The 104,963-nt window shown below is 33.4% G+C and overlaps 2 protein-coding genes and 1 pseudogene across 5 annotated transcripts; 2 read left to right on the forward strand and 1 right to left on the reverse strand.

The window, feature by feature from the left end:
• Positions 1 to 15,967: 15,967 nt before the first annotated feature.
• Positions 15,968 to 33,420, forward strand: LOC143253372 (beta-1,4-galactosyltransferase galt-1-like). The gene is made up of 2 exons (XM_076507141.1): positions 15,968 to 16,165; positions 30,950 to 33,420. Exon 2 carries the CDS (start codon positions 31,021 to 31,023, stop codon positions 32,323 to 32,325), a length of 1,305 nt encoding a protein of 434 aa, XP_076363256.1. The 5' UTR covers positions 15,968 to 16,165; positions 30,950 to 31,020; the 3' UTR covers positions 32,326 to 33,420.
• Positions 33,421 to 51,685: 18,265 nt separating this feature from the next.
• LOC143253374 (phospholipid scramblase 1-like) lies at positions 51,686 to 81,639 on the forward strand. Of its 3 annotated transcripts, none has more exons than XM_076507142.1 (8): positions 51,686 to 52,022; positions 62,422 to 62,612; positions 69,572 to 69,691; positions 72,069 to 72,146; positions 72,357 to 72,496; positions 75,941 to 76,102; positions 76,406 to 76,567; positions 77,377 to 81,639. In XM_076507142.1, exons 2-8 carry the CDS (start codon positions 62,447 to 62,449, stop codon positions 77,434 to 77,436), a joined length of 888 nt encoding a protein of 295 aa, XP_076363257.1. In that variant the 5' UTR covers positions 51,686 to 52,022; positions 62,422 to 62,446; the 3' UTR covers positions 77,437 to 81,639. The 3 variants fall into 3 exon arrangements, with proteins under 3 accessions (XP_076363257.1, XP_076363259.1, XP_076363258.1); XM_076507144.1 differs by having other exon boundaries at positions 51,690 to 51,826; XM_076507143.1 differs by having other exon boundaries at positions 51,723 to 51,927.
• Positions 81,640 to 82,591: 952 nt separating this feature from the next.
• On the reverse strand, positions 82,592 to 100,090 carry LOC143253373 (uncharacterized; annotated as a pseudogene). Its single transcript, XR_013029554.1, has 9 exons — positions 99,692 to 100,090; positions 98,839 to 98,953; positions 96,702 to 96,872; positions 90,459 to 90,632; positions 89,618 to 89,691; positions 88,856 to 89,053; positions 87,370 to 87,596; positions 85,725 to 85,868; positions 82,592 to 84,435 (listed from the first exon to the last, which is right to left on the reverse strand). The product of XR_013029554.1 is annotated as an uncharacterized LOC143253373 (transcript).
• Positions 100,091 to 104,963: the final 4,873 nt, after the last annotated feature.

Raw genomic sequence — 104,963 nt, forward strand, 5'->3', positions numbered from 1 at the left:
GGCGTGCGACTCGTAATCCGAGGGTCGCGGGTTCGAGCCCGCGTCGCGCCAAACATGCTCGCCCTCCCAGCCGTGGGGGCGTTATAATGTACGGTCAATCCCACTATTCGTTGGTAAAAGAGTTGGCGGTGGGTGGTGACGACTAGCTGCCTTCCCTCTAGTCTTACACTGCTAAATTAAAGACGGCTAGCACAGATAGCCCTCGAGTAGCTTTGTGCGCAATTCCAAAACAAACAAACAAACTTATTCATGTGGAAAGTTTAGGTTTAGAAACAGTCACGGGCCTGTTGATTGATATCTAGTGTCATCCATTTGGTTGAATTGAGTTAAAAACAAATAAATGCATGGTATGTTTGCTATATACATTGTACCTCTATATATACAGATTTTTATCGGAAGGGCAAAATCAGAAGACGACCATCGAACCAAATACTGTAAAAGAATACTGGACTAAATACTTTAGTTGTTTTTTATCTCGGCTCTCTGATGTGATGATTCGCTGTTTAGAAAGATAAACTTGTAGAATTTGTACTAAGGTTGTTCGTAACAATTCATTTTTCTTCCTTCTTACTATCTAAGATTCACACTTCTTTTTTAGATAAATTATGACAAGGTTGTGGAAAGAAACGTGTTAGTTAAAACAGTGTGACTTGGTACGATATTTGTAACTCAACAGCTGTGGGTGTTTTGTTGATCTGTGTTATTGATTTTTGTGGTTTGTTTTAAACAGAATATACAGTGTGACTTACAATATATAGAATATATATACAATATAATATATAGTGTGATTGTTCCTTTTTCCACTTTACTGTGGAATTCGTAGGCAAACTTGATAAGCAATTTGTAAGGTAGGGTGGTCGATAATTTTATGGGAGTAAATTTTGAGAACCTTAGGGCTAATCTAATTGCCTTGTTTTGTTGCAGTTTTATATGATATTTTCTAACATGTTGAATGTTGTTTGACAGCCATTATTCTATAACAAGGCGTAAGAATGTTATGCATATTTTTATCAATGTTCTGATGTTCAGCTTGGATGTTTACCGACAGTTAGTTTGATATAATTGATACGTTTAGTTATTGAGATGTGTATATCTTGTTTGTTTCCTGTTAGACATGTGTCAAAAGTGATGAAGAGATATTTAGTATTATTCTTCATTTTTGTTAACTCCTTACTTCAATGTTCGGTTCCCCTCGGTGGGCCCAGCAGATAGCCCGACGTGGCTTTGCTATAAGAAAAACACAAACACACACTTTACTTTAATTTTCTTCACAGTTTATATGAATAGTAAAAGTCTATTGGATATTATTGTTTTCATTAGTTTTCCAAGACAGCTTAACAAACTAATGGAGTGTAAGTTATGAGGATTAGATCTGCTGTTTTATGAGCATTACGGTAGTTATTGCTTTTTTCCATGTTTCCAGTTAAAAGTGATGAATTCATGAGGTGGGTGAACAATTTTGAGAACACTTTCTGATTCCACTATGACATTCAATTTTTTGCAGTAAGACCTTGAAGAGGCTAGAAAGACGACAGGGGCGCTCAGTATATGTTAGTTTGAATTAACACGGTTTCAGCTACAGAAGGTGGAATATCGCAAAACTTTCGCTTCTCTTAGGAAGACACAGTGCTGCAGGGTTTTTTCTCTATTTTTACACAATAAACACTACCGTCTGTATTGATAAAACGTACTTCATATTTCGAGAGTTTACTTCGAGTCTTTCTTACAATGCGATTTGAAATATAAAAAACACTATATATATATATAACGTTTTTTTTAATACCTGACCTTCTTGATCACAAGTGATCATAAAAAAATCACGCTGATAGGGCCCGGCATGGCCAGGTGATTAAAGCACTCGACTCCTAATGCGAGAGCCATGGGTTCGAATCCACCTTACACCAAACATGCTCGCTCTTTTGCCGTGATGACGTTATAATGTTACCATCAATCCCACTGTTCATTGGTAAAAGAGTAGCCCAAGAGTTAGCGGTAGGTGGTGATAACAAAATGAGATATTATTTTAAGTCGTAATTTAGTTGGTACATCGGTGACTTTAAGAAACACTTTGTTTTTGTACAACGAGTATAGTGAACTTAGCTACAATGATAGAATAGCAAATAATAATCAAAACAAACCATTTACCGTATTTTCCGGTTAATAAGCCGAATCGCCGAATATGCCGAGGCCAATTTTCAGCTCTGAAAATGAGGGTTTTGCTTATTACCGCCCAATAAGCCGAAGCCATTTTAAGAAGTGACAAGTTTCTTCAAAATGATTTCTTAGTCTCGTTTCAGCGTCAGCATGCATGTTGTGTGTGATCATTGGCGTTCTGTAGTAAAGCAGAACGTGTCGTATTGAGACAGAGATGGAATCAATATGTCATTCGTTATTGGCTCCACTCACTGTAATTAGGTAACCAATGAAATTCCAGAAACAACGTTTCACTGTAGTCTTAACGTGCTTTGCTGATGGCACAAAATTACCGCCTATGGTAATTTTCAAAAGAAAAACATTTCCTAAGAAGAAGAAATTTCCGAAAGGAGTGATCGGCCAATAAGCCGACCCCCAAAAATCAGGTCCAAAATTTAGGGCCAGAAATTCGGCTTATTAGGCGGAAAATACGGTAGTTACATTCGTATGCAGTTGAACATTTCCTAAACTTAATAACCTCATATTTTAATCGCAACTGAAGAGGTAAAACTTTTTGCAAATTTGTGTCATTTTGGGATTGGAATATATGGAAAGTGCTTCCAACAAATACTGCCAAAAATTTGTAAAAGTAATAACCTTTAATATTTAATGAAAGACGTCCACTAGACACGTGTATTTTAGTGATATCAAGCATATAGGTTAACTCCCGTGCAATTTCAGGATGTTTGATCATATGACGTGGTTTCATTCAAGTGAAAGAACAGTTAAAACATAAAGGCTTCGAAAGCAATGTCATGCTATATTTTAACATGGTACAGTAGAATCATATACCAGGCTACGAACTCCTTTGTAGATTACACTTCATTGGTGTAAGTTCATCGATTCCGCCATGCAAAGGAAAAATACCTAAAGGTGTTTACCAACTAGACTTACACAAACTGTTAGCAGAAATAAGAACAAAATCATGCATATTGGTGTTGAACACAGAGTTACGAAAAACAAACAATGTTTCATGAGTACCCCTCCCTCCACTTCATTCATTGGTTCAGGCTATAGTTATTACGGTGGTTCACAGACACATCGAGTTATGTTTTTATAAAGTTTTTCTTTTCCTTTAAAAGGATAAATAAACCACTTGATCAATCAAAAATTAGTCATACTTTATCATGTTGCTACTGTATACTCGAGCTCATTGTGAACTTTAAAGAGTTATTGTTGAATATAACTATACTTAGGTACCCTTGTAAAACTCCAGCATTTGTTTGTTTACGATGCTGTCATTCGCAGTATGACAGAAGGACTGCAGTGATAGAGTTTGATAAAGTATCATTAACGTATAGCTTTTCTAGTTAAATCTGCTCGTTATTAAACCTAAAAGTAGTGGACTTCTCTGACGCTTCAGAAAGAATGCTTTTTCAAATAACTGAGTTTCAAGCAACCGATAAATAAGAAAGTTAACCTCACTTTCTATACAATTGATAATAATTAAATAATTATCGAAACACTGAGATACTAAAGGTAGTTTCACAACATTTATTGAATAATCATTAAAACTTTTCCCTTTCAAAGATCGTGACCACTGCTAACCTAACAATTATGGACGTAAATCCCACGAATCAAGTTTTATTCTAAACAATATCTTTGGTTACAGTTTTCTCATAACCTATTATTTCATGATGGGTGAGGGGGGTACAAAGAGCAACTCCTCTTATGCCTTTTTTAAGAGAAAAGAGAAAAAATAAGCTGTTGGAATGTTAAGTGGGAGGTAAAAAGTATTAATATCTGATTGGTAGCTTTATCTTCTTTTCTTTAGTTATATCACAACTATGCACAGGTTTGTATTTACTGGAAAGAAAGGGATATGACCTTTCCATATTTTATTAATACTCTTAAATTTACAGGTTAACACATTAGTTTACGTGGAAATAAGATGTTTTTTCAAATAGTGTTTGGTAATCTCCTTGTTTATAAAATTTTAGGGGGTAATTTAAGACCCCTTTTATTGGAGACGTTCACCCTTGGTTTCACATAAAATAAAATCTAAAAAGGCACTAGCAAATTTAACTTGAAAAATACTGAGCTTGGATCAAAATCATTTGTTCATAATACGTATAATTGGGGTATTATCTGTCAAAGAGGGTAAGTGAATTTGTAAATAAATTTAGGTTATCTACGTATAAAAGGAATTATAAGCAGACAATGTCTAATATGGCAGCATCTGTGCTTCAATATTCTCTCGTTTAGAACTGTACCACAAGTTTAACTACATGTACTTGGAATTCCGAAAATGCAAAATATATTCAAACAGTCAACCTTTACAGGAGAACGCTTGCTGACAAGATCCGTGATGTCGAGAAACCCACTTGTTGAGAAATTTATATGCAAAAACGGCTCGTTTGGGTTGAGAAAATATTTTACATAGAAGGGCGAACAACGTTTCGACCTTCTTCGGTCATCGTCAGGTTCACAAAGAAAGAGGTAACTGACCGGAAGCTGACCACATGTTTGAAAGGGGTTGTGTAAGTGAGTGTCGGAATGTAGAGGGCGGTATTAGATGTTTGAATATATAATTTTATTTATTTTATTATATTAATATAGGTATAAAGGCGTTCCTTTATATTGGTTTATTTTGGGTTTAAGTTGTTGTATAAGTAAGGCTTCTTTAATTTTGCGTTTGTTTATGTTTGTTTCTTTATTTAGTATTTGAGTGTTTTCTATGGTTATGTTGTGTTTATTTGGTTGACAAGATTAAGTTTATTTAGTTTTATCTAGATTTCCAAGAAAATATCGAGATTCATAACAGGTTCTTGTAAAACACTTACATCTGAACTGTGGGTTGTAGTGTGTACACAACTGAAACGCCAGGTCACATCTGTAGCAAAGCATGAAATCTCGCCATTTGGAATTACGACTCATTTAAATTTACTTTAGATCGTAAATTAAACCTTACATTTCATAATGAGCCTTTACGATAATTTGGCCGCTAGATTCTGTTACGACAAACATATTAAAATTAGAAAATGTCCAGCGCTTTCGGTATTTCAAAATTATGTTATGAAAGTTTCGTATATTGGTAGCTAGTGCACAAGTCTGTAGACTAAAAGGTTCATATAGTTAGAATAGAAAATATTTAATACATTTTCTAGTTTAAAAAATTGGCCACAATTCAGCAAAATTAAATACCGTTTTATACTTTTCTTTCCAGGAGCTGTGATAGAACGTGTGTTTTGTAGCTTAGGCCTACATTTTAACGGTGCGTTATTCTCTGCATCCATTCTAAATAAGAGTAACAATAATTTAAAATCAGAACCCAGTTCAATAACCTAAATCAGGGTATCGATTAAAATATACTCTTACACGTTGAAGTATAATTCTAGTACTATAAAATGTTTTGCAAGGTTGAAATTACGTATTGTTTTTTTAGCTTTAGTATAATGTTCTTTATCGTAATAGCATACACATTAATGGTGAATAATAAGTAACATTACCAACCAGAAAGGAACTAACCCTGGAACCAGACAACGGCAGCTTCAGTTATCTCTGATGAATAATCTTCATTGTTATCTCTTTTCTGGTAGATTTTGGTTAAATTCTATTGAACCAAATCGTTTCAAAATATCTACCTTCAGTTTTTCCCGGCCTTAGTTTTATTTTCTATATTAAAGCCTAGAATACGGCGTTTTACCATATGAAACAAATCGAACTGCCTCCTTTGTTTCGTCGTAAATGTTGATGTAAATCAACTGAGCATCTAGATGGTGTGAAAACTACTGAACAAGTACGTGAGACGTAAGCAGATATGGGGCTGAGGAGGGACTCTGCCCTTAAAACTTTAAATTTAAACAGCTCATACATGAGTTCTAAAATAATTTTAGACTTATCTGAGTTTCTAGTTATGTGTTCAAAATATGACCTTAAATACTGTGTTTTAAATACTAACCTCTTTAGAATTTATTTCCCGATTCTACTGTAATTTCTTAGCTATGTCCTTATGGATAAAACCAGAAATTGGGCTTTTATATGTTACTCTAGCTTCCTCATCTATGTTACCTTGTTTCTTATCTGAAGCCAAAGTTGTAGATTGTATCATTCTGACTTCATCTTTGATCCACTGAATGTTTAATGTACGAGAAGCTAGAGTCTTGATCAGAGTTTGGATTAATCATTAATCAATGTTTATCAAGAGTGAAAATCTGTTATTACTTTTACTTTTTTAAAACGTTTTTAAATATATCATTGTAACAAAACCGAAAATTAAATTTACCAATAACTTTATCATTATAAAAGTCGAAACATTTCTTTTTGGTTGACACCAAAACACACACACGACCCACAAGTTTTCATTGATATGCAAACACACTAAAACAATAGAATCTGACTGACATACATACACCAAAACCAGAGTTTTTGGCTGATCAATAAACAAACTAAAATCAGATGTTTTAACTAACTTTGAAACCAACGTTTTTAGTCAACACATACATACTAAATCCAAAGGTTTTGGCTGACCAATACACAAACTAAAATCAGAGGATTTATTCGCACACACACAGTAGAACCAGATATTTTGATTGATACACACGCTAAAACCAGAAGTTTGGTTCATCCAAACACCAAAACAAGAGGTTTAATTGACACACACTAAAACCAGAGATTTTGACTGACAAATACACTAACTAAAACCAAAAGATTTTTTGACACAAAAACAAGTGGTTTGATTGAGAGATACTCTAAAACTAAACGTTTTGGTTGACACACACACACACTAAAACCAAAGGTTTAGGTTGTATATTTTGTTGGTTAAACAATACTGTTATACACGAAAAGCTTACTAACACCTTTACTGAATCCGACTAGAAATTAGTGAGATACAGACAATACTTGGTACGGCTGTGACTGTATAAATGAAAGATGTAGGCATTGCTTGATACAACTGGGACTCTAAAAATGAAATTGAAATAAAACATATATATATATGTGTGTATATTTACATTATAGTGAAAACATATATGAAATATTCAGAAGTATTCAGTTTCTGCTCTTGCTATCAATGAACTTTAAATGGAAAGTCACTCTTAGTCATGTGTTTAAAACTTTACCTGACAATTATTATGATATGACAAAAGTCAATTTCAGGTGTAGTTTATGCAAACTACATAAAGTGAGTTTATATACCTATTTTATTTACATAAAATAAAGTGTCTTTATTTTGCTTGAATGTGAAAGGAAAGAAAAATTCAAAAAATGTTAAAATTTTGAGCTATAGTGAACAGTGGGAGAAATGTTCATATGATTAACCAACTTCAAAGATTTTAATGTGTCTTCTACGAGAAAATCTTGTTACTGTTATTATATTGTAGCCCGACTGTCAATGAATGCGGTTATCAGGTTAACAACAATCAATGGGTAACTTAAGCCGACTCGACGCATTCCAGAATAAGAGTCGAAAACAGTTGAACAACAAATATAAGGTGTGTAAGAACAAAAACTGCAATAATATTGTAAATACGTAAAATTTGATTAAGGCTCCTAATACTTGAGTGCCAATATACGTGAATACAGCTTATATGTATTGTCTCCTTAAATAAACTACTCTAAAATACTTGTGTGAGGTTTACATTCTGTAAAAAATAAACTGTTGGCAGTTCCTTACTACTAAGTCTTAAAACAAACAAACACATTGTTACGTGCTATCCTAGGCTTCCAAACTTTTTACTATTATCGGAGCTAAAACCGATTACACTTTAATAATTTCAGCTTTCATACCGGTTTTACCTTTTAATCTCCTTGTTTTCCATACCAAGTTTCGTCTTACTATTCTCGTTTTTAATACCACTTTTACGCTTAACTATTCTTGTTCTAAATACCAGTTTTACGCTTTTTTATCCTCGGTTTTAATACCAGTTTTACGCTATACCCGGGAATTATATTTTTATAATATATGAAATGAATTACAGTTGATATCTGGAAGATCAAAGCTGGTTGTCATAGTGTTCATAATTCCAAAAGTCCTGTATTTGTAGAGCTGTTATATGCCATGCTAGCACATGACAAGGCTTTCGCAATGTCACTTGTCAGAAAGTAAAGACTACAGCCGCGAGAGGCCTCCAAAAAGTAGGAACCCAGGTCTTTTCCTCACTCTGTTTACCCCCTCTAAGAATCTTATTTTATATACAGGGACGGCTTAGAGACACCTAAGTAACTGAAGTTACTTGGAGAACGTATGGAGGCATAGATAATACGTATAAGTCCCATTTATTTATTATCTGATATGTAGCAATTATCACTTGTTTGTTTGCTAAGGTACACAGCAATAAACAGTTGATAGTATGTGGGATAAGCTGTTACACACCGTAACAATGATGTTTGTTTGTTTTTGAAATTCGCACGAAGCTACTTGAGGGCTATCTGTGCTAGCCGTCCCTAATTTAGCAGTGTAAGACTAGAGGGAAGGCAGCTATAGTCATCACCACCTATCGCCAACTCTTGGGCTACTCTTTTACCAACGAATAGTAGGATTGACCGTAACATTATAACGCCCCCACGGCTGAAAGGGCGAGCATGTTTGGCGGGACGGGGATGCGAACCCGCGACCCTCAGATTACGAGTCGCACGCCTTAATACGCTTGGCCATGCCGAACCCGTAACAATGAAGGCCTAGAAAATTTGCCAGAAATGCTGATGAGGCCTTTTAGAATAGCTGGTCTTGGAGGAAGTATCTAATGTAACAGAAACAACAACCACAACGCTCCTCAAAAGCAACGCAATTGTCAGTGAGAAATGCTCGGAAGATAGCTATGAAGAAGAAAACTTATTTCCTCAGAGGTCGGTTTTACTGACAAAACAAAACAAAAAAAAACAAAAAAACAGGAGTTCATTCCCGAATGTTTGGTTTCTGTTTCGGAAGAAACGGGAGCGCAAAATATGAAATATAAAGAATGGTCCTATCTTGCTCTTAAACAAATGTGGGTGCACTGTTTGAATTGTAAAAGAGTCATTACCTGTTAAATGCATAGAGAAAAATCCGTGTTGTATATTTCATCTTTGTGAGGATTCTGTGGGATAAAACCCCACAATTGTTTTCTTCATAACAATCACACTTATACATTTACAATTATTTTATATTTTAGCTTTTAGTAACACAGACACTGCTCTGGTTATCTTTCCAGGAAACAATTAAAGCAAAATTAAATTAGTTTCCGTTCTTCAAAGCTACTGATTGTTTTTGTTTGTGCACGAATTAAAGCTTTTTTTACTGTTCGAATTCCCTTCGATATCCGTGGTGGGCAGAGCACAGATAGACCATTGTGTACCTTTGTGGTTAACTTCAAACAAACAAACAAAATCTAGTCCGTTTACCTTATCTTTAAGGTGACAAGATATGAACAAGAAAATGTTTGTGCCAATAAACATTATTATGGTATAGGATGTTTTTTAAAATTAAGAATGACAACATAATAAAATATTGTTTTTTTTTCAATTATTAAACATTAAAATGTACTTTAAAAGCATAACACTTCTTTTCAGGAAATTCTGCATAATTTATCAGATAAATAAATGTTATTTTCCCGAAAATGGTCGAAAGTCATCTTAAGAGTTCACTTGTTTTAACAATTCGCACCATTTCACAGTAGCGTGTTATCTTTCTGTCAATCAGTATACACTAAAATGACGTCACATGACGAACGTTTAATGTTGTATATTGTATTGTACTATCGTGACGTCAGTAAAACATGCGCATGCCCTGAATCACCAGAAGATTTATTCACTCTGCAGGCTACAACACATCATGACATTATGACCTTCAAAAGCATGAAGTATAAATATTTGTTATTATTAATTTTGGTGTCCCTGCCCTCCGGAAGTCCATCTAATTTTAGTTCTTTTCATGTTTCACTCGGTGACAGCGGAAATAACTGGAAATATTGTCGAAGAAAATATCAAATATACCTATATATTTAAAACTGTCTCACATTAGGGGTGTTTCCACTTGCTTTTCGATACCATGGAAACGGGTTGCTACATAATATTCAAACACAGAGCTGAGCAAACAACACAAACGTTGTCAGGGAGACGTTTATCTTTTTCTTTTATTTGGCATAAATAAGAACATCGAACCGATAAATGTCGCTTTACGAACGCTAGCGAATCCAAAGGGATGCACATGTACTAGGATCAGATTTTGAATAATATATTAACATTAGACTTGGAGAAGGTTTATATAGTTCGTTTGTTATGAAATTTCGAGCAGAGCTATATGAGGGGCTATTTGTACTAGCCGTCCCTAATTTAGCAGCGTAAAATTAAGGAAAGGCAGCTAGTCATCACCACCTACCGCCAACTTTTGAACTACTCTTTTACCATCGAATAGTTGTATTCACCATCACATTATAACACCCCTATGGCTGAACGGACGAACATACTTGGTGTGACAGGGATTCGAACTCTCAACCTTCAGATTGCGAGTCGAGCGCCCTCACCACCTGGCCATGTCGGGCCAAATGATATAGAATTGATTATACACATAATTAAAAATGTAACTGTTTATAATACCGTTAACTTCCAATGAATAACCACATTACCTATTAACATTGTGTAAAATATTATCGGCTCAATTTATTTGTTGATTTTGGTTCAATAGAAACTATTATGATAAAAAGAGGGTAGTTATTGACTTTGATTCAAAAGAAGCCGTAGGGGATTAAAGAGGGGACTTCCATCATAAAACAGTTATTTACACTTCTGGTTACATAAACTGGAAAATATAAAAATATCTGGTAAAGAACAGTATGTACACAAGATAAAAATTAAGAAATCATTTTTACTAAAAATTACACAAACCTAACTCAAGTATTAATAGGAAAAAAATATCTTTCTTTATTGTACGCTGTGTAAATAATAGTAAAGTCAAAATACAGTTTATTACCTTTATCTTTTACCAACTGAAAAAGCGTCCCAAAAAGGGGGAAGTGTCTTGACTTTTGATTTGTTATCAGTTTCGCGTCGAAAGAAGTTGGATTTTTTTTTCAGAAGAATAATGTAAAATTTGAAAAGACCATCATTTCAATGTCAGTGCTAGATTTACAACCCTTGTAAAGTTGTTGTTCTGAGATCCGTGTTCATAACGTGTAATGCCCCTAATAGTTAACAACAGACTTCTGAGGGAAGCTGGATTTTTCTTTCAGAATAATAATGGAATATTTCAAACGTTAGCGCCAAACTTACAACACTTCTAAAGGTGTTCTGAATGCGTGGACCCAGCGTGGCCAGTTAAATAGGGCGCTTGACTCCCAATCTGAGAGTCGCGAGTTCGACTTCCCGTCACACCAAACATGCTCACCCTTTCAGCCATGGAGGCGTTATAATCTTACGGTTAACTCCACAATTCGTGATAACAAGAAACCCACTTGCACAGCTTTAGAACTTTATATTGAAGACACCAACCCATTGATAGACATCCCCAGCAACCAATTAGCAACCCTTATAGAATTCAGTACCAAAACTAACTTTATGTTCAGTAACCAAAACTACCTACGAATAAATGACCTAAGTATGGGTCATCAGTTCTAGCCAACATTTTTATGACACAGATTGAATCACAAGCGATCAATTCAAACTTACACCCTCTACTATACTGGTACAGATATGCTGATGAGACAATTGCTGTATTCACATCAACAGAACACAGACTTAGTTTTTCAACCACATTAACTCGATATACCCCAACATTAAATTCATCTGTGAACAGGAAAAACAAACCAAATAGCATTTCTTAACCTCAAGATCACAAGAACAGATACAAAATTCAAAACAGAAATCCACAGAAAAATCACCCATACTGGATTATACAATCCCTGGGACTCAGAACATAAAACAAAACAAAAACTCAGCATATTAAGAAACCAAATAAACACAGCCACAAAACAACAGTCATGTGAAAAATTAGGACACCCTATGAAAGCTTGTGTATATATGTAACAATTTTGGATAAATGGATATGTAATCTCAATTGTAACAATACTGAGAGATTAGCGTAATATAACTAAATAATTAAGACTGAAGAAAAGACTTTACAAGATCTTCTGTAAAATGTAATTCGACAAAAATGCATATTCTAACTGAGGAAATAGTAAGGACACCCCCACATTTATACCCAAATAAAATGGTTTAACTCACACACAGGTGTATCACACCAGGTGCAGGTGATTAGAAGATCGTTACTCAGAATTGTGAATGAGGCTTGCCCTATATAAAACTCAGACATTTAGTTTGGTGTGCTCCTGACTGTTGAAGTGAAAGTGAGCACCATGGTGAGAGCAAAAGAGCTGTCTGAGGTCTTCAGAAAAAAAATAGTAGCAGTCTGGTAAGGGATTTAAAAGATCTCAAAAGTTTGAAATCAGCCATTCCACTGTCCGAAAAAAAGTCAACAAGTGGAGGGCTTTCAAAACAACCGCCAACATGTCCAGGTCTGGTCGTCCAAGCAAGTTCACCCCGAAAGGAGACCGCAAGACGCTAAAAGAGGTCTCCAAAACCGTAAAATGTCATCACGGGACCTACAGCAGGCTCTGGCTACCGTTGATGTGAAAGTGCATGCCTCTACAACCAGAAAGAGACTGCACAAGTTTAACTTGCATGGGAGGTGTGCAAGGAGGAAACCTTTGCTCTCTAAGAGAAACATCAAGGCCGGCCTGAAATTTGCCAGAGAGAATGTAGACAAAGACCAGGACTTCTGGAATAATGTTCTTTGGACATATGAGTCCAAAATTGAATTATTTGGACACCAGAACAGAGGACATGTTTGGTGTAGACCAAATACAGCATTTCAGGAAAAGAACCTGATACCAACTGTGAAGCATGGAGGTGGAAGTGTCGTGGTTTGGGGCTGCTTTGCTGCAGCAGGACCTGGACAGCTCACAATCATAGAAGCCACCATGAATTCTACTGTGTATCAGAGGGTGCTTGAGGATCATGTGAGACCATCTGTAAGAAAATTAAAGCTGAAGCGGAACTGAACCCTGCAACACGACAATGACCCAAAACATACTAGTAAATTCACTAAGGACTGGCTGAAAACTAAGAAATGAAGAGTCCTGGAATGGCCGAGTCAAAGCCCAGATCTTAATTCCATTGAGATGTTGTAGGGTGACTTAAAACGGGCTGTACATGCAAGAAACCCCTCAAACATCTCACAGCTGACAAAATTCTGCATTGAGGAGTGGGGCAAACTTTCTTCAGACCAATATCAGAGACTGGTAGATGGCTACAAGAAGCGTCTCACTGCAGTTATTTCAGACAAAGGGGTAACACTAGCTATTAACTTTTTCCTCAATTCGAATACGCAATTTAGTAGCATGACATTTACAGAAGATCTTGAAAAGTCTTTTTTTCAGTTTTAATTGTTTTGTTATATTCCTATAATCTCTCAGTATTGTTAAAATTAAGATTGAATATCTATATATCCAAAAATGTTACAAAAATACAGAAGCTCTCATAGAATGTCCTAATTTTTTCACATGACTGTGTATGTTCACCCGATAAAATTAACGATTAAATCAACAAACTAAAACAACACTTCATCAACATCAACAAATTTCCTCCAAAAACTTTTGAAAAAATTATATACACACATCTAGATCAACAGCACAATCAACAACAAACAAACCATAATAAACCCTTAGATACAACAAACTACAAAACCTTATACTGCTGCATACCATATGTTCCCGACGTCAGCGAAATATTAACTAGTATTTGAAAAAAAAAAACTTATAACAAAACATAACATTCCAGTAAACACCAAATTTATTTAAAAACCAGAAACGAAACTAAAGTCCATACTACGTAAAAACTACACTGACAAACACAACACCAACATTATTTATAAAATACAATGCAACAATTGTCACAACTTCTGTATTGGAGAAACAAGCAGAAAACAAGAAACTAGATTCAAGGAAAACAACAACAAAGACAACTTGACATGTTTTTGAATGCTGCAAATCAAATATACACAACACAACAATATAAAACATCCAGATGCTAAGTTGGGAAACAAATACAAACAAACGCAAAATCAAAGAAGCCCTACTTATACAACAACTCAATCCAAAATTAAACCAATATAAAGAAACATCCTTATACCTATACTAATTAATAACCTAACATCTAACTGCCACGCCCCTTATAATCCCATACCTGTTTATCGTCCCTAAGACGTGTGCCGACAACGGTCAGTTGTAAACTCTCTCTCTGTTAACCTGAAGATGGCCAAAGAAAGAGGAAACTTGTTCTCTGTTTCTTTTTGGTAGAAGTGTTAATAACGATACCAGCCATTCTAAGATACAATTCCACTATAGGTTGATAAAAGAGTAGCCCAAAAATTGGTGGTGGGTGGTGATGACTAGCTAATTTCCCTTTAGTGTTACGCTGTTCAAGTAGACACAGCTAGTGCAGATAGCCCTTATGTAGCTTTGCGTGAAATTGAAGAAAACAACAACACACAAACCATACGAAGTTGGAAAGACGAGAAAAAAATATTTGATCAGAGAAGATACAAACAAAATAAACTTATAGCAAGATATTAGAGTTTCTCTTCCAAATCTAGGAAAAGTTGGTTTTGATTTATTAAAACAGTAATATATAATTTATATATGTGAATTTGAATTTAGAGGCTGGAGCTATTATTATTTTATAATAATAGTATATATCTATAAAAAGGTAAATAGGTATAAGAAGGTTGAAGGTTCAAAGGTCAGACTATTAATTCTTTCGATATTATATGAAAAGACATTGAGCCTTTACAGCAATAATAAGTACAAATACACGAGCCTACCGATCAAGACGCACCAGTTATTTCTATCGCATGTTAATATTTACAAAAGTACCATTATCTGTCATAATAGACTTTACAGAGATAATACGAAAGCTACAAAATGCGATTAGTTTAGGATCTAATAGCATAAACTAAAATAAAAAACAGGGCGTAAATTTCGTGTCCACTGCAATATTATATTTTGCGGCATGTATATATAAAGGTGATTCATAGTTAGAGTGTAGCTTCTACAATTGAGATTTCTTGCTTAACGCTAGAGATACCATTTTTGCGCGTTCGAGTCCCCGTCACTCCGAAAATACTCGCTTTTTCAGCTGTGACGGCGTTATAATGTGACTGTGAATCCCACTATTCGTTGGTAAAAGAATAGCCAAAGAATTGGCTGTGGGTGATGATGACTAGCTGTCTTCTCTTTAGTCTTACACTGCAAAATTAGGAACGGCTAGTGCAGATAGCCCTCGTGTAGCTTTGCGCGAAATTCAAGACAAACCAAACCACAGACAGCGTGATATGAATTTTTTCTTATCAGTAGACCATGTGTCTTGAACACACTAGGTGAATTGTGCTAAACTACTATACTGAAATATTAACCTATAAAAAAATTAAATAATCATTGCGACGTTATTACTTATTCAGATAATTATATAAGTACCAGAAATAACCATTATTTGGAAATTCCTTGTCCCTCTTTAGTCAGAGTCCCTTTATAGCTACAATTAAGCACCAATCTATTGGAAACGTTATTCGGAGAGCTGTTTTTCTTTAAGTGTTACATGATAGTTAGGGTGTTTGACTCGGTCCTTCTGCGGACCTCGACTTCAAATCCCGTCATTAAACAAACATTCGTTTTCAACCGAAATTCCACAAAAAAACTTGTACCTCATTATAAAAAATAAAGAGTTCAGTTAGCTATTGTAAGGAAATATTAATCTATCAAAATCCATTAACTGAAAATTATCTGTTTTTCTTTATTTAGATACATACAGGTCTGCATAGATTGATACCGTTATACAGTATGTTCTGCCATATGAAATAAAGGTTCCAGATTGGCCACTTGTCGTCAGTTAGAACCGCCTCAGCAATTGATCCAATGGTCTCTGTTGATGTATTGGAAACAACTGTAAAGCATTTTAGACTTGTCCTACTACTACGTTCACATTTTCAATGAAGAACTTGTTGGTGAGTATATTTCGTTTCTCTCAGTTACTTACGATAGAAGTGTGAGTACACAAACAATGAATGTTTTAATATATTATTTGGTGTGAATTTCCCGCAAAGATACACGAGGGCTATCTGCATTAGCCGCCCCTAATTTAGTACTGTAAGACTAGAGAGACAGCAACTAGTCATCACCACCCACCGCCAACTCTTGAGCTACTATTCTACTAACGAAAAGTGGGATTGACCATAACGTTATAACGTCCTCAAGGCTGAAAAGGCGAGCGTGTTTGGTGCGACCGGGATTCGAACCTGCGAACCTCTGATTACGAGTCCAATGCTTTAACCACTTTGCCCTGCTGGGCCTTATATCATTTGAAATAGGTAAAATATTTTATAAAAGTAATAAGTCACGGAAATTCTGTCCAACTCGACAGTTGCTAATATCTTAAACTATAGACTATTATGTCACACTTTTCTAGAGCATGTTCATATGCCTAGAACTTAATAACGGATCCAAATTCTCATGTAATTTTATACGAGTTTAAGATTCCATTTTAGCGGACCCAAAATAGCCTTGCTGGGAGCAGAGATAGGCAAAATTAGCCCATTTCTGTTTCATTATTCATGTTTTTTCTTTTTTTTTTCTAAATTCGAAGTTTTCAAATTCTTAGTAATTTCTTCGTTGAATTTTAGTATAATTTATAAAATTAATCTTATTTAGAACTTTATTTATATTTTAGTACGTTTTCTCAATTGTTTTCTCCTGCTGTTAATTCTACAACTCTGTAACAATAGACACTTCAAATAATCTTTCAGAATGTGTTGTACATGATTTTCCTGTAATTAGAAACAAGTTGATATAACAACAGAATTAACTGGACCTTCTCATGCTTTAACAGCGCCATAATCAGTCACGTATTTGCAATTGTGAAAAGACGCAAGTTATCTACGGTTCCAGACTTTTTGGACACCCTGTGTTATTTCGTTTAGAATTAACGTTGTTTGCTCTGGCTTCATGAAAATAAACTAACGCACTTTGTTTAACGTTAGTAACTACAGTTACAGTTTTATGTGTGTGTATTACAAATAAAATGGTTTTGTTTATAAAACTGTAACTATAAAATAAAGGAAATTAATCAAAATGGTTATAAAATATTTAAAAGTGGCCGTAAATTATTTGGCCGCTTTGGCTTAGAAATTTAAGCTCTTTAAAAAAAAATAATTTAGGAAAATTTATATACAGTAAATCCGATATCTTTGCAGCAGTTACAAAATATACCTCAATATCTGTACAACAGTCCCTGGCATGGCCAAGTGGTTCAGGCACTCTACTCGTAATCCGAGGGTCGAGGGTTCGAATCCCTGTCACACCAAACATGCTCGCCCTTTCATCCGTGGGATCGTTATAATTTAACGATCAATCCCCCTATTCGTTGGTAAAAGAGTAGCCTAAGAGTTGGCGGTGGGTGGTGATGACTAGCTGCCTTTCCCCTAGTCTTACACTGCTAAATTAGGGATGGCTAGCGCAGATAGCCCTTGAGTAGCTTTGAGCGAAATTCAAAACAAACCAACCCAAACCTATCTGTATTATCTGTGACGTTGTGATTTGATGTTTTAGTGTTTTTACCGGTTATATAACATATCTCAAAGTTTTCAGCTGTAGTTTATATTAAAACAGTAGAAATATTAATTACTGTTCCATTCATGATCACGGTGTGTTTTAGAAAGTATGTGGCGGAAGTAGACTAAACACATGTTGGCGTCAGTAGATTACATTTTTCACGTTAACATAATGCTTGGTTATCACGGGCGCTTTGCTTACAAAACATTAATGGATGGATAAAAAACCCAAGGTTAGATAAAAAACAAACACTTTACATCCATCAAATAAGCGTATTTTTTATTAATTATATCATACAATAACTAATGTTGCCACGAGCATATCAAATTTTCTGAAGCAGTCATACCAAATCTATTCTTGTGGAGGAGATTCATCGGTAAGTCTGAAGGCTTATACGCTAAAATTCGGATAGCTTATTATATAGCTTTGTGTGTTTAAATATAAATTAAGTTTCCAATGATAAACAAACATAAATAAAAATTATAGGGAGTTTGTTGGAAAAAGTAGCTATTGCTAAATCGTATGTTGTATCATACCAGGGCTAGTGAAGTATAATTGGTATTTCATGTGATAATATCAACCTTAGTGTGCTGTTTTACTATAAAGAATATGTTATGTATTGTTATTTCTTTCGAACGAGCTTTCGGTCTATTATAATAATTATAACAATTTAGAATAGACTGAAACCGAGTCAAATTTTGATTTAAATTTGAAATTTAATGTATCAACTTTATGATATTTGCCAACAAGACTAATACACACAGTTTATTTTAAATATATTTAAACATATTTTAAAGTACAAACAATAATACAATACATATGATACTATAAATAATGATTTATATACAAAAGTTTAAAAATTTACAAATAATATCGTGTCTTCCATCTGGTCTGGTACTGAGTAATTTGCCCCCCAGTGGTACAGTGGTATGTCTACGGACTTACACCACTAAAAACTGGGTGTCGATACACGTGGTGGGCAAAGCACAGAGAGCCCATTGTATAGCTTTGTGCTTAATTCTAAACAAACAAACTGAATAATTTATCGGCGATTTACGACGAGAGAATTAATTCTGAGTCGATATTGGTACACTTCATTCAACAGGGAGCTAGCTAGCTCTTCACGCGTGACTTTTTCATACCTGACGTTATAAAATGTCTCCGTAGAAATACTAACATTCGAAGCTAATCCACTGAAATTAAACAGTTTGTAATCTTCGAAATCAATAAATATTCTTGGTCAAATATCTGAGGTTCCCGATTAATAAGCGTTAATCATAGTTATAGTTTCTGTGGTTTATAGTATACCAAGTGTAGCAAGTCAAAAATATATATTGTCCCATTGTCTGTCGCTTTAGTTTGTAAGAGTTAGACGATATTACAAAAATTTCAGTTGAAACAACAATGCTGGCGATATGCTAGTGCTTTAGTACATCAAATATTGTTCATTCTTACTCTTGGGAATCTTCTACAAATTTAACGAATAGGCAAAAACTTTGCAAGATACATTTAAAAGTATAAGTGATATGCATTTCTGAACATATATTTAACTGAAACAAATATTGATAGTAAAATAAATATGTAATAGTAAATCTGTCAAAAATGCCTCCAAGTTTCTATACGTGGTTTTATTCATTTATTATGACAAAACAATATAAATGTAGCTCATCCAAAACTAACGTGACTTTATGCACTATATTGAGCTTGTTCGTGACCCTGTTTTGTTTAAGTTACAAGTGGAGATCTATTTGAAACACTAGAACAATCGTAGTTTCATAATCACTCCTCCATACGCTATCGGGTCCAGCATAGCCAGGTGGTTAAGGCGCTCGACTCGTAATTTGAGGGTCGCGGGTTCGAATTCTCGTTGCACCAAACATGTTCGCCCTTTCAACTGTGGGGACGTTATAATGTGACAGTCAATCCCACTATTCGTTGGAAAAAAGTAGCCTAAGAGTTGGCGGTGGGTGGTGATGACTAGCTGCCTTCCCTCTAGTCTTACACTGCTAAATTAAGGACTGTTAGCGCAGATAGCCCTCGTGTAAATTTGTGCGAAATTTAAAAACACAAATAAACTTATGCCATCATCTCTAGTTCCCTCAACATTCTCGTAGGCCGTACGACACTATGTAAGAATTTTATGAACTTACACAAGCAAGTAATTAACTTTTTTAACCCAAAACTGTACCTTGAAACAACCTGCAAAACTGTCTTTACACTGTAGTATTTTTTGGGAGGGATGTTCGTAGAATCTAGTAAAAACTTTGGAAAGTCGAATTTCAGCCAAAACCCGATAATTAGTATAGTTTATTAAAATGTTTACTGCTCTGGTTCTGTGTAATCTGTGTTAAGTTTTGTCAACAATCCAGGTGTAATTAAGGAGTTAAGATTTATGGGTCGTGTAAGCTTAGGAATTCTGTATGTGCAGTGTCAGCCCTTATGATCAATTAGATAAGACGAATTATGCATGAAGGTAATTTAACTGAGCCATTTAAAATGAGTCATAATTCATCAACAAGGTAAGAAAGTAAAATCTAAAATGTTCCATTACTCAGATCATTCCAGTAAAGCTGCCATAAAAAAACCAGAAACTAGAATTTACTGACGTTTAAAAAACTGGAGAGAACATGTTTTTTTGATGGAAACCTTTTATTGAATTGAAGAGGAAAATTTCATTAACTTCCAAAAGACTCCAGTGTTTGATATTTTACCTACTTTGGGAAAAACGCAGACATACTGCAAAAAGATGCAAAGAAGAGCTGTCTGTTTAAAGATATTTCCATGGTATATAAAAAGATTTCACTTCTCACTAAAATGGAAATTTAACGCCCTTTCAGTTGAAAGATCGCTTATTCAGACAATTAACATTCGCGAAAGACAAAATTATCGATTTAAATGATTTTACATTGTTGTTGTGACGTTTCACGCATGTGGTCTAACGATTTTTTCGATACATACAAAAATACATCATAAAAGTCTCACCAGACGTACGTGAGTCACCATATAATCAGTTAAATATTCTCAAATCCTTCCACGAGTGAAAACTACGTATATTTAAACGCCCTTATACGGTTAACTAGATAAAACAAAATACACTATAAATGAATTTCTATAACAGAAAATGCGCCATTAACACCAACAGAATTATTAAAATATTTATGAAGCAAGAAAAATAAATAAATAATAAAACAGATAAATTACACATCAGTTTAAGTTAACACTGAAATATTAAAGAGTTTACGAGTGAGGCATTAATGACGCAATGTCGAAAAAGAAGTAAAGAAATATTAATTCAAAACACATTTACAGAAACAGAAACAGTTCTTTGTTAGGCTTAGCAACATCTAACAACTAACACGGGTAACTTCCAAGAGCATAATGTACATGCTTGAATAACATAACATGCAACGATGAAAATTATTGTCATGTCATATAACAAGAAAAATGAAAATGTAGGTAACGTCATCAACTGGAAATAATCAAAATCATGATAATGATTGTGCAAATTATTCGATAGTGAATTAAAATTATATATAGTTTTTTTAAATATCAGTATACGTGATAAATTACATATTGTATGCGTAATTTGGGCACATTATTTGTATGTGTTGATTAGTACGGTATGAAGTGTTTGGATTGATCAATACATACATACATAGATAGAAAAATAAAAACATTTTTAGAAATATTTAATTACTTCGTCATATAGCATTATGAAATTATTTCTTTTGTGTGTTCTTTTTCAATAACTTTACTATTCGTTCTACAGCAGAAGTGACGTTAAATCGATGGATAAAGCAGCATGTATATATATATTCCAATGACTTGTTCCGAAACAGCTAGTAGCGAACAAAGTCGGATATGTGTTTCCTCGAACCTATGTAGATACTTGTGCTAACCCCAGAAGTTATTTAGCAACCTAGTCGTTCAAACAATTAACCTACATCTGAAAAAAAAAGATGTTTTAACTCCAGAATTCGTCAACCTTTCAATCATAAATACTCTACTACAGAGCTGATCAATATATATTATGAATCAACTATTACTCCCGAGCGCCCCCTTGAGTATATGGCCCAGCATGGCCAGGTAGTTAAGGCACTCGACTCGTAATCTGAGGGTCGCAGATTCGAATCTCCAAACATGCTCGCCCTTTCAGCCGTGGGAGCGTTATAATGTAATGATCAATCCCAGTATTCGTTGGTAAAAGAGTAGCCCATGAGCTGATGGTGAGTGGTAATGACTAGCTGCCTTACACTACTAAATTAGGGACGGCTAGCGCAGATAGCTCTCGTGTAGCTTTGCGCGAAATTCAAAAACAAACAAAATCAATTATTACTGCGTATTCACTTCTAATATTTCACTGTAATTCTTATTATATCGTAGTTTATTGACTGTAATGTTTTTCAGGAACGCACGCTATTATTATTTCTCATCGTAATATTCAAATAAACTTGATTTCCAAAATGACTGTTTCCATTTGTTTAGCATGTTAACCCTGATTTACCAGATTATATTCATATCTCATCACCCTTTTAAAGACATTTTCGTAAACTAGCTATGCACTAAATGACTTGTGGGACCACAAGTTCTAATTAACTTTTGAACATTTACACACGCAAAATATTATAACTATTACCAATACTGCAGTTACTCCCTCTAATCATTACAGGTTCTAATTAACTTATGAACACTTACACACGCAAAATATTACAAATACTACCAATGCTGCAGTTACGCACTCTAATCATTACAATATAATACCAACACTGCAGTTATTCTCTCTATTCATAACAGTATTTCTTCAACAAATACTACCAATACTGGAGTTACTCCCTCTAATCATTGCAATATTTCTCTGTGCAATTTACATATAAAATGAGCGATTCAGCCCAGTTGTAATGATGACTTTTTTTTTAACTTCGCGCAAAGCTGCTCGAGGGCTATCTGTGCTAGCCGTCCCTAATTTATCAGTGTAAGACTAGAGGGAAGGCAGCTAGTCATCACCACCCACCGCCAACTCTTGGGCTACTCTTTTACCAACGAATAGTGGGATTGATCGTAACATTATAACGCCCCCGCGGCTGAAAGGGCGAGCGTGTTTGGTGCGACCGGGATTCGAACCCGCGATGGTCGGATTACGAGTCGAACGCCTTAATACGCTTGGCCATGCCGGGCCCATAATGACTTCAATACATTAAGTGTTGTAAAAGCAAAAAACGTAAAATTACTTAATGTAATGTAATATGTAGACCCCATCTGATAGTGTAATCTGTCATTTAGAAAATACTTTTGGTTATTTTACTCAACGTTTACATCATTTCTTGAACCTTGTTTTTATTTATTTTAAAATTTAAATATAAATTAAAACATTCTAATGTGTTATAATAAGCTTAAAATCAATTTCTACTATCAATTCCAAATTTATATGAGATAAGATTCAGAAGATCAATTGGAGGTGTGCTTCCCATCCCTTTTCCATCTTGCACTCCAAAGGCCAGGAAGTTCCTGATGTACAGAACACTGCCAATACTCTCAGTGAGAACTTTTATCATCTTTCCAGCATTACTGTTTCTTCTCCTACCTTCTTGGCCATCAAGTCTCGAGCACAGTAATTATCCCTTTCCTATTGCTTCTATGACTATAATTACCTCCTTATCCTGGTGGAACTCAAACTTGCTCTTCATCAGTCGGACCTTATGAGGTTCACTATGAGATGCTGTGCCATCTCTCTCCTGCATTTCTTACTCTTCTTTTGGTCATCTTTAATTGGATCTTGCAAGAAAAGGTGTTTTTTTTCTAATGTTTGGCGCAAGCCTATTATCCTACTTTTTTCTAGTCCTGGGAGGGATTCCTAGACTCTTTCTAATTATCGTCCCATTGCTCTTACTAATTGTCTCTGTAATGTCATTGAGAGATAGTCAATGCTCGTCTTGGTTGGTTCCTGAGATCAAACAACCACTTCTCTCCATTCAGTGTGGGTTTCTTTGTCAACGCTTCCCTTAGGACCACCTGACTTGACTTGAAACCTTGATCATGGAATCTTCCTCAAGAGAAAACATCTTGTTTCCATTTTCCTTCGATCTTCAAAAGGTTTATGAAACTACGGGATGATATGGCACACTGTAGGACCTCCATTCGTATGGGTTGCGTGGTCATCTACTCATTTTTATTTATAACTATTTAATGAACAGGAGATTCCAAGTCCATGTATGTTCGACCCTTTCAATACAGGAGCTTGTAGTCTCTCAAGGCTATGTCTTGAATGTCACACTTTCAATAGTAAGATCAATGATATCACTAACTAACTTCCTCCTACGGTTGCAAATGGCTTCTATATCGACGACTTCAACATTTCTTGTCAGTCATCGAACATGAGGCTTATTGAGTGGCAACTTCAAACTGCCTTCAATTACTTGTTGAAGTGGACCATAGCAAATGGTTTTTACCTTTTCTTTCTCCAAAACCACTTGCATGCACTTTTTCCCACCTACGGTGTTCACACCCTGATCCCATCTCGGTGACGTTGTCCTTCCTGGGACAAAGTTCTTAGGGTTTATCTCTAACTATAAGCTTTCTTTCATTTCTCACGTCATTAAGCTACGAGTTAAGTGTGCAAGAGCACTGAACATCCTCCATTCCTCTCTTTCACTTCTTTATCAATGTTTTATGCTCAAGATCTATCGTACCTTCATTCGATCCAAACTGGAATATGAGTATCTGGTCTACAGTTCTACCAGGACCTCTAACTTGAAGATGTTGGACCCGATTCACCATATGGGGCTTCGGCTCTGCAATGGGACTTTTCTCTCTTCTCCAGTCCATAATGTGTACACACAGTCCCATGAACCTCCTCATAACCTCTGCTGTTTGCAACTTTCTCTGCAGCATGCTACCAAGCATCAATCCTTTCCACAGTATCCCGCCTGCGATTGTCTTTCTTTCTCAGTGGGCTGTGCTCTTTCAGAATAGGTAATTTGCATTTCCATCTTTTGGTCTTCGTATCCAAGCACAACTGACTGAATTGGATTTGGTATTGAATGAGTTGCTGTCCCCAGTGATCAGCCCATTCCAAAATAGATTATTATCATCCCCAATTGTGATCTTTCTTTAGATCACTTGAGAAAGGCATTTTCTCCCAATTGGAAGTACTGTCTTCTCTTTACCGAACATTCTTCAAACCATTCTTCTATTCCCTTTTATATGAATGATTGAAAATGAGGTGACTCTGTGGGATCTGCCAGGGTTTGTTGTGACTTGGTGGTTGTTCACAGGATCCTCTCTGCAGTTTCTACATTCACTATCAAGTTGTGTGCCATTTCTCTTGCTCTGGATCGCGTAGATGTTATGTGGTACACTTACTGCACATTTTATATTGACTGCTTTAGCTCTCTACTAGTCCTGGAATCACTTAACGTAGTTATCACCCTGTTCTCGTTGATATTCAACAATGACTGGCCCATTTTTTTCAATCTTTCATTACTATTCAGCTTTTCTGAATATCTGGCCCTGTGGAATTTTCGAGAACGATTTTTCTGACACTGATCTGGTGCTGTCACAGGCATGTCCATCCCATATATGGACTATGGTCCTATATTTAAGTCTAAACTTTGCGCCAGTTGGCAGTCGACTTGGAATGATCGACGTCATAACAAGCTTTTTTAGATCAAACTTTTTGTTGCTCTTTGACTGTCTTGTTTCTATATTGATTGTAAAGTCGACTTGGCTAGGCTATGCATTGGTCACAGTTTTTGAGTCGTTTTTTTTTATTTGGTACTGCTACACCAATGTGTGACCTTTGTTACTCTCAAGTCATAATACTCCAAGTTTTACTTCATGCTATAATTACGACTTGAGCGGTAGAACATGTTAGACATGTATTTTTTTATGGATTTACCCATGACATTGAATGGTGTCATTGCAAATGGGGACACTGTCCAAGTTAATTGTGTTTTAAGTTTTTACTAGACACTGGTCTTTTTAATCCTATTTTATTTTTATATGAATTTTGAACTTTTCTTAGTTTTAACTGGATTTATTTTTACATTTTTTCATGATTTAACTTTTAAGGTTTTTGCTATTTTTTGGCGTATACAGTCTAGTTGTGTTGTTCCAAAAAATGCCAAACAACTAATCCACTTTCCTGGGACATCATAGTGAACTGAATTAGTAAAACTAGGAGATTTTTCGACAGGTAATAGCAGATAACATGTTAATGGACAACTTGACAGGAAGTATTGGGAATCCAACAGTCTTGAGATGGTCAGAGCTAGGAATGGTGAAACTTTGGTTCAAAAGGCACTGATGAAAGTGGGTCGACATATAAGGGGATTTTCCACTTGTCAAAAAGCATGATCAAAGTAAAGCCACAAACAACAACAAAAATTTTGTTTTAATAATGTGCATTAAAACTAGACCCCTAGTGAAAAAATCCATTAGTAATTGGTGCCCATCAATGAAAAAAAACAAACAAAAAACGGCATACTATTTCATCATTTCGTAGTTTATTCGGTTTCAAAGAATTAAATGTACTTATATATGAAATATATCGTTCACTAGTAGGTCAGTGGTAAGTTTAATTATTTACAACACTAAAATCCGGGGTTTGATTCTTCACAATGAACAGAGTGCATATAACCCATTGTCAAGCTTTATACCAAGAAAACAACTACAACAATGAAACATTTCCAGTTTTTTATCATAAGTGCCATTAAGTACTATTACTTTTGACCCATAAATCAATATAAATTTGAATTGGACAAATGCCCACCAATTTGGTGTCGTTTAAAAATTGTATTACATTATCAGTTGCTTTATTTCGTATGCTGATTTAAGTATGTACGAATTAGTCACTTCTCTCACGAATTTCAAGTGTCCTCGAACTTAAAGGTTTAAAAGTTCCAACGTGGTTCTAGGAAATTTTAGATAAAATCGTAACATACTAGTGAAATGTCCGTTGTTTGGTTGAGAATGGGTCTGACAAGATCTGGTGGTAAGGGCTCTCAACTTACATTTAGTATGTCGTGGATTCGACCCATCATCGATCATGTTCGTCCTTTCATCTCTAACAACGTGACAGTCAATCTCACTGCTCGTTAGAGTAGTTCAGAAGATGAAGTTGGATGGTGTTTACTAGCTGCCTTCCCTCAAGTTAATTATTCTAGATTAGGAACAGCAAGCGAAGTTAACACTTTGGTGATTTTGGTCAAAACTATAGAATCGGAAGTGAATTTTAAAACCTCAGAAACTAAAAATATTTATCTTAAAAACGTTATTCAACTGTCCCTTCTAACCAAACACCAAAGTTCGCTTACTTTAGCTATTCATGTTGACAGGATAAAAGGTATGCAAGTCATTATTTAAAAAAAAAACAAAGTTATTGACATTATAGTATATTACAAAAAATGATAAATTCATAACATATGTGATTTTAAAAATTATTTTAATTATAGTGTTTTTAATTTAGTACGCCATTTTTTCCTTCTTAATTTGGAGAAAGTTCAGTTGCATGTTTTCCACGCTACTATGTGTGTATTCAATTTGGCTTTAGTATAAAAAGACTGAAATAATTTGTGTTTAATACATTTTAATATTTAAAATTGACTTACAAAAACTGAAATTAGCCTTTGATATTTTACTCTTATGGTGATGTAACACATTTGATAATATTTTCAGTGCTTTGACATTATAAAATTTAGTACTACAATAATGGATTCTTTTACAAAATAAGGCTTAATGTCGAAAACTTTGAGTGGATATTTCAGGAATTATAACATTGGCCCCAGCCATAGGAAGTTGCTAGTGATCATGTCTACCGTCCAACTCCTAGGTGTCCTTCCACAATCGACTCATGAGCTAGCATCACTACTTGAATCCGATATTCTGTGATCTGTTTAACTTCACCAGTATAACTGCCTTGATATATCTGGTACAACACTCCCTTACAGTTCTCTATTGTGTAACTCCCTTACATCTTTGTCTTGCGCTAGACATTCTTCCTCGCACTGTCCTCCAGTTTCTGTAGGCTGACATTCGAGATGTCACCTCTCAAGAATTGCAGGAACTTGATGTCTTCTTGTGGTGAGTGCAGATAACACATCAGTCTCCTTTCTGTATGGTTCCTCCAAATTTCTACTGCCTGGTACATTTTCAATCACTGAGTAGTAGATGGGTGCCTTCATACGCATGATCTCAAGGTCTCCCACACAGTATAGGGTGTCCACCTTTATTCTTGCTGTATTAAAGTTTCTCATTGTTTCATCAATCAGCACACAAAGATGTACTTTCCCTGTCATGTTGTCATCAGATACTAATGTGGTTCTCACTGACGCACTACTGCATTAAGTATCTTACAGGACTTTCACTTTCTTCTTCGTGGCATAGCCTTCACATACTGGCAGGTTGTGATTTGTTAGCATCTGTTAATGTTTGTTAATACTCTAATAACTACTGATCCATTTGCTAACTTGAGCTTAACATCAACCACACACTATTTAATCATGGTGATATCAGTTTCTTCTTGTAATGATTATGACATATTGTTTCTATTTTGTTTATTCTGGAAGTAGTCTCCATAGTGAAAGACATTCTTTTATAGTTTCTTGCCAGAACTATCTCTGTAGATAGTTCCAGCTGCTTTATGTTAAAATTTCTCTGGGTACTTACTGGTAACAGAGTTATACTAATTTACAATGTGCACCAGTTATAACAAACATAGCATCTTTTTTTTTCTTTTGCCTGTTAATCTCTTGTCAACTTTGGTAACATCCTGTTTCTGGTTAACTTCCCTGGTTTTGACTTTAAGTGGTTATTCTTGTCGTAGCCAGTCATACTCACTTCATGAACTCCCATATACTGTTCTGTAAGGTTGATCATTTCGTACATGTCTTTTGATGCTCTCTTCTTTACGAACATTGAATTGTTAGCAGAGCACATGATCATGAATAGTTCACGTACCTGTAGATTCACCAGCCTTTCTAAACTATTTTAACATTTGGTTACATTAGTTAAGTTTGATTTATCTGAGTTTCCGCGAAAATAATATTCAGTAAATTCACAGTGTTTTGGCAAAACCATGTTTAACTTCTTATAATCTATGGCATTTTCTGATGTCATGGCTGCATACACTTGTAAGCCTTTTTCTGTTCGAAATGGGCTGAGAAAGAATGTTCAGTCACTTTTGTCCCACTTTTAGGCAAGTTTCTCACATCTTTCCACGAAATCATCTATGCATCTTCTTGTTCATGAAATGTGCGCAGCTTGGGTCAACTAGTCCTGACTGCATTGTCATTATTGTGCCCTTCATCTTTCTATTGGACAAGTTTTACAGGCTCAGTGTGAGTTCTTATTACATTTAATTACACCCTCTCTTTTCTCTCCTTTTCTTCTTTCTTTCTTTTGTTCCATTCTAATTCTCTTTTATTCTCCTTTCTGTTGAGGGTCTCCTCCCTCTCTAATTCCTGTTCTTTGACAAACTCTTATTATCACTATATTTTAGCCCAAGTCGCTCATCTCTCCTATCTATCTATTTATCAAAGTCATTTGACATGGTTATATAGCAAGGTTGATTTTGCCACTACTATCGGTTACGAGTATATAAGCCTAGTTTTGCTAAAGGTCACGTCTTCTACCGTTATTTACCGCTGTATAATCCTGGCTGACTCGCAACTGTCAGCTTTTAGATAGTTGTGATTCTTTACAATAGATGTCAGTCTTACACTTTCTACACTCTACTTGATATTGTATGATGCAACAATATCTGATTAAAGCAAAAAGAAAAATTACTAGATATTATATGATACAACAATACTTGGTCAAACCAAGAAGAAAACTACTAGATATTATATGGTGCAACAATACTTGATTAGAGCAACAAGAAAAACTAGTAGATATTAAATGATGCAACAATTATTATTATTATTATTATTATTGATTAAAGCAATAAGAAAAACTACTATATATTATATGATGCAACAATACCCGATTAAAGCAACAAGAAAAACTACTGGATATTACTGTACAACGATACTTAATTAAAATAACGAGAAAAATAAAGAAGGTTCAAGTAACATAACGTCAATTGTCAAGAAGTGATTTGTAAACAGTAAATACGATGTAAACTTAATAGTACTATTGTATTAAACTTAACATGAAACATTATGTCGCCATATTAAAAACGTTTCATCAACATACCTTAACCAAACTTCTTGTTTCTTAATATGCTTTATCTAACGCTTTAATTTCAAAAATGAATTTTAACACACGTTTCCAAAGGTAAGGAATACAACTTAGGTAATATAAAGTTTCTTGTTTTTTAAGTGTTAAAGTTACACAGTTTTTAACTTTTATTTTCACCGTTGTACGAAGTTTTTATATTGAATTGAATTTTAGGTTTGTTTTTTACCTACCTTCTTTCAGCAATTTTTTTCAATTTTTCAGTCATTTATATGAAACAATTATAGTTTGATCCCCATTATGGGTTTTATAAATAACATCTTTTAAATTCTTTAAAATTTCCACATGTTTTATTATTGTTTGTAGATTTAAAGTTCGTAACAAAATGACATTTTTAATTAGTTTAGATTTCTCTTATAATGTATTTGTAAAGACCTTTTAGAGCATATCAAAAATGTAAATCTTTATTTAAAACATGTAGGTACTTATAATTTAGGGTTAAGTTCCATTATTATAACAGTAGTTGTTGGTTGGTTGTTCTTTTTTATTAAAACCTATTATACGAGAACATTCAGTTAAGGCAACTTGTGCAAAAATTTTAAAAACAAAACTAGGGCATATAATATTAACAGTCATGAATTATAACTATTATCAACTAATTAATAATAATGCAATCATTTTTTTTTTACTGATGAACGTTACAAATCACGCGAGAGGCTTCAAATGCATCCAATAGTGTTAGTTCAAAAAACCTCTCTGACATTTTTAGACCTCAATTGAAACATCCTAACTTAGTTATTTCTAAAGAGCCAATTAACGGGATGGCAATTTAGCATCTATACTCTACTTGAAACTGAACAAAAATTGGCTCGTTTCCTTATATATATTTAAACTTATTTAATATGGAGTTGTTATTTATCTACGAATAAAAAGAAAATATATTTAAAAACATCTTCGTTTGACAAGTTTGTATTATAATCTATTTAAATATGGAATTATTATAATTTTAGATTCACCTAACTGAATTCACAACTACATATGTCCATCAGAAAAAAAAGACAACGGATAATCCAGGTTTGAGATGCTGAATTATTTAAAGAAGTTACCTGTTGGAGTGGCTCTGTTTTATGCAATTATAACCGTTGGATTTTATACATTTTTGTCTTCTAATTATCTGCATGCTCTTTGGAAAATAGATCGTGTAAGACCAACTGGACTGAAAATAACAGAAGATCCCGAGAATAATCAAAAGGATGATTGGATAAAAGTTACTAAAGATATCCACATATACTCAGCGTTCTGGGATGATAGGCTAAAACCCTTGAAAAGCTTTGTTCGAGTTGTAGCTGTCGGACCACGCGTTGGCCTAAAACAAAAGAATATCAGCTGTGTCGCTTACAACCAGAGTCAAAACGTTTCCATGGTGACTCCTACCAGCTATAATGTCATTGAGGAACACCATTTACAAAAGTACTCAGCAGTGTACTTCATCTGTCATTGGCCTAGAAACAAACCACCTCCCATTTTGATAAGTTTGCGTCATAATCCTACATCAGTGGAGTCCACAAAACTTTCTGTCCACATTGGACGTCAAAACAATTTTTCAGAAACTGAAAATAATATGGCAGTGTGTGCTCGTCCTTTCTTTGGGCCATTTAACAACACATTGGCTTTAGCAGAGTTTATAGCTGTATACATCATTTTAGGAGTTCATCATTTTACGTTTTATAACTACCAAATATCAAACGAGACACAGATATTCATTTCTTCTCTGCAAGAACAAGGATTCCAAATTGAACTTCTTCCTTGGAGCCTACCACATTCGGTGATAAAGAAAACTTGGGCATACGGTCAGTTAGCTAGCATTCAGGATTGTATTTATAGAAACATGTTTGATTATAAATACGTGGCCTTGGTAGATATCGATGAATTTATTTTCCCACGAAGTCACCAAACGTTGCAGGAAATGATAATGTCCATGCCCGTGAAAACTTGGAGTAACTTAGTGTTTCGTAATTCTTTCTTCTGCAACCAACATCCAGACGATATTAGATATCCGGATATTGATATACCACTCAAAACTTTAAAACGTGTGATCCGAGAAAAGACAATATGGAGCCCCTATGCCAGATCCAAACTTATAGTCCGACCTTCCAAAATAACCACGTGTGGTATTCATTTCGTTTGGAAACATCTTAAGGCATGGAATTCCCTCGTGGTGTCACCGCAAGTGAGCATTCTGCACCATTACCGTCCTAACTTGTGTACCAAAGACTATTCGAAACTAAAGGTAGACAAATATGTATTAAAATTCAAAAGCCAGCTGCTGAATTCCAGAGTGTTACAGACCTGGCGTGAACTGTACCTGCCAGAAACCCAATACTAATTTTACCTGGAGCATTTTGCTTGTTTTAGTACAAAGCCATAAAATGCGCTATCCGCACTCTATCCAATGCGGAGAATTTCTGAGGAAGACCTTGCCGAAACATTCGACCACATACAATAACAACGGTTCTTTCGTTCAGTTAGAAAAACAACAACAAAAGACAAACGATACTTAATTTTTTTGGAGTCAGCAGATATTGAAATATTACTCAGGAATGATAACATTTAATGTAATTAAATAGAACCTGTACTTTAATTTTATTAAAACAGAAAAAAAAATAATTAAAAATACATATTGATATTTGTTATATGATTACCATATTTATTAGTATTATAGTATAAATATATTTCAAAAATGTTGTTGAGATGCATCTTCAGAATAAGATAACTGATATTCGAACTATTTCTCGTAATTATCAGTCTAGTAAAACGTCTGCCTATATTTAATACAATTGGTTGTTTCTTTGTTTTCGAATTTCTGCGCTAGCCGTCCCAAATTTAGCAGAGGGAAAGCAGTTAATCATCACTAACTCTTGGGCTATTCTTTTGCTAACGAATAGTGGGGTTGACCGTCACATTATAACGCCCTCACGCCTTAAAGAGCCAGCATGTTTGGTGCGACGGAGATTCGAATTCGCGATCTTCAGATTATGAGTTGAGTGCCTTAACCATCTGGCTACGCCGGGCCACTAATACAATTACATTGAAAAGTTTCAAGTGTCATCATGTACGTACAGTAAACGTATTGATACAGGAATATACGGCTATTAGTACTTTTGTTCATACATAAACATTTGCTCTCAAACATTCACTCGACTCGTAATATAAGGATCGCGGGTTCGAGTCCCCGTCACACGAAATATGCTCACCTTTTCAGTCGTGGGGGCGTTATAAAGTTACGGTCAATCCCACTATTTCTTGGTGAAAGAGTAGCTCAAGAGTTAATGGTCGGTGGTGTTGACTAATTGCCTTCTCTCTAGCTTATCACTGCTGAGTTATGGGGAGCTAATGGAGTTCCTTATTATTCTTTTCAGCGAACTGCACAACTTTTAACATATAAAAAACATTATAGTTTTAATCAGAAAATGTTATTAAAATCTTCAGCTTTGTACTTGAGTCATTTTGATGCAATAAGTTGCATATTATTAAAGAGCACAATCCAAGCACTTTTTTCCGTGCAGTACTTCCAATTTTTTTTTTCACAAAATGCTCACTTTTTTATAATTGTTTTATCATGAGGTATAAATATTAGGCGTTTCTATTAGTAGTAAAATCACTTTCTCTTTACTAAATGATCTAATAATACAATAAAACATTTTGTCACTGCTCATTGCTCAAATGTCACACATACGCCAAATATTTCTTGTTGCTGATTGATCCGATCTCGTAAAAAAAACATTTTCTCATTTGAAATCGTTCAAATTTTACAATAAAACACTTTCTCATTCGTTATTGATTAATTGCAATGCTAATATTTTTAACCTCCCTAAAATGTCTCTTGCGTATATTTATAACGTTATTGTAATTATCGCTCTATTGATGTAATGTTTCATTAGTTCTAAGAATTCAAATATTTTCAACATATCGGCTGTTAATTAGTCCATTGACCGAATCCCTTAACGATGGTTATGAAATTCAGACCAAAAACTTTTGTGTTAAATAATGACATCATGGAAGATAAAAAATTCGTTCTTATGTTTCATTACATAAATCTAAACGTTAACTGAAAAAATGCGACACAGTTTTGGAGGAATTAATTCACAATACGATTATTTCAATCCCTAAATAAATTCAACCAATGATTTTAAAACTCGTGATCCAGCCTTGGCTTGCCATAGGTTTTTTCTTTGCAAAATGGTACCTATAGTAGGTTGCAATTACTTGCTATAGGAGCAGTGTCCATACAGGACCGTTCTGCCCAGCCATTGTTCCTTAGATTGGAGTCATCTACCTGGCCAGATTGAGTGTTGCGCCATTAATGACACTATGTCAGTTCCCTCACACTCATCCACCACCTGTCTTTCTTGAAATCATATGTATGGTCTGTTCTCTTATATGGCTGTGAGAGCTAGACACTGAACAGAGATACAGAGAAGAGATTAGAAGCTGCTGAAATGTGGTTCCTTAGAAGGATGCTAAAAATATCATGGACTGAAAGAAAAACAAATGTGGAAGTCATGTAGCTGGCAGGATACAAAAGGTCACTCATGAAAACTATAAAAAAGAGACAAATGGAATTTCTAGGACACATTTGTAGGAAGAATGGGATAGAGAAATAGATGCTATGTGGAAAAATAGAAGGTAGGAAAAGCAGAGGGTGTCAAAGAACTAAATATATCGACAGCCTCAATAACTATGTCACCAAGAACTCAATGAGCAACATCGAGTTGATAAGGAGGATTGAGAACAGAGAAGTCTGGCATGCCATGGTCGTCGATGTTTGCCGCAGATTTGACACATGAAGAAGAAGATCCAGCCTTTCCTGTTCAAATCACGCATCAGTCTTTCCAAGTCAAGTAGGCCCGGCATGGTCAGATGGTTAAGGCGCTTTACTCGTATTCTAAATGTGACGAGTTCGAATCCCTGTCACACCAAACATGCTCGCCCTTTCAGCTATGGGGACATTATAATGATACCACTAGTCCTTGGTAAAAGAGTAGCCCAAGAGCTGGCGCTGGGTAGTGATGACTAGCTGTCTACACTCTAGTCTTACACTGCAAAATTAGGGACGGCTAGCGCAGATAGATCTCCTGTAACTTTGCACGAAATTCAAAACAAACCAAAAATATGGAAGTAACTAGGTGTTAAAATGAGAAAGAAATTTGTTTTATACCGATCGTAAGCGAATCTATAGCAAATACTAACTACGCATAGCTATCCCTAATTTTGTAGTAATAGGCTTACAAAATAAAACTACTCTAGTCTCCCAGTACAGGGAGATTTGGTCGTTATTCCAGGGCACTAACGATCCTAATGAGCGAACACTTAGTAGACTTCGAACCATGAATCTCCGAATTCACAGTCTGGGCACACTACCTGCTGGAAGAGAAAAAAAAATTCTTCCAAAGTTCTCAGTTGCAGTCTTCACAGTTTATCTTCTAATACGTCATAAATTTAACCTCACACACAAAAGAAAATGTATAGAATTAGAACGTCCTAAGTGAAAAAGCAAATAGGCCTAGCCTATAAAACAAACGTATACCACCTAATATAAATTAGAACACGTGAAAAGAGTAAAGTCCAAATTATAATACTTACTGTGTATAATGAGATTAAATTTAAGTCAAGCGTAACTGGTATAGCGCTCACACGAGGTGGAAGATGAATTGAACCTGGATATTTTGTTTTATTTTTAATTAGTATTAGATTAAATAGGCCTATTTAGTCATGGATTATTAATAATACATATATTTAACTTCACATAGAAAATAAATGTATATAGAATTATAACATTGGCTGTGAAAAACAATTACAGCAACTTAAAAAAAGAAAGTAGACTCAAAGTCTCGAAACCGGTGTCTCATTTAACAGAAGAAGAACGGTAACAAAACCTTATCTGAAAATGCGTGGTTATTTTCGACTGGTCCTACCTTCTGCTTATTTATTCAACTTTGAAGTATTTTATTAATTCATTTAGTGTCTAAACTTTCAGGTTTCGATATGACATTTCTGTAAAGTGATATTCTCTGTTAATGAACAAACTTAGACATACTGTAGTTAGCAACAAATAGAAACGTAGTTTTAAAGTAACATGAGCTCTGTGTAGTTGTTGCTTAACCCTCATATTAGGTAAATTAATATGTATAATTATAAACGGACTTTTAGATAACGCAGAGAAAAGTCCGTGTATAATTCTACACATAGCTGTATGTAACCATCAGTTTGGATTCTAGTGTATACAAGGAGATGTTTCAACAGTGTGGTGATGGTTAATGTTTAGCATGCAGAGTCTCACACATGATTAGAAGAGTACTAACCCTTGTATTATATGTTGTGTTTCGAGCTTTTTGACACTCCTGGAACTACATAAGGATAACGAGATTAAGCCATCTTTAGAACAACAAGGCTGATGAACGAGGGTTAAGCATGGGTATGCTTCTTTACGTTCTAAGAAATAATATATAGAAGGGCGAAATAACTCAGTATCAAAAACGTGAAATAGCATTAATAAAATTAGGAAAAACTTCGAGGTCAGTCAAGGTTCCTCACGAAACTGTAAAGTTGAACTGTTTAAATTAAAAATATTCTCTCCCTGATAATTGGTTGTTTTCAGTAAAGATATAACTTCGATTGTTCAGTAGGTACTACGCCTACTTCTTTCAAATATGGCTACTTCTTAAATATTTAGAGATAAAACTCGTCAGTCAAAAAAAAACACAAAAAACAGGCGTTAGAGTTGTTTTCTAGCGCGAAGTTATTCATTGGACAATCTCCATTCTGTTCACTGCAGATCAAAGAAGCTAAAATATCTTGTTAACGAACCTTGTCAAGTTCAGTAAGTGTCCCTGAATCTACCGAAAACAAAGCAGTAAAGAAGAGATAAAAAAACCACCGATATTGTGATTTTCGTTTTCTTTATATATTTTCAAAGAAAACTAAAAATGATTAAACAGAAATATTTATATACTTAAGTAAGAACAAAGGTAAGGTTAATCTGAATTATTCAATGATATCTAAGCATTTTCAGTTGTTAATAAGGTTTTGTTTTGAATTTCGCTCAAAGCTACACGAGGGCTATCTGCGCTAGACATCCCTAATTTTGCAGTGTAAAACTAGAGGGAGGGTAACTAGTCATCATTGTCCACCGCCAACTCTTGGGCTACTCTTTTACCAACGAATAGTGGCATTGACCGGCACATTTTCACGCCCCCACGGCTGAAAAGATGAGCATGTTTGGTATGACAGGGAGTCGAATCCGCGCCCCCCGGATTACGAGTCCACTGCCTTAACCACCTGGCCATGCCGGGCCCTACAGGGATGTTCAATGTATTTATATTGTAATGCAAAATGACACTTTTCCATTTTGTGAACAGGTAAATTTGAGTTCAGATAAATTAAGAGATGCCTAACAGTTATAATCAATTCTTAAAATCTTTGTTATAATTTTTAAATAAATTATTAATCCCTGTAATGGCGCGCATTCACTTTTATTTTGAATTTCACGCATTGCTACACGAGTGCTATCTGCATTAGCTCCCCCTAATTCAGCAGTGATAGGCTATAGAGTAGGCAGTTAGTCAAAACCACCGACTGTCAGCTCTTGGACTACTCTTTTACCAACGAAAAGTGCGATTGACCATCACATTATAACGCCCCCAAGGCTAAAAGGGCGAGCATGTTCTGTGACGATAGAGGACGAAGAGGAACCACAACGTTCCTGATCACCCCAGTTGGAGAGAGAATTCTCCAGATTTCTCTCTCTCTAAACTAAACCCCTGCCACATTAGTTTGCGTTTGCGTTTGTGACAGGGATTTGACTAGGCAATCCTCAGACTGCCATTAGGCCATACCAGGCCACGCGCTTTCGGGCTATACTAAAAGTGAATTACAATGAAATACAAAAACAGGATTTTTAAAATAAAAAATAGAACAACTATTAATTTTGGAATAATGGAAGTCATGACAGTTGTTACTCTTTACTCTAAAACTCATGTTTTATCTAATAATGAAAAATCAGGCTTAACTATTTATGAAAATGGAAATAATTTATATGTTCTAAATATTCTGAATACAGGTACATAATACATTTGATTTTTGTGACATACAGTTCTTACATAATGTTATCTTTAATCTTAAAGATTTTTTTTTCTCAGCGAAAGGATACACATTCATCTATCAGCATTCTGTCCACCACTGAGAATCAAACCCCGGATTTCAATGCTGTATCGTTTGTAAACGTACCGCTGAGCCACCAGGAAACATTTTTAAATATAAAAATCTATATTTTAAAATGAAAACTTTACTGTTTACTGTTATAAATTCTAATAGGGACAATGCAAACACTGACACCACAATAACTGAAGGATTATTTGTGCCATCGATTATTCAAGGGTTGTTTTGTGTCTGTCATAATTCAAGCTAATTGAGTTGGTGGTAGTTCAAAAATGGTATTTTAAGAGTTGTTTCGTCGATCTTGGTTCGAAAACCGTGTCACGAATAACTGAAGGACTATTTATACTTGATTGTTTGTATCAAGTATAATTCATCAAGTGCATATGTAAGTTACAACTTAACACCTGTCTGTGTCAAATATAACTCATCGAGTACATATGCAAGTTATAAATTAACACCTGTGTCAACTATAACTTAACTGTTTGTATGAAATCAGCTCAACCACCCTTTGTGTCGGTCACAACTAAATTGTTTTCGAGAAATGTAATTCAAGATTTGTGTATATAATAACTAAAAATTTAACAATATATTTTACCACGTGGTGACCAATAACTCGGAACCTGATTACAGCGATGATGGCTCAGAAATTGTGTGAGTTGTTAACACCAACTCAACAACTATATTTTTATACCAAGAGACATTTTATTCGGTAAATATTTAAATATATTTTTGTCACCAACAGTTCTAAAGCTTTTCAGTTATAATAATTGATAATAACTCCATACCTTTTGTGCTGTCAGATATTCAGTAACACCCGCAACATTCGTATTGCTAACTTAAGAAAAAAAGAGAGAACGTATATAGGTTCAATAACTATTAATATTTCTTTCAGAAATGTCTCAAAAAGTTTGTGTTAAACATAACCCAGTTTCATGTTGGTAATAGCTTCGCTCAAATTTTTTTTGATAAATCTACTGAACTCGAGTTTCTGTATCAGAGTATAATAAGATCCATCAGTTATAATAGTTAAAACTCATACCGATTATATTGGACTGCGATGGTTTTATTGTCTTGAATTCTTCACATGTTCTACGGTAATTTCCGTTCGTTGCATACAAAAATGATGTCCATTTTCTCCATCACGTACTGGTTTTTCACAAAACGTTATATGTATTTTTACACAAGTGAATCATTTTCATTGAAATCGGGTTACATTTTAGTATGCTTAAAATGTTCAGAACCACTGGCTATAGATTTGTCTGGACAATCGTGACATGAAAATCTTATCGATCGTTCTAGAACCCAAACATAACAATAATAGAAAAAGTTCATTGTAGTAAACTAAATAGTAATTTGATCTAAGAGTTTTTGTTTTGCCGATTCGTGGAAACTCTTGAGTGATAGAAAAAGAAAATGAATATCATATTCGAAACCTGCATAGGTGAATTACGGAAAATCCATTATTAAAACCAGAACAACTTTAATGACGTTTAAATTCGCAGGTCTGTGTAATTAGTAAAAAAAAACAAAAAAAAACCCTAGAGACTTAATCACTATTATTTTTCTGAATATTACAAATATATTCTGCACTGAAAGCTGGCATATTCGTGATCTTTACTTTCCGAACCAATTAGAATCCCGTCAGAGGTAAGGTAGGCGTTTTTATATAAATGTCATTGATGAGTGTATTCAGTGTTTGTTTGTTGTTTTTAAGTGATTTAACAATTAGGATTCCTCGTTAGGACTTACCCGAAGATTTCTCTTTAATATTTATTTTAAGGTATCTATCATTGTGTTTATCCCTTTTTCAAAATAAGAATTGGAGTTTTATACTCGAGCGACACGACCAGGCTAGAGCCCCCTTAACTCTTGCATAGTCGTCCCTAATTTTCATATACTCAACTAAAGGAAAGGCAGACAGCTGCATTCATCGACAAAAGCGATTTGTCGAGGTCTTTGAACAACAAATAACGGGATTGACTGTACTATTTATAAAGCATCTACTGCTAAATGTGCAGGGTGTGTTCATTAGCATCATGTTTCGAACCTTGAACCCTATGAACTGCAGCTCGAATAACTTTCACGCCTAACCTTTGTATATTGCGACTGGCTTTATGCGTATTCTGCGTTTGTTTTGTTTAACTTTATGTGCTAATATAAATATATCTGTTTAAAAATGCCCCCAGTGGCTCAGCGGTATGTCTGCGGACTTACAATGCTAAAAACCGGGTTTCGATACCCATAGTGGACAGAGCACAGATAGGCCATTGTGTAGCTTTGTGCTTAATTCAAAACAACAAACAACACCGTTTAAAAATATTTTTAAAAACTTAAATTAAAATATATATAAAATCACGAAAAAATATTCCCTACTCGACACAAAAATACAAGTTTCCCACTGATACAGCGGTAAATCTACGGATTTACAACGCTAAAATTAGGGGTTCGATTCGTTTTTCTCAAAAATATAACTGTATAAATGATATACTTCATTTCAGGAGGGATTCACATATAAATATTTAAACGGGTAATTCGTTTCAAGCAGTGGCACAGCGGCATGTCTGCGGACTTAAACGCTAAAAATCGGGTTTTGATACCCGTGGTGGGCAGAGCACACATAGTACATTGTCTAGCTTTGTGCTTAATTCAAACAGAGATAGCCCATTGTGTAGCTTCCTGCTTAATTTCAAACAAACAACTCTAAATAGCGAGCAAGCCAACTGAAGAAAATAATAATTAATAATACACTGTGTAAAAACTGTAACCTTGTTTCAAATGTGATGAAAAAAATTACATTCCACCAACTTTATCTATTTCACACAGTATCAGTTCTTTGCAAAAAATCTGATAGTATATAATAGTGTTTTAACCACTATTGTCTTTTGTATTCCGGCTGTTCTGGAGAGCTCTGGTATTGTGCGAAAAGCCTCGTTGTCGTTGAATATTGTAGGTGTAGTGTGATTTACACACTGTTATATATTCTTTATTTTCTTTCTGAAATTCTTACTGTATCTGTAATTAAGGATATAAAAATACAGTAATTTTTTTGTCAAATTTGCGCATAGCTACACGCGGGGTAATTGCTCTCGCCGTCCCTAATTTATTTGTGTAAGACTAGAGGGAGAGCAGATAGTCATCACCACCCACCGCTAACTCTCGGGCTAATCTTTTTACCAACGAATAGTAGGATTGATCGCACATTAAAATGCCCCGAATGAAAGGGTGAGCATGTTTGGTGTCACTGGGATTCGAACCCACGACCTTCAAATAACATACTAAATATCATTGTTGATTTTATGTGTAGTGAAGGAAGAACAGGACTTTCTCTTTTACGTCATAACATGTATAAGACGATTTGGTAATAATAAGGATTCATAAGTCTTGCTCCCCAGTAACACAGCGGTATGTCTGCGGACTTACAACGCTAGAAACCCGGTTTTGATACCCTTGGTGCTCAGACCTTCGTACTTAATTACAAGCAACCAAACAAGGAGACAGAAGTCTTAGTTAGTGCGGCATTTAGCGCTTCATTAGCACTGTGCTCTACAACGGCTGAACAGTGTCTACTGGTTTGTCAAAATCTGTTGTATTATAAAGTTTGAACTCACCTTTTTTTTGTAACCACGGTAAAAATCCAGAGAATGAATATTTCTTTCAGTATTCGTAACGTCCATTTGTAACCGACAAGGTTTACTCGCAATGTAGAATCTTAAGATAAAACAAATTGGGCGGTGCTAAATAAAACCAGCCAGCCAATCTGAACGGCTTACAGCAAATGAAAACAATGACGTACCCACGCAAATCAACCTTGTATTAAATAGTTATAACGTACGCCTCATTGACGAAAAATAAATGAATAAAAAATACATTTAAAAATATATTTTTATGTTGATATTTCTGCGATTAACTTACCTGACAAATTAATGCTAGAACTAAGAAAAATGTAAAGCTAAAGTTCACATTTTATAGTTATGAATATATGAAAGATCGAACATTTTGTTTTAATTTGCTCACATTAACTATTTACAAATATATTTACATACTTCACTTATGCATATTTTAACCGTAGTGAGCAAAGTACAGAGAGCCCATTGTGTAGTTTTGTACTTAATAACAAACAAACAAAAGCACATTTTACTACTGGCTCCTTTTGGTGTCAATGACCACAATATCCTAACGTTTTTTTCTCTGAATCAAATAAAATATTACCAGAATGAAGTGATTTATAGATGGCGAATGTCTATATATATTTTTAATGGCAAAGCCACCGAACCCCTGATTTTTTACGTTATAAATCCATAACCTAACCGTCGTCGAACCACAGAACAATAGATAGTATAAACATTTTCCTAAGATGACACCTATTCCTGGCAAAACATACTATTATTATACTTTTATAAATTTTTAAATACGTCCTTTTTAACTGGATAATGCGAAAAAATGTAAGTCAAGTCTTCCGTGTTTCATGTAATCGTTATAATATAACACTCCCTTTAATGTTGTTGTTTTTTTCTTATTTCTAGCACTTCCTTCGCAATAATCTTACCTTGAGGAATTAACGAAAATTTTCACACTGTTTCGTAATGTATTTCAAACAATATAAAATACAACTGTTTTTTTGGAATTTTGCGCAAAGCTACACGGGGAATATTTGCGCAAGTCGTCCCTAATTTAGCACTGAAACACTGAAGAAAGGACAAATTTTACGAACAAAGATATGGATTTCCCATCACATTATACAGCTGAAAGGACAAGCATGTTTAATGACGCAGATTCGAACCCGCGACCCGCAGATTCCGAGCCAAGTGCCATAACCAATAAAATATAAGTAGAGAAGAACAATGTGTCCTTTGTTTTAACACTAGCGCAGTTTAAACAAGGTCGAAAACATTTCTGAGCTCCGATAATTAGAGTTAGTGACAAGTGCGTGTAAATTAAGTTATCTTGTTGCGTACGATGGACGGATATGTGTGTGTGTGTGTGTTTTCCTATAGAAAAGCCACATCAGGTTATCTGCTACGTCCACCGAGGGGTATCGAACCCCTGATTTTAGCGTTGTAAGTCCTTAGACTTACTGCTGTACCAGCGGGTACGCAATGGACGGAGTATGACAATTCTAAGGGCAGCAGGTGACGTGGGACATCGTTCTACCAATGAGATTCGACCACGAAAATACTCGATTCCGTTAGAACGGATATTGAAACCTCACCTCTACCAGCTAAGCATTAATAAAGTGGAGTCGATTCTACAAGGAGATCGATATCTACATGTCTTGCGCCACATACAAACCACATCATTCTCGTTGTGTGCGATGAACCCACTACAAAAATAACACAGTGAATGATATAGCACTTCCTGTACTCGAATGCCTATCAACAACAAACAACGTGAAGTGTCTATAACTCCCCATTTCATCCTTAAAGTATTTCTAATTCCAACGATCAACTTATAACTGTTATTGGATTTTTTTCTAAACTTTGGATTTAAATATAAAAAAACACTGATATTCTATGTTCAAATTTAAACTTTTATACCCGAGGATAGATTAAGGACTTACAACGTTGAAATTCGTGATTCATAGGGAAGACAGCTAGTTATCACTACCCACTACCAGCTCATGGGCTACTCTTTTACCAACGAATAGTGTCATTGACCGTCACATTATAACGTCCCCACGGCTAAAAGGGCAAGCATGTTTGGTGTGACGGGGAGTCAAACCCACAACCCTAGGACTACGAGTCGAATGCCTTAACCACCTGGCCATGCCGGGCATTTACCGTGTTTTCAGAGAAAACTTAGCTCAGGGCTAACTTAAATCATTGACGTCTGGATAAAGATATGTAATACCCTCACAGACAATATAAAAGTTCTAGAAATAGTACAAATGTATGTTTATTCGTTGTTATGCACGAAAAAACACAACAGGTTATCAGTGCTCTGCCTGTGGGTATCAAAATTCGATTTCTGACGTTATACTCACTCAGACTACAGGCAGCGAATGAGACCGAATTGTTAGACTGCTTTTATCTTATCCTATTGAATATTATTACAGTCGTATAATAAGTTACAAATCTATTTAAAATAGTGTTGAGTTTTTAACTTTGTTTAAAATTCAAGTGTACTGATATTCAATAGAAAACAAATTGAGATGTCGCTTGCACACAGTTATAATCCGAGCCGTGTAAAGTGAGATTAAAGTCATGTTAGTGAATGTATTTTATTGTCCCTTTTTATCCTGGAGATTCGATACCAAGAAGTTTTTTTTTTATATACATTATAAAATACAGTATTGTATGTTATTTGTAGTATGTTTCATACATTAATGTCATATACGATATCACGTTCATAAAAATATATCAAATTTACATTAAAATAAGTTCACCATAACATTACATACATATTTCCATTTGAAATTTTAATATTTTAAGAAGGGTCGATAAGGGATGGGGTATAAAGCTAGGCTTATCCTGTTCGCGAGAACAGGTACTCATACGTTTATAAGATAATATCAATATTCTCCATAAGGGCCTATTTATCCTTTCCATTAAAAATATCGTTCATAAGGAAGTCCTAATTTAAACCAGATTCGTGGTTTATTTCGAAAATCAAACCTAAGGTTGACATTTTTCATAAGTTTACAAACTATTTTTTACCTATTGAAATATGAACGGGGAAACAGAAAGATTAGGTGTTTTGCGTTCATTTTTACGAAAACCAGGACAACGCTACTAGTTTCGAATAAATATCACTTGTACTTCAACTGTGTAATTAACTCAAACGCTCACTCTCATTAAAATATTAATATGGTGGCTATTGCATAAAGCATAACTACGACCTGCTACCATGATTATTAGTCAGTCTTGATATTCTCATGTCAAGTGTACCTAAACAACTTGTACTCGGTACGGATAGGTGCTTGTCAATAAACCAAGAGTAATTCGTGTACGTGTAGTCGATAGTTAAGTTCAAAATTCTCTGAAGAATTCTGTTATTGACACAACAATATAGTACAGAACTTTGTATGTTAGAGGTTATGGGTTTGCATAATTATACGGCATTCTGCAAATTAGCAAACGTTACCGTAGAAACAAGTTTAGGTAGATAACAATTACAGCAACTTACAAAAAGAAAGTAGACTCAAAGTCTCTGGATGTTGCGAAAGCTATTAATATCAATGTAAAGGTTTTTTTGTTTTTAATTTCGTGCAAAGCTACTCGAGGGCTATCTGCGCTAGCCGTCCCTAATTTAGTAGTGTAAGACTAGAGAGAAGGCAGCTAGTCATCACCATCCACCGCCAACTCTTGGGCCACTCTTTTACCAACGAATAGTGGGATTGACCGTAATATTATAACGCCCCCACAGCCGGGAGGGCGAGCATGTTTGGCGCGACTGGAATTCGAGGCCGCCACCCTCGGATTATGAGTCGAAAGCCTTAACACGCTTGGCCATGCCGGGCCTGAATGTAAAGGAAGAAGACATTCAAACCGCTTATAAAGTAAATTAAATAAACATTAGGCCTACCATCGGACAGTTTTTGAACACACAACTAAAAAAAATAGTTTCAACAAAGAATAAAAACTGATTAAAATGACTGAATAAACTGAATAAACTGTGAATTTTAAATTTTTACTATTTATAAATGAATATCTTATACCAGTGATAAATAATGGTTGAATATTTTATACCAGTGATAAATAATGTTGTTGTTTTTTTTAATAACCACAAATACTAGTAGAAGTCCCCCAGTGGCTCAGTGGTACGTCTGTGGACTTACAACGCTAAAATACGGCTTTCGATACACGTGGTGGGCAGAGCACAAATAGCCCATTGTGTAGCTTTGAGCTAAATTTTTAAAAAATATCATTTATATTAAAAGGAGAAATGTTCGTATGAAAATCAGAAAATGAAAAAATAATTATAATTAAACGTGAACAAGATTTTAAAACAACAAATATTTTAAAAGCTATGTTAAAAGATGATTTGAAATTAATAATTCGTTTAAGAATAATTTACATGATTAATCTCCCCTTAATTAAATTCTAGATATTTTTTTTATTTTTTGCTTAAAATTAATTTAAAATACGTATAATAGCAATTACTGACATTTGGGCCAAAAATGAAGAGTTAAATTTACCTAATTTAGAGAGAGCTACTATAGTATATTTAAGCAACAAATTAAGCGTACAAGAAGTAATCACTGAACATACAAGAGCTAAAGTGGTAAATACATGTTGTACCTATAAAAACAACAACAAATTTTAATGCTATAGCATATTATAGTTGTCATCAGTATAGTATATAAGCTTGTATTAAAGCAACTAAGATTCTGCGGTGAAAAAATTTTTAGAAATGCATATATTGTAGGAGATATAAATATTTAATCTGAAAACAATATTGTTAAAGAATGTAAAGATATATTCGACGGTTTCAGTTTTTGTACTTATATGCAGACCACCAGATTAAAGCCCTTGTCTCATCATCTGAAGATCGCGAGTTCGAATCTTTGTCATCCAACATCCTCACCCTTCCAGCGGCAGGAGCGTTATAATGTAATAGTTAATGTCGATATTTGTTGGTAAAGCGATTACCTGCGAAATTATCGACGGCTAGCGTAGATAACTGCCTCGTAGCTTTAAGCGATGTACAAACTACGGTTAAAGAGCAGTCAAATGCATGTGTTGGTTGTATTTATATAAGAACAAATAAAATACATAACTTACAAACAGCACTTACACAACTAGAATTACCAATCATTTTACCACAGCTCTAAAAATTGACTTAAAAACGTATAAAAATAATAACAAGTCACATAACAATGAAACATTGAAAATAAATTACAAAAATACTGTTACAATAATAAAGCAATCTGATCTAATTAGTATCCAATAAATATGCAATATATATTTAGAGATTTTATTATAAAATTTATAACTCTAATTACCTAATCTACAGAATGTGTACAACTAAACAGAGAAACAAGTTTGTTTGTTTGTTTTTAATTTCGCGCAAAACTCTTAGACTTCTCTTCTACAAGCGAATAAACCGTCGCATTTTAAGCCCCCACAAATGAAAGATCGAGCATATTTGGTTGGACGGAGGCTCGAACCCTCACCCCTCAAATTGCGAGTTGAGCACCCTAATTAGCTGGCCATATCAGACCAGAGAGAAGGGGTGAATGGGAAAGAAGACAAAACCGTGGATGATAATTCATTCACCAAAGAAATTAAATGCGTATAATTATTAAAATTAAATTACGAACAAATAATCTCCCACTGGCACAGCTTTAAGACAGAAGGCTTATAACGCTAAAAACTTAGTTTCGATACTCGTGGTGGGCACAGCCCAGATAACTCATTGTGTAGCTTTGTGCTTAACCACAAATGAACAAATAACAATAACTAGCTAACATATAATGAATTGAATGCGTTTACAAATGTTATAAATTATCGAAGTATGCTTACAAAACACACTAAAATAAATCATTATAAACAAGAGAAAACTTAGTCTTAGTAAAAACTAATACTGAGAAACAGTGGGACATAATAAATAAAGTAACAAGAAAACACTAATAATATGCTGAAAATGTTGAACGTGTTACAGTGAATAATAATTACATTAAGTTTACTGAACAATCCAAGTTATGTGAAAATTCATTTAACGAGTTTTGCATAAATATTTCAAATGAACCTATAAGTAGAAATTGTTGTAGCTAATTCAATATAGGTCAAATAGATAAAACATGTAATAAAATTTACATATTTATAAAGTCAATGTATCTGATATTAACTAATGAATATTAAAAATAATATCGAAGAAATGACGTCAATAATAACGTACTTAGTTAATATATTAATAAAAATTGAAGTTTTCCAAGATATTTTTAAAAAATGTTCTTATTATATCAATGTCTAAAGGCGGAGAAAAAATTATTTGAATGATTATTAACTGATTACTTTACTATTAGTAAAGGTTGATTAGATTCAATACGCTTCTATGAGACTGTCAACTTGTATATCGTAGAAATATAAACATAGAAGGTGCACCAGATACAGTTATTATGCTCCCTGGTGTCACAACGGAACGTCTGGAAATTTAGAACGCTAGGAACCGGGTTTCGATACCAGTGGTGGGAAGAGCACAAACAGCCCATTGTATAGCTTTGTGCGTAATTTCAAACAAACTGTATTTATTATTATTTTACCAACGAATAGTGAGATTGACCGTCATATTATAATGCTGAAGGGCGAGCATGTTGTAATTAAAGATATCAGCATTAAGAATTTACTATTGGAAAAATATTCATCTGGGAATGAAATACAAAGTATTTACAAAGCTTGGTTTGATTCAGCTATACAATATGATATCACCTACTGTGAAGTTACTTATCTAAAAAAAATTACGAGTTTTAATAAAGTTGCAAAAACTGTTATGAGATGTACTTTATTATTATCATAGTATGATCGCACTAAATTACATTTTCAAATATTTAATATACTACCGCTGCGTAAATTATATATTTACAAAACATTAAGTTGATTCAGTAAAGTAGTTCAAAAAATAGAATCATTTTATCATACAAGAGCTCAAGAACATAGAATTTAACACTATACTATTTGTATTAAGCACCATAATTTCATAGCAATATTCTAAATGAAATAAATTTTTTTATCAGTAAAAATATTAATATTAAGTCATTATTAAAGAAATGTATAACTTATATAGAGAAACCAGAAAGTCAGTTTAGTGTTTATATAGTAAATAAAAAATATAAAAAATGTTTGAGTTGGAGGATATATATTAAACGTTATAATTTGTTAAAATATATTTTAAATTGCATACAATTTAATAAAATGAACCTCAGTTTATTTATTTATTGGCTAATAGCATATTCATTCATGATCCAAAATAAATAATCTTGTGAACCTTTTTCTATGTTATGAGATTGTATAATATGTTTTTAAATTTCGTGCAAAGCGACACGACAGTTATCTGCGTTAGCTGTCCCTAATTTAGAAGCGTAAGACAAATAGTTATCACCACCCACTGCCAACTCTTGGGCTACTCTTTTACCAACGAATAGTGACATTGACCATCAAATTATAACGCCCCCCACGGCTGAAGGGCGAGCATGTTTAGTGTGACGCGGATTTGAACCCGCGACCCTCAGATTACGAGTCGAGTGCCTTAACCACCTGGCGACACCGGGCTATCCTTTTAATTACTCCAAAGAGTAGACACAAACACAGAACTAAAATTACTTAACTTTCCACTAGTTTTCTTACGTGACTACAACCTAAGTAAATGAATTAATATATGTTTATAACATTTAGACAGGCATTTAGTTAACGAAAACGTGATGATTACACACAAAACATATAGGCAAAAATAGATAAATATTCGTTCTAAACAAGTTGAAGAAGGCTAAATTTAGTAACAGTTCCAACTTACAAAATCAAGTTAGTTAGTCAATGATAAAAAAGTTAAATAAAATTTCACCTATTATAATTTACTCGCCAAGCAACAACTAAGAATAATTAGTACTTGGGTAACAGACGTCTAATTTTTTAGCTTTATTTATTTTTGTTCCTGTTAGAAACAGTAAAACAATTAAACTGTCCCAAATCCTCTTCACCTCACTGTAAATTTGGTATTTAAGGTTTGACATTACACACGATTCCTTTACATTTTACTTGGAGAATCACTTGATAACCTAATATTAAAAGACAACGGAGGACCCATTTGTCCATCTGGGCCGTCCTATCTACTAAATTAAACTGAGTAATACAAAATCAAAGCTAGCCCTTATCACTAATATATTTTTCAAGTATTTCCTTAATATTTCTTAAATCCACTGCACGTATTACACCTGAAAGCAAACCACGCTGTTTGAAAAACAAATTTGTCTTAGCTGAAGATGGCTCCTGCCCTGCCAAATTTATCTTTGTGTCTCATAGTCTTATCCATCTCACCATTAAATATGAAAAACTATACATCAACACTATCAATTCCCTTCCCAACTTTATTTGACAACCTATTCGGTGAGATAGTAACATTTTACTCTTTTATTCAACATTTCTGTAAAATGAAACTTAAATCCCTAAGTATCTTGAATGACAACACCAAGATCTTTTTCTTTCATAACACTATTAAGGTTATTCCCATAATCCAAATTTTGATAACCCAGTTACATTACCTTGCATTTATTGTAATTATAAATATCATTTTCCATTTATTCACCCAATAACTTTAATCTTTTTGTACATCAGTAGCATCTTTCTTACAGTCAGCAACACCCAAAATCTTAGTGTCGTCAGCAATTCAAATATTCTACTGATTATTCCTCAATTTATGAGTCCTGACTCATATGAGGTACATCACTCATACCGTTAATCCAGTATGACTAAATTCCATTTATCTGTGTGTGTGTTTTTCTTATAGCAAAGCCACATCAGACTATCTGCTGAGGCCACCGAGGGGAATCGAATCCCTGAGTTTAGCGTTGTAAATCCGTAGACTTACCGCTGTACTAGCGGGAGGGAATTCCATTTATAACAACTTGTGATTTCTTCCATTCAGCCAATTTTCTATCCATTGATTCAAATATATCACCCATAACAACAAAGATAAGTTTTTAAACAAGTCTCTTATGAGAAATTTCTAAAATGCTTTCTGAATATCCAGCTACACCAAATTCATGCCTTACTCTCATTTAAATAAGCACTAATCTCTTCACGGAATGGTGAAAGATTACTAATAAAAGAACATTTTAAACTTTTTAAAATGAGTTTGCAAAATATCTGCTATGATGTAAGACTAGTAAGCCGATAATTACTGGGAATTTTTTCCTTGAAAAAAGAAGTAAGACAATTAGCCAACTTCCATTTTTCTGACACCTGCTCAGCTTTGAAGAACTTTAAAAAATAGTAGCAAATGGATCATATATCCAGTCCTCGATCTCTACCTCCACCTTAACCCAGAGGCACAGCGAAATATCTGCGGACTCACACAGCTAGAAACTGGGTTTTGATATCCGTGATGGGCAGAACACAGATAGCCCATTGTGCAGCTTTCTGCTTAACAAACAAACAAGCAATTTATAGTCTTTATATTGTCACTCCGCAAGGAAGAAAAATGTCCCAGTTTTTCACTCAAGAAATTTGGTAGCCCAAGTTAGTACATAACAGATTGTTAATTAGATATCAATACCTTTGTCAAATTCTTTATTGTGATTAAATAAAAATGTACATTTATTAATTATTAATCGCCTTATATTTGAAACAATACCCAATAAATGTTATAACTTCACTCTTTTTGTTTAGTAAATTTATATCAAAATTAATTTGATTTTTGATAAATTAAAGGTAAATTGTGTTACAGTTTAATAGTTAATCAGTAATAAATTTCAAACTAAATAAAATACTATTTCAATAAATCAAAATTAAATATTAACGTAAATAATCTTTCTGCGTTCCTTTTACTTATTTAAACGTAATTTCGCCTTTTATTATTTCGGGCGTTGGCTTACGAGTAATTATGACGTGTGTGTGATGATGTTGGTGTTTAAATGTGTTATGATATGCGGAAGGATGCGACGCAGATAGATGTGAATAGTCAGAAATTTTATCGGTCACAGTTAATAACTTTACTATTCAGAAAGAAAAGCCACTGCAGTAAGTGAATCACAAATTTCTTGCATACGTGAAAATTTACGTACTTCTTCTACAGTAGTACGTATAGAGTTTGAAATTTGACTACCAATGTCACTCTCAAAGTGAGTCAAACCACAGAGTGAGCTTTTACTTTTAGGTTTAGTATCGTACTTGTAGAAGTTTTGTGAGAGTAAACAAGCGAAACATCGATTGCTTAGTAAGTATAATGTTACTTGTTCAGTAGTAAGAATATTTAATCAGTAATTATCTATGTAATATATTGATCAAGTCAAAACTAAACACTAGAACTTTAATGAAGGCAATTCAGTATAAATTAACATTAACAAAAAACGCGGAAGTGAAGTTCAACAGATAAATAAATTTAGTAAAAGTATTACTAGCGAATATAATATTTGTACTACTATTTTTCATTTTTTCAGCTTAATGTTACTTGCTGTTATAAGACAAGTTTAATTTCATTAACCATTAGGCATACTTATTTTCATGCTCTGATGTAATTATAAATGAATGCAAAATTTGGGTTTCTCGTTTTGGAGAATTTCGTAAAAGTTGTTTCATGAGAAATATTGGTACCCTACTGTATTTCTGTGAAATGTTTTATCTTTGTGCAAATCTCAAGGGCTTAGACAATTTCTTTGAACCATTTAGAAGTTGGTGAGCCCAACAGTTTAGGAAAAGATTTTGAGAAATTGTACTACTACTAACTTATTATATCTGCATAAGAATAAGTGTTGGTTTGTGTCACACAACTACTAAACTGCTGGTCACACTGTCTTCTAAATGGTACCAAACAAACTGCGACTGAGAGGGTTTGTTTGGTACCACTTAGAAGTCAGTGTGACCAACAGTTTAGTAATTGTGTGACACACACACACTTGTGTAGATATAATAGGTTAATAGTAGTAGTAATAATATCATTATTAACATTAGGACTTGAGAAACTAGAGATTGTCAGAAATGAATAAATGCACAGTAACATCAAAATAGTGAAATGAAAACAAGTGTTATTAGAATTGCATGATCATATAGCTTGCTTTCTTTCATCCAACACAGTTTTCTATCCATACATTAATATATTTTATTTACATCAGAAATTTAAATGAAAAAATTGTCAATAAATCATTTAAATCTGTTTATGATATTAAAGGGTATTTATTGGGTGTTGCTGGTTTTAAGGATGCTGCTGCTGCTTTACAAAATAATTTAGATTACTTAGTACCCTACTCAAATAAACATCAGGAAGCCTTAAATTATAATAAATGCATTGGAATATAGAGGAAAGGGAACATGATTTTCAGGTTGACATATTTATAAAGCCAACCAATTAATGCATTGCTGCTAATGGCAGGACAAATACTAGTTTAGGTTGTTTATAGGAATATTTAATACAAGACGATATTATTTTATTCTATGAGCCATTCCTACTTTGAAAAGATCATTGAATTGTTGGAACATGTCCAAAGAATGCCTTCTGGAACTAGTTATTCTTGGGATAGAAAAGTTTTCATATTGTAAAGACAGTTTAAAATATCTTGAATTTTTTTCTCAAGAAAAATTAAGAGTTAGAGGGAATCTGATTCTGGTGCTTAAGATTAAGGAAAATTATTGTGCCATTGCCTCTTCTGTTTTTGTACTTAATAATGAGAGGGTAGGATAATGGGAAGGAATAAAAATATTGTTTGGATAAAGTCATCTTCAGTTAAGACAGTTTTATTTTTCTAGCAGGGTGGTTTGTTGGTCTTAGATGTGGTTGCTTTCAGGTGTTGTGGATGCAGTAAATGCGAGGTAGTTTAAAGAAACACTTAATTAATATTGAAATCATGAGGTCTGACTTGAGTTTTATTTGTTTATTGTTTAATATTTAAATTAGTGACCATGATAATACAGCAAATCAACAAGTCTCTTGTTATTTTTAAATTCAAGGGATTATTAATTTATCAGTAGGCCTATATTTTCTGTTAGGGGAATCGGTCAAGGCTGAACAAGCATATTATTGTCCAGATAGATCACTTAAATGTTGTCTTCCAAGTACTTCTGTTCTCCACTACACTAATCATGGAGAATTATTTCAGCATGGGCTGACCTTGTAACCAACTTATCCTTGTTATAGTTTTCATGCTATAACTTTTAAATTAGTAAGTGCGTGTTCCCCCTCGATGTGGATTCTTGTATGTGGTGAGGGGACCTCCCAGGGAAGGTTCTGTTCTTTCAGGTTACCTCCTCTGTAATCTAACATCCACCCACATGTTTGCCATGCGTGGTGACCCATGAAGGGGAGGAGAGGATCCTGGTGGTTGAGGGGTCTAACTCTAACACACCACTTTGGCCTTGAATTCCTGTAGATGGGCAGCCTTTGGGTGGCCCCCCTTGGGTCATTTGGCTGGTCCACTTGGGCTAGAGTCAACCAAGTACCAGTGTTGGAAGTTCTCAACGGGTGTTGTGGACATTGTATTTGATGCTAGTGTTTGGGTATAGTGCTCACAAAACCCTGGTGTTGCTGTGGTGTCCTTGCTTGACGTTGTAGGGCTCCATGGTGGGTGGGGTCAGTGGGCACCGAAATTTTCTTTTTTTTCCTATGGATTCTCCTAATAAAACTTTAAATAAAGTAGTGAAAAAACAGTCAATAGGTAAACGATTACGTCTTGAAGACTCTGATCAACAATATTCAACGTCTGTACCGCCAATTGTACCTCATTTTCTCATCCTACATTCTCTTGCAGAAAAACGTTTAGGGCAAATGTCCCCCTTTTTTATTCAGAAGAGTCTGAAGAGACTTGCTGGCTCTCCAAAGTCAGTAAAGAAGCTTCGATCTGGAGACATATTGGTTGAAACATCCACATCCCAACACAGTGAACTCCTCTTGAGTTCAAAAGCAATTGGGGATGTACCTATTGAGGTTACCCCTCATGCTACCTTGAATTCATCATAAGGAGTTATTGTTGAGAGGTATTTGAAGAACGTCCCCGAGTCAGAGATTCTCGCTGGTTTCTCCGCTCAAGGAGTTTCTGCAGTGAGGCACATCTCCACTCGCAAAGATGGAATAACACTGCCAACAAATATCCTCGTTTTGATATTTACATCACCATGTGCACCTGCCACCATCAAGGCAGATTATCTAAATTGTAGGGTACAGCCGCACATTCCAAACCCTCTCCGATGTTTCCAATGTCAGGGGTTTGGTCACTCAAAGACGCCATGTCGTGGTTCCCTGACATGTGCTTGTTGTGGTGGCAAGGACCACGATGCCTATGAGTGTGAAATGGACCCACATTGTATCAACTGCAATGGTTCTCACCCTTCCTACTTTTGTTCTTGCCCTAAATGGTTGGAGGGAAAAGAGGTGCAGTGTTTGAAAATAACTCATAACATTACTTATCCTGAGGCTCGAAAATTGCTGTCCACCACTTCATCTTGGATATATGCTGCTGCACTTTGTTCCACAACTACAGTGAGAGTACAGACAGATCTCTCTGTTCCTCCAAGAGAATCGTTCTCAAAACAAATGAAAAGCCTTTTGATCTCCATGGTCAAAAAAGTTGATGAATCAACTTCTACACTCATCTGTTCCTCCCATACAAACCACAAGATCCACATTCTTTGGTTCCAGGTACAGGCATTTCTTCAGATACACTTTTTTTTTCCCACCCCAAGATGCAAAACAATCATTCGTTCGCGTCCTCAGTCACTGGAATCCCCTTTCAACAACAAAGACCTGCCCAATCAACCCAGGGCAGGATCCATGGAGGTCGATAGACCTCCCATATAAGGACAGTAAAGAAAAAAGACGTGGTCATAAACAGAAGGGTTTTCCAGCCACTTTGCCTGTGCCTCATTAAAAATGGCCACTTTGATACAATGGAACTGTTGAGGTTTACGTTATAATCTGGATGACATCAAAACACTGATTGTTTCCTACCATCCAGTAAGTATTTTGTTTCTAGGAACATTTCTGAAATCTGCCAATACTGTCACCTTTTGGCAGTTTTCTCTGTACAGAAATGACAGGCTGTGTGATGGACAAGTATATGGAGGGGTGGCACTGTTGGTTGATCAGCATGTGCCCACCCTGTCTTTGTCACTCAACACACTCTTGGATGCTGTAGCCATCCACGCTTCCTTGGGTCATACCATCACTGTTTGTTCTCTCTACCTGTTACCTGGAGAGATATATGATCAATCAGACTTTGATGCTCTCATTGAATAGTTGCCGTCTCCCTTTCTAATCCTGGGGGATTTTAATGGACATCATCCCTTCTGGGGAAGTGCTGTTATTGATAGGACGGGTCGCTTAGTAGAGAGTATGCTCTCTGATCACAACCTTTCTCTTTTCAATACTGGTTCTTCCACTTATTTTCATGCCCCTAGTCAGTCATTTACTGCTATTGATCTCTTGGTTTGCTCCCCTTCATTATTCTCCCATTTTTCATGGAGGATTGATAATAATCCACTAAACAGTGATCATTTCCCTCTACTTTTTAGAGAGACTGGCTGTGGTCGATGCCACCCTACCCGCGTGCCCTGGTGGAAGCTGAATCAGGCAGACTGGTCCACTTTCACTGCTCTTGCAGAACTTGATCCTGCTGTCATCTGTCAGCCATCAATAGACAACTGTGTGGCAGCAGTAACTGACTGTATTATACAAGCAGCTGCTCAGTGTATTCCTAAAACTTCAACACGTTTTCCACTATATCCTCGTCCGTGGTGGAATCCTGCCTGCTACATGGCATGGAAGGCTCAAAAATGGGCCTGGGATACTTTCCGTAGATAGCCCACAGTTTCAAACTGCATCGCTTTCCAGTAGGCCTGTGCACATGCTAGGTGGTAAGACATCAAAGCCAGAAGGTATCTTGGATTAAGTTCACAACTAATGCATCTTCTACCACCAGTTCCAAGGTCATATGGGACAGGGTTTGAAAGATTAGTGGGCACTACAATTATCCCCGTCTCGATCTTACTCTCTGATGTCCGGAGCATTGCTGATACTCCAGGTGTAAGCTTTTGCCAGGTATCTAGCACTTCAGCTTGTTCCTCCACTTTCTTGGCCATCAAGACTTGGGCGGAGCGTTCACCTCTTTCCTTTCAAACTGACTGTCTCTTTGACTATAATCATCCCTTTACACTGGTGGAACTGAAAATGGCCCTTCATCGGTCTGGCAGTACATTTGTTGGACCAGATGATGTACATTGTGACATGCTGCACCATCTATCTTCTGCTTCTCTTGCTATCTTTCTGGTTGTTTTTAATTGGATCTGGCAGGAGAAGGTTTTTCCTAATGCCTGGCACCAGGCTGTTATCTTACCTTTCTCTAAGCCTGGGAAAGATCCCGAGATTCCTTCAAACTACCGTCCAATTGCTTTAATGAGCTGTCTCTGTAAGACATTAGAGAGGATGGTTAATGCTCGTTTTGTTTAGTTCCTCGAATCAAACAACCTCCTTTCGCCCACCCAGTGTGGTTTCCAATGACAGCACTCTACCATGGACCACCTAATTTGACTTGAAACATCAATTAAAGAAGCCTTTCTCAAATGACATCTTGTATCAATATTCTTTGACATTGAGAAGGCTTATGACACAACATGGAGGTATGGCATTTTGTGAGACCTCCATATATATGGGTTACATGGCCGTTTACCCATGTTTATTAAAAACATTTTAATGGACAGGAGATTTTAAGTTCGTGTGGGTTCGACACATTCCCATTCTTTTCTACAGGAACGTGGGGGCTCAGGGCTGTGTTTTGAGTATCATGCTTTTCAGTATAAAGATTAATGCCATCACTGAACAGCTCCCTCTTACTGTTGCAAACTGGCTCTATATCTAAGACTTTCACATCTCATGTCAGTCGCCAAACATGAGATATATTGAGCAGCAACTACAAACTGCCCTCGATCATGTACTGAAGTGGACCACGGCGAACGGCTTTAATTTTTCTCTCTCTAAAACCGTTTGCATGCAATTTTGCCACCAACAGGGTATTCACCCTGGTCCTGAACACCGTATTGGTGAAGTTTTGCTGCCTGTGGTCCCTGGGACCAAGTTCTTGGGGCTTATCTTTGACTGTAAGATGACCTTTATACCACACTTAAGACAGCTACTGGTCAAATGCACAAGAGTACTGAACATCCTCCATGTCCTCTCTTTCACCAGTTGGGGAGTGGATTGGTGTTCTATGTTAAAGATATATCGTGCTATTATTCGATTGAAACTTGACTGTGAATCAATGGTCTATGGCTCTGCCAGACCCTCAGCCTCAAAGATGCTGGACCCCATTCATCATCAAGGACTTCAACTCTGCACTGGGGCTTTCTGCACCTCCCCAGTTTAGACCTTATACGTAGAATCTCATGAACCTTCTTTGCCGTTTGCAACTGTCTTTACTATATTCTTCAAAACTTCGTTCTTTACCACAGTATCCCACCTGGGGTTGTTTTTTTCTTCCTCGGTGAGCCATACTTTTTCAGAACAGACGATCTTCCATTGCTCCTTTTGGCCTTTGCATCCAGGCTCAATTCGATGAATAGGTTCTGTCCTTGGATAACATTGCAGAATCCACTGGTCAGCCCATCCCACCATGGCTTATTACAGTCTCCAAATGTGACCTTTCTTTAAGTTATCTGAGAAAAGCAGATACTCCTGATTGGAAGTACCATCTTTTATTTCCTGAACATCTTTCAAACAATCCTTCCATTCCTATTTATACAGGTGTTGGTGTTGGCTCTGCCATGGTTTGTTGCTGTTCAGTGTTTGTTTGCAGAATCCCCATTTCAGTTTCTGTGTTCACTGCTGAACTGTATGCCATTTCTCTTGCTTTGGATCATACTTACACTAAGCAGCACTCCAACTGCACTATTTATACTGACTTGCTAAGTTCTCTACTGGTCCTGGAATTGCTTCACATTGATTCACATCCTGTTCTCACTGATATTCAAAACCTACTGGCCCTTTTCTCATTACCATCTACTTCTATCCAGTTTTTCTGGATACTAGGCTATGTTGGTATTTGAGGGAATGAGCTTGCAGACACTGCAGCTAAATCTATCTGCTCTGGCACTATCACCACTGTGCCTATTCCATACGTGGACTATGGTCCTGTATTCAAGGCTTGGCTCTGTGCCAGCTGGCAGTCGACTTGGAGTGAAAAATACGAAAACAAGCTTTTCCAAATAAAACCCTATATTGGACTTTGGCTGTCTTGCTTCCGTAAGGATCGGAAGGAGGAAGTTGTTTTGACTAGACTACTCATTGGTCACTCATTGTTTTCTTTTGCACCAATGTGTAGTTTGTGTAACACTCAGATCACTATAAGTCACATTTTATTTTCTTGCCATCGTTACGACTCTCAACGACGGCACTATTTTAACCATGTTCTGTCCCAAGGTTTGTCCATAACATTAAGTAGTGTTATTGGTGACTGTGACATTGTTCACCTTGATAAAGTTTTTAAGTTTTTTAATGACCATTAATCTTTTTAATGTTGTTTAAGTGTTTTATATTTCTTCATTAAACTTTTTATTGTTGTTGTTCCATTTTAGGAGTCACAATTTCTCTAGTTCGATTTGAAATTAGAAAATGGCCATAATATTAAATAACTCGACACCAGGACTGGAAAGGCCAGCTTCAGGTGACTGAAGGTGGTTTCTGTACTTACCTGTTAGTCTTCCTGGCAGTTTATGATAATTACCATTATGCCACAAAGTCTTTTACAACTTCTTTTACTCTGGTTTCTCTCTTAACTTTGTAGACTTGATGTCAACATTGGTTTTATGCCATTTATGTTTTAAGTGCTGTTTTATTTTACCTTCATTTCCTTTTATGAATTTTACTACATTTACTTTACTTTTACCTTTTTACTGGATGCTTGTCAAGTTATTATTACAATCTTACTACATGTCTTTTAAAACTTATTACTTTACCTTTTGATAATGGCCGTAATGACACATAACCTGGAACTAGGACTGGAAAGGCCAACTTCAGGTGACTGACAGTGGTTCTTGTTACTTACCTGTTAGTCTTCCTGGCAGGTTATGATAATTACCATTATGCCACAAAGTCTTTAACAACTTCTTTTACTCTGATTTCTCTCTTAACATTGTAGACTAGATATCAACATTGGTTTTATGCTATTTATGTTTTTCAATGCTGTTTTGTTTTACCTTCATTTCCTTTTATGAATTTTACTACACTTCTTTTATTTTTACCTTTTTACTGGACGTTTGGCACAGACAGCTTAGCTGCTTTGTGCCATAAAACACTAAATCAACCAACCAAGTGCATGTTCATGAAATTTAGTCTGTCATCAGTAAACATTACAAGGCTTTCATATGGAAAATATCAAAATTTTTTAAAATTAAGTTTTAAGGTTTGTTAAGCAATGTTTCTCTTGTACCTTTTTCCAGTCTTCACGTTACTGATCCAACATACAAAGAAATTTTTATTTTAAGATTCAATATATTTTTATCCATCAAAAAAATTTTCATATTTCGCATGTGAAGTAATTGTAATGTTCAGATAGCTTATCAGATGTTTCTTAAGCTATTTTGTCTGATATTTTCACTAACAAATTTCTGTAGGGGTTCAGTCATTTTGACTGATCTTGTGACCACTATAAAGAATTAAGTAAATATAAATTATGCCTTTTTCTGAGTAACTATGAAATATAACATGGAAAGCAAATGTTTAGACTAAGTAGCCCAAATCTCATTGCATTATACATATATTCATTATTTTAATTATATTGACATTGGCTTATAATAGAAAAGTTATGATGATGTAGCATACATGCACTAATGTTACCATATCCAATAAAAACTGACTTTTAATCTCTACAGTGTCCTGTCGTGGTTGTTTCAATGGGCTAGTACTTTGTGAAATAGTCACATTTTGATTATTTTACATAATATATATTTGTTCACTATTTTTATTATTATTTATAAATAAGTTCTTGAACATATTTTTTTAAAAATATATAACAATAAATAAAGTAAAACAAACAGTTACTTCCTTTAGTTATGACCTTTTTACTATTGTAAATAGTTAAGCCTTAACAAATTTAGCACAAGAAGGTATGAAACAAATTTTTTTTACATTTTATATATAGATTTAAAATAACCAAAAGTCATAAATTACTATATTGACACCATAGAATCCCACTATAATTTATCAAGCTTATTAATTAAGCTCTATTTGTAGCTAAAAAAGAAAATGAAATTGTGAGTGAGTGAAAGACTCACCTTCCCAGCTTGAAGATTTGTATGGAAATAATGAGTTAATATTGTAATATTTGAAAATGGCCAAGAAAGTCACTGGAGGGACATTTTGAGGTTTCAATTGATTATTCATGTTATAGAGATGTGTTTATAAGAAGCATTTCCAAAAATGGAAAGAGGCAAGTGGGGTCACTGTGTATTATTCAGTACATGAAAGGTATCTCAGCAAAGAGTAAAGACAGGTTAATATGAGTAATTTAAGTTCTTAATTTGTACAAAATCAAAAATTTATACTGGGGAACACTCATTTTGTTGCATTTAAAAAAAGACCTTTCTATAGTCAATTTGAGTGTGTTGATTTCAAATCTGAAGTTGGTTTTTGTCTGCAAGCTACAGATTTTATGCAATTTGACATTTTTATTTATTTTTTAATGTTTCGTTATAATAGGAAATTATAGGAATAGCTTATCAATTTGTTTGTGCATTTTATTCAGGTAGGAATTTGCGTTTGTAACTTCATCTGGACAATCTTGTTTAATGCTCCAGCAGTAGTCAGCCATCATACTTTTGTCCCAGCGCCCTTGGTAGCGTTCTTTCATGACCTTTTGGTCTTGGTGGAATCGTTCTCCTTGTTCGTCACTTACAGCCCCCAGGTTGTCAGGGAACTTATCAACGTGGCTGTTCAAAAAATGGACGTGAAAATGCTTATACATGGTTTACGCAAGTTCACATTTGTACAATTTCATTAACCTCAAATTGCATACAAACTAGAGCTTGTAGAGAAAAACTAATTTCAGATTTGAAATCAATGCCTAAAACTCCTTCAGAATCAGTTAAAATATCCAATGCAACTCAAAGTTACTGAAAAAGTGTTCCCCAGTGTAATCTAGTACTATTTAAGTAAATTCTTGTCATAAATTCCAGGTTCCTGTTAGTGTTGTTACATCAGTTTCAGGTTAAATACTGAAAATAAGTTGAATAGTACCAGATTGTAAGATTAAGTTGTCATCTCTCTGTTAATTTCTGCTTACTCTGAGCTGTTTGTCTAATGTTACTGATCTCTGCCAGATGATGACCATGAACGTTCATTGCAGTGATTGGTTTAACTTAAAATTTCATGTCACTGATGTTATGATGTAGTAAAACTAGTTGAAAATATTTTGAATGAAAGTGTGTTTAGTTTCTTAACCAGTGAAGTTAGCTATCCTGAAAAAATACTTGATATTGATTATGTTTAAGTATATTTATTACTAGTTAACAGTTTTGACAAATAAACTGTTCGAATTCCAGTTCACATTATCCCAGCAAGTTTTTAGTGACATATTTTATTAAAATGTTTTGGTTGTTTTTTTATCAGTTGCATGAGATGTGTTTTTCTCTCTTTTCAGATAAACACAAATAAACTTTGGAATAATGTCAGTTCCATATACTGGGCAACCTGTGTATCCTCCACCAGGACAGCCATATTATCCTCCACCAGCACAATCGGGATATCCTCTTCCACCGACACAATCAGGGTATCCTCCCCCACCTGGCATAGTTGGCATGCCACCAAGTGGAGGTGGTTATCCACCACGAGGTGAAGTAGTTATTTTATTGCAGTACCTGTCCAAACTTTAGAACTGTTACCCAGTAGGATTTAAAGTGTATATTTAATTGCATGGTAAAACTTGTATTTCCCAATAAATGTTTCCTGTATGCCTTGTTCTTTAATACTCAAATATAATTCTTAAAAAATATATATATGTATGCATTTAATTGTACATTTTCATGTAAAAGAAATTCTTTATTAAACATTTGTTACATATTATAATTTATCTCAGACAAGCCTCCAGTTTATTATATCGCTTGTATTAGATATTATTTCAAATAGCTGGAAGTTTTGAATATAAAAGTTAAATGAATGTCAATATGTATCAGTTTAATGGTAATTGCCAACAAGATTGATATACGCATCGTACATTGTTGATTCGTATGTTCAAGAATTTTCTACAAATTTAGAGAACAGGTGGGACTTTAAGAGTACACATTTAACAATAAAGTAAAATATATGCATTTATAAATATATATTAGCTTGAAACAAATGTAGATATTAAATTAAATATACATCAATAAATCCATTGCACATTAAATATGTCTCATTAGAAAGTAGCTTGACAGTGAAATGGATAACAAAAGTCCAAGATATTAAGTTTAGTGTAACATATTGATTTAACTTTGTCAAAATATTGCATGGATTATTATTTGCCAAATAATACTGTCAGATGTCAGCTCCCCCTACCCACCACACAGTTATATTTATTCATAAGTTTGAATTATCTACAACTTGATTCTAAACTTGTTCACATAAATTCATAATATCGTAGTTCAATAAAAGTTTGAATACAAGTCAACAAACTTGATAACATGGCTTTTAAACCCTGACCTGTTGTGAAAGGGCTAACTGACTTTCAATTCATTACCCATATAGTTTTTTCTCTAGAGAAGATTTTTCACAAGATCCAATATCTGATGCATCTGGAATTTGGAAACATTTTTTCAAGGAACTCTACATCTGTCTATTGTGCCAAAAATGTCATCTTTTTTTTATTTGAGGACAATGGCATATCTTCATGAGACATTTTCTTTGGGTCATGCTTAGTGACTTATTGTCTCATAGAATTTCACTCTTCCTCTTTTTTTCTGTTGCCTTCAAACTTGATTCAATCAATAGTTTACCATTGTGTGTTTCCTTCTTCAACCTCATCTTCAACTGCACCTCTTCATGGATGCATTTCTTAAAGGCTGAGGTTCTGTATTGGGGAACATTATCTTCCAAGTTCTGGCCTGCTCAGAAATCAGGTTTTTGCATCAGTCTTTTTGCACTTTGGGCAGTTCAGCATGCTTGTCAAAAGTTACTACTCATTCAATGCTTCCACTTTGTACAGATAATTGTGTTGTGACAGCACATATCAACAGTCATGTAGAAAATTGATCCCCCAATGTTTATTTTGCTGTAGTCTCCCCAACTGATGTTACTTCTCTGAGCTTGTCATGTGCCAGCTATTATGGACATTCTTGCAGGTAGTTTTTTTCAGAAGTTACTGGCTTGGTCATCCTATCATTGATATTTTTTTGCAAAATCATACTATCAATATCTTCCATTTTGTTTGCTCTCTGTTCCAGACCTCACTTCTTAGTGGTGTGTAGTTTGAGCTATTGTTGGAAGAACCTTTATCTATTCTTATTCTCTTGATGTTTTCTTTAGGTATTGGCCTGGATAAGTTCATTCAATTGTTGAGTTATTAACCACATTGCAGGTTTCTGGAGATCATAAATCTTACATAAAAATACAAGTGTATTTTTGTTTGTTTTTTAAGTTTCTTTATTTCTACAAGTTAAGAACTAAGATTTTTACAGTTTCTTTCTTTTACATATGTCCTCATTGTGTATGAATAATTTAGTCTCTTCTTTTTTTCCTTTTTGAAGATAATGTGTTTCTATGGATTTCTGCAGTTGAAACTCTTTTGTTTATTACACCCTATTTGTTCTAAATGTGATTCCACCCACTTCATTGGTGTTTCATGAAAAAATGATGTTCTGGAAATAATCAGAAGCTGCCATCTTATGGTTGATGTTTGTCAAGTACTTTCCCAACTCTACTTGAACATCTTTAAATGGTATAGCCTGTCCAAATATGATCTTTGATTATATAACCCCATCTTTATAATAGTTTAGTTACAACCCTTGAAATAATTTTACTCAGTTTTTGACTGGACTGTTCCCTTAAAAATCTTTCATTGTTGGATTGGGATATTTTATTCCACATCTATCTGTTCAAACTACTCTGAATACCAACTGTTGGTTTCACCGTTACAGTACATTACTACCATAAATCACCCCTTTTTGTGAAACTAAATGGCATTAAGCACAAAGAAATACCTTACAAAGAAGAATTTTCTTTTATTGTCTTCAAGTTCAGTCTTTGAGCTTGTAATATACTTGTTATTCCTTAAGCCTAGCTCTTCAGATATTTTGGTTCTGAATTGTACTGAAGCTCTGCATGGCTATCTCTTTGACATAAATTGTCTTTTTTTTCTTCCTTATATTACACAGATAATTTTTGTTTTCATAATCTTAGATCATTCTTGTTCCCACCTTCTTTTCAATGTAAACATTGTGGCCTCGAATGTTTCAGAAAAAATATCCCCTAATTTTGAATTTTTAGAATTAAAATGAATTTCAATCAGTGAAGTACTTTTTCAGCCACTTTTCCACAACTAAATTTTAATAAAGCTAAATGAATTATGGTAGGAAGTCTGAGCTGGTACAAATTTGCCTGATTCATGTTTAATAAATCATATGAAAAGTGGGAGAATGGAAAATTATGCCTTCTTCCTTTCAATTACTTTACAGTCCATCTAACTGAACTTTTCTCCAGGTTATACTAATATGCTGATACTTCGTGTAGCTCTTTTGAAAACCTAAGTAAACCAAATTTGTACCCATTCTATTGTTCCGATTTCTGTTTGGAGAATAAATATTGGTTTTCACTTATGATATCATATTTTACTATAAGATTTTGTGAATATTTTATAAGACTATTGAACTTTTCCCAATACAGAAACAAGAAGTAATATCAAGGATAAGTTGGTTATCTGGTGAATGATGTCAACTTGTGATGATAAACTGTGAATAAAGATGTTTATAATAATATTGTCTAGTGGTACAGTGTTTGTGGATTATTAGTTATAATCTGCTTCGATTGTTTTGTTCAGAAGCTATTAACAATTCTTGAAATGCACAAGCATGATATAATATTAAAGATTTTAATTATCAGGTAAATAAAGAAACAATGCCTCTTTCAATAAATGTATTGCAAGCAAGAAAGATACTATGTAAAAAAAAAATACTGTTTTCAAGTATACTGATAAACACTGGAAATAAACTGGCTTTAAACTCAGGCAGGTTGTTGCATTGGTGTGAGTATAATCTAGTAAGTTACAATCAACCTTATGTTTCACAAATTATACCAACATTTAAGGTGCAGAATGGCTGCCTTGAGCACTTATCTGTGAGTTTTAAAGTAAAATTGTTGTGCATGTTTGTGTAGGCATACATGCAACTACTTTGCAACCCCTGTTGATTTTCTTTTTTCTAACAGAACCTTGAAGTCATCTTACGATGTTCCATTTTTAAACAAGAAACCTATGCCTACATAACTATGGAAAATGTATATTGTATACATGTGTGTATGTTTGTAAAGAAAGATATCACAGTCAGTGTAGGTAATTCAATGAATTGTTCATTGTATACATAAAATGCATGTACAAGATCTAGGGACTTAGAACACATAGTGTGAGAAGAACTAATAACAAAAGATATTAATTAACTATTAATTTGTATTTTAAAATATTTTTCTATTTGATCACAAAGTTTAATCATTTCCATTGTAAAAGTATACATCTTAAAGTAATTTTTAAAGTCAGATTAGTTCATTATGACAGTCTGGAATATCAATTTGTCAGCAGTGTCTGTTAAATAAAGTAACTTGGAACTAAAAAAAGGTGCTTTTAAATTAAAGCTAATTCTATAAAACAAGCTCTCTTGAAGTACCTAAGGTTATAAATCAGTACATAAGGAAACTAAAACCTTTTATGTATTCATAATTAATCTTCTAAAATCCAGAAACTTAACCTAAAAATGCCACTAAAACTTGTTTATACCAACAGTGTATGTAAATATTGCTTTATTTTTCATAAACAAAACTATTAACATAGGGAAATAGATAATTATAGTTACTATTATTAACTGTCTTGTGGTATTAAGTTTTAAAATTTTAGTATGTTTGTTCATTTACTCTTGTCTCTGCACCTATGTGTGTTTAGAAAATTGGTTTTTATATCAGGCACTCTAGTTCTTCTGCAACTCATTTGGGATACATAGTTTATAATAACAGATATAAATGATGGGTGTTTTAAACTGAATTGTATAGTGAACCCACTGACAAACCACAATACATTCATTACCTTACCTACACAAAACAGAATGTTACTTCAAGTGCTTGAAATAAAAAATAAATCTGTACTGATGAAATCAATTACAAAAATACACTGAGAATCTAAAACAAGTCATTTCACAAGTAGGATATAAAGGCACTGAAATGGACACAGAATTTAAAAAACCTGCAATACTCAATGAAAAAAAAAACTTCCTAAACAGTACAATACTAAAAGGTGAGGATTCTTCTTTATTACCTTATTACCTCAAACATTTTACATGTCCCAGAAAAACCTTTCCATTTATTACAACTGAATGATTGTCTGATACAACATTTCTCCTGAATTTCCTATTGACCCTTTATGGAAGAGCAGACATCTTAAATTTTGGAACTAATACTCACCTTCACATACAGTGTAGTTTTTTGGTTTTTCCTCAATGTTTGTGTGCTCCTCCAAAGAGATTTGCAAGCCATCAGTCTTACTGCATATATTAGCTATCCAACAGCTTCTGTGTGAGTACTTAGATGTACCTATTCCTCCCATGATAAGAAAATAATTTTGGCTTCTATGCCTCTTCCATTAGCCAATACAGGTGAAGAGTGTACTCTATGTGAGATGAATGTGGTCTTCAACAAGTGTACCTTGTGAGTTCTCTGCCATCAAGACTCGCAACCCATGGGCTTCTTTCAGGCAGGGGGTTCAGCTAAGTAATCTTTTTGTTGGTCCCTCCACCATCTCAGTGTGGGGCCAAAGAGGAATTTGTTTTATAAGTTAATATATTTTTTACCTGAAAATGTATTTCCTATAGATTCTTGCCTCACACCCATTCTCCCCACTTTTTGGTGTACATTTCTTTATTGCCTTTTCATAGAATGAGGCTTCGTGAACTCAATATTTGGGAAGTCAATGAACACGGAGGTGACATACTCCTCTAAGAGGGAGGGTTCTACTGCGTGATATCATGTAATGGCTTGAATTCACATGGTTTCACATGAAACCAGATGGGTGAGAATTTTCTCAAGGCTGGTGGCTTTCAAATCTCATTGGCTGAACATTTGAATATGTGATGAAGAAAGCTGAGTTGTGCGTAAAGATGAGTATTTATTGGAAATACATTATCAGGTAAGGGAACTGTTAACTGTCTTTGTTCATGCAAAGTCTATTCCACCTCATCATTGAATGTTTGTCTTTATAATAAATTTCACTGTCTATCCTTTAAGCTCGTAGAAAGTACTGAATCTTTTTGCAATGAAGCTGGCCAAAAACTTCAAAATTCTGAAGAAATTAGTTGCACAACATGTGCACCATTTATTTCATATGATGTGTAAAGTGCAATCACCAGTATGTAAAACGAACCAAATAACTGTTAGAGAGCATTTAAACAGCCATAAATCTTCTGTTAACATTTCCCAATCTTTTAACCACCCTAGTTCTTCTATTTATGATATGATTTCCATAGGTTTTGAAAACTGTTTTTAAACTGGAGTTGGTAGAGAAATGAAAGAAGCCTTTTGCATTGCTGGTTTGAAAACTGGAATCATTGATTTTAAACCATTAATTTGTTTTCTAGCATATTTTTCACCCCTAATATTTCTTTATGCTTTATTTTAAATAGATATTTTTCTATATTTGTTTTTACCTTTAGTTTTCTATTAACTAAACATTTTCTTAACTGATCTTCTGATAACATATTTATTTTACTTATCAATACTCAGTGTAGTTTAAATGTTTTTTTTATCTAACATCATCTTTTCCTGTTACAATAATTGCACACTAGAAGTGAGCCACACCTGTAACAATCCTTTAAAAGCTATTCAAAATATCTTTTATTGTCATGGTAGTCAACCATGGTATCAGTCCTTCTCTTCTCACACTTCTTTACTTAGTCATTCCTTGTTTGCCCCTTATTAAGAAAAGCCCATATTCCAAAGGTACTTAAATTGTATTGTTTTGTACTTTTATCTCTGTTTTTTTGAACTTATGTATCTTTCTGATTCATGTATGAAGTTTATAATCACCAGATTTGTATATTTTAAATGTTTTCCAGAAGTAATGCAGATTTTTTATTACTCCCTCCTCAAATTTTACTTTTTGTACCAATACCTTAAGTTTGAAATAAGTAAATACAGTAGTACAATATTAATCAGGAACACCTATAAACAAATTATGAGATTAATTGATTTAAAACATTTTATAATCAAGTTTTGTCAACGAGTTTGTCCTAATGTCTCGTATGTAAAGTTTAGGAAAGTTTAATATAATTCTAATGTGAAATGCACCAACTGCCTATCAAGGACAATATTGTTAAAATATAACATATGCTGGTTAAAAACATTGCTTTAAATTATATTTTATCTAATATGAAAAGATGAAACCATTAAGATGTTTATTTTGCTGTTTTTGTAATATTATGCTTGAGTATGTTACACATGCTATTCAAGTACATAATACTATTTAGTTTTTTTGTAGAAGGACGTAGTTTTTTTAAGATGACTTTTCTAAAAATTATTTTGAGTTTCTAAACATTAAAAACTTTGTTTAATGCTTTCACATTTAGGCCCTCAACCTAACCAGTGGATGCCCATACCATCAGGTCCACCAAACTGTCCACCTGGTCTGGAGTATTTGACAATGATTGACCAGTTGTTAGTGCACCAAAAAGTGGAACTTTTAGAAGGTTAAACGTAAACTACTAGATAATTGTAGTTTATTTAGAATCAAACATGCATATAGGTTCTACTTACATAAGCACCACAAGTTTTAAGCCTGAAAATCACCTTAACCTTGGCTTTTGTTAACTTTTGTAAGCCATATACACTGCTGGCCAAATCTTAAGGCTGATGAACATAAAGAAAAAATATGAATTTTGCGTTGTTAGACTCGACCACTTATTTGAGTAGAGCTTCAAAAGATGAAAATAAGAAAAGTGAAAAAAAAAAATGTTGGCATTTAATAGAGAAAATGTGAACACTATGAAATTAGCCTAAATACTAGCTGGTCAAAAGTTTAAGACCATATTGAAACGAAGCGTTAATCGGTAAACACGTAACAAAACTTAATCATTTGTGTTCAAGCATTAACATTGTCAACATCTCCTGTGTAACATTGGGTAAAAACATGGCAAAGGCTAAAAAGTTGACAGAGTTTGAACATGGCAGAATTGTCAAGCTGCAAAAGTAAGGTTTCTTTCAACGTGCCATTGCTGGTGAGATAAGGTGTAGTAAAACTGCTGTTGCAAATTTCTTAAAAGACCCTGAGGAATACAGAAAGAGAATTTCTAGTGGTCGGCCCAAGAAAATTTTGTTGGTGTTGAGCAGGAGAATTCGATGGGTTGTCTGGCAAGACACCAGCTGATCGTCAAAACCAGATTCAGTCCCTTACGGACACAGAATGCAGCTCGAGAACAGTAAGATGACATCTGCGAGAGAAAAGCTTTAAAAACTGTAAATGTCTTCAAAGGCCATGCCTCCTTCCACACCATGAAACAGTTCAGTTAAACTTTGCTGAGAAGCACCAAACATGGGACGTAGAAAAGTGGACAAAGGTTTTGTTCTCTGATAAGAAAACATTTAACCGGGATGGTCCAGATGGCTTCCAACGTTGCTGGCACAATAAGAATATCCCACCAGAGACATTTTCTACACGACACAATGGAGGAGGTTCCATCATGATCTGGGGTGCTTCCTCCTTTCATGGAACAATGGAGCTTCAGGTTATACAGGGGTGTGAAACAGCAGCTGGCTACATTGGCATGTTGGAGAGAGCATCCTTGTTGACTTAAGGCCCTCGCTTGTGTGGAAATGACTGGATCTTTCAGCAGGACAATGCTGCAATTCACAATACCTGCAGGACAAAGGACTTTTTTCCTGGCAAATAACGTGATTCTTTTGGACCATCCAGCATGTTTGCTCAAACTGAACCCCATCTAGGCTGAAGTTGGATGGCAAGGGAAGTCTATAGAAATGGATGTCAATTCCAAACAGTGCATGATCTTCATGAAGCCATCTTCACCACTTGGAATAACATTTTAGCCAGCTTTCTGCAAATGCTTGTATCAACTATGCCAAAGTGAATGTTTGAAGTTATTTACAATGATGGCCGTGCAACTGACTACTGAGAACTCTTGTTGGGAATTTCCTACACTGCTTAGGATTTCATTTTGGTATGGTCTTAAACTTTTGACTAGCTAATATTTAGGTTAATTTCATAGTGTTTACATTTTCCCTATTAAATGCTAAAAAAGGTTTTTTTTATTTACCCTTTTGAAGCTCTTCTCAAATAAGTGGTCGAGTCTAACAATGCAAAATGCATATTTTTTCTTTGTTTATTGGCCTTAAGATTTTGGCCAGCAGTGTATTAATTTAATTTGTTATTAAGGCACTTGAGTGTTAGAAATTATTACCTTAGATAGTCTTAGCTTTAGTTAATTTTTGTAAGCCATATATCAGTATAACTTGTGATTAAGGCACTGCTTAAGAATGATGTGCAAGATTCAGGCTATTAAGAACACCTTTATTTTAGTTTTGGACAGACACTTTAGTTTTGAAACGTGTTTGATCATATATCTTGTGTCAAAAATACAGCCAAGCTAAATTAAAGGGGTCAGTCATATAGAAATAAGATATCAAAAGAACAAACCCTGTTAAGAAGTATTGTAAATGTTCAACAACAAAGGGGGAGGTGATCCCTTTTATATTTGGGATGTTGCTTGTTCCACTTACAACTGAAATTTTAATATATAGAAAAAGAATAATGATTCTCAGAATGACTGGTATGGGCATTAACACTGTTAATGATAAGGAGAGAACACTATTTTGACCTAGGAAGGTCAAAACGTTGTTCTTTCCTTATCAGTAAGTGTTAATACCCATACCAGCTGTTCTGACATACATTTTTATTTCAAGTGGGTTTCTCATCATCAAGAATAATGGTTCACACTGTTGTAACTGTATTGTGCCATTATGAAATTTTAAGATGTTGACAGAAATCTTGTTACTTTACTGGAGTTCTTTGTTCATAATTGGGTGACTTTAAAATCACTATTTTGTTTTCAGCTTTTACAGGGTTTGAAACTGCCAACAAATATGAAGTAAAAAATAACATGGGTCAGAAGTTATACTTTGCTGCTGAAGGTAAGTTTTTCATTTTTATTGAAAATAATTTGCATTAACATATAGTATACATATCTTGGAGCTGAATTTATGTTACATAAAAACTAGAATTTCATTTTTGTGTTTTTAATACCATTTTGTAAATTTCATTATAACTTGTAAATTAGTGAATATGAACTTGTATCAAGTTATTTGTTGGTCAAGAGATAGTCATCTTTATTTATCCTTTAGATACTGACTGTTGTACTAGAAACTGTTGTGGTCCAATGCGTCCATTTGACATGAAGATACTAGACAATGGAGGCAGAGAGGTCATTCATCTTTACCGTCCTCTAAGGTGTGATAGTTGTTGTTTTCCCTGTTGCCTGCAGGTAAGCAACATAAATTCTCCATAGCCCTTTCTACCAGATGTGATAAAATAGGGAAACTGTATAGATTTAAACTTTGTATGACTTGATTTCTATTGCATGTCAAGTGATGATAACTCTACTACCTGAAACTAATATTCTTCTAAACCTACTTTGTATTTTTTGAGTATAATTATTTTGAAGTCTAAGAGACAGAAGCTACTTACAAAATAAAGTATTATTATAAATATCATTGACAGGTAGATCTGTTATTTTAGTATGGTTGTATTTCTATAACTGTTTTTTTCCTTATGCTTTAGGTCATCCTAGATAAATTCAGTGCTTAGTGTCTGCCTTACATGCAGACTAAAAAAAAAAAAAAGCTTATGAACTTGGTTGAAAATGTTATTTATGATGCCATTTCTGGTTTTCACTTTTACTTTACTTGAATTGACACTTGGGTCATTTTAACTGATTCTTTTAACTCCTTGATACGAGAAAGGTTATTGACATTTCTTAACTTTTTCCTTCTCATGATATCCATATTTAACCAGATCTAACAAAACAAAAAGACTTGTTAAATAGAAAATTATTCACTGAAAATAGTTGATTTAGTGTTTCTATTAAAATAATTTTATTTTGTGAAATTTCAAAACTTGTTGTCAGATACTGTTTTATAAAACATTTTCATTATAAAACAATTCTTCATTTTGTCTAAAGTTTAGTTTTTCTTCTGTTGGTTAGAAAGTTACGTTTAGTTTATACACTCATTTCCAACTTGATTGTTATATTTGTTTTATAATTTACTTTGCCAAATGCAGTAGGCACCACTTGCCTTTCAATTACCATTATTTTTCTATATTGTAAATAAGTCATTACCCACAATTTAAATAACAGGTGTTAAATAGCTCAGACATCATAAAATTGTGCTAACAAACATTTCTACTATAAAATCAGTGAAAGTGAAGGAGAATCATGAGAGAAATAATAAGTTATATTCTAAACATGTATTTCTAGTAAATGTGTTTTTATGCAGAAACATTCTAAAAAACAACTTGAAGTTTTTTTTTCTTATGGGATGGGCTTAGAAGCTGCCCAGAAATGAAATTTTGAACACTTCATATTACACCTGTTTAGTATTGTTGATGTAATACCAAAATACTCATTAAAAACAAAATTTTATTGCCACATAAAATAATCTCCTGTTATGTTTCATTGAGAGAGCAGCTCATTGTAAATCTTATTAACAAACCTTAGGGTTGACTACCTGCAGTTATTCCTTTGTTTTCCAGTCACAAGTTATGGGTTTTCCTAGTGAAAAACTTTTGAACTATTAAACCTCTGTTGCTGACAAACTGAACTTGTGTGAGAACATTTTTTATAAGATTTTCCAAAATTATCCCCACTCTTAAAAGAGTACATAGTATCAGAAACAAATTAGTATTTCTTCAATTTTCCAATCAGTTTATGCATTCTTGTTAGGCCTGAATGTTCCTGTCCTTAGCTGTTTCTCTTGTGTTGAAGTACATAGTTACAAATCAGATAAACACATGTACAATGCATGTGAAATAACAAGTTGAAAACAACCTTTACCAAGAGCATATAGTAAGTATATAGAATATTGTTGTAATATAAGGAAGATGTAACTCTAAACTTAGCAATGGGAGATCACAACTTTTTTCTTCTGTTACACCAAGCATAGTCAGATGAATCTAGAAACTAGTAACTGGACATGAATTAAAATCTTTTATTGACAAATACAGCAGACCTGATATAAATATACTTAATGTTTACTAATAAGTATAGGTGGAAGAAAACAGAATACAAGATGTGCTGTCTCACTTCCAGTTGTTCTTGTTTCATGTTATGAGATAAAAGTTTCAGTTTATCCAAATACTTTAAACACACAATGTAATAAATGCATTGTAGTAAAACAGTAGTTAAATTGTTACCCAAGACCTAAGAATCTATATTGAAACTGTAAAAAAAAAAAAATTCACTGGTTACAGTTTAGTTGATAAAAGGGTGTTTGGCAAAATTTGTCAGTTTGCTAAAATTACCTCACATACACAAAAAGATTGAGGAAATGTTCTTTAAGTTGAACCATTGTAATGCTATATGGACCATACCTATAATAGGAAAATAGATTTGGCATTAGATAAGCCTAATTGGTATTTAGTAGTGTACAGTTTTACCATATAAATTAAAAGGGTGATACAGTCTTGGTTTACATTTCAGATTATACAATTCCTAATGCTCTATTTTTGTAACTTTTCAATGTTTTTTTTTCTTTCCCAAATATGATGGTGCAGTTTAATAATTCCAAAATTAAGTTAAAAGAATTTTGAGTTTCTTTGTTTAATAGGTCCTTTTTATTTTCATCCATCCAATAGGACAGACTTACAATAATAAAATCCGAGGTTCAATTCCCCACAATACACCTAACACACTCCATTATGGCTTTGTATAAGAAAAGAACTTTCTGCTTTCATTTAAAAACACTGTATGTGTTTTATGAAGTTTTTTGCTGTTTTTCATTTTTGGATAAAAAAAAAATTGTTAACTGTCATGGAATCAACCCACATACAGGATTTGGACAAGAATGGTAAATGCAAAGAAAAAATTATATTGGTATGTGATAAAAACCTCAAAAATAATGTCAGTTATTAAAGTTTTTAGAGTCTATTTATGTAATAGCTCAGCACTGGTTAAGCACATTTGCAGTATTACATATATCAGTTGAACTATTTTTAACATGACTAAGCACAAGAAAAGATTCTGACAGGAGCAGTGACAGAGCAGTTTCAGATCAAACAAGAAACCAGTTCATGGAGTGATTAAATAATCTATTATATCAACAAATCATAAATAGGAAGCTTAACTTTCTTATAGCCCCCTTTTGGTATAGCAGTAGGTCCATGGATTTACCAACACTAAAATCAGAAGTTCAATTCTACTCAGTGGACTCAGCAGATAGCACGATGGGGCTTTGCTATAATAAAATAAACACTTTCTTTTAAAAAATGTTTAGATTCTTTATAATTTTTGTTTTAGCTGTAAGGGAAATATAATTAGTCTTCAGAGCAACTAGTGGAATACCTCTAGCATACTTGTTATATGTGCATTTTAGAATTTTAATAAAGAAGGCCTCATTGTAGAAGATGAAATGTGATCTCTTTTTATTTCAATCAGTAGTTGCAGTCCACTGAAGTTCTTGAATCTACTTATAACATGATATCTGCTACTTTATGGCCTTATTGCATCAACTAACATTTTATTGTAATGCCCAGTGATCAATTCTCAAGTTATGAAATGATGCTGAGCCAAAGCAATCCATTTTTACATTTTTCATATACTGATTAATTTATATAAGCAAAAAAAGGCAAAAAGTTAGTGATTTTATATAAAATTTAGGTTTGGGAAAACTTGACAAAAGAAAGCTTTTCTCTTCTTGTTTATTTTATATAGAAATTAGAGGTTACTGCTTCAGGTGCAACATTGGGTTATGTTACACAGGAGTGGAGCATCTTAGTCCCAAAATATAAAGTTGAAAATGCTGCTGGAGAATGTGTCTTAAGAATTGAAGGACCTATTTGTACTTGGAGCATTTGTGGTGATGTTGAATTCAAGGTTGGGCATGAAATTTGATTACAGTTCTGTTGAAATGTGATTATTATTCTAGTTCATAGCATTAGATAGATGATAGAGTCAAAACTTAAATTTATTTTTTAGCAGAAACGTTTGTTACTTTTGATGACTGAAACCACAACTTTAATAAATTAACATATTTTGATTCTTGATCATCATTAAACAAAAGAAAGTAGTGGAAGTTTACAGAACCTTCAAGCCCATAAGAGTATTACTGTGTTTTGAAGTATTGTGTCTGTACTGCTATGTTAAATGTAAACTATAAATTATCTCTCTTTTTGTTAGGTACTGTCCAGTAATGGAAGTTCAGAGGTTGGACGAATTACTAAACAGTGGACTGGTCTTGTCAAGGAAGCTTTTACAGACACTGACAACTTTGGAATCACATTTCCAATTGATTTGGATGTTAACATTAAAGCGATTCTACTGGGAGCCTGTTTCCTGATTGTGAGTATCTGAACGTGTGCGTTTTCCAAATATTTTATTACATCTTTAATGATATTAAAGGTTTGAAATACATTCAGATCTTTGCTGTATTTACTTGGGGTAAGAGAAGTCCTAGGTGAGGCTCTGTGGTGGAATTGCACATTGAAGTTAGCTAGAAAATATTTTATTGTTGAAAGATTAATTTCATGTCTATGCAACTTGTTGGTACTCTTTGCATTGCTGCATAAGATCTTTTAACTGGAGATTGACAGAATGCTTACATACAAAAATAAAAACTTGTACTTCTAGGTGATATACAGTTATTTAACATCTGATAACTCATTGTGAATTCATAATTCAGTAAAGGTTTTTCTGAAATTTTGTTTATTATATTCAAGTATTAAGAGGGATTGCTTCAACATCTCAAAATCCTTATTTCAACTGTGTATATTCTCAATCACCTTGAACTTTGCAAGTTCGTAGCTGAATTGGTAGTTCAAACTAAATATCCAGTTGATTATCTTAAACTGTAAAGTAACTAATAACTTGTATTTCACCAACTTAATTTGGAGTTGTCATGTAGAAGCTAATATTTTAATTATATACTATTAAACTCCAAATAACAGTGACCATCAAAATATATAATACATAATTCCATAATGTGTTCATGTGTTGTGTGAATAGAAAGAAATGTAATTATATATATAGTCTATTTTTAAACAATAGTGGTTTAATAACAATCGTAAAAAAAAAACACTACTAAAATATCTTTTTGTTTGCAGGAGTAATATGGCAGGTTTGCTAAAATTTCTACTATTTTTGTTCTCCAGGATTTCATGTTTTTTGAAAAGTCTGGTAATCAGGAAAATGACACTCCAGGAATGATATGAAGTTACTTCAACAAGAGAAAGCTGGAAGAGATTTTTAAGTTTATTTTATAATTATTAGCATTCATTTATACATGAAAAAAAATTAACCATTTGTATTCAGGTAAGCAAATGTCATAAAGTTTTACAAAAATCCTGTCACCTCTCTCCTCAAACCACCCATAAACTAAGTTGTTATTAAAGTTCAGAATTTTGTTTTGATGTATATTTTATGAAAGCTGATTTTGGTAAAGTATTAAAAAGAAATATAAAGTGTTAACCCTGATTTTGATTTTAATATGAAATAAAGATAAAATTATCTGGTCACAACATATATTTATTATTTATTCCTATCTTAAATAGCAAGATTATTTTTTTTTTTTAGTTTATGGTGTCAAATATTGTAAAATTATTTGTTTTTTGTTCAACTACTGAGCTTCTAAAGTTAGCAAAATTATGTATCATTTTCTTCTCTGAAGTCCATTTTTTATATCAATCTTTTTTCCTTGTGTACAATAAATTTCTAAAATTACAGTTATTATATCAGAAATCTTCCTTGATTTCTTGCCTTCATAATTTAACTAAGATGTAATTATTTAAGTAGTTCTTTTACAAATACTTTTGAAACTGATTCCTAGAAACTAAACAACAAAACGTTTGGAATTATGGAATCTGACGTTGAACGTTGGGTTTAGAGAATAGCAGGAAATCCTTTGAAAAAAACTTGTAAATAATTTCTAAGTAAAGTACAAAGTTAATTTTATGGTAAGATTAAATATCATCTGTTCATGTCAGTGTTTAATATATAATTTCTTTAATGATGTCATCAGACCTACAATTGTGTTATTGCTAATGACTTGTGTAAACTGTGACATTCAAATTGATAGCTATGGGCCTTTTGTCACATGGATTTTATTTCATTATTAAGTGTAAAATTTCCCTAGATAATTTCATATGTATTCAGTGGTTATCATGCTTTGTTTAAAGTGTGCATGTTTCAGTTTTTATAAAAGTCATTAATGACAATGCAAAATTGGACAGCATAATACCACCAGCTTGCAAAATTATACAGTATAAGACTGCCAGGCTGGAAAAAGGTTAATGGATCATCAATCATTTTGTAGAAAACTATTTTTCTGAACTTTTCCATTCTATTTTAAGCAAGACATAAGTATGTTTTTGTCATTCATTATTATTTATTGAAGTTCTGTACCTGAAACAAGTGACAAAAAGATTACTGAAGTTAAATACACTTTTTGTAATGGAGTTGTGGGAATTATGAGGTTAAGAACTGTTTTGCTGGACAATAATATATTTGAAATGTAACCAGTTTAAAACTGTTAATCATATAGTTACTGTAAATGTCCATAAAGTGAATGGAAAACAAATTATCTGTTATGTCACTGGATTAAAACTTGCTTATGATGTGCTCTGTTATTAAAATCATAATCAACAGAAATTTTATGCCCATTTTTGTAAGAATTATGGAGTTTGTGTCTGTGAAAAATATCTTTCTACTTGTATAAAGTGCATATTTAGCTTGGCATAGTCAAGTAGTCAGAATATTTGGGTCCTAGGTTTGAATCTCTGTCCCACCAAATATGTTTGCTTCTCTTTCAGCCATGGGGCCATTAACGTGATGGTTAGTCCCACTATTCATTGGTGAAATATTAGCCCAAGAGTTGGCAGTAGGAGGTGTTGACTGGCCACAGAATTCTTATATAGTTTTATGCAAAATTCAAATCATATGCTCCTCAGTGGCACAGCAGAGTTTATAGACTCGCACAGCTAAAAACCTGATTTTGATTCCTATGCCGAGAAGAACGCAGATAGCCCATCCTGTTGCTTTATGCTTAATTTTAAACAATCAAACCACATTAAGCCAGTAATAAAAATATCTCAAGTTTATTCTCATTGAACAGATTGAGATTTCTTATTATTTCCCATATTTTTCTGCCTTGATGTATCTTTTAGATCTGTGCTTAGATGTGAATCACTTATTACATGCTTAAAAATATGGAACATTTAAATTGTCCTGTTATCTTGTTGCTGTCTAAGCGGTAATTTTTAAGAATACTGTCTCTTAACAAGTCAGCTATTGGTTTGTAGACTTAAGAGTGCCTGAATACAGGGTTCAGTGTTTCACAATGGACAGAGCACACATAGTCCATAGTGTAGCTTTGTGCTAAAACAATAATAAAACATGAAGATATAATATTGCAGGGGTTACTCTATTAAAACGAAAAAGAAATCCATGCATTAACTATTTTACGTGAATCTTTATACATAAACAGCCATTCCACTTAGGTTTGTGACAGAATCATTATAAATATTTGTTTCTTTCTTCCTAATGGTTTACTGTTCCTAAGAATGAAGACTGATCCTAAAGTTTATTCTGATTTATTTTTTTATAAGACTAAATTTTTATTACATTTTATATTTGACATAATCATAAATATATTTAACACATCTTAGTGTGGTTAACCTGACTTTAAATGTTTAGTAAAAATAAATGCTTCTTTTGCACAGTATAAAGTTGGGAAAAATCCTTTTTCTTTTTTTTAGTACAATAATAAAGTATTTGGCTTTAATTTTAACCTGTTTTAAAATTCTGTGTAAATGTGATATTAAATAAATCTTAATTTTATTCATGTCATAAAATGAGAATAATCAACAATGCCCAGCAGTTTTATTAGAACTTGCTGTTGTGAAGTATGAACCTATGAAAGAAAAATAATGAATCATAAATGCAGTTGTTCTGTTTTATGTTTCCAGTTACATTGAAAGCTTGTGAATATACCAAATAATGAGGTGAAACATTTAACTTTTATTCTCTGTATATATAGCATTGGGTGAGCTTATTAGGTCAACCATGATTTGAGTTTAAAAAGTTTCAAATTTTATTCTTTAATATATAAATAAGCTTAAATGGACATAGTAGTGTGTTAAAGCTACTCAAAAATCCCTAAATTAAGTAAAACTGGAAAAGGACTTTGAGTTTAAAATATTTTTTATCACATGATTGAAAAATATTTTCAACTACTATTTTGGTAGGAATTGTTAAGCCTTATGAAGATTGTTACAGGCTGCAAAAATTGACCACAGAGTTCATATTTAAGAAGCTGTTAACTTAAACAGTATTGTTTTCTCCTTGTAAAAGTTCCTTCTTAACAAACTTTGATTTGCTTCCAAACTATTTGGTGCTTAATTTTCTTTTTAACTAAATTGTTTGTGTTGGAGGTCCTTTCATGATTTGTCAGTTTTAACATTACCAAAACTTAATGTTTTTGTCTGTTATTGGCTGTATGTTATTCCAAACAACCACTGTAGTTAATTCACTTCTAAGACCTGCCTATAACTGCCACCATTGAAGTTTGGTTAAGAAAAGTGCAAACACGAAAGTAAAGCTTTGTGTGAGATTAAGCGAATAACTTAGCCTCACAAGTAAGGAAGTACATTTTTGTTTCACTTTTACCAACTAAAGGTTACTACAATAGAATAACATGTCTACTTATGATAATCAAAAACAAATGTTCATTGTTGAAAAGCTTACAAGTGATTTTTGTTGGTTTTATTGCAATTTTGCTTAAAAAGTAATGGTGGCATATAAGGAAATTGTACTTCGAAAGAATTTATCTTTGTTATATTCAGAGTGTTATAAACTAATTATTTGTGTGTTTTGATAATACTGTTGATCTATAATTCCTTTTTTTGGTATTATAGAAATTTTGAGAGAAACAGTTAGCAAGTATACTTAGAAGTATTACTGAAAAAAAAAAGCTTCATCTAGCCTGTAATCAAAGTGTAGTAATATGTCAGTGAAAACCACAGAACCTATTCTGTGTGTGTATTGACATGTATTTAAAAACTGCCAGTATGGAATATCTGTTTATATATAAGCAATTAATAACCAGACTTTGATAATTCAAGAACAGTGCTTGAACACTTCAATGTTATTAAATGTGTATGTTGTAGTTACTATCTTTAAAATATTGTTATGGTTGTGTCATATTTAAGAAACAACCTTATCCTGATATTTTGTGTGTTTCTCCTGTCTTTCTTCCATGTAGATTTGTTATTAGACTTAATTTAGAGTACACCCAATTAATAGTAGTTTGTTTGGTGCTTGGTGATTGGGAAGTTTGCAAGTGTTCAATACACTTAAGAGTTAACCATAGTTGGATGTAATGTAGTTTGGATGTGACATAATAATAATAATTTATTTAATATGTGTTTAGTTTTGGTATCTAAAATTACATGATAGACATCACAAACTGAGAAGTTTACCATTGGAAAAAGAAAGATACATTGCCACAAAGACATTACACTTACTGATTAGTTTTCCTCTGAAGATGTTTTAAATATCTGAATTAAATGGTAGACTATATTGAGTATATTTAAAAAAATATTGTCAAATTAGAATATCTGATTTGGTCCACAACAGATCTCCAAAGGATGATGGATTAGATCTTTGTTTTTTTGTGATTTAGTTGCCCAAAGGTTCAAAATAGTCCTTCCCAGAACAAGAGAAAAACTTGGCTTATGACTAATAAGGGCTCACATGGGATTTAGTTTGGTCATTTTCTGAAGTGGTTTGAAGAACTGACAATTTGAAATGGTAAAACACTAGCTTTGACATTCCTAAGATAATGGATAAATTGACACCATCACATTTCAGCCAGAGAAACATGATAGTCATCAAGCTGTCTTTTAGAGAAAGTTTTATTTCAAGGAATGAGTGTAGCCTGTATAAATTATGTAAGACATTGCTTCCTTAGGCTTACAATATAAAAGGAGAGGATACACTAACTGATTAAGCTGATTACAAGTTAATACAAATGCTGTTCTGATATGTAGGTGACTTGCTAAATAAAGATGAGCCACAAATAACATCCTACATATTAGTCCCTGATGAAGGGTTAGCTACAATAGTACAAGTGTACAACCCTAAATTTATAATGTAATCAACTTCCAATAGATTTAATGACGAAGATGTGTACTAAGCAGTTTAATATTATGTTTCAAGAAATATATTAATCCTTTGAATTGTAATGCCATAGTTTTGAACCACAAGCAAAAATATAAACATGGTAACTGCTCGTGTAGGAAAAATCCACTCCTGTACCAAGCAACTGAATGTATACTCAGTCAATATACCCTTTTATTAAATATAACCTCCTTTTGCTGTTATGATAGTAATGTTTATTTATGGTGACTGGAAAGAAGTTATGAATATCTAAAAAAACATACAAATAAATCCAACTATTTTTCTATAAACAAATGTGATGTGAGATAGGAAAGGATATCATTGGGCAAAACAAGGTATTTAAATGAACTAGTTTAAATTTCTTGTTAAAAATGCATAAAAAATTATATCACCCTTGAACGTATGTACACTGATGAAAAAAAATTTAAACTCTTAAACAATCTTCTAGCAGAAATATTTAGTGATTTAATTTTTAACTTGAAAGTGAGAACATCACCTAGATCCAACTCAAAGAACAGCACTTCCTTTCTGTCCATTCTACTTCATACGAGTATTTGCTTTATAGTTAACTGATTCCAACTGTGAGAAAAAGTTCTTTTTACATTTAACAGAGCATTTTAAAAATTTGCAGCTCCTGTAAATACACTTCAAATATATTTTGATAGAAAACCTTGACTTTATAAATGCAACATTTTTAATCACACAAGAAGTTTAAATATGCATTTAACATGTGTGACTACACAGTAACAGAGGAGTGCTTGGAGTGTTTTTATATGACGGCAGGTGCACCAGCTATATATTTTTTTATTTATATTTTCAACTTTATTTAGCATTTTGTGGATAGTGGTCTATATGTTTTTAACATGGAGTAGAGAGAACACAATTACACTTAGGCCTACTTTCTTCTGGCTTAAGAGGAACACAAAATTTTGGTGTATTGTACAAAACAAGTCTGAAAAGTACTGCATGAAAATTATTTGGATAATTATCATACCATAAAAATATTTAATAACTTATTTGTCATGTTTTAACTTTCAATAGAATTCAGTGAGAAATTATTCCCTGAAACATTGCTTAAAAATACAAATAAAAGATAAGTATTATAGTTTTATATTAAACTACACAATTAGAACTGTCATCTGACAGAACCATCATTTCTATATAATTGAAGTACCTGATTAACAAGAATGTTAAGATTGAAAATTGTTTCAATAATTTTATTTGGAAAAAAACTGATGCAAAATTCTCGTATCATAATATACAATATATGCATGACTATTAATCCAAACACACTAAAAAAATAGAGCCCAGCAAATTTTTATTACATACAAAACCAAGGTTTTTAGTTTAAAGTTTTATTCTAACTTATAAATAATCTGTTAAAGAATATAAATTAATAGAATTGACTGAAACCCCACTAGTGTAATATAGAAAAATAAAAAGTTTAAAATTATGTCTCACTCCACACACACACACACACAATCAATGTAGTAACAATTGGCCCCTCAATGCTCATTTAAAATTAGATAAACAGTGGCTACAACATCCAGTTTGTTTTTGTACAAACCTTTTGTTAGGTTAGAAAAGACATCCTGCTAGTAAAACAAGATATCCCAGCAGGATGTAGATCTTACCAATGTATTCAATAGAAACTTTAAAATCTCAGCTCAGATCTTGTGACAAATAACTGAATACACACATGATATAACCATATAATTCTTAGCACAGATAGATAAAAACAAATTGTTAACCTATGGGGAGTAGGAAGTATTACAAATTTAACAATAAATCACACTGACTCCGAGTTTAAGGCACATAAGTACTAACTACAAATGTGCAAGATGTGCTTTCGTGGCTTGTAACTGTACAATTCATTACATTTTAGCATGATGTGATATTTAAATTAAACATTATGCAGAATTTAAATCCCAGTTGTATGGAATATAACTAACTTTTCGTTTCAGATCTTGTATTACACCACCTAAAAGTTTCTTTTTCTCTCCATTGTTCATTTGTTGATACAGCCATCGAAGCAACTGCCACGAAAATGAAAGATACATATTGATTGATGTGTTGGCAGAAATAAACCTCACTCAAATAAAACTTGGTGTAGTATATTTGAATTTACTATTAAGTACAAGTTCTTTCAAGTGGGAACTTACATATAGTTTCAAAACAAATTATGTCAGTGAAACATTTTGTATCAAACAGTGAGATGTAATCATGTGGAACATTCAAGTTACAGATACATTAAATCAACTAACTGTTTATGATGTGTAGTTCTTAATACAAAAGAAATGATATGCGTAATGGTTTATTCATACTTTTTTAATTTTTAGTGTTGCAGAAAAATTTTCTTTGGGTTATTTTCTGTCTTATGTTTTAATGTTTATTTTTGGTTGTTCTTTACTCTTATGTTAATCATGTTCCTTGCATCTGGATCTAATTTTCTCACCTATTTCTCCCACAAAAAATGTTTGCTCTGTAAACATTGTTTTATACACACAATGTGTCATTGTCATACTATTCAACTTTGGTAGAAAACTAACGTTTTTACTGGTTTAATTATGATTTTTATTGTTTTCCCAAAAATATTTCACAACTTAACCTTTAATAATAAATTGGGTAACTCTCAAAAAACTTAACTAAATGTTGCGAAAATGGAAAATAGACTTCTGTAACTAATACAAATACATAGAGATGATCACACTATGAAATGAATATATTAGTCCTTTGCTGCCCTTTGAACAAGTTATTCCATTTTCAACATATTGAGTATGATGGCCATAATTCATTACTTATCCTACACTGCAGTTTTCATGTAACAAACTGCTGTGAAGGACAGTCTTAAACCATACCCTGCACTGTATATTTAATATACATATTTTTAAAATGTATAATACTGCTTATAATTTTCGATAATTCTTGATTATTAATATAAAAATATAAATACACAAATTGTTACTCATGCAAATATATAAAAACGTTTTTGTAAGGGCTATCAAAATTTATTTAGTTCATTAATTGTAAGATAACATAAACAAGTTTCTAATAAAACAGCAAATTTATATTTATTATAACAAAAATAATATATTAAACATTATCCCCAAAGCCTTCTGATGTGTGCAATATGTGAATAGTACCACATTTCCTATATTCTACATTATTCTAAGAAAGCACATTGTATGTATACCATACTTAATATCATTTGTTTAGACTTTAATATAAAATAAATGCTCATGAACAACTCTGCTAAACAGTTAAAAAAAAAAAACATAGCATCATAAACCAACTTTTCTTCAACAATAACCAGCTCTCATCTTACCTCTTCGTTGCTACTTCCGAAGTCACTCTTGTACCACTTGAATATACTGGACAACTGGACATGTGACTGTTCATCACTGATTTTCACACCATCTTCACTTTCTAAAAAAGCCTCTGTAGCCAGCTGTAGTTCTCTATTTATATTCTGTTTATTTTAAAATAATAGGAATAGTCTGATGAAGTGTTTATATAGTTGTATAAAAAAGAATAAGAGTCATTACACTTACGTTTTGGTCAAGGAATGTTCATATACTCTTACATCATTGTGACAATTAAACAACTTACATTTTTGTTTTGTTTATTTTTCAGTTTATTTCTAAACACCAATAAAAAGTTTGAAGGCATTCATGAAAGGGGAACTACAGACATTTCAATAACTATTGTATCATAACTGTATCTAAAAGAGGGTTTTATCAATTTACCGGTAAAAGAACCCAGCTTTTCTAGGGTAGTTTGGTTGATTTATTCTAGATGACTACATTAGTGTGTGTGTGTGTGTATATTCTGAACCATTTTAGCATAAAAGTATAACCTATATGCTTTTGTTGCTCCTTTATAAAGGTAACCTTCCATCTGAGTTGTTCTCCAATTTTAAACTTAAATAATAAAATACAAACCCCTTTAATTAACGAAACATCTAAATTAGAAAACAACAAATACTGTTTTTCTATTTTGTAATTTATACAGTGGTGAGGCCATTATCAGGTAACTGTTGTCTGGAATACTGAGCAAGCAATTTATTCCAATTTAAAAGCATATAGGGTGACATCTGTATTTCGCTTTAAATTAGTATTTTGTTCCAAAATAATTAATGCTTCTTGCTGTGAAAATATCCCTGTTTGTGATGTGTATCATATTTTTTTGATATCAAATATGTTCAGAGCTTTACAGTAGATGAAGTACTCAAAACTACTCAAAACTAAAAAAAACTATACTTCAGTAAAAAAAAAGTATACTACTTGCATATAATTCCTAATTCTGGTGTCTCTTAGTCATTTTTATCTATGTAAACATTATTAATGTTATAAAAGTTTTGATGTAATATCCCCAAATAATGTTACAAGAGAGCAATCAAGGGATACACAGCTTTCTTATATTTGTTTATTCTGCCACTACAACTGGATTCTGGGGGCTAGAACATACTGAAATATATTCTTAAACTTCTGGTGAATTAATTTAATTTTTTAAAAATTGGAACCCCAGATCAAGAAATTTTAATGTTGGTTTATGTTCAATTTATAAAAATATTTCACTATCTTCAGACAGACTACACCTAGTTTTTATTTCTCAACAGAAATAAAAATGTAAAGGGCAGACCAACTTGCACCTAGCACAAATTGTTAGAAATACAATATAACAATTTTAGGGTTATTTCTCAATAACATTTCTAACATGATGTATTAAAAAAAAAAAAAAAGCTCACAAACAAATCTTAACTTCCTGTAGTAGTTATCTGGAAATAAAAGATATTTTTAATCTGTGGTAAATGGAAAAACTATTAATTTATATAAATAATTCAATTATCAAGAATTTACTGAAACACTTTTTAAAACAAAACTGATCATTAAAAAACCACTAGCAAGTTGTAAATATAAATTTTACCAAAACTAAAAAGCAGAAATGCCCTAAGGCATACTTGGACTGACCTGAGGAGAATAAGTTTTGATGGGGGGGCAGCTTTTTGCTCCACATACTAAGGCAAAGTGGATACGAGGGTCCACTTCATTCATTACAAACTGAAGGCGAGGGTCACCTTCACCAAATGGACAAAAAAACATACCAACCCCTCTTTTGTTTCCTCTCAATACACCGTTTTCTATATCTTGAAGAGAAAACAGATGACCTCAATAATATATGATACAGAGTTGAAGAACTGGAATTACAGTAAAGGTGATCAATATTGTAATTTAATATTGTAACATCTATAAAACAAACAATAATAAAAACAATCATCTCTCACATTGTTACTTGATAATAACTGAATGTTAGTTATCACATATGCTGCAGCACAAACTTTTTTTTTGTAAACAAATTGCAATTTTTTTTTGCATATACACATACAACAAAAGTTATTATATGATCAATACAATTAATAGTCTAGTGTTGCCAGGTCTGCAGATTTCTCACAGAATTGGACCATTTCAAAAAGGCAGCTGTGGGAAAGATTTGGAAGTTTTTATGTTGCTACTAAATATCCTATAGTACAAGATTGTATATAGCTTTCATTTCTCAAAGGTAGAGTCTGCCATAAAGACGTATACTGCTACTGCAGGGTTAGAAAAAAGCAGACAAAGCAATAGATTAGAAAATTTAAAAAGAAGGTCCAGTTAAGTCATAACTGTGCTGATTGTTTAGTGATTTGGTGTCCATAAACACAGAAGAAATCTGGCAACATTGGTTAGCACTAAAAACATTATTACAAAGACAGCTGAAACCAATTCAATTAGTCTGAGAGTAACAGAAACAAATAAAATAAATAATTAGTCAATTGTTATCCCACTATAGTTCATTGCATCACAAATTGCACTACAGTATTTTGATATTCTTATCTACTAACTTTATAAAGCCTGTTGTTTCATTTTTCGTTTCTTAATGATTACAGTAATATTATCTACCAGATAAACTAATATTCAACATGACTCTGCATTTCTTAAGCCAGATTTTTTGACCGGTGTACTAATTGTTTCAGTAATTTTTGTACAGTATAGATTTTCATGATTACCAACAATTTTAACAGTAAACAATGACTGTAAAGTATTCCAATGAAACATAATATTAAATTATGTGAATTATGTAAAATATTATGCAAGCCAATAAAGCATTCAACAGCTTAAAATGATATTAAACCAAGGAAACCAAACTGATGAAACAATACATTATAAGTAATAGTGTTTGAACATTATATTATTATAATTGATAAGTATATAAATCTTTAGTAACATCTTACTTTGATCAGAAGTTACTATTAATTCAAGTAAAGTTTTATTTGATCTGAAAATCTGTATCCTCCATAAAGTTTTATTACAATCATTGTCAAGTTTTTTGTGTGTAATGTCTTATTCTCTTATTCAAATTAGTTGCAAGTTTAAGGCATATAAAATAAGACACTTAATTATAAATGGTTTTTCAAACCTTCCATCTTTGCCACAGAGTAGTAGGAGGTCCACGAATTACAGTTGCATGCACTACAAGGGAATTATATATGTTGATAAAGAAAGCAATGGTCTCTTCTCGACTTAGGTCTTTCAGGTTAACCCGTTGAAGCTCTGTGGTCAACTTTTTATATTCCTTGAAACTTTCACTAGCACCTAAGCCTCTATAATCAACTTTCTAAAAATATAAAAGAAAAATTTCAAAACTTCTTTGAGAAAGTGATCCAAGTAACACTTCAAAATTAACCTTCATATTACAAAAAAACAACTTGGAACAAAGATATTTACAACACAAACTATTTCTGACCTCTGGAGTCTTTTTATAAAGCCATTCTATACAGCTTTTCCTTGTGTATTTCAGCCAATAATTTTAATGTTACCAGTTCAAATGACAGAGAATCTCCAAATTTAATACATGATTACACAAATGTGTAGACTCACTTTAGTGTGGGGCTTAATTAATAAATGAACAGCAAGGAGTTTCATATAATTTTTCAATATATTCTTGAAGTATGTAATACCACACAGGAATAACTGTAGAAGTAACCTAAAATATAATAATGGTACCAAGATGTTTGTTACATTATAAGACATGTTCATATTCTATCTAGAAGAATTACAAGTTAATGTCAACCTTCTTTGAAAGACATTTTATGATTCTTTCATTGTTTTCTAATAATGTTTAGTCTTTACCTTGAATACTGATTTAAAGCATCTTAATAGATTCAAATTAAAGATTCACCTTTCCATCTGAAGAAAGAAACTCTGAATAAAGCTTAAGAATCAACTTCCTCATTTCTTCAGCAACTTCAAAAGCTGTTGAAAACATGTTATATTTAAGATAACTTTAAATTTCATTGTATCCAACTTAAATGCTGTATGTATTCAAGATTTCAAAACCTGAAATTAATAAATACAATAACAATAATTTTTCTTTATTTATTTTAAAATTAGAAAATTGTCTGTCTGACTTACCTATTTTAAAATGATTTGCAATTTCAAAACTCTAAGGTACAATAATTTTTATGACCAGTTAATAAAATTGCATACACAGTGACATGTATAGTAACAATAAAATTACACACCAATAGATGTAATACTTATGACTAAATTCCACATGTACAGATGTATAATTATATAGTTCAGTTCAACATAAACAACCATGTATACTTTTGGTTATATTTCTAAATACTACATTGCTTAAGTAGCCACCAATAACAGTTAAGAAAACATATGAGTATTTCTTAAGTCTCTGACAGGCTCTTTGCAAACCAATGTACTTAATTATTTCTTTCCGTAAATGGTTTAAAGTCACATATATTGTTTTTACAATTCTCAGAAATTAATTTACATTTCTTATCTTCTTGACACATAACAAACAAGAGAACACTACAACACATATTCCCCAGTAACTATATTAATCATACAAGAATCTTACACAAACTAGTTATTTATATTTTTAAAACATTCATTAATTCTTTTACTGAATTACAAATTTAGTGTGACATTTTATTGTTAGTTTATGCTAACATTTAACATGTAACCTTTCTTTTAAGTTGTTCACATGTAAAAGTTCAACCTACCTGGCCTTGGTTTACACTCTGGAATGGGAACAGAATTAAGTGCATTATCCGACTGATAACCTATCATCCTATAAAGTGCATTATTGTCATCTTTAAAAGTTGTTCCTTTTCTCAAAGGTACCAAGAAGTGCCTTTCAACAAGCTGTTTTGCTGTTTCTACAGCAGTTTCTTGATCTGAGATAAATAAAAATAGGTTAAAATTGTTATTTAACGGGGTTAAATTAGTAAAACATAAATAAAATATTATACATGCACACACAGTAGAGTTGTCCAATAAGTTTGACTAACTGATTACCTATAATCAATTATATCAGTCATATAAAACAATTAATTAATCAAAATTATGATTAAATTAGTTATTAACATGAAAGTAATCAACCAATCAAAATTAATAACATAACACATTAGACCCATTTGTCCATCTCAGCTATTTCATTTCTAAACTAAACAAAAATCATAATAAATAATTTTTTTTTTAATCTTAAAGTTAATCCATATTATTCATATACTTATCAAGCTTTATCTTAAACTCATTTAAATTTTCTTCTTCCACAACTTCTTAAGGCAATTCATTCCAAAGTCCATCTATCCTGTTAGAAAAATTAAAATATCTTACATTTATTATATTCAGTGTTAAGTATGAAAGATGATGCATCAGCACTACCAATTCCCTTTACAATCTTAAACACCTCAATCAGATCTCCCCTAACCCTTTTTTTTTTTCAAATGAAAACAATCTGAAAAATTTCAAACTCTCCTCATATTATACACCTCCATCCCAGGAACCATTCTAGTAACCTTTCCAATGATTCCTAAAGTAAAAAGCTCAATACAGAACACAATATTCCAGATGTGGCCTAACTAGTGACCTATACAATGAAATTATAATTTCTTTAGACTTGAATAAAAACCCAAGAGCTTTCGAGAGGTGGACTATTCTTTTTCAAGGGCAAACTGAAGAAGAAAGGTCCACCTTTTGAAAAAAAAACTTGGGTTATTGGGTTTCTATTTATATCTATTTAAGACTTCTTGAACCTATGTGTTTTTATAATATTACAGATCTCTTTGGACTTGTATTCAATATTTCCATAGATACAACCTAAAATCCTATTTGTCCTACCACTAGCAATAGCACACTGCTTGGACAGTTTAAGAGACTGATTAACTATTACACCAAGGTCTCTTTCTTTCATAACACTGTTAAGGTTATTCCTATTCAAATTATTATTACCCACATGAATTAGCTTGCATTTATAATAATTAAATCTCATTTGCCATTTACTTGTCTAACTCAATAAATGATCTAGATCATTTTGTAAATAAGCAGCATTCTCTTTACAGCTAATAACACCCAAGACCTTAATATTATCTACAAATATAAGTTATGTATTAACCATTCATTCACCTATATCATTGACGCAAATCAAAATGAGCAATGGTCCTAAAATTGAGCCTTGAGGTACTCCACCTGTGACATTAATCCAGTTTGGCTGAACTTCATTTGTAACAACCCAATTTGCTAACTTATTTCCCATACCTAGAGACAGAATTTATTTTATAACTTTTATGTGGCACCTTGTCAAATGCTTTCTAAAAGTCCAAATTTACACCCTTATCCTCATTTGCAAAAGTAGTAATATTTTCAAAGAAAGTCAAAATATCTGAAAGGCAAGATTTTCCCTTTGTGATTGATTGTTTGGAATTAAGCACAAAGCTACACAAAGATCTAATGGTGCTCTACCCACCACAGGTATTGAAACTCAGTTTCAAACAGTGTGTGTCCACAGACATACTGCTGTACCACTGGGGTCTTCCCTCAGTGAAACCATGTTGGCTATTCAATAAAATTCTAAACTTTGTTAAATTACTTTACAAAGCACCTATTAACAGACTTTCCAAATTTTTCCCACAACTGATGTAAGACTAGTTGGTCTGTATTTACGGGGACAATTTTAATCACCTCCCTCTAGTACCTGTACACTATTCAAGGACTGATGATAAATTGTAGAAAGTGGCTCACATGTCCAATATTTAACCTCCTTCAAAACTATGGGTGAAATATTAACTAGCCTACGACCCTTACTCTTCTTTACACTTTTTTTTATTTTTTAAAGCAACTCATAACTAATGCAGTCATCTTGTTCAATCTTTTTCTCTATCTGTATCTCAGGATGGCTGGTATAGGTATTAACACTTTTACTAACAAAGCAGAGAATAACATTTCGACCTTCTAGGACCTAGGTCATCTTCTGGTTAATAAAGAGAGAGTTTGCAACTGTTACAAACTATAACAGCTCATTAAAATAATCAACTTACTAAATTTAGTATTTACAATTATTACTATTTGTAATTAGTTCTCCTATAAAGTTTTGTGAGAATAATTAATTATCTGAATGTAATCAATAAAAGAGCTTGGTAATTAGTTGATTATTAAATTATACTAATCATGGGCTCCAACACACAGAGGCAACTGTTATAAAAACTGTATTTTTCTTTTAGTTTTAAATCTTGCTTAGAGTATATTTTTTTCATTTAGCATCTCAAAAGAAACAGCCATTTGACAAATGTGAATTATTTCAATAAATTAAAGTCAAATATAAAACTCTTGCCTGAGAGAATTTGAAACCATGATACAGTATAAAGAACCACATTTTCCTTGATACAATGTTAAAATGACTTGATTTTACAATATGTTATTTAGCTGGATGCAAAACACTTAAAATGTTCCACTAGAGAATATATCAGGGTCATTCCATTTCAAATCATCCAGGGGGCTGCAGGTGACCCCCACAGAATGCCTTGAAAAAATTCGCATGTGCTCATCTACCCATATAATGAAAAACTGCCAAAGATTAGATCAAAACTCTAATAGTTTCTGATTTACAGCCCTGTAAAATGTAATTTTTTGTTATTTTTGGTGAATTCATTTTGGGGCAACTTTGGCTGCTTAAAGCTGCAAGAGTAATGGTGATAGAAGGCTGAAATTTGCTACACTGACTGAATTAATCTCACAGAATTTAAAAATGGTCTCAAACCAAGTTTATCTCTCTCAGGATTTACATAGTGAGGCTGTAAAATCACCTGAAAACCCCAAATCATAAAAAACATTGGTTTATTTAATAAGCCATAGCTCTAAGACTTAATATGATACTAAGCTGAATTTTGTTTTCAAATTTCTTATAACATATCAGTTGATAAATCAGCAATTGTTGTAATTAAAAGTCTATTAGATCTCCTGTGAAAATATTTTGTTGCATGCAACTTTTTATGATTTAGCTAACAATAGCCCTATTTCAGGCCACAGTTTGACCATGTCACCAGTTATTCAGCTTTTTCAGATTTTTACCATATATTCTTACATCTCTGAATATGATCTACAAAAAAATTCAAGATGGTGTTCAACCTACATTTTGAGTTATAATTTTTTAAAGTATCCTCTGATATATGTTTTTTATTTAAAACAAAATTCAGTTCAGGTGTGTTACTGTGAGCAAATATATCCATACAATTTTGAAAAATACCTGTCAGAATTTTATGAATCCCACTGAAATATTCTAACCAGCCTTTCACAATGTTAAATAATGAAGTTGCAAGAAACAAGAAAAATATAATTCATTTCTGAACAAGTTTATTGGCATAACTAGTTACATCACATGACAATGCAAATATGTTGTGTATGCATTACAGTTATGCAGATATGGCTAAGTTTAAGATTCATAATATAATAAATACAAAGGTAAATCAGACACAAAAAACACAGTGCTACAACAGGGGATAACTGAGAAAGATTATAGTCACACCAAACTGAAATAATCGTGACAATGAAATGTTTCAAAAACTGCTTTGGTGATAAATTAGCCTTAACAACATCAAATAAACATTGCTTTGTTCAGACAGTTTGAATAAATTTCTGAAATTCGAGTTTGATTATGTTAAGATCACTTTGAGTTAGAACACAGTGGTGAGCACGACTGCGCCTTGCACAGTAGGTGCACTTATCAGACAAAGAATATGTTGGAAAGGAATCCAGCTTTCATATTTATGTGACCTTGCAGGCCATGAGAACAGTTCGTTTCTTGATTTCTTCATAAATGACACCAACACATCGGATCATTCATCTGATCTATCTTTTATGTTTCCCACATACCATTCATGATCGTATATGCATGCCACATATTTCCCTGGCTGATAATTGTCATTGGTATCATTAGACCCTATTTGAGCTGCTGCAGCATCACTTTCACTGTTACTACCAACAGTTACAACTGTGTACACATCATCATCTGATAGCCTTCTCATATACAATTGATTTTTATATAATAAAACCTTGATTTTTTATAATATCATGTTCAGAGATGTAAGAATATATGATAAAAATCTGAAAAGGGTGAATAACTGGTGACATGGTCAAACTGTGGCCTGAAATAGGGCTATTGTTAGCTAAATCATAAAAAGTTGCATGCAACAAAATATTTTTACAGGAGATCTAATAGACTTTTAATTACAACAATTGCTGATTTATCAACTGATATGTTATAGGAAATTTGAAAACAAAATTCAGCTTTGTATCATATTAAGTCTTAGAGCTATGGCTTATTAAATAAACCAATGTTTTTTATGATTTGGGGTTTTCAGGTGATTTTACAGCCTCACTATGTAAATCCTGAGAGAGATAAACTTGGTTTGAGACCATTTTTAAATTCTGTGAGATTAATTCAGTTAGTGTAGCAAATTTCAGCCTTCTACCACTATTACTCTTGCAGCTTTAAGCAGCCAAAGTTGCCTGAAAATGAATTTGCCAAAAATAAAAAAATATTAACTAAATTTTACAGGGCTGTAAATCAGAAACTATTAAAGATATTGATCTAATCTTTGGCAAATTTGCATTATGTGGGTAGATGAGTACATGTGAATTTTTTCAAGACATTCTGAGGGGGCCACCTGGAATATTTCCAAAATCTATCTTAACTATTTGCACCACTATACAATAGGGTGGTGTCTGCAGGTCAGTAAGTAAAATAAACACTAGTGATGTCATATGAAGGACAAATAATGTTACAATGTCCACTGTTACAATATAAATAAAACATGCACATACCAAGAACCATGAGAAAAATTATGCACTCTGTAGAATATAACACAGCATTACATACAAACTTCAAAAATAAGGAATAGAAATATTTTTACTCATAATTCTGGGTTTAATTACTCTTGAAACAGAAAGCTTCAGAACAGCCTGCATGATTACATCTAAACAAACAGCTGAAAGCATACCTTGTAGAACAGCAGCACTAATTAGAATTGGATCACAATCCCACTGAAAATTGGGAACTTATCAAGAGATCTGCCCTAACCAGAGCTTCAACCTAGCTCTCAAATTCCTAACTGGTAAGTTCTGTCCTGATCAACTGATACACACATTTAAACTCGCTCAATACACAACAACATCTTGAGGTTAATAACACTATCACACATAGTACACCAGCCTAACCAGTAAGTCAAATATGTACACAGATAACTCGATTCATTATCTATTCAGCTCATGTGACCCCTATTGATGGGTTTCAACGCAATGTATTAAAACATTAAGACATCTGCCCTGACTGTGACTAGGGATTCCAATTCACATCAATATTTTGAGTCCATGTTTTTACTAACTGAGCTAGTGGAGCTCAAGTCTCAAACAAACAACTTTCAATCCTCACCATTACACAAAGCAGTATAAAGATGTGGTTAGTTAGCTTGCAAGTAATATGTGTTATATGTATAATGCAATATAACTCATAGCAAGCAGAGCTGATAGCAGCTTGATATATAATTTAACAATTAGTTTATTTTGTTGGCAAAAATACAAAATATTTATCAAAGTGAAGCTACCTCAGCTGATTACCACACATGCCAGAAACATAAGTAAAACCACTTTTTTATATTATTTGAAACTACAGACTTGAGCAAATTAGTGATAAAACAAGTTATGATGCATGGCCTAATTTTAAGCTGTTACTTTACATATATTTTCACAAAGAAATTCTGGAAGAAATAAAAACAGACTTTACATCTTGAATGACACACAATAAAAGAATATTTAAATTTTGGGGAGAATAAAAATATAAGATACAAAACTGTAAATCAAAGAAATCTAAAATTAGTTATTATAACCAGCTTGCATCTTGCAACAATTTAATTTGTACGTATGATACACAATAAACAGTTTACAATATAATTAAGATACTCATATGTTACCCATATTCTTGGTTTCCTTCATCCAACAAACCACCTCTTCACAGGTAACTGAACAATGTACAACATGGAAAAGCCCTTGACGATGGTTTTTAAGCACACCACTCCCCTCTATCTCCTTAGCCAAATGGTACAATTCATCTTCCTCACACTTAAATACTGGGCCAGAATCATCTTGAGAAATAACCAAACTCATTACTGCTGTGTAGAAAGATATCTTGACAATCACAACTGTAGATGTTTTTTAAAATATAAATTATGGAATATCAAAGAAGCTAAGTGTTTAGCCCAGCAAAGATGACTTTCATCATAAATTAGAAACTAATGATCAAATGCCCCCCAATTCCCAACCACTTATGAATCCTTTTAACTCCCATACAACTGCAGCCTCTGCCACTCTAGATAACAAGTAGTTCCACAAACTTACCATTATTTCAACTGCAGATACATTTGACTTTTTCAAATCTTAATTTCTTCAAAAGTGCAACATGCAAAGGTTATATTTTAGTTTAGACTTCCAAGCAACCGTTAACTCTATAACCAATATAAATGGTAATTCATTCAACACATTTTTGCAATAATAAAAAAATTGTGTCTAATACACATATAACCCCTGTCATTCTCCAGACACAGAAACTTGGTTCCCTGAACAATTTAAACCTTTGTCCATTCTGGTAGATAATAACAAAACTGTGATCAACTCTATTTGCAGTTGTACATTTGTTCCAAACCTAAACATTGCTCCTAAGTCTCGGTCAAATTTTAAAAAAAAATTATTTAAATATTCTAACAACCACTTCACAAGAAAAGGTACCAAAATTTACCCAAATTTGGAAATTTAATACAGTGTACTTTACCCATTATTCCCAATCACTAATAAAAATATTATATACTTCCCTGATGTAAATAACTTCATAAAATGAAACTGAGTTGTGTCTTTGACGAATAATAGCACTTTTAACACTGTCTATATATTTTATATGTTTTTTTTTGTCTATATCAATATCCGTTCTCTTCAAATGTTTATTAGGAAATTAAGGAACAGATGCATGACAATGTACAATAAGATATAGGATATATGAAAACTTCAAAGTCATTCACATGCATACTATCAGTTCCCAAGGTTTCATATCAAGTACAGAGACTAGCTTGGATAGCATAAATCACATTCTGAATTTCAAAGTCACATGGATGAGGTAGATTTTTAAAATATGGTACAAAAGATAAATTGGTCCTTATAGATAAGAAGTCAATGCATGTTTTTGACTGCAGTGTGGCTGATAAACCCCACAGACTTTCAGCTAAGCAGAGGCAAAAGACCATCACATCTTTCACCAATTACCAGGTGAAAATGTCGCATGTAACTAAAACAAAAGTGTGACCAGTAACGTGGCAATATACTTGGATATATATGATGATGGCACCATAATTCTGAATGACATTAACATCAGTGATAACACTACTGATCTGTCAGAATCAAAAGGAATAATCATATTCTATCCAAAATGTACAGAGATGTTCTCTCCTGTTTTACAGAGCTGTTAGAAAACCATGACACATCAAAGCTAGTCATTTGATAGAAAGTATGTACACCCACCTCATAATGCTAAATCCATCCACAAAATATGATCAAATATCTCACCGATTCACATGCAAGATGAGCAGTAATTTTTCTATCATTGATTTCTATTCCATACTTTATTTATTCTAGTAAGTGGTAAGGTAGCTGGTGACAGTTGAAACTTTCATAAAAGTAGATATACGACCATGAGATGAAGATAACACTTACATATGTTCCATAATCCCAATATCATTTTAAATCTTAAATCACTTTATAGAGAGAGTAACACCATTTAAATATATTAATGCAAGGCTGTCTATAGTTTATGATGTAAATACTATCTGAAAAAACTACAGACTACAGAACCATCACTAGATACCTAGAACTACAGACTACAGAACCATCACTAGATACCTAGCCTCTTTCTTTAATTTACCAGTACATTTGCTTTCATATAGGACCCCAATAATTAATAAGAGTCACCATACATTTCAGGGGTTTAACATCCACTTTTTTGTAGCAAGTCATGCTGTTAGTTCTTATTAATATCAAATGCCCTGTACACATATCACACAATACCTTTACTATCAGCACCATCAGAAGCATTTTGTGCAGGGGGCGAAGGGGCATCTTCAGGTGGTTCGTTTTCTTTGATTTCTTCTATTAGTGCTTGCCACTTATCTTCATTCTTCATCTAACAAATAAATGAATTACTATCACCCAAATATTTTTTTTAATTTCAATTATAATAACATTTCCTAATATTACACACATTTTTATAAGAATTTAGTGAAACAAATTACATTCATCATTACAAACTATTACTATTAGATACAGGTAGTAATAATTTAAATAATCCACAACTTTCAATATAATGAACTTTATACATAGAATTTTATCTCAAACACAAATATGATTCGTGTACTAACCACAGGATAGGTATTCTAAACTTTATTAACTGGAAACCTATGTTGAATCTGATAACGCTGTAACAGAATGATTGCAACTTTGTAATAACATTTTCATGATAAAACGTGACATTCCTTTAAGTTCTTATTCAGGTTCTATATATTTTCTTTTCTTTTCACCATGTAGCAAGTACACGGTTTTGTATATTTAGAATATAATTAAATTTCATTCTTTCCATCGTTGCCAAGTTAATTTTTAATTCTATGCTTTGATCAGGAAATATTGATAATTTAAACAAATTCATACACGCACAATTGTGTTATACCTGATGTAAATTCTTACTTTATAAGATAGATACATAATGAAGGGTAATGCAAGATCAGAAATGGGATTTTTCTGTTCTCAGTATCTTTTCCACACCACAAATACACTGTCTTGTATATTCGGAAGTTATAATAAACATTAAGACATACTGAGAAGTGAGCGAAATTTTTGCATTGTAAATTTTCGTGTGTGAACTTACAAGTTTTTGCAATTCTTCATTCCCTCCAACATGGATATTATTGAAAAAAATCTGAGGTACTGTGCTTCTGTTTGTTCGCCATTTAACTTCTTCACGCAAATTTGGAAACGTATCTAAGTTTACATCAACAAAAGGTATGTTCCTCTCCGTTAATAATGATTTTGCACCATTACAATGGGAACATCCTGTTATACTAAAAACGACTACACGTCCTTTATATCCCTCTGCCATTTGAAAAATAACAACATATATCAATCTGTACAAATCTTAAATTGTATTATTAGACTGACTAATCTATGCGGCTCACTAATCATTCTCCCTGACACCTAATACATCACAGAATACCGCGCCTACTTTGCCTCTATCCGAATGGCCGAACATACCTCGAGAGTCTCTATTAACACCTAATTATGCCCGAATAAATACGGTCTGAATAATATCAAAATAAAAAAGTTTTGTAATAAGTTGGTAGTTCGACAGAATTTTTCATCAGATAAGTCTGATTAAACGTTGCAGTTTACTAACTCGTAAAGATTACAGTAAATGTGCTCAAGAATGGTAATCCTATACTTCTAGTTTCTCAGGTTTTGTTTGTTTTGTTTTGTTTTTAATTTCGCACAAAGCTACTCGAGGGCTATCTGTGCTAGCCGTCCGTAATTTAGCAGTGTAAGACTAGAGGGAAGGCAGCTAGTCATCACCACCCACTGCCAACTCTTGGGCTACTCTTTTACCAACGAACAGTGGGATTGATCGTAACATTATAACGCCCCCACGGCTGGGAGGGCTAGCATGTTCGGCGCGACAGGGATGCAAACCCGCGACCCTCAGATTACGAGTCGCACGCCTTAATACGCTTGGCCATGCCGGGCCAGTTTCTCAGGTAAACTGATTTCCGCGCTAGTATCATATAAGTCTATTTAAAAGTAAGATGATTGATGAATAAATTCATAAAATAATCCGTGATTAACCAAACATCTAAGTTTTAAGATGTGTGAGAAATAAATAGACTGGAAATGTAGCGTTAAAGTAAAGCACAGCCTTTATTAAAAGACAAGGCAAGAAAAAACCATGTGCACAATTGCAAGAACGGTTTTAAAATTTCGTCTTTTACTGGATCATCGAATGTATCAATAGCTCTCTTCTCTGGAGATGAATATCTCGTAGAAACCAAGTCAAACTATTTCTTATATGATGACCAAAGGTGGTAACCTTTAGATATAATCTACTCTGTGTAAGAGATTTACAATTATGTATGGCATCGGCAGGTGGTTAAGGATCGCGGGCTCAAATCCCCGTCATACCAAACATACTCACTCTTTCAGCCGTGGGGATGTTAGTATGTGCGGTCAATCCCACTATTAGTTGGTAAAAGAGTAGCCCAAGAGTTGGCGGTGGGTGATGATGACTAGCTGCCTTCCCTCTAGTCTTACACTGCAAAATTAAGGACGGCTAGCCCTCGTGTAGCGAAATTCAAAACAAAACTATGATGTATTTATTTTACTATCTATGTTTTTCAGTTTAATACATATTTAGAAATACATATGTGTATTGCGAAAGTCTCACCTGTTCTCTAAATTTGTAGAAGATTCTTGAACATAAGAATCAACAATGTACTTGGTGTACATGTAATAGTAGCAATTGCCAATATTATTGCCAAGTAAACTTTCGAGAACGCCACCTCAAAGTTCATAAGTCAACACGTCGAGAGAGAGTTTAATAATATTGTTGGTCTGCTAACTCCAGTATACTATAAACCTTGGAAGCTATAATTGTGATCAATGCTTATTAATTGAAAAACTACAAACATTTGGCCAGGAACGTTTATAGATGTCGAACATTAAGAACCGTTCGACTTCAGAGACCTAATTTCGGGCGTTAGTATTTCAACGAAGGCATTGTATAACTTCAGCTGTGAGAAACTTACTGAAAATAAACAAGAATACAACTAGCTAACGTTCTCATCAAGTGAAGTGTTCCAGTGTATCAACGCAGTTACTTCGCTTGTCACCGTGAACAAACGATAAAAGATTGAGTTACAAACCAGATATAAGACTCAGTATTGACTGTGGGTTTCTAAAACTGTTGTACATAAATCATTATTTGTAACAACCGTTATTACAAATCGTATTGTTGTTTGTATATTAATATCTGTTTGTGTTGATAAAATATAATGTATTAATCTTGTTAGCAAATATCATAAATTTGATACATATTTAATTCATATTTGAAGTCGTAATACCTAACGTACGTAATATGATAATTCGGAGACTCGTTCGAGATAAATTATAATACATAACATCTGCCAGTGAAGAACGTTGCTTTCAACAACCTATTTTAACACAAAGGGAGAAACTGCAGCAATATTTTTGCGGGCAAAGTGGAAGCTATCTGCAAGAGAAGAAAAAGGATACAATGTAACTAGAAAGGTTTGAATTAACCTTCAATGTGAAAATTGATGGAGGTTTTCATCAACAAGTTTCGTAAAATTTTGCTTAATATCTATGCTCAATGAGCATTTTAGTTCTGCCTCTAAATTTATGTCAGTAAGCCGAGATCTGTATCTAGACTTGATAAAATCTAGAGTAGAAAATGTTGACTCACACATCCCTATGGATCCAAACATGGAAAATATTTTTGAAATTGCTGTCTTTAAATTTGGAAGACTTTAATTTATCAGAATAAAAGCCACATCTTTCTGATATAACATTTTTCTTTATTTTTCATGTGTTTTACACATTGCAGGGTAAGCATCTCGTTTTCAAATCCACATTTATCCAAAGACAAAAGAGTTGTAACTTCCTTACTGAAATTTCCTAAGTCAAATTGAAGTGGATCGTGCAAAAATTCAAATATCAATTTCAAATTTTTAAATTCGAAGAAACGTGATTTAAGTTTTTGAGATAGATTTTTGATCCAGTTTACACAGAGATCATCTTTAGCATAAAAGAAATCAAAGTCCTTAATTTTTTATAGAAAACTATTCAACTTTGCAAAATGTGTCAAATCATTCTTTTTTAACTTTTCCGCAAGGAAGGTTTAGCTTCAATTGAAATCCGGAAATAGATTGTGATTGCTCGCTTATTATTTTACCTCTTCCCTGAAGTTTCGTATTCAAATTATTCAAGTGAGCCATCATGTCGCACAGAAAGTGCAAATCACACTGCCATGACAAAGTTTCAATTTTATGGAAATTTTCAATCTTAGCTTTTTCAACAAGATACTCTTTTATTTGAGAAAATAAGAAAGTAAATTGTTCCAAGACTTTTCCTCTATTTAACCATCTTACCTTTGCAAAATCAATAACATCATCAATAGTAAAATCACTGTTTTTCTTCAAAGACTCAACAAACTGTCTGTGGTTGAGAGAACTTCTACTTCTAATATACTTTATAATTTTTGCAACAATGTCCATCGAATTTTTCAATTCATCACTTTTAGACATCTGAGCACATAATTTTTCTTCATGCAAAATGCAATGGAAAAATAGCAACGTGGACTTCATATTATTTTGAATTAAACGCTGCTTCAAAAGAGAAACGAATCCTAATTTCGCCCCATTCATGGCAGAAACACTATCTGTTATGACAGAAACCAGTTTTTTTTTTAAATCCAGATTGAATGTTTTTCATTTTTAGAAAATTTTCAAAGATGTTTTTCCACATGTTTGATCTTGTAATCCACAAAGGCCAAACATTTCATCCCTCACTTGAAGATCTGAAGTTACATTTCGAACCCAAAATATCAACTGTGCAGTGCTACTAACATCTGTTGACTCATCTAGTGCTAAAAAAAAATACACACAGTCTTTTAGTTGTTCAAGCAACTGATTTTCTATGTCTTTCGCTAACTCTAGCATTCTGCGGACAATTGTTCTTCGGCTTAATTGCAAATTATTTACCTTTTGAAGAATATCATCTTTTATTTTTGAATCATAATTTTTTAACAGAGTTTCAATGACTACAATCAATATTTATTTTACAAGTTTAGCGTCAGAAAATGTTTTCTTTTTTGAGCTAGAATCCAAGCTACTTTATAGCTAGCTAACGTAACTACTTCTATCGATGATAAAAAACCTTTCTCGCCTTCCTTTTGTTCATAAAGTTGTGCTTTCAGACGGCTAATTTCATTCATACGATTTTTGCTATCAAGTGCAAATTTTATATCAAATTTATTGTGAAAATTGTTAAAGTGTTGCTTAATGTTGTATACTTTATTATTCCTAAAATCTTTGTTACACAAAAGACACACTGGCTTATTATTTGTTTCAATCATTGCAAATTTCAACTCCTAATTTTCATTAAATCTTCGTTTCACGTTTTTCCAGTCAAGCGCCATTCTCTTTTCAGCAGTAATGCCAGAACCAATTAAATTGTTTTTATTTTCTGAGTGTTCACCAGCATCTGGATCCTTTCGTTTCCGAATTATCCACTTATCCATATTATGATATTAAAAACAAAATATATTTGAACACTTGAAAGTTGCACAATAAAAATGAGTTTGCAAGCGCATTCAAAATAATGCACACTCGATAACAAACAACTAAACCAGACTGACGTTACAAAATGGACGGAGTCTGTGGCAGTGATGAAGCGCGCGACATTAGTGATGACGTGAGGCAGTGCAGTTGCTGATTACGAAATTTGCGACAGATAAATAAATTATGGAAAAAGTTGATCCCTAAACTCGAGCTCGCCACAATTGTGCTATCCACTGGCCACGTGTGGCCATTGGCCATGGAGTTGACCACCCCTGTCCTAAGGTATTAAAGACGAGAATGATATTGTTAATTTTTCATTTTTCTATAAGCACAAGTTGACGTTCATTGAAGCTAAGTACATGTAGTAATATATTAGATTAAGAAGTAAGTTGTTTTTCTGAGAGTTGTTTTACTTTTTAAATCCGGGATAAAACTTTAGCTCCAAGCCCTTCTGATCCTTAATCGGCATCTGTCTGAAGATCAACCTTGACACAATGGAAGTAAAGTTAACTGAGGAAAAACGAGGTGGAATGTCATTTAGCGAGTCTAAGACCGCTAAGAGAGGTTTTTGAAGAACTCTCACACTGTCACTAGTCAGACTGATAACACTAACCTGCCTCCAAATTGCACAGTGTAATGTCTGCAGACTTACAATGCCCATGGTTGGCTATCTATGATAGCCCATTGTGTAGTTTCGTGTGTTAACTACAAACAAACGAAAATTAATTTTATGCAAATATACCAATTTGTCTCTGAAAAAAGTCCATCTTTTGATAGCTCTAAAGTTATTGGAAT

Source organism: Tachypleus tridentatus, chromosome 6 (assembly GCF_004210375.1).
Source record: "Tachypleus tridentatus isolate NWPU-2018 chromosome 6, ASM421037v1, whole genome shotgun sequence".
Classification (NCBI taxonomy): domain Eukaryota; kingdom Metazoa; phylum Arthropoda; class Merostomata; order Xiphosura; family Limulidae; genus Tachypleus; species Tachypleus tridentatus.

Bases quoted from the DNA above. Each gene is read 5' to 3' on its own strand.
- LOC143253372 (XM_076507141.1), top strand. From the start codon at position 31,021: ATGCTGAATTATTTAAAGAAGTTACCTGTTGGAGTGGCTCTGTTTTAT.
- LOC143253374 (XM_076507142.1), top strand. From the start codon at position 62,447: ATGTCAGTTCCATATACTGGGCAACCTGTGTATCCTCCACCAGGACAG. The intron at 69,692-72,068 runs GTTAAACGTAAA...TTTTGTTTTCAG, and splicing joins AAAAGTGGAACTTTTAGAAG to CTTTTACAGGGTTTGAAACT. The intron at 72,497-75,940 runs GTAAGCAACATA...TATTTTATATAG, and splicing joins GTTTTCCCTGTTGCCTGCAG to AAATTAGAGGTTACTGCTTC.